This window comes from Homarus americanus, unplaced genomic scaffold (genome assembly GCF_018991925.1).
Source record: "Homarus americanus isolate GMGI-L3 unplaced genomic scaffold, GMGI_Hamer_2.0 scaffold24694, whole genome shotgun sequence".
In the NCBI taxonomy this organism is placed as follows: domain Eukaryota; kingdom Metazoa; phylum Arthropoda; class Malacostraca; order Decapoda; family Nephropidae; genus Homarus; species Homarus americanus.
In genome coordinates, this window is record NW_024732780.1 from 5,409,935 (window position 1) to 5,518,149 (window position 108,215).

Sequence of the window (108,215 nt, forward strand, 5' to 3'; positions counted from 1 at the left end):
TAGCACATGCCTGTCACATTTAGAATATTATTACCTGTCAATATTACATACTAGATACATGTGCCAATCTTTGCGACTTTCTATACAGGTAACCAGGACGCACCTACTAGTTTACCTGCATACCATGATTACCCAGGTAACAGGGGTGTGTGCGTCTGACTGTGGACACCCCTACTGTACCATGAGTGCCCATGTAACAAGGTAATTTATTCAGACTGATGTGGGTGTTGGTCCGCTGAGTACAAAGTGAGAGCATGACCCATGACGAGTACTACCTGCATTTCTGAATATTATGTACCGTATTTCAGAATATTTTGTAACTTTATTTAAGAAGGTGTTATACCATTATTTAAGAACTTTTTTATCCATATTTCAGAATGTTTCTCTTATATTTTAGAATATTTTGTACCCATCCTTAAAACTGTTATGTACCGTATTTCAGAATGTTATGTACTCGTACGTTTTTGTATTCGTGTTACAGAATAATTTGCACTAATATTGCAAGAATGTTTTTGTTCTACTTCAGTATGTTTATTTTCATGATATGTTTGCGGGAACGTTTTCTTTGTAGATTTTCCCTGGCATCAATGCTTTCAAGAATTTTCCCTGGCACCAATATTTTCAAGAAAGTTCCCTGGCACCAATATTTTCAAGAATATTCCCTAGCACCAATGTTTTCAAGAATTTTCCCTGGCACCAATATTTTCTAAAAAAAATTCTGTAGCACCAATGTTTTCAATAAGTGTTACTCCTATTAGGACTTTTTTTTTCATTTTTCCCCGATGCCAATATTTTTTGAGAACGTTTTCCTGGCGGCATTGTTTTGTAGGTTATTTTCTGATATTGATCAATAAAATTAAATCAGACGAAATACTATTCAAGAATTTTATCAAACGTTCTAATACTCTAGATACATTTCTTTTTTTAATAGTTTACTTTTAATTTCGCAATTGAGGTTTGTCTGCTTATCTGTCTGTCTATCTGTATGTCTGTTTGTCTCTGTGTCTGTCTGTCTGTCTGTCTGTCTACTTGTCTGTCTGTCTTTTTGTCTATCTGTCTGTCTGCCTCTCTGTCTGTCTTCTCTGTCTGTCTGCCTCTCTGTCTGTCTTCTCTGTCTGTCTGTCTTCGCAGGTTTTTTTCCATTAAGGAAAGAACGGTGCAGCAAAGCGTAATTCTGTTTTTTGATAACAGGAGCCCAAGAGTCCCCCGCTGTGTCGGCACCAACAAAGGGAAAAATAGTCTTTTCAAAATAGACATGAGCAACAGCAACAGTATTCTCACTATAACAGAAAGCCATATCACTGCTCCATTCAAATACCAACGAAAAGGTTATCGCCAGACGAAGCTACGCCTGACGGAAGAAGAAAAAGCATAAGTCTCTCGCACTGTCTGTCTGTGGCGAAGAGGAAGACACAAAGAGAGACAGACAGACAGACAGACGTTAAGCGCGTGTCTGCCCGTGTCTGTTTGTCTATTCGTAGGGAGACGTCTCGTAAGACACACGTCCGCACACCTCAAGGATCTAGTTGGAACTGCTGCCACCACCACCACCACCACCAGGCACCCAGCACCTCCAGACAACCACCCCTTGGCACTTGGCACCTCGCACACACACACACATACACACACACACACACACACACAAAACACGTCCTTGCTACCTACTGTTACAATAATATGTTTTGGGAATTATTATTATGAATTTATATAAAGTTATCGTAAGGAGTTGCATGTTTGGGTGACGTAGTCTCGATATGGTTGTTTACGGTGAGTTAATAAAGGTGTTCAATTTTGGTCTGTGTGGCTATTGGTGACACTGTTTCGAGGCCGTTGGTAATACTGTAAGGATGGTGATGGTTTGGTATACTGTACACACGCTGCTTGGTGTGCGTGTAACCTCGTGTACACATTATTTGGTAAATACACTGATACATATACTGGACGGGATACATACTGTCTGGTGCAAACACTAGTAACTTGGTGCATATAATTTTTGGTGCACACACTACCCAGTACACACAATACCTGATACACACACTACCTAGTACACACACTACCTGGTACACACACTACCTAGTACACACACTACCTGGTACACACACTACCTAGTACACACACTACCTAGTACACACACTACCTAGTACACACACTACCTGGTACACACACTACCTAGTACACACACTACCTAGTACACACACAACCCAGTACACACAATACCTGATACACACACTACCTAGTACACACACTACCTAGTACACACACTACCCAGTACACACACTACCTAGTACACACACTACCTGGTACACACAATATAATACACACCCTACCTGGTACACACTACCTGGTACACACAATACCTGGTACACACACTACCTAGTACACACACTACCTGGTACACCTACTACCTGGTACACCCTACCTGGTACACACACTACCTGGTACACTTTTCTGGTACACCTACCTCAGGTACACACACTACCTAGTACACCTACCTGGTACACCCTACACATAGTACACACACTACTACCTAGTACACACACTACCTGGTACACCCTACCTAGTACACACACTACCTGGTACACACCCTACCTGGTACACACCCTACCTGGTACACACACTACCTAGTACACACACTACCTGGTACACCCTACCTGGTACACACACTACCTGGTACACCCTACCTGGTACACACACTACCTAGTACACACACTACCTGGCACACACACGCACACACACACACACACCCAAGTACATACGAGTGCAATACCTTTGAGTTGAATTGAAACAGTTTATTTAGCCATAAAAACCTAGATACAGAGTGGATAATAATAACAATATTAACATGGCTGAGCCAGTTGAGAACCTGAGCTCTCTTTTAGGCACCTGATATATACTGTACTATACATTTATCTCAAGGAAGTATTATGTAACATTAAGTATCATCTGTAATAGTACAATAGCATGGTGGTAATAAGAACATCTCATAATGTTAACACGGTTTATTTATTTATTATTATTTTATATTTAATTTAGTTTTTTTATTTATATTATAAGTATATACAGTGGAAGTGAAAAACATAAGTATAATGGGAGAGCAGTACAATATGGGTTGTACAGTATTAAGGTTGAACAAGAGGATAGAGCTGTCAGGATTATGTCTAGTTGGCAATTATGTTTATTGCAATGGTAATTTCTTATCTAGTTACATGCTAATTTCCGATAAAACCGTTTTGATGGTACAATAAAAGCAGGTACTGTAGATATAGTAGGTATTACAAGAAATATTAACACTTAGGCAATAGATATTTTTTAAGAGATGATTTAAAGGAAGGGAGCATAGTCTTTGCTCGGATGGGTGGGGTAAGTTGTTCCACACCTTCACACCGTGATACTTTATGGAGGTCTGGGACTGAGAGGAGAGCATGGGGGTGGTCATAGTAGCTCTGTGCGCCTTAAGTTGTATCGCTGATTATTCTGGAACTGGAAATAATTATTGTCAAGCAAGTGACTGATAGATTTGCAAACAAAGAGGGTACAGCAGTTGGTGTTAATATCTTCGAATTTTAACATTTTCAATTTCGCAAATTTTTCGTTTGTGTGATCTGTTTTTTTCAAGTAGGTCATTGTTCGTACAACTCCCTTTTGTGCAGTAACAAGAGATTGTGTTTTTGAAGAGCCAGAGGCCGGAAATAGTATGTGACAGTGTATCAGGTGTTGGTAAACAAGACCATGATAGATTTCTTTCATTGCTGTGGGAGTTAGTGATTGTCGAGTGTGATACATGATACCGCACAGTTTATTGACTCTACTGTGAATTTAGTATTTTGTTCGCGTTTGAAGACTGTATTACCAAGGTACAGGGGGTCCAAGTCTGGGGGTAAGTTTTTCCTTCTGTGAAAGATCGTGAAGTGGGTTTTCTCAAGGTTTAAAGTCAGTTTATTACGTATTACCCAGGTCCTGACTTTAGTCAATTCAGTGTTCATAGTTCTCATCAAGGAATGGAGGTCTCAGTTGCTGGCATAGAGATTACTATCGTCTGCAAATAAGTTGTATTTTATGAGTGTGCTGGCGTGGACTATGTCGTTTATGTACAACAAAAACAGTACTGCACCGAGAATGGAACCTTGGGTGACGCCATACAAGATTGGCGAGGAGTCAGATTAGTGATTTTTATAGCAGACATACTGCATCCTGTTGGACAGATATGAGGTAAACCAATTGTGGGACAGGCCCCTAACGCGTTCAAGCTTTGAAAGGAGGATGATATGGTCGACAGTATCGAAGGCTTTAGAGAGGTCCAGGAATATACCGACTGTGAACTGACTGTCATCAAAGGAATTTAAGATGTCATTAGTAAAGGAGAGCAGAGCACTCTCAGTCGACCTTCTAGCTCTAAATCCAAACTGGGAGTCTGTAAAGATGTTATTGACATTGCAGAAGGAATTTAGTCTACAACATGGTAGCTTCTCCAGTATCTTACTCAAGGCTGGGAGGACTGATATGGGGCGGTAATTCTTAAAGAGACCTTTGTCCCCGGATTTTTTATATGCTGGGTGAACTTTAGTTTATCCGAAAATACACCACTAGTGAAGGAGGAGTTACAAATGTGTAGGAGAACAGGTAGTTATAAGTGGGCTACTTTCTTAATGATGCTCATTGGTATATTGCCTTCGCCTGCTGCTGCATCTTTGGACATTTTTATGATGGCCAGTAATTCATCTCCTGTGACAGGGAATAAGAACAGCTCATTTTGCTGTCTGTTTTGCATGTAGGCTCTAAATTCCTCATGGTGATCAGGGATTCTCTCTGCAAGATTTTTGCCAACATTAATAAAATATTCTTTGAAGTGGTTGGCAATGGTGGAAGGTTCCGTTACAACTGAATCATTTATCATAAAAGCTGAGTGGGGGGCCGAAGGCTGAGTGTTCCTGTTCTGAATAGAACTTATGACATTTCAGGTTTTCTTACCGTAGCCTGATGTTGACTGGAGCTTATTTGTATAATAGCTACGTCTGGCATTTCTAACTTCTTGAGTTACTCTATTTCTGATACTTCTGTAAGCATCACCGAAAGTTATGGGTCTTTTTGCAAATTTCCTTTGGAGTTTGTGTTTTTTTTTATCATTATCTTAATTTCGCTTGTGATATAGGGTTTGGAAATGGATACAGTTTTCACTGACTTAGTCTTGAGCGGAAGCATTTATCAAAGCAAGCATTGAAGATGCAAGAGAAGTTGCAGCTGTTCACGTTAGGGTTGTCGGAGGCATAGACAAGATCCCAGTTACCATTCATTGGGTTGTTTTCAAAAAAAGGGAAAGTTGTCGGCGCAGTAGTCTCTGTATTGTATTGAGACTCTACTAGACCTTTCAGGTCTTGTGGCTGTTTTATACATGGCAAACACTAGGAAGTGATCTGAAATATTGTTATAAATAATTCCACTTGCAAGATTGCTAGGAGTGTTGTTAGTCCAGATATGATCTATCACAGTGGCAGAGGTGGCAGTTACTCTAATGGGTTTGGTTATAGTGTTGAAGAAGAGTTTAGAATGACAGGTAGCAAGAAGGTCAATACTGAGGTGTCGGTCTCTGATTTTAATAGATCAAGGTTGAAATCTCCTGTAATGTAGCAACGTTTCCTCTCTGAACTTATGATAGTGATAAGCTCCGAAAATTTATCAAGAAAATTCCTTACATTAGTGTGGGGTCTTCTGTAGATTACTCCTACTAGGATATTTCGTGTGTCGTTACGTAATTCAATGAAAACACTCTCCATGTACTCCTCCTGAACCTTTAAATCATCTCTTACAAAAGTGTTATACAGGTTGACAACCCTTTATCCGAAATTCCAAAAACCGAAAAGCTCTAAAAACCGAAAGTTTTTTTGTGGGTCATTGTTTTTTTTTTTTTTCAGGGATTATTAGCCCACCCAGGCATAGATCACTGACCCACATCGGGGCCTGGGGGGGCGAAAATGAAATAGTAATAATAATTATAATAATAATAATTATTCATAGTAAATAAAAATTTTAATAAAAATACACCAAAATAAAATAATAATGACTACAATAATAATAATAAAATATAATAATAAAATTAATAATAATAAAACTGTAATAATAAAATAATAATAATAATAATAATACAGTAAAGAAATATAAGAATGAAAAAAATATCAAAAGTGAGAAACATGACCTAGACCTATGAATTATTATTATTATTATAATTTTTATTATATTTTCGATCCCCAGGCCCCAATGTGGGTCAGTGATCTATGCCCGGGTGGGCTAATACACATTAAAAAAAAAACCCTAACCATTCTGAAAACCGAAAAATTCCGAAAACCGAAATGCCTCTGGCCCCAAGGATCTCGGATAAAGGATTGTCAACCTGTACTTGATATCAACATATAGGGCGACACCACCACTGTGTCGTGACGTGTTGACGTTTCTATAATTAGGAATGTTATACAAATGTTCAATATCGTTAGTGAGTTTGGTCTCACAGAACCCAAGTACATCAAATTTGTGGGCAATAGAAGATAAACACTGATCTAAAAAGGTATCTAGATGAAGGGGAATACTGCTGATGTTATGGCTAATCAAGGAGAAGGAATGAGGTAGTAGAAGACTAGAACTAAACTCGGGAGAGTCAGGAAAGTAATAGTTACAGTTTGGGTTGGTGTAACCCAGTGAGTTTTGTAGAAAGGCATCAGGATCGATATGAGGGAGTATTGTGTCGACACCATGGGTAAAGGGGGTGTAACACATACGATCTAGCACATCTAAGGGAATGACGCTAGCATCATCATTGTAGGAACATTGATACTGATTAAGGAACAATAAAAACTCAGGGTCACTGAGGTGTGAAAAAGGAAGATCTAAGAGCATTATAATAGTGGGAGGGTAACGTACTCACAAGTGCTACAACCAACAGAATTAGGATGACCGGTACTGTTGAGGGTGATTCCCAGATGGAGTGGGAGGTGCGCCTGTCACTCGGTTTTGAGGGTTGCTGGTTTCCACCACAGAGGGTAGACGTGTAGTACTCGAGTTGGCCGGCAGGGGGGAAAACTCCTCAGGTGATAGCGACAGTGGCTGGTTCCCCCTCAGTGGGGAGGGGGTTCTCGAGGGTCTTGGGGGGGGGGCAGGTGTCCACTTGCCCGATCCCTCACAACAAGGGTTTTATGACTAAACGTCACGTGTTTCCATTGTTTCCTGGCTTCTTTAAACTGGTCCATTTGCTGTAGATGGGCTTTAGTCGTACCTGGGCAGAGATCTTCGTTGACGAAGATAGTGGTGCCTTTCATTTTAGTGCGTTGATAAAGCACTTTATCACAGTCAGAGGGGGGTGAGAATTTTGTTTTGGTATCGCGGGGGCGGGAGGAGTTGGGTTTCCCGACGCGTTAAACGCGATCAAACTTTACTTCAGGAAGTTGAAAATGGTCATTCAGGAGGCGTGAAATTTTGCGCTGGAATGACTCCCAGTTCTCGCGGGCATCTTCGGCGACTCCGGCAATCCTGAGGTTGTTTCACCGCCCTATGTCATCCACATAATCCACCCGGTCTGCTGTTGTCGTTAGTTCCGTTTGAGCTTGGAATTCTCCTCACTCAGCTGTTGAACTTGGCTCTTGAGTGTTCGGTTCTCTTTAGCTTCAACGTTCAACTTTGCCTGTAAAACACTTACTCCACCTTGATGTACCTCATTTATCACCTTCGTCTGTGCTCCGTCCACTCCGGGGGTTTTAAAATCTTTCAAGCTGGCTACTTTTCTTTAGATGATGTCTGTAATTCCTATCACTCTTAATTTACATTCCACCTCTGAGGTATACATTCTCTTATGTACTAGCATGTTATCCATTGTCTCTTCTGTGAATACGGATGCAAAGTATTTATTTAAAGTATCAGCAGTTTGTCATCCTCCAGGGCCACATTCTTTTCGTTTTTTAGAGGGCCGACAGTATCCCTGGTTTTCATTTTACTCCTGGCAAACTCATAAAAGGTCTTGGGATCTTTCTCTTGCAGACTTCCCTAAATCTGTGATTCATCCACCTGGTCTTATTCCCTCTTCTCTTTGTTTTCCGGGGTATATATTCCTCTGCTGTTAACTCAAAGATTTCCATGAAGTTTTGCATTGATTCGTCTATGTCTGTCTTCTCTTAGTTTATTATCTGTAGTTTGTCTCTCATGAGCTAGTAATCTCCGTGATTGAAGTCATGGTATACCTCCTAAACTACTTTCTCTCGACTATCAAAGGTTGTATTCCATCTTAGTAAGTAGTGGCTGCTGGTTGGAGTTAGTTTCCCCCCGACGTGGACCTCGTCCACCATAGCCTCCTTAGTCGTCAAGACTAAATCTAGAATGTTGTCTCCCCTCGTGGGTTTCGACACGTGTTGTGTGAGGAATGAATCTTGAATAAGATCAAGAAATTCCCCTCCCTCGGCTTGTATGGTAATATTCACCTAGTCTTTTGTCCCATGATTAAAGTCTCCAATGATGAGGGCTTGTGCTCTGGCTGCTGTCTGGATGATTCTATGGAGATGTGCTACTTCCTCCCCTGAGACTGAGTCAGCCTTATACCACACACATAGTATCAGCTTGCTTTTATTTTGAGCTATAAAATCACCCCAAATAGATTCGGATGATCTCATTTCGTTTAGTTCCTCATTATTGGTTGCTTTCCGGTGCTCCTTGACACACACTAGTACACCACCACCACTTCTCGTGGCCCTGTCTTTTTTAAATGCTGGATGATAACCTGGTAAATAAAATTCACCCTGAAACACACCTTCTCGACCCCAGGACTCGCTAATTCCCATGATGTTTGTTTGTTTTGTGTCCGCAAATGCGCTCGATGCATATTATTGGGAGAGCTGGTATATTATTTTGACCCCCCCCCCTTCCTGTACCCTAACTACTTTGTTATTTCTGGTCTTTAATTGAGAATTTCCATATTGTGGGTAGTTGAGTAGCTCTTTCAGGTTATGCCTGAGCTCTGTAGTGTATTTTTTTTTTTTTTTGTGGGGGGCGAATTGTCAGTTACTGTATTATACTCTGTTACTCGCTTGAGGTTTTGTGCCTGCTTTAAGATATCCCTCCTGTGCTGCGCTCATGTTTAGGGATAGTAATAGTCACTGACTACACTGTACGTTTATTTAGTCTTTCCACATTTGTGATATGCAACTCGTCTACATAGTCGACCACATCTCTCAGCATCCATTTGACTGATTGTTCGTTTAGTGTAGGAGCTTATGTAATCCCGTAAAAATTTCATGTTAATTTTTGACACCATACATCATATTAATCCTTATAACCTCTAAGATTAAGAAAACTTATGGTGTCATTTTTCTAAACGGTTTATTATAAAAGAAGTTTTATCAAATAGCGGTGTAATCAACCACACACGTATTACCATTAAGTCCTAAGTAACTTAAAACTGACTAATAACATATGAACAAGTAGTATTATCTGATCACAATTTAACATAATGGTGTTATAATGTCTTATGTGTCTTACAAACTTGGCTGCTCATATATTATATGTCACCCAGTCTCTGGCAAAGAAGAGAATGCAGTAAGTAAAAATGGTTACTTAAGACAAATACTAGAAATTAAACATATACATAACACCATTATCTGAAAAGCTTATCGCATCCATTTTATATTTAGTACTAGTTTATAGTATTATACATCATATGTATACAAGTCACAAGCTATTATTTACGACACTGTTTCAGTCCTCGTCATCAGACTCTTCAGTGTAAAACACAGATTCCTTCACCTGTATAGGCATTTCTCATCATCTGCTTGCCAGTTACTCATCTCGGTGCATGTCATGTTATTCTTTCTGCATGAACATGAGAATGATGCACATTTGCTGACTCCACATCCACACTTAACAAGCTCTGTGATAGCTTCTGGAGCTGGTGGCAGGTCTGATATTGCTGGTATGAAACAATCATTTTCTATCTTTCATCCATGCTCCAATGGTGAAAGCATTTCACTATCTACATCACAAAACCACAGAAAGGCTTGATACTTTGCTCTCAATATATGATGCTTTAGAGTTGCTGCAGTCGGTGGTAGTTTTTCAACCTTAGCCTGCGTTTTCTTGAAGAGATGCCATCTAAATTTTGACAGTTCAGAGAAAGTCATTCGTGGACAGCAGAGATTACATACAAATTCCTCTTGACCAATATACACATCTGTAGGAGGAGCATTTGGTCTTCTCAGCATCTAGAATGCATTTAGGAGCTTTTTGTTAGATTTCATCAAAGTGCTCCAACATGTTTTCTTTCCTTTGCCAGCAAATTTTCCTGTGTAGTCAGATCCTGCGAAGTAATGGAACCCTGGAAGCCTCTCTGTAATGTGTGCCCCAACAGCATCATATATGGATTTGGAAGATACAATGTGTCGTCGCTCACCAGTTCCTGCTTTGATATGCCTAGAACAAACACATCAGTGTCTGGTGACATGATATGTCCCAAGGGGGAGTATTGAGTCCAATGTTATTTAATGTGTTAATGAACAACATAGCCTCGCAAAAATATCCTAAAGTTGTAACCGTCATTTATGCAGATGAGATCTTATTTCAAGGAAACTCTGTCAAAAATTTGCAGATTGCTTTAGATAATTTTTAGTGTTCTTTCTCAAAAGATGGGCCTAGTTATCAATGAAGAAAAAACAAGTGTGAATGTAAAGGAAGAGGAACTGAATCTCTTTTTCTAAATGGAAAAAATATTGAGAAAGTGTCAAAATATAAATATTTAGGAATGAATATTGGCTTTACTAGTGAGAGTAAAGAGAGAGAAATATATCATGTCCTCACTCAATGTAGAGCAAGATTACAGCCCTTGAAGGCTCTAGCATGTTGTGGTAAAGGTGCTGGGGTACCCATACTGAGACTGATGTATATTTCTACCATAAGATCACTTATAGACTTTATACCACCTGTCCTCTCTTGTACTGGTGAAGGAAGGCTACGGAAGCTTGAGATCATGCAAAATGAAGCAATGAGAATAATTTTAGGGTGTCAAAAGAATGCAATGATTGAGGTAATGAAAATGGAACTAGGGTTACAGAACATTTCACAGAGGGTCAGTGAAATTAATACAGTTGCAGTGTAATGACCACTGTTGTACACGTCAGTTAACGTATTATCAGACGATTTATATTACCTTCAATAGCCCACAAATCATGTAGCTATGCCTTCTTTATTGAGTCTCCCGTCTGAGGCGTGCGATTTCTGATCGCTTCCGGACGTCTGAGTCCTCCGTTTTCTCTCAATCTTAGAGTGCACCTGAGACTCCATATTCCTTAGTATAGCGACACAAAAATTTAAATTGCAACTGTAGTTGTATATGTTAAGGCAAATTTGATATGTCGGATTACAGATGAAACACTCAAGATCCCTTGTGAGTGATGTACGAGTGACATGTCCTTATATCGTCCTTGGGGATAGCCATGAGATTCCAATTGCTTCTGAAGTTAGATTATTTTGATGCCCAAACATCAGAGAATATGATATTTGTAGTTTAGTTAGTGTTAGTTGTCTATTTAAATCATTAATCTCCTAAAATATTCTGTAAAACTCAAAATCTCCAAGACCTAACGGATCACCATGAATAGTTCCTTGTTTGTAGTTTCGCTGATTCGGTAAAAGTAGTGATGTTAGTGTGTGTGTGGGGTAATCCACTACATGTGTATTTGACGTCCATATCACTTTTTCTTGGCAAGCTCAATCTCTGAATAGATTATAAAAATAGACATGAGAAATTCACCTGACCCATGACACTGATTTTCATAGTTGAGTGTACAGCGACTGAGTTAAATAGAATTTCTGTCGTTTGTGAGATTAGCCCTTACGGCATGCCTGCACAGGAATGAGCTCCCCGAGGCCCGTATATAAACGAATGCACGAGGAAGACTCACACGCTCGTGACTCTTCCTCAACGCTTCTCCAAGTATGTGAACGATTGTTTTCCGTCGCCATGTTAAGTTAGCTTAACTAAGTTGAATTTTGTGAATATCAGTGTTCATTTTTTAACATAGTGAAATGATCATGTGCCAAGTATAATTAAAGTAAAAGAAGTATCGTCTGTATATTTGCCAGACGTGTAGTTATGTGTAGTTGAGTTAGATATTTTGACGCGCTCCTGACTCTTCCCCAACGCGTCTCCAGGCACTGTCTGTGTTGTCATCACTACCGAGGTCCGGTAGCCGCCTACGAGCAAGATGGTTATTGAAGGATGTCTTTAATTTGGCGAGATTAGAATCTGAGGACAGGAGCTCCCAGGGAACACCGTGCTAAGACACTGCATCTAGTCTACCCCGGGCGCTGAACGAGCTTCTGTTGTTTGTATAGAAAACAACACCCGCGCCCAGTGTGCTAAGTCTTGTCCGTTTCACTAATCTTGGTTATATCTACCGAGTAGTGTTGGTATCCATGATTGGGGATAATTACCAGAAAATAGTTATCCCATGTTGAGTAGTGAACCCATAGAGATTGGTATCACCAGTAATAACGTTTGATATGTGGGTTGTGAGTACATTATTCATATGTACTACCAACTGAGTTCTAGTTAAAGTGACATGTTGTTGACATGTTGTTTATTCCGAAATAACATGATGTTCTAAATAATGTCTTATTTGGGATTTTGTCAAGTGTCATATAACCATCTGTATTGACAATGAAATAATATACTGATTGTTTAATGTTGTAACCAAGAATTTGAAGATATATTTTGTTACTTATAATGTAAGACCTAAGTGGTCCAGTCGTGTGTGAGTGTACTTAATTAACATCTTATTCAGTCCATATGTTAATAAAAATTGAATTAGTAAACTACGAGTATCACCGCTCTATTCCTTCTAACATTTGGTCCTCAGAAAATAACTGCAGTATTGTAATTCACATGCCTAGAAGTTCGCTAACACGCTACCTAACAGTTCAATGAGATATATTATATTCTAATAAAGTCTGGGTAGTGGCAGGTTACCGTTGTAAGAATAATAAGTGTTATAGTAAGAATGACATGGTTTTCCTAAACTAATTCATGGTATAGAATATAACTAAGACAGGATAATAAATTGAGAGAAAGAAAGGATATAAAATTCAGAAAATACAGTAGTATGTATGACACAAGGAATAAAGTATAGAAAAGAATATTGACTTAGAAAATATGAGCCAAGAAATATATGCTAGAAACTTATAGACAGAAAGACAAAGAAAATAAGATTAATATAAAATATAGATATGAAGCAAGTATATAAGTATTGAAGAATAAATAGAATAAATATGAAATAAAATACGAGCCCCCCTTCCAGCAGCAGTTCGATTAATGAGAGGGAACAGTGGGGGAAAATTTGTACAAGATATAAATGGTGGCTTAAAAGATAAAAGGCCCTTCTGCAGGCAAGGCAAGAGAGGATACATGAATGGATTAGTAAATATTATTAAAAAAATTTAATCTGACAGACTGGTGTACAGCTGTTCAGAAAAGTTGTAAGGATCCACCCTGGGAAAAACAAGAAGTAGAGTTAATGGCTTTATATGGGAATAAGATTAGTAATTTGCCTAAAATAAACACCTTGCATGTATATTGTGACGGTTCAGTTTTGTCAAGTGGCAGGGCAGGGTGTGGGATCCTTATAATACAGTACACAGAACAAGGTACTGATTGGACTCCGGCTGAGCAATTTTATATCAACACAAGCTGAGTTATATGTAATGTTAGTTAGATTGGAAATGTTGTATGGAGGAACAAAGATGCATATTTTTTGTTGATAGTAGGGCAGCTTTGGATTCTTTGAACAGTGGGAGTCCGGTCTTTGAACACATTATTGGTTCACGTAGAAAATTAGTAAATACAATATGGAAAAAAGACCATAGTGTTCGGTTTGTATGGGTCCTGTAGGGTTTCGTGATATTATGTTGTCTAGCACTCAGGATGGATGGAAACTCTAAGGTGGTGGTTTTCTTATATAATATAAGTTATATGGTAGACAGTCTGGTGCTGGAGATGCCGTGTGGTGAGGAGCTGCTCAGTAGACACGTTCGGTGAGTAGCGTGTTGAAGGAGGTAGATGTGCAGGAGCTTCGTTAGAGAAGATGTTGCCTGTTGCTGGCCTCCAGGTTGAATGAGAGCTGGACAGCGAGGAGCTTGCTTGGAGGAGGTGTTGCGTGTTCAGGAACGTAGAGTAGAATGAATCTCAATGGAGAGACAGAGCTTATATACACAGCCGCCGGAAGTAAACCGTGGGAAGTCGCCGGTTTCTTGACTCCGTTGCTAGGATACTGTGGCATCTGGTGACGCCCCCCCCTGGGCCGCTCGTTTGGTTGCTAGGGAAGACGTAGCAGGTGGCTGGTTGCTAGGATACTGTGGCATTGGAATGCGGCTACGCAGTTGTAGGGGAGACGTCCACTACAATACTCCCCCTCCCCTCCCGGCGCGGCGGGAGGCTGGATGTTGTCCGGGTTGTGTCCCACACATAACACATACCGGGCAGGTGTACGTACGACTCGGCCGCTACGTGTAACAACTCCGTCTAGTGACACAAAACCTGTGGGAGAATTAGGAGGAGAAAGAGGGTTTGGGATTAGAGGAGGTTGTACAAGCAATGGTTGTTGTGCTCCTGCTGCTGCAGGGGCTGCGTCAGGAGGAGGGTCCATGGCAGGAGCAGGTTCTATGATAGATGCAGGTTCTATGTCAGGAGGAGGGTCCATGGCAGGAGCAGGTTCTATGACAGGAGGGAGGTCTATTACAGGTTCAGGTTCTATGACAGGAGGAGGGTCTACAGGAGGAACAGGGTGTACATGAGGGTGAAAAGAGGGTGCCCAGAAATGTCGTGGGCGTGGTGTTGCTGCCGGTGGTAACTGCGGGTAGACTGGTGCAGGCGTAGTTTGTTGATGGTGCTGCTGGGCTGGGGGCCCGACGGGTAAGGTGGCCGGTTTGACTCGGTCTATGCTGACGGTGTCATGTCTGCCATTCCGGATAATCGTCAGGAACTTTGCTGAACGGGTAACCACCTGGAAGGGTCCATCGTAGGGGCGTTGTAATGGGTTGCGGTGAGCATCATGCCTGACGAAAACATACTCGGCTGTGAGTAGTGCAGGAGGGATGTGTTCAGGGCGCCGAGGAGGCTGGCGTGGAGCAGTAGCTCTGAATGCAGAAACTGCTTGTCGTAGCTTTTGGAGTAAGTCGTGACGAACGGCTGGAGTGGTTTGGTTGGGATCAGGAGGGAGTGAGAAATCCCCGGGTAGCCGAAGGGGCTCGCCTAGTGTAAGATCTGCTGGGCTACAGTCCATATCCTCCTTGTGTGACGCACGGATGCCGAGGAGCACTAAGGGAAGCGCATCAGTCCAGCTGTAAGGGTCGTGCTGTGCCTTGAGTGCGTCCTTCAGCTGCCGGTGAAAACGCTCTACCATGCCGTTGGCTTGAGGGTGGTATGCTGTAGTGCGTTGTCTAGACGTGCCGAGGAACTGTAGGAGGTGCTGCCAGAGTTGTGACTCAAACTGTACTCCTCGGTCAGTGATTACGGTTGCGGGGGGGCCAAAACGGGAAACCCAACCGGACATGAAGGCGCGGACAGTAGTCTCTGCTGTAGCATTGGGCATGGGAATTGCTTCTGTCCACCTGGTGAAACGGTCGATGCAGGTGAAGATGTAGGTGCTACCGTAGGATGATGGTAGAGGTCCCACGATGTCGAGGTGTACTACTTGAAAACGTCCTTTGGGAATAGGGAAGGTTTGTAAGGGGGCCCGTATGTGACGATGTATTTTGGAGGACTGGCAGGCCAGGCACTGGGCAGCCCATTTCTTAGTATCAGACTTGATGCCGGGCCAGACGACACGTTGCGTGAGGAGGCGCTGGGAGGCCCGCACACCCGGGTGGCTGAGACCATGGATGCGGTCGAAAACAGCGCGGCGGTGGACGTGAGGCACGAACGGTCTAGGCTGTCCACAGGATACGTCGCACCACAATTTTATCTTTGTGCCAGGAACAGGGAGTTCTTGGAGTGTGAGGCCTGAGGGGGATGTCTTGTATGCTGCCAGGTCTTCGTCTTTCTCTTGAGCCGCGGCTAGCTGCCCATAATCAATGGGTGGAGATGAGGGAAGAATGTTGGATATACAACGAGAGAGGGCGTCGGCGATCTCGTTGTGGCTGCCTTTAATGTGTTGGACGTCGCTGGAGAACTCCGAGATGTAAGCCAAGTGGCGCAGGACACGAGGTGTATGTGACTGGGAAGCTGAAGCGAAGGCGTGGACGAGGGGCTTGTGATCAGTGAAGATGGTGAACTGACGGGCCTCGAGGAAGTGCTGGAAATGTTTGACAGCCAGGTATATGGCCAGGAGTTCTCGATCAAAGGCGCTGTACTTGAGGTGTGGTGGTTGAAGCCGTTGTGAGAAGAAAGCAACGGGCATGAGAATTCCGTTGATCTCCTGCTGTAAGACGGCGCCCACTGCAGTAGAAGAAGCGTCTGTTGTGAGAGTGGTCCGGGCGTTAGGTGCGGGGTGGGCCAGGAGGGTGAGGCGTGTAATGTGCTGTTTGATAGTGGTGAATGCCGTAGTAGCCTCTTGAGTCCACACGAGAGACTTGTGAGACTTCTTTGGGCGTCCCTTGAGAAGGTCGTGTAGGGGGGCTAGGACGGTGGCAGCTTTGTCAATGAAGCGGTGGTAGTAGTTGACTAAACCCAGGAATTCTCGGAGTTTCTTTGCCGTTTCAGGTTTGGGGAACTCCCTAATCGCAGTTATCTTCTGTGGTAGGGGTTGTATGCCACTGGGCGAGACTCTGTGACCGAGGAAATCGATGGCCGAGGTTCCAAAGACGCACTTAGCAGGATGAACTTTCATGTTGTTGTTCTGCAGGCGTTGGAGAAGGAGTTGTAGGTGGTGGTGGTGCTCGGCAGGCGTCGAAGATGCGACGAGGATGTCGTCAATGTAGACGGTGACAAAATCCAGGTCGCGAAGCATATGGTCCATGAACCTCTGGAAAGTCTGTGCTGCATTGCGTAAGCCAAAACTCATGAAAGTGTACTCGAAGAGTCCGAACGGAGTGGTGATGGCTGTCTTCTGGGTATCTGCCGGTGCTACTGGGATCTGGTGGAAGGCACGCTCCAAGTCGATCTTCAAGAAGATAGTCTTGCCATGAAGTTTGTGGTGAAAGTCCTGGACATGCGGAATAGGGTACCTGTCAGGTTTGGTGACGAGATTCAGGGCTCTGTAGTCGCCACACACCCTCCACTCGCCGGGTGTTTGCTTAGGAACCATGTGAAGAGGCGATGCCCAGGGACTCCTTGAAGGGCGAATGATGCCGTCTTGCAGTAGTTTGTTGAATTCTACTTTGGCTGTGTTCAGGAGCTCAGGGCGCAGGCGGCGAGGGCGTGAAAAGACTGGTGGTCCTTTGGTTTCGATGTGGTGGAAAATTCCCGATGTAGGTGGTGGGGGTAGGGAGACTCGGGGTGAGAAAAGCTCCTTGAATTCGTCGAGCAGGGAGGAGAACTCGTTGGAAGGCGCAAGACAGGTGATAGTGTCAGTGTGTCTGGCACGAGAACCCTGGATCTTGCGTGCTGTAGGCTCATGGATGAGGCATAGATGACTTGGTTTGACGCCGAGCTTGTGGAAGGTGAGGAAGTCGAAACCAAGGATGGGTTGAGACACGTCTGCTATCACGAATAACCAACGCAGAGTCTTGGGCAGACCGAGGTCTAAGGCGAGGGTGCGTACGCTGTAGGAGGCGATGGAGGTACCGTTGGCCGCAAACAGGTCATAAGAGGGTTGCTTTGACTTGTCTCGTAGTGAGGGAGGGATTAGGCTGACCGATGAACCTGTGTCGATGAGGAACTTCTTGCCGGAGGTGCGGTCGGTGACGCGCAGTAATGAGACGCCTGGAGGGACGGAGGCTGAGGCGTCTACCAGCCTCCGGTGTTGCCGTTTCCCGAATAGGGGCAATAGGGCTCACAGTTTCGAGCATTGCGGCCGAAAGTCTGGTGATACCAGCAGAGGGTATATTTGTTGTGCTGGGGGCTGGCTGCTGTGCGTCGGAACTTGTAGGGCGTGGTGTGTGGCAGGTCAGGAACTGGCGCAGCAGCAGGTATGGAGGAGCAGAACTGGCAATGGTGTCCATCCTGCGGTTCAAAGTTTGCAACAGGATAGAGGTCAGGGAGTCTGTCTGTGTGACGGGAGTTCAGCCGACATCTCCTCCCAAGAGACGTCGGGGTTGAGTTCCCGAGGAGATAGAGGATAGATCTTGCAGGAGATTGGGGCTGGTCTGTTGATACTTCGTCTTCCAAGGCATCCCATGAGGGTAATTGTTGTCATCTGGAGGGTTGGAAATGGTCTGCTGAGACCACGCGTAGCGACTTCCGTGGGCAAGGCTGGGGCAGGGTGCCATACTTTTTGCTTTCGTCAGTCGCTTGTGAAACCGGCGAGGTTGCTTCCATGATCTAACCAGTCCTCGACGTTGTGGTTGAAAGTCAGTAGAAGATCCGTCCGTCCTCATCCTGTATGAGTGCTTTTTTCCGGGGGTCACCATTTGTAGGGTTTCGTGATATTATGTTTGTCTAGCACTCCAGGATTGTGGAAACTCTAAAATTGGTGGTTTTCTTATATAATATAAGTTATATGGTAGACAGTCTGGTGCTGGAGGTGCCGTGTGGTGAGGAGCTGCTCAGTAGACACGTTCGGTGAGTAGCGTGTTGAAGGAGGTAGATGTGCAGGAGCTTCGTTAGAGAAGATGTTGCCTGTTGCTGGCCTCCAGGTTGAATGAGAGCGGGACAGCGAGGAGCTTGCTTGGAGGAGGTGTTGCGTGTTCAGGAACGTAGAGTAGAATGAATCTCAATGGAGAGACAGAGCTTATATACACAGCCGCCGGAAGTAAACCCGTGGGAAGTCGCCGGTTTCTTGACTCTGTTGCTAGGGAAGACGTGGCTGGTTGCTAGGATACTGTGGCATCTGGTGACGCCCCCCCCCCCTGGGCCGGTCGTTTGGTTGCTAGGGAAGACGTAGCAAGTGGCTGGTTGCTAGGATACTGTGGCATTGGAATGCGGCTACGCAGTTGTAGGGGAGACGTCCACTACAGTCCCTTCACATGTGGGGATTGGTCTTAATGAAACAGGAGATATAATAGCAAAAAGAGTCACGGAAAAGGCCGAGATCGACATAATATGTATTAAAACCTTGAAACAATTAAGGAGCAAATTATGGAAAATACAGCCAATAGAAGATAATTTAAAAATGAATGAAATATATGAGAAAAGTGAAACAATGAAACATTACCATCATGTTCTCATGAACACAAATTTTACCTATGGGAAAGAGAGGAGCAGGTGGAAAGATTCAGTGTATATGAGGTTAAGATTAGGATATAAATATTATTGGGAACTTGGAGCTGAGAGAAGTGAACAGGATAAAGAATGTAGAATTTGTAGAACATCCAGATCCCATACCCTGCCACATTATATACTGGAATGCCCATTGCTTAATGTATATAGAAATGCCCATATAAATAATGTCCCCAAGCAAATAGAGTGGATGTTTAAAAATAGGAAAATAGATGAAATATTAAAGAAATATAGAAAGTTTGCATCTAGAATATAACTGTATGTACTATAATTGATTACATGAGATATATCTGTATTAGGGATTTATGTGAGCCCTGAGAGGGACATTCCTGGACTGGGGTGGGGATGACTTATGTCACTTCATTCCTTTGAGACATATTTTCTTTTTATTTAAATAAAGGTATCAATCAACCACTCAGCTCTCACAGGTACCAGACCAACATTTGGCGATGATTACCGGCTTGTTTGTTGTTTATGCGCTTGGCAGCATTCCGCAACGATTCAATTTTTTGGGTGTTTGCTCCGGTGCCTGGGTCAACAAAGTTTCGGCTGTGGTTGACCGTTAGGTGCTCGTAGTTATAACCGGGCAGCTCGTTCACCCCAATAAAATGTTAAATATTTATTACCGCAAACAATTTTTGTTTATTTAGAATTCATCATAAAAAACTGTATGAGTGACAAATTTTTCAAAAACATTTAACACAGTCCAAATTTGTAATAAGATCCGAAAAAAAATGCAGTTCAATTCCTTATGCCGTGTGCACATACTGTATGTTATAAATCAGAACGGGACTATTAGGAGCGATATGGATTGTCTGTAAACGGAGCTGCCTACGATAGACCCATAGTCCCGAGACTCCCGACGCAGTTTCCTCTATTCTTATGTTCTTATGATATTTTGTGAATAACCAGTTGAACTACTAGGTAAATAACCCGTTGAACTACTAGGTAAATAACCCGTTGAACTACTAGGTAAATAACCAGTTGAACTACTAGGTAAATAACCAGTTGAACTACTAGGTGGATAACCAGGTGAACTACTAGGTGAATAGCCAGTTGAGCTACCAGGTGGATAACCAGGTGAACTGCTAGGTAAATAACCAGTTGAACTACGAGGTGAATAACCAGGTGAACTACTAGGTGAATAATGAGGTGAACTACTAGGTGAATAACCAGGTGTACTAATAGGTGAATGACCAGGTGACTATCCAGTTGAATGTCCATATGAGTGTCTCGAAAAAAGTTTTGGTGATTATCATAATAAGCGTTGAAGAGGACGACTAGATGAAGCTTCAGGTGAACGTCAAGTTGAACGACCAAGTGAACGTTTAATTGAACATTCAGGTGAACGACCCGTTGAATGCGCAGGGAGGGGTATCTGTGCATGCGTGTGCATGTGTGTGTGTGTGTGTGTGTGTGTGTGTGTGTGCACATATGTATATGTGTGTGCACACAGAGTGGTGTAATGCGTCTAGTGTGGTAGCAATATCATACTGGTGAGGTGCAAGCACTGCTTGCTCCCTCTCGCTTTCAGCTACCGGCGCTAACTAAAGCCTCGTGTTGAACAGGGAAGCAACATGCACAAGCCTTCGCCTGCCACTACACAGCCTCTTCACCATCAAGATTCATGCTGTGCCTCCTCGTGACAACACACGGTAACTGGGTGCCCCATGGGTCCAGGCGAGACCAGCAAGGGATCTCGGAGCAGCAGTGGGCCCCAGAATGACGGCGCACAGGCCTACTGGCTTGTGGACACGTCCTGGCGCCTACCAACCACTGCCAAGCTGTCTTGTGGTTTAACCTTGGTAGGCATAAGGCTACGAGAGTAAACCCTGAACGAAAAATCTGCGATGGAGCCCCGCATCAGGCAGGCATGCTTATGGAGCTCCAACAACATCCAACCACACCTGATGGACAGGCTACTAAGGCGAAAACCAACAAATTGGGCTATCAGCAGTCCATTGCAAGTCTCCCTCTCCCCGGTCGTTACAACACTTGCTCCACTGGATCAGGAAAAGGGAGAGCCAAGATGTGTGGTTGCAGCCTGCGCTCCTGCTTCACCATATAAATCAACTCAAGTGCAGCCATTATCCAGCTCATCATACTTCTCATCATCATCAAAACCCCTATACCACCAAAAGTCTTATGGCGATGGACGACTGCCGGGGGTCTCTAGTCACAACTCTGCACATGGGCGGCATAGATAAGATGGTCGTTTATGCACTGGGATCTAGGCAGCAGTACAATCCGATCCTGTCTATGTGACTAAGCAGCCTTCTCGAGGACCCACTCTGCTCACCCCACATGGGGGAGGGGGCTAAAAAGGTGCCCTAAACATAGCCTGCCTAAAGAACCAAACTGACTGGGCAACCGCACCCATTAAGGTCATCCTTATGCTGTAGAAAACACAATCATAATCACAGATCAAAACAAAAACAATCTATACAACCTCCTATAGTCACTGCGTGCAATGTCAGGACCCTTCTGGATACTGTCACAAATGAGCATCCTGAAAAAAGAACTGCCCTTGTGGCAAAAGAGCTAGCTAGGTATAATATCGATATAGCAGCCATTAGAAAGACACGGCTCCCAAACGAGGGTCAATCACAGAACGGGATTCTAATTATACCTTCTTTTAGAAGGGTAAACCTGCTGCGGAGAGAAACCGCATTTATGGAGTTGGCGTTGTCATTTGCCAATACATCCTACATAGGCTAACTGAGATGCCTGTTGGGATCAACGAGCGCCTCATGACGCTCCGAGTCCCACTGAATCACACAAGACATGCCATTTTCATCAGTGCATATGTCCCAATACTGAAAGCAGAGGATGACATCAAGGAGGCCTTTTATGCCGACCTTAACAGAGTGCTAACCTCTATCTCCAGAAAAGATAAGGTTGTGCTCCTAGGTGACTTCAATGCCAGAGCTGGCAGATACTGACATTTGGCAGGTAATCATAGGGAGAAATGGATGAGGCAAGTGTAATCCCAGCGGCCTACTCCTCCTCAGCAAGTGTGCTGCACACAACCTCACTATCACCGATACCTTGTCTAGACAAGCCGACAAGTTCAAGGGTTCATGGCAGCACCCACGATCCAAACACTGGCATCTCATTGACTACATCATGGTCACAGAAAGAGATCGCCGAGATCTTCTCATCACCCGAGCCATGCGTTGCTCAGACCACTGCGACACTGATCATCGGCTCGTGAGAGCCAAGCTCTCACTTTAAGTCACCCCAAAATGGCGAAGGCAACAAATCTCCAGAAGAGGTTTTAACACTAAGCGTTTGGAGGATCCAGCGGTAGCACATGCATTCAGAGAGCAGCTCGAACATGGGCTGATAAACAACCCGAAAACAAACAATCCAATTCCCAATGCCGAATGGGGTATTCTCCACACTGTCATGGCAAAAACCTGTAGATAGACCCTCGACCAGATCGAAAGAATACACGAAGACTGGTTTGGTGAAAATGACCCGGAAATCAATGTACTCGTCAATGAAAAACGCGCTGCTCAAACTGACTGGCAGAACAATCCAAAATCTCAAACCAAAGCTGATACCTTCCTCAAGAAGAAAGCAGTGGCCCAGCGCGAACTTCGCGTTCTAAAGAACGACTGGCTTAAAAATAAAGCATGTGAAACACAAAAACTTGCAGATCAACACAAGATGCGCGAATTCGTCAATTCCACTAAAATATTTTATAGGCCAATCATTCATGGTGCAACCCCCTCCGTCCCTCCGATGGTAACTCCCTAATCAAAGACGAAGGAAACATCTTTCAGTGGTGAAAAGAGCACTGCCATTCGATGCTCAACCGAACCACCGATGTGGATATCCTGGCTATCCAGCAGGTCCCTCAGCATCTAGAGCTGACCCACCTCAACTATCCTCCATCCTTGGATGAAGTAGCTACTGCAATCAAACAGATGAAAAATATCAAAGCCTCAGGGCCATATGAAATCCAAGCCGAGGTGTAAAAAGCAGGAGGACCTCTGTTTACCAGCCGTCTCCACTCTCTCCTGGAGACCATGTGGAATAAGGAGGAAATCCCCCAAGCCCTTAAAGACGCCTCCATCGTCAATATTTATAAGAACAAGGGAGACCGGTCAGACTATGGCAAATACCACGGGATCTTGCTGCTGTCCGTAGGTGGCAAGATTATTGCCCGATTCCTCCAAAACAGACTTCTTCCTCAGGCGGCAAACGTCCTCCCTGAATCTCAATGTGGCTCTAGACCATCACGTGACACTACTGACACGATCTGTGCTGCTTGCCAGATACAGGAAAAGTGCAGAGAACAGAGTCGTGACCTGTACATGGTCTTTATCAATCTAACTAAGGCCTTCGACTCGGTAAACAGGGAAGCCCTCTGGCGGACCCCCAGCCGTTTTGGCTGCCCACTAAAATTCATTGCCATTGTGAGGCAAATACACAATGGCATGGACGGCAGTGTCCAACACAATGGCACCCAGTCTGAGATCCTTCCTATTCAAACGGGTGTAAAACAAGGGTGTGTACTGGCACCAACTCTCTTTTCCATTTTCTTGGCTGCCTTCCTTACTTGTGCGAGTGCCAATTCAGCCGGCGGGTTGGACATCCAGTACTAGATGCAGGGTCTCTTTAATATAAGACGACTCCAGGTAAGAACAAAGGTGACTGCAACTTCCATTACTGAACTTCAGTATGCAGACAACCTCACCCTTGTTGCTCACACTGAACGTGACCTACAGGAGATCCTGAACACCTACTCAGATGCTTATGCACACTTCGGCCTTGATATGAATGTACGTAAGACTCAGATTCGCTTTTAGCCTGCCCCTGGTTCAGCCACACCTCTCCACCATCCACCTTCTCTAATGTTACCCAGTTTCAGTATCTCAAATCCCACCTGTCCACCAACGCGGACTTTGATGAAGAGATTCAACATCGGATCAGATGTGCATTTCAAGCCCTTGGCAGACTCCATACCCGTGTCTTCAGCTGTAGGAGCTGAAATTATCTACAAAGTCGTACGTATTTTGAGCAGTGCCTCCCCCTGCTATATGGCAGCAAGACATGGGTCACATACAGGAGGAACCTCAAGGCACTTAAAACTTTCACCAACGTAGCTTACATTCCATCCTCTGAGTTCGGTGGGAAGACAAAATAACAAATGCCAATATTCTTGCTGACACCAACTGTACAAGCATCGAGGCTACCATTATTCATGAACAACTACGTTGACTTGCCATTTTATCCGCTGCCTGGACAACAGTAAACTGCCAGAGCAACTACTTTGCAGTCACCTAAAGAATGGTAAACGTAACACTGGCGGGCAACGGAAAAGGTGCAAGGATAGTCCTAGGACAAACCTGGAAAAGTGTCAAATCGACACCCTCACCTGGGAGATGATCACTCCACACCGTAATGCTCGGAGGAACACCACACGAGAAGGTCTCAATACTTTCTAGTTAGCCCGACTGCATACCGAGGCAGACAAGCCAGTGCTAGAAAGAGGCTGCCACCGCCTCTCCCACACTAGATGTACCCCTCCACACATGCAACATCAAGAGACGACCCAGCCGGTCCCGTATCGGCCTCTCGAGTCACCTCAGAGCTCACCAACGAAGGAGACGTTTTTAATAACTCATTCCATTGTATCATAGCTGGATGATCGTCATACTCGATTCCGAGTGATAGCAAAGTAGTAGTAGTAGTAGTACTAGTGTGTGTGTGTGTGTGCGTGTGTGTGTGTTTGTGAAGGGAAACATGCGCCTTAACACTATTATCTTATCGACACACACACACACACACACACACACACACAGTCACACACCCGTAACTCCCCACAATGATAGTAGGTGATAACTAATGATAACACTGAGGTGAGCAACTCTCTCTCTCTCTCTCTCTCTCTCTCTCTCTCTCTCTCACACACTTCCATACACACTCCCTCCCCTCACACCCCCAAAATCTTATCACGACGTCGGTCACGTGACAGCCTATTGTGTAGTAAATATTTATTGTTTACTCAAATGTCTGTAGGCCCAATTCTTACTAGGCCCAGAGTTCTAGTAAGTCCCAATCCTATTTGATCCTTAATCCTAATATCCCCAGCCCTAATAGCCATAGTCCTAATAAACCACTGTCCTAATAGGCCCCAGTCCTAATAGACCCATTCCTAATAGGCCCATTCCTAATAGACCCAGTCTTAATAGGTCTCAATCCTAATAACACCATCTTTAATAGCCTCAGTATTAATAGCTTCAACCCCAATAGCCTCAGTCCTAATAGGCCCTCAAACCTAATAGGCCCCTAGTCCTAAGAGACACCAGTCCTAATAAACCTCCACTCCTAATGGACACCAGTCCTAATAGGCCTCAGTCCTAGTTCACATCACAAAACTGTGCCTTGCGGTCTAATGACAGATATAACGCATTTTACCTACAATAACACCACTTTAAATAATCTGATTCATGGCCGCCAAGTGATGGAAATTGGTGAGTGAGAATTTCCTGCAACTGACTTTTGACCCTTCCTTCATGTCCACTGTATGACATCAGAGTGTTCCAACGATCCCCTTTGTAAAGAGTAAGCTAATAAACCTTGACAAAGACCCTTCAGGTTTATCATTCTTCAGCGTGGACTTGTGTGGTATAATACCAGACCTCTGTTGTAACATTACAAGGAAGTTCTGCGTCATTTAGTACATGCGTAGACGTGACCTCAGTGACGGAAGGGATTTTAGTCATCGGCTGAGTCATAGTGTCGAAGTGTTGGCAGTACAGGATGTCTTCACTCCAGCCTACACTCTCATGGTCACTTTCTTTGTGTGCGAGTTACGTTGACACTCAACATGTACATCCGTTAGCCAGTTGGTGTGTTGCTAAGTTAAAAGTCTTTGTAGAGAGCGGTCGTATGTTTAACACAAGTGGTAGAGTAAGTTGTGTATGAGATAACACCAGAGGGTACTTATCAGTGTTCGCCTGCCAGCCATCGTCACTGTTTTATCTTATCGGTGTAGCGCATATCCTTGGTGGCTCAGTGTACAGTGTTCCCGCCCTACTACAGGAGTACCACCAAGTTCCTGACCAAACGAGGAAGTCTTCTGCTGCTCACTGGCGCCAAAAACCGTCAGTGTAGTAGTGTGTGTGGAGTTACTGCTTATATTGGTGTGGTGGAGAAGGTGGTGGTGGTAATGGTGTGATAGTGTGATAGTGTGTGGGAGACGTGAGCCAGTGTGTGTGGACTACAAGCGTTATCGTGGGAATATCACTAATTTCTGGACCAAAGCGGAATGTCTCTCACTGATCCTAAAACACCAAGACCCCGCCAGTGTTGGGGACAACAATCGTGGTGCTGCTGCTTGTGGTGGTGGTGGTGGTGTTGCCTGTGGTTGTACTCCCTGTAGTGGTGTTATGGTGTTAGTTCCATCCGTATGTATAAGGATGGAGGAGGAGGATGTGCGCTTGTGTGTGGTGTAATGGTCAGCATTCTTGCCTCGAAAGCAAGCGAACCCGAGTTCGATCCCCGGCAGGGTGAAACTATGGGCAAGTTTGTTTACGCCATTTGCCCCTGTCTACCCAGCAGTAATTGGGAACCTGGATGTTAATCGATTTGCGGATCGTATTCCAGGGTAATGGTTAGCCAGTGCAGTTGGCGAGTTGTCCGGTCTTCTCGGACTATTCCTTGACACTGGGTCATGCAACTCGTTAACTTAGAGTGTGGTTGTTGTGTTGGTGACAGCTTCTACACCTTAAACAAATTCACGCCTAGGTGGCCCTTGGGCCGGACATCCTCGTTATACGAGGGGCAACCATTATTTTTATATTGTGTGTGTGTTATTGATATTGATATTGAAACAGCTGATTTAACCAGAAAAACACAGATACAGAGTTGATAATAATAACAATATTAACATGGATGAGCCAGTTGAGAGCCTGAGCTCTTTTGAAGGCACCTGATATATACTTTACATTTATATCAAGGAAGTATTATGTAACATTTAGTATCATCTAGAACACATAGCATGGTGGTAATAAGAACATCTCATAATGTTACCACGGCTATCATTTCGTTATTTATATATTTCATATTTTTTTTTTATTATAAGTATATACATAATTTACAGTGGAGTTGATAAACATAAACATAGGTTGTATTAAGGTGGAACACGGGGACAGAGCTGTCAATATCATGTCATGCCAGCAAATATAATTGTTGCAATGATAGTTTCTATCTCCGTGACAATTTATGATGCAGTGGTTTTGGTGGTACAGTAAAAGTAGGAATATAATATAGGTATTACAAATATATTAAAACTTAGACAATAAATATTTTTTAAGAGGTGATTTAAAGGAAGGGAGCGTTGTCTTTACTCGGATGGGTGGGGCAAGTTGTTCCACACCTTCACACAGTGATATTTTATGGAGGTCTGGGACTGAGAGGAGCGCATGAAGGGGGGGAGGGGGTAATAGCTCTGTGTGTCTCAAGTTGTAACTCTGGTTATTCCAGAACTGCAAATAATTATTGTCAATCAAGTAATTGACAGATTTGTAAATCAAATAGGGCAAAGCAGTAGATGTTAATACCCTCGAACTTAAACATTTTTAATTTAGCAAATTGTTCGTCAGTGTGATCAGTTTTTTTTTTCAAGTAGGTCATTGTCTGCACAACTCTCTTTTGTGCAGTAATCAAGGGTTGTGTTTTCGTAGAGCCAGAGGCCTGCCCCTATAGTGTGTGACAGTGTATCAGGTGTTGGTAAACAAAATCATAATAGATGTCTTTCATTGCTGCAAGAGTGAGTGACTGACGAGTGTAATACATGACACCGCACTGTTTATTGACTTTACTGTGAATGGCTTGTGTGTGATTTCTCCAGATAAGTTTCTCATCAACAATAACCCCGAGGAATTAAGTATTTTGTTAACGTTTGAGGAGTGTATTACCAAGGGGGTCCAAATGTGGGGGGTAAGTTTTCCTTCTGTGAAAGATTGTGTAATGGGTTTTTTCGAGGTTTAAGGTCAGTTATTACGTATTACCCAGGTCCTGACTTCAGTCAGTTCAGTGTTCATGGTTCTCGTCAAGGAATGGAGATCTTAGTTGCTGGCATAGAGATTACTATCGTCTGCAAATAGGTTGTACTTGATTAGTGTGCTGGAATGGACTATATCATTTATGTACAACAAAAACAGTACTGGGCCGAGAATGGAACCTTGACGGACGCCATACAAAATTGGCGAGGAGTCAGATTGATGATTATTATAGCAGACATACTGCTTCCTATTAGACAGATATGAGGTAAACCAATTGTGGGATAAGCCCCTAACGCCGTAATGTTCAAGCTTTGCCAGGAGGATGGTATGGTCGACAGTATCAAAGGCTTTAGAGAGGTCCAAGAATACACCGACTCTGAACTGACTGTCATCAAAGGAGTTTAAGATGTCATTAGTAAAGGATAGCAGGGCACTCTCAGTTGACCTTCTAGCTCTAAATCCAAACTGAGAGTCTGTAAGGATGTTATTGATACTGCAGAAAGAATTTAGTCTACTACATGATAGTTTCTCCCGTATATTAAGATTATGACGTCATTATAGGAGCAACACACCAACACCGGCCTCCAACGTGTCCTAAGACCGAAGACTCGTCGATGATGGTGCTAGTGGTGGTGGTGGTGGTGGTGGTGGTGGGATAGTGGTTGTGATATTGTAGTGGAATGGTGGAGATGGTGGAGATGGTGGTGGTGATAGTGTAGTGGAATTGGAGATGGTGATGGTGATAGTATAGTTGAATTGTGGTGGTGATGGTGGAGATGGTGTGTGGTGAATAATTACATACTGTATTGGATCTCAGCTCTGACAGGCCCTTGCTTAACCCAACCACCACTTAATGCACAGTATAGGGGTCCACACTAAGGGGCTACAAGGACTGGGGCCTATTTTGGATCACCTGAAGATTCACACCCAAGCTGATTTCACCTGCAGATTGACAATTCTAATCTAAATTAATCAAACATAACCCAACCTAATCTAACCTAACTTAACCTAACCGAACCTAACTTAACTTCATTTAACCTAACCTACGCTAACATAGCCTAACCTAACTGAGCTTAACTTAATCTACCCTAACCTAACCGAACTTAGCCTAACCTAACACTAACTTAACCACCTCCTCTACCCAAACCTAACATAACCCAACCTAACCTAGCCTAACCTAACCTAACCCCCAGGTAGAATTAGGATGTATAATCTTCAGGTGATCACCTAAACTGTGTGTGTGTGTGTGTGTGTGTGAGCGTTATCATGTCACCTTCCCCCTCACTCTTCTCTATAATCTACAACATGAGGTGATTGTGTACACTCTCTTATTCAGTGTAAGTCACTGTAACAGTATACATCTTTTCAGTACTCAATGTATATCTCTCCAGAACTCAGTATGACAGTGTAAATGTCTCCAGTACTCAATAAAGGAAGGAGACTACTGAGTACTGTACAAACATGTCCTTCAGAGAATGCAACTTCTGCAAAATGGGAATGATACCTTAATTAATTGATGAATTGATTGGTTGAATAATTGATTGACTGATTTTCTGATTGATGTGTATATATTCACTGACAAAGCGACTTCCATTGATGCGAACACCTAATGATTAGATGCCCCAGGATATTTAATTTGTAGATAAAACGCCCTAGAATTACTTGGGGGAGGTTAGGTTAGGTTAGGTTACGTTACGTTACGTTACGTTACGTTACGTTACATTACATTAGGATAGACATTTAGGCTATCTAATCTTTAAATATTTTAATTGATTTTTTCCCATAAACAATGACTATCTATCTAACTCCAGCGTTTACGTGACTTACCAGAATTGTACTGCGGAGTGAGGGGACGAGGAGGTGAATGAGAAAATCTATGCCACCTACCTGTTGGCGAGAGCTACCTGTACTCAACTGTTGACGAGGGCCACCTGTACTCAACTGTTGACGAGGGCCACCTGTACTCAACTGTTGACGAGGGCCACCTGTACTCAACTGTTGACGAGGGCCACCTGTACTCACCCTGTAGAAGAAATATATATATATAAAGATGAGTGGGGAGGATCAACCGACACTGGTGAGTATGATTAACACTCATAAATCTTATAGATTGTCAGGATATATACAGATAAATCTCGACCTTCTGGTATGACCTTAGCCAGGAGAGAGATATAAAGATAAACAAAGCAGAACAGTGTGGTCTGAAAACATATACTGTAGTTTACACTTCAGGTACACTACTGGGAATGCATTAACACATAGTTTACACCCCAGGTTCAAAGCGCCCTGGCTGGTGAAGTTGCTGGGGTAAGCACGGCGTTGGAGACGGGCACTGTGGTCGATGATGTGGAGGACGGTAGGACGGCTCTCCACAACGCCGCCAACGAGGGCCACCTTGACGTGGTGAAGGTCCTGCTCTACTGGAAGGCAGACATCAACAAGAGAAGCAGATTCGTGGATGACAACCGTGAGTGTGACAAGTCCTCCTTGAAGGGTTCCTCGGGGTTCACATGTCCTCTTTGAAGGGTTCCTCGGGGTTCATATATCCTCCTTGAAGGGTTCCTCGGGGTTCACATGTCCTCCTTGAAGGATTCCTGGGGGTTGAGATGTCCACCTTGAAGGATTTGTCGGGGTTTAGATGTCCACCTTGAAGGGTTTCTCGGTTCACATGTCCTCGTTGAGGGGTCCCTTAAGGTTGACATATCCTCCTTGAAGGGTTCTTCAAAGTTCAGATTCCTCCTTGAAGGGTCCTGCGGTGTTCACATGTTTTCCTTGCAGGGTTCCTCGGGGTTCTCATGTTCTACTTAAAATGTACCTCATGGTCCACAAGCCCTCCTTGAAGAGATCCTCAAAGTTCACACGTCCTCTTTGAAGGGTTTGAAGGGTTTCTCGGGGTTCATATGTTGTCTATGAAAGATTCCTCAATGTTCACATGTCATCCTTGAAGCGTTCTTCATAGTTCACATGTACTCCTAGAAGGGTTCTTCTGGGCTCATATGTCCTCCTTGAAGGATTCCTCACGGTTTACATGTACTCCTAGAAGGATTCTTCTGGGTTCAGATGTCCTCCTTGAAGAGTTCTTCATGGTTCATATGTCCTCCTTGAAGGATTCCTCACGGTTTACATGTACTCCTAGAAGGATTCTTCTGGGTTCAGATGTTCTCCTGAAGGGTTCTTCATGGTTCACATGTCCTCCTTGAAGGATTCTTCATGGTTCACATGCCCTCCTTGAAGGATTCCTCACAGTTTACATGTACTCCTAGAAGGATTCCTCTGGGTTCACATGTACTCCTAGAAGGGTTCTTCAGGGTTCAGATGTCCTCTTGAAGGGTTCTTCATGGTTCACATGTCCTCCTTGAAGGATTCTTCAGGGTTCAGATGTCCTCTTGAAGGGTTCTTCATGGTTCACATGTTCTCCTGAAGGGTTCTTCGGGGTCCAGATGTCCTCCTTGAAGGGTTCTTCATGGTTCACATGTTCTCCTGAAGGGTTCTTCGGGGTTCAGATGTCCTCCTTGAAGGGTTCTTCATGGTTCACATGTTCTCCTGAAGGGTTCTTCGGGGTTCAGATGTCCTCCTTGAAGGGTTCTTCATGGTTCACATGTTCTCCTGAAGGGTTCTTCGGGGTTCAGATGTCCTCCTTGAAGGGTTCTTCATGGTTCACATGTTCTCCTGAAGGGTTCTTCAGTGTTCAGATGTCCTCCTTGAAGGGTTCTTCATGGTTCACATGTTCTCCTGAAGGGTTCTTCAGGGTTCAGATGTCCTCCTTGAAGGGTTCTTCATGGTTCACATGTTCTCCTGAAGGGTTCTTCAGGGTTCAGATGTCCTCCTTGAAGGGTTCTTCATGGTTCACATGTCCTCCTAGAAGGGTTCCTCTGGGTTCACATGTCCTCCTAGAAGGGTTCCTCTGGGTTCACATGTCCTCCTTTAAGGTTTTCGGGTACACATGTCCTCCTTGAAGGGTCTTCATGGTTCACATGTTCTCCTGAAGGGTTCTTTGGGGTTCAGATGTCCTCCTTGAAGGGTTCTTCATGGTTCACATGTTCTCCTGAAGGGTTCCTTCGGGGTTCAGATGTCCTCCTGAAGGGTTTCTTCATGGTTTACATGTTCTCCTGAAGGGTTCTTCGGGGTTCAGATGTCCTCTGAAGGGTTTTTCATGGTTCACATGTTCTCCTGAAGGGTTTTTTTGGGGTCTTATGTCCTCCTTGAAGGGTTCTTCATGGTTCACATGTCCTCCTAGAAGGGTTCCTCTGGGTTCACATGTCCTCCTAGAAGGGTTCCTCTGGGTTCACATGTCCTCCTTTAAGGTTTTCGGGTACACATGTCCTCCGTAAAGGCTTCCTCAGGGCTCACACCTCAATCATGCAGGACTCCTTGGGTTGTTCACGTACCCAGGACAAAACATGAGTGTGAGTGTCATATGTGTGTTTACCTTTTGCAGGGGGAACGGCGCTCCACCTTCTTGGAAAAACGGACACACGGAGATCCTGGAACTATTGTTGTCTTCAGGTGCTGAAAAAGAAGCGCTTGATGACAAAGGTAAGATGAACACAACTCTTTACCTCTGTTGACACGTTATCAGGTTTGCTTTTTTTTTCTCTCACTCACTCGCCCATTTATGACTCATGGCAATAAATTTACCAGACAGTTTTACAGTTATGAACAGGCAGTAAAACTTATGGTTTACTGAGAGTGCCTGACGCCTTACATGAGAGCACTACGACGTGTGACAGAACAGTATTTCAATGACATTTGATGGTATTTTTGGCTCATTGATAATCCCTGACACTTTTTATGCTAATTTTAATCTGTAACAGAGCTGTGTATAGTACCTAAACAGAGAGCCTCACTGTTAACGATCCAACATACGTCTTTACTTTGATAATAATCAGAATTCACCTTAATATTAGATACCCCAGAATTTCACCTAATGATTAAACACCCTAACCCTAACCTAACCTATTCTAACAAAATTTAGCTTAATACAACATAACATCATAACCTAACCTAACGTAACCCCCAAAGCGTTAGGGTTTTTAATTATCAGGTGAAATACTGTAAGCAGGGGAGGGGCTAATCTTATTGTCTTCAGATAATCCGTCAACAGAGTTTGAATATTAAGAATATGTCTACATTGCCTCTCGGTGATGTATCTCTGACCCCAAAAAAAAGATCAAACATACGTACGGTACCCTTGTATATTACAAGTGTCCATGACAACTTTACTGTCGTTTAGGGCGACGGGCGACACACAGGGCAGCCTCGAGGGGTCAACTGGAGTCCCTAGAGGTGTTACACAGATACGGGTGTGACCTCAACCCTCGAGACAACGGAAAAGCGACGCCCATCCACCACGCTGCCTTCTTCGGCGACTTCGACCTTGTGAAGTGGTTGGTGGAACACGGGGTTTATAGTGCTCAAGGACAAGAACGGACGCCTGCCTAAGGACGTGGCCAAGAAATACGGCCACAACGACGTGCACCGGTACCTGAAGGAGAGTAACACTAAGAGGGGCGGTATGGTGAGTGTTGCTCTACTGTAGTGTTGTTTTGTGCTCACAGAATTGGTGGTAATTACAGTCTGTCATCCAGATGATACAAAGAAAGCCACACCAATCGTTTATCTGTTTGATAGACAGATAGATGGAAAGTTATTCAGTAAATCATTATTCAGGTCCACATTGGTTTAGTAAGGACAGAGTGTTGGTATACCAGGTTATCCCAAGAAAACTGTTAAAGACGTTTATTCTTTTTTACTGCGCTGTGTGTGTGTGTGTGAAAATAATATTATTATTAATAATAATAATAATAATAATAATAATAATAATTATTATAATAATAATAATAATAATAATAATAATAATAATAATAATAATAATAATAATAATAATAATAATAATAATAATAATATTAATAATTAATTAACGGTTTATTGAAAGAGCATGGCAGCCTACAGGTACATAATTGAGGAATGATCACTTGATTGACAAATAATATACTGTACATGCAACAAAGTGATACATATATGATATATAATAACAAGGTGGGGAGAAGGTCATACTACAGTTACATTTCAAAATATTAACAGTGCAAAAGTAAGATTGGCTGGGAGTGAACACACTGGTTAACATGAGTTATTGATAATTTTTACAATGGTTGGGACTAGGCTTCTTATAGCGATCAGTGCGGGCTCGTATGGGCTCGAGGCGGTTGTGATGTCGAACACCAATTCGAGGATGAGGATTCTCGGGTGGAAGCAGGGGCCGGTGTCGAGGATGGTGCAGAAGCTTCTCCCCAAATTGGCAGATGAGGTCATGGTGGTGACCAGAGAAAGCCGAGGGATTAGTTTGTTGAGCGCTTCTTGATATGTGGAGTAGGAGGGGGAGAGAATAATCTTGCACTTTTCTAGGGATTTACGTTGTGTGGCATTTTGGGGAGTGTTACGAACCCCTCCACCCAGCACTACGAACCACGCCATCTATTGTCCTGATCTACCTACCCAGCACCACGAGCAACGCCATCTAGGGACGAGACACGAGTATGACTCGTCTTAGTTACCACTCAGGGGTTTCCCTTCTCCATATCCTGGTTGTTGCGTCACTTCCTCCAAGTCTTCTTTGTGAGCTCCAATTCGAGGAGAGAGCACTTGGCTCTGGGAAGTGACCACAGGATCATCTATCCTCTAAACCTACGGACAGTGACTACCTACCGTCTTCTACAATACTCAGCCTTACTCGTCAGCCATCTCAGCTCCTCACTTAAGTACTTGTATCTTGTATTGCCTCCCCCACGTCCACTTGCTTCAAAATGGTTTATGTTGTATTAATATGTATATACTGTTAATGTTTAGGTTAAGTTTGGTTAAGGGTAATTTATAAGCTGAATATTTTGTTAAGGGATTTATGGTACTTTATTATACACAACGAAAACTCGCATCCTTTGTCTACCCTTTTATAGTCCGATTGTCTTTGTTTTTTTGTTTTGTTACCTGTTGGGATCTGGGTAGACGTATAACTATATTCTAAATCCCCAACTCGTAACAAATGGCGACCGTGACAGGACACGACCTTAAGTACCATATTCCTTCCTCCCTTGTTACTCAGTGTTAATTATTCCTCCCAGTCACTTCTGTTCATAATTGCTTTACGGTGGTTTAAAGTTTCCTTCATATGTGTGTGCATATATTGGTATTACCGTACAGTAAGAGTGACAGCCGTAGGATATTAGGTTCCAAGTGTCATAAGGCTTACCTGTTATTACACGTGGCAGTCGTGTAGTAAGTCTTATCGAGTGTAGGGAAGAATCCGGATCTGTTTAATGCCGTACCCTCACTCCAGAGTAGGCTGTTCCATAGTCACTAGTTTAGGGTGAAGTGATATCTTGGGACGCCCCGCTCTACCAGGACCCCATAATTATAAAGCCTCAATTATTGTTCTTCTCATTATCTCATTCAGGGTCAATCATACCATTTATCAGGGTTGTTTATCCGGATCTTTATATTAACGCCGTAATACGCCCTTCCTCTTTAAAGTATCTCAGGGTTGTTAATCCGGATCTTTATATTAACGCCGTAATACGCCCTTCCTCTTTAAAGTATCTCGGGGTTGTTAATCCGGATCTTTATATAAAATGCCGTAATACGCCTTCCTCTTTCAAGTATCTCAGGGTTGTTAATCCGGATCTTTATATTAATGCCGTAATACGCCCTTCCCCTTTCAAGTCTCTTATCCTTATCTAAGGATCTTCTCAGAAGAACAATAATCATAAGTGTAATTTCCCTAGGTAGTTTCCGGGACTTTCTGGTTATCCACTGCCGTGATATTTTCTAGGGTAATTTATAAGCTGAATATTTTGTTAAGGGATTTATGGTACTCTATATATATACAAGAAAACTCGCATCCTTTGTCTACCCTTTTATAGTCCGATTGTCTTTGTTTTTTATTATTTGTTACCTGTTGGGATCTGGGTAGACGTATAACTATATTCTAAATCCCCAACTCGTAACAAATGGACCGTGACAGGACGGCAATTTGTTGCAGGTTGGGATTTAGAATAATACGTCTATCTAAAATTAACAATATAACCAACAACCTAAACATTAACAGTATATACATATTAATACAACATAAACAATCTTGAAGCAAGTGGACGTGGGGGAGTTAATACAAAATACAAGTACTTAAGTGAGGAGCTGAGATGGCTGACGAGTAGGCTGAGTATTGTAGAAGACGGTAGGTAGTCACTGCACGTAGGTTTAGAGGATAGATGATCCTGTGGTCACTTCCCAGAGCCAAGTCACAAAGAAGACTAGGAGGAAGTGACGCAACAACCAGGATATGGAAGGAAACCCCGGGTGTTAACTAGACGAGTCATACTCGTGTCTCGTCTAGATGGCGTTGCTCGTGGTGCTGGGTAGGTAGATCAGGACAATAGATGGCGTGCTTCGTAGTGCTGGGTGGAGGGGTTCGTAACAGGGAAGACCAGCGGGATTTGGGAGGAAGACCAGGCAGGGGAGGCACAGGTGAGCTTGGGAATTATGAATATTGAGTAAGCACTGAGGAGCTCGGGCGCGGGTACTCCGAGGGACTTGAGACGCCGGAGGAGGTGGAGACGAAAATTGGGGGATTTGACAGTTGTACCGACGTGTGTTTTCCAATTTAGTTTGTTATCTATAGTGACGCCTAGGAGCTTGGTGGAGTCCACAACCTGGAGTTTGTTGGGGCCCAAAGTAATGGAAGGAGGTGGGACAGGGTCAGAAGAGAGGTTGATGTGCCTAACCATGGTCTTGGCGTGGTTGATGGTGACATGATTGTTAGTAGCCCAATTTTAGAGACTGTTCAATATATTTTGGAGGGCGTTGTCGTCGAGAGCCGAGTTGCTCACATTGATCCCAATGTTCGAGTCGTCAACATATTTCTAACCAGCAGGAGATTCTCTTTGGTCATCATTGATAAGCAAGAGGAAGCATGCCTTAGGGGATGCCACAGGTGAATGACTTTGTGTGTGTGTGTGTGTGTGTGTGTGGTTTTGTTCACCCAACAGGCGGCACCATAGAGGCTGAGCTATAACGATTGGACATCAGTAATTCCCCTGAAGACAAATGCAAAGTTCAAGGTCGAATATGACGGCCACTGAGCTAAAAATTGATTCTGTGATCCTCCTCTAGGTTCTTCTACACGAACTATTCAGTTTTGATATGGTCACTTTTGTTGTGATTATTAGTTGCCTGTATAACTGTTTTAATTATTGTGAAGGTACACGAGCACCTGCATGGAGTAAAAGTAATAAGTCGGGACGACTTATTACTTTAGTTACAAAATCATATAACTAAGAAAATATTTCATGATCAGTTTCATCACAACCTTATAATATTCTTATCAAATATGTACAGTAAATATTCCATAATTAATTTCAGAATCTCCTGAAAATATCAACAATAAATTTGAGATCTATTTACAGTTTGGGGGCACCAAGGCTCGCAGGAGTATGATAGAGACATCCAACCGCCAGAGGGCTGCCCGTGACGGCTCTAGGTCAAGACCTGGATCCGTGGCTATTAGTGAACCCCTGAGGAGGTCACAGGGACCTGAGCCCGCCCTTAGGACTCAGCTATCGATGGACCTGATGGACTCCAGCCAGTCTCAAGGGGACATGCCGTCACTGGACGACACTTCTCTGGTGTCTACACTGAAGCCATCACTCCAGAACGCTAGAGTGGCCTCAGAGCCGTCCTTAACGCCCCCTGACTCACCCACCCGACACATGATGGACGCCAAGGTATGGGAGGACCTACTGGTGATGGTAGTTTAGGTGTTGAGACTATCTGCACCAGTTATAAGAGTGTGTAGTGAAGTGTAAGTGAGGTGTCTTTCATACACCTTCTACCAGACAGTGGTGAAGGATTATTATGACGGATGAATAACTAAGTAAATAGGTAATGATTTACTACATACAATATTACCTAATAGCGATAACTTACATGTATTCCTTTTGTTGTGAGACTTATTACTGGCCATAAGCGATCATGTAGATTATAAAAATTCATGTAACTGAATACTTTCACCCGAAATCTAACCTGACCTAACTTTACCTCACCTAACCTAATTGGGGTATAATTTGGTTGCCTTTTAATGGTAAATGACGTCCTAAATGAAAAAAAATTATATGCAGATTAATTTCCATTGCGATGGCTGATTTACGATCGACAAAGAAACAAACACAGGGCTGTAGTGCGCGGGTTGGCCGTGAGACGGCATATGGATAGGCATTCAAGTGAAGGTAGAGATGCGTGGACTGTAGGGGTATCGAGATATTAATGTTGTCTAGCACTCAGGATGGAAGGAAACTCTAATGCGGTTTTCTTGTATAATATAAGTTATATGATAGACAGTCTGGTGCTGGAGGTGCCGTGTGGTGAGGGGCTGCTCAGAGGAGACGTTCGGTGAGTAGCGTGTTGAAGGAGGTAGATGTGCAGGGGCTTCGTTAGAGAAGATGTTGCCTGTTGCTGGCCTCCTGGTTGAATGAATGTTAACAGCGAGGAGCTTGCTGGAGGAGGTGTTGCTTGTTCAGGAAGATGGGCAGAATGAGAGTTGGTTGGTGAGGAAGCTCAGAGAAGGACAGCTGGTGGGTCGCCATGCTCGCTGGCGGGAGCGAGGACCGCCAGGCAGGCGAGGAGAAGCGAAGGCAGCCAGGCAGCGGCGGAGGAGGAGGTGTTGCTTGTTCAAGAAGAATGGTCAGAATGAATCTCAATGGAGAGACAGAGCTTATATACCCAGCAGCAGCCGCCAGTCCTCTATGAATCATGTTGGGAAAACCCAGAAAGTCGCCGGTGACTAGTTCCGTTGCTAAGATACGGTAACATCTGGTTGGTTGCTAGGGAGGCGGTAGCAGGTGGTGGCTGTGGCTACGCAGTTGTAGGAAGTTGTAGGGGAGACGTCCACTACAGGACCATAGGGTTAAAATTAATATTGTTTCCTTATAAAATTTCACTGACTTGACATAGAAAAATATAATTTGCTTTGCTTGAATCCTTGCAAGACAACGATTAATATGAGTATACATAACCCCCAGTTTGCACTAGAGATAAAAAAAATCCATTCAGTGGATATCCATGGCTATTCATTCGATGGATATCGTTTAAGCATTTTTTTTTTCATATATAGACGAGATGGTCTTAGTTTGTGACCATCGTTAAAGCTGAATATCGCTTAATGGGATATTGGGGCCTAGGGGAAAATTAAACAAATCAAGAGTGAGAAACGATATATATGTTGTGTGGTCAAAGAAACAGAAACAGGTGAGACCCTGAAATGTGGGTAAATAAGGCAGAAAGTCAGATCAGCAACCTAGGACTATTATGTCACAATTTTTGTGGTGCTATATAGCAGCAATTGACTCTGCTCGGGGAAGCTTACAAGTATAAGAAGGATGAATAACAGTACCAACATAAGGATAAACAGAAACGTTTATTTGGTAACGTTTCGACAAATCTCTTGTCATCATCAGACCTAAAACATAAAATTAAATACAATAGCATCGAAAAAGTACAATATGATGATGCGTGTGTTTCTTCTCAACGTTGATAGAAAATTAATATAAAGATGTTCATCACAGTCATGAACATGTTCATTACAATCATGAACATGTTCATCACAGTCATGAACATGTTCTTATTTCCATCAACGTTGAGAAGAAACACACACATCATCAGTGTTGTAAATATGGAATACAACAGTCACCAGTTTCGTTAAAAAATATAATTAAATAAAATAATTAAAAAAATAATGTTCGATCTAACAAATTACATTTATTAAAAGATAACGTTAATAAATACAACCCATAATAAACACTCAAATTAAAACACAACATTAATGTGTTTAAACTTTACATTATGAAACTTTATAACATCTTATTATTGTAAAATCAGCTGAAATGAACAAAAAAAAAAGATCGTAAGCAGTGACACAAATACTTACTATAAAATGATCAAACACGACAGACAAAAACCCACAAAACTAAATAAATTATCGAATAAAACATCAAATGGCTACAGTAAAGTAAGATTGTCATAAAATAAAAAAATTCAACCTCAAAACGGATCACATAAATATTCAACACCTCGGATTATTTCACCTGAATATTAATCATCCTAATTTAACCTAACCCCACCAGGATAGCATTATGATTGCTAATTTCCAGGTGACCCTTAGAATGTGTAGAACTAAAACAAACTTAATCTATTTACAATGTCACAACGAAATGGTAACTGCGTGAAGTGGGAATGTTGTGTTATTGCTGTTGTTGTTGTTCGTATTAATCTTTTAGCGATCGATGACTCAGAGATGACATTGTGTAAGATTTCAGCCTCCCCCCCCCAAAAAAAAAAATTAAACAATTACAGTAAAAAAGGCAAAATTATTATACATGTTCAGAGTTCTTTTTGGCCACATATAACAAGATGGATGTCTCACCTTCTTGTAAACACCTGGATGTCGACAAATATTCCAAAATTATGGAGATACAAAAGAAATATGAACTCTCTTCAAACAAGTTCTCGGCAAGACTAATGTGTTTATCAGAACGATTGCGAGCATTTATCCATATATCATAAGTTTTCTTTTCTCTATAAGAACATAATAAAATAAGGAATCTGCAATAGGCCGGTTGGCCCGTGCATGGCAGCTCCTGTCGAGAGTTACTACCACTCTATCATCCATGAATCTATCTATCCTCCTTTTAAAGCTTTCCAGCGTTCCATCACCTACTACAAAGTTGCTAAGCTTGTTCCACTCGTCTACCACCCTATTTGTGAACCAGTTCCTTCCTATCTCCCTCCTAAACCTAAACTTATCCAACTTAAATCCGTTGCTACGAGTCCTATCCTGCTCGGATATTATAAGAACTTTATCTATACTCCTTTATTGATTCCTTTCACCCACTTCAATACTTCTATCATATCTCCCCACACTTTTCGTCTTTCTAGGGAATGCAAGTTTAATTTCTTTAATCTATCTTGATATGGAAGGTTTCTAAGTCCCGGAATCATTTTCGCCATTCTTCTCTGCACCGACTCCAGTGAATTGATATCCGGTCTCTAATAAGGGCACCAGAACTGAACAGCATAATCGAGGTGCGGCCTAACTAGCGTAAGATATAGTGCAATATGACCTCCGCACTCTTATTACTTACATTTCTAGATATAAAACCTAATACTCTGTTTGCCTTATTTCGAACATTAACGCACTGTTTTCTAGGCCGTAGGTCCGGGTTTACAAATACCCGTAAGTCTCTTTCACAAGTCGACTTCTCTAGGTTGATGTTGTTAAGGCTGTATACATTGGCAGTATTTGTTCTTCCAATATTAAGTACGCTGCACTTGCTGGTGTTGAATTTCATTTGCCATTTTTCTGACCACTTCTGCAGTTTATTTAAATCCTCCTGTAGTGCATTTGTGTCCTGCCGTGAATTAATCTGCCACCCTATTTTGATGTCATCCTCAAACTTACTTATGTCACTGCTAATCCCAGTACCTAGATCGTTTATGTAGATTATGAACAAGAGTGGGCCCAGTACTGACCCCTCGGGAACCCACTGGTTACACAGCCCCACTCAGATTTAGCACCATCGGTGAGCCATGACTTTATCCAATTTAAAAATTTCCCCTCGATACCATGAGCCTTAACTTTTCTCAGAATCCTCTGATGCGGTACTCTGTCAAACGCTTTGCTAAAGTCTAAGTAAATAACATCGTAATTTTCGTCATTATCTACTACTTGGTGTGCTCTCTGCTTGGGATTTGAGCTTTGCTGGTGATTCCGTATATTGCACAAATAACCATAATTGTTGATACACTGGTCCCGGGACCAGACGCGGGAACACACGGAGGTTACCAGAAGATGTGTGTCTAGAACAGTGACGTCACAGAGCTGTACATTGTGGGTAAAACAAGTGCCCGGTGGATTATCCTTACTATCTCTAATCCTTCCCCTACCCTACCCTACCCTACCCGACCCTCCCCTAACGTAACCCTCCGGTTAGCGTTAGAGATTTAATATTAAAATTAAATAAGATAAGTTAGGTTTGGAGGGTGATGTGATAAATGCACAGTGTTTATCGGGTACATACTGTACCTTCAAGAGAGCTGCAACACTCGAAAGACTCTTAGCGTTGCTGTTGTTTACTTTGTATCTCTGCTATTCTGGCTAAATCAATATTACGTGACACAGGTGGAGCCTCGGAAGCGGACCTGGAGTCTGAGGTCAGCTAAAGGCAGGAGCAGCCTCAAGTCTATGGTAGATGATCTCGCAGAAATCAAGGTAAGGGCACTTGAGGCATACTAATGCTCACTTTCATGGGATGGGACCCATCCATCCATGACTGTGTGTGTGTGTGTGTGCGTGTAAAACTTTCCAATGCGATAGCATGAACAAATATCAATAGATTTTAACCAAACTTAGTACAGTACAGACATATACACCATAACAAAATCACATACGAGTTTGATAAACAATATTTAACTCTTCTCACTGGATCGAAGTTGTAGGTTTCTTGTGCTCACGATCGAACGGCTGATCTTGAACATTTTCTCAGGCACTACACCTACACTACACTACACCTGAGTATGAATCGTGTGTGTAAACGCAATAGGAACCAGGATAATACTAATTGTTTCACTTATATTGTACTGGTGTTTTGATGATATAACATGTCACAGCATATTTGTCCGAGACTTGAGCAAGTCATCTACAGGTTTCACACTTGCTGGGTCAATCTGAATTTGTATAACTAAATATCTATCTATCTATCTATCTATCTATTTATCTAACTTTATGTCTGTCTTTCTGTCTGTCTGTCTGTCTGTCTGTCTTTCTGTTTTTATATCCAATTATCTATCTATCTATCTATCTATCTCTTTATCTATCTATATATATATATATATATATATATCTGTCTTTCTAAATATCTATCTGTCTGTCTGTCTGTCTGTCTGTCTGCCACATGCGAAGGGGGAATGTAGGAAAATTGGCACAGAAAAAATGGCAATAGGAAAATATGGCATTGGAAAAAAAGGCATAATCATCAGACTAGGAAAAATGGCACATTAATTTTTATTGACATGTTTTCGCTAAAATTTTATGACGTTTGTTACTAAAACTTACTTAGAGTTATATCAACGCCATAACATAAAACATTTATTACCTTTAACCAAAACATTCTCCCCTACGTTAGTGAAAACTCGTACATAAATGAATTACAAAATTAAAAATGTCACATTGCATATTATTGTTTAAGATTTCCAACGAATGTTATAGCCAGCGCCTAGCACAAACTCTTGGACTGACTTGTGACCAGCTTGGCGGTCCTGGCAGAGGGTCTTCAGCCTTGTCTAGAGGTTCTTGTAAACTCGTATTTGGCTCTTCCTGGGTGATTCACCACGAGATTCTTTGATGATGTGAAATGATACAACAGCATGGTCAGCTTGGATCCACTGGATGGAACGCCAGATAGTTGGCTGGCTGTGCCCAACCAACCTGGTAGTAGAGGAAGTAAAGAAAGCTTTGAAAGGATTGAGTGTTAGTTACAAGACTAGCGAGGTCATCATAAAACTATATATTGCGCTTGTGAGACCTGACTTGGATTACGCAGTTCAGTTCTGGTCACCGTACTACAGAATGAATATAGAATCCCTGGGCATTGGGAACCTTGAGTACAGAGACATGTTAAAGCATCTTAATCTGCACTCCCTCGAGAGACGTAGAGTGAGGGGCGATATGATCGAAGTGTATAAATGGAATTCAGGGCTAAACAAAGGTGATATAACAAGTTTCCAAACATCATCATTAACTCTAATACGCTGGATAGCTTCAAACATAGGCTCGCTAGCTCGTTTGTGGTTCGTGAGCTCGAAGTGAAATTTGTTGTGCCATTTCTTCTAGTATGAAAATTATGCCATTTTTTCCTGTGTCATTTTTTCCGAGTACCGCGAAGGGGAGTAACATTGATCAGATTATGGATGGAACTTGATCAAAGAGGTGACATTATAGTTTGGATACATCTTGATTTTATAGTTTGAGTACATCTTGATTACATAGTTTGAGTACATCTTGATTATATAGTTTGAGTACATCTTGATTATATAGTTTGAGTACATCTTGATTATAAACAGCAATTACGAGATGGTTGGTTGACCAGTTTGCGTAGTGAAACATACCCAGATAATAGACGATATACAACCAAGCAGTTTACCAGAAGTTGTTGCTCACACAGGGAAGACAAGACGAGGAACTCGAATACAGGGCTGAAGAAATAACCCAACTCAAGAACCAGCTAAGTCGTCTGGAGAATGAGAAGGTAAACACTTGAGGCGGCTCGTGTGGTCGTCCTTCCTCACCAGGTCTTCAGAGAGGATGAACAACTAATTATCCTCAGCATCGTTATGTTGGGCATTAGTCTAAACATGATTGATTTAGATAAAGTTTTTTTTCTGGTGTTTATTAGTTACTTCACCTAATTTAGGCTCACCTTATATAACGTAACCTAATATAACCTTAGCTAACCTGATATACGTTAACATAATATGTTCTAATTTAACCTAATTTCACTTAGCTTAAATTATTCTAGGACAACTTGATTTCATCCTATTTATCATAATCAAATCTAACCTAACCTAACCCAAAATAATCTTATTAACCTAACCTAAATCCACCATAGCTTAACCTAATTTAACATAATCTAATGCTAAGCTACCCTAACGTAGCCTAACCAAATTTAACATAAGCTGACTTGACTTCCTAATCTAAACAAACCTAACTTAACCTAACCTACTATAACCTTATTTAATTTAACCCATCCCAACCAAACCTAACCTAACCTAATCTAACCTAAATTAATTTAACCGAGCATAACCTAACCTAATCGAACCTTACATCCCAGGATTCGGTAACATTAGGATGATTAATCAATAGGAAAAATAAGCTGGATACTAACCTTCACGTGATCTATTGGTTTAAGTTATAACACCCTGAGGATAATGGTTTAAGTTTTAACACCCTGAGGTTAATGGTTTAAGTTTTAACACTCTGAGGATAATGGTTTAAGTTATAACACCCTGAGGATAATGGTTTAAGTTATAACATTCTAAGGATGATGGTTTAAGTTATAACACCCTGAGGATGATGGTTTAAGTTATAACTCCCTGAGGATGATGGTTTAAGTTATAACATTCTGAGGATGATGGTTTAAGTTATAACACCCTGAGGATGATGGTTTAAGTTATAACACCCTGAGGATGATGGATTAAGTTATAACATTCTAAGGATGATGGTTTAAGTTATAACACCCTGAGGATGATGGTTTAAGTTATAACTCCCTGAGGATGATGGTTTAAGTTATAACATTCTGAGGATGATGGTTTAAGTTATAACACCCTGAGGATGATGGTTTAAGTTATAACACCCTGAGGATGATGGATTAAGTTATAACATTCTAAGGATGATGGTTTAGTTATAACACCTGAGATGATGGTTTAAGTTGTCACATTCTGAGGATGATGGTTTAAGTTATATACCCTGAGGATGATGGTTTAGTTATAACATTCTGAGGATGATGGTTTAAGTTATACACCCTGGTGATGATGGTTTGAAGTTATAACACCTGAGGATGATGGTTTAGTTATAACACCCAAGAATGATGGTTTAAGTTATAACATTCAGAGATGATGGTTTAGATATAACTCCCTGAGGATGATGGTTTAGGATTGATAACATTCTGAGGATGATGGTTTAGGTTTTACATTCTGAGGATGATGGTTTAAGTTATAACACCCTGAGGATGATGGTTTAAGTTATAACATTCTGAGGATGATGGTTTGAAGTTATAACTCCTGAGGATGATGGTTTAAGTTATAACACCCGGGATGATGGTTTAAGTTGTCCATTCTGAGGATGATGGTTTAAGTTATAATACCTTGAGATGATGGTTTAAGTTATAACATTCTGAGGATGATGGTTTAAGTTATAACTCTGAGGATGATGGTTTAAGTTATAACACGGATGATGGTTTAAGTTGTCACATTCTGAGGATGATGGTTTAAGTTATAACTCCCTGAGGATGATGGTTTAAGTTATAACACCTGAGGATGATGGTTTAAGTTACTAACCTAGGATGATAGTTTAGTTATAACTCTGAGGATGATGGTTTAAGTTATAACATCCTGAGATGATGGTTTTAGTTATAACCCCTGAGGATGATGGTTTAAGTTATAACACCCTGAGGATGATGGTTTAAGTTATAACATTCTGAGGATGATGGTTTAAGTTATAACACCCTGAGGATGATGGTTTGAGTTATAACATTCTGAGGATGATAGTTTCAGTTATAACACCCTGAGGATGATGGTTTAAGTTTTAACATTCTGATGATGATGGTTTAGTTATAACATTTTGAGTTATAACAAGCATAGTGTTGTTTGGTCACTCACATCGTTTAATGAAACATTTTCTTTTTTAGATAATTGGGTTATTGTTTATAGTAGGGAAGTTAATTTAAGAAGAGGTGTCGGATCCAACTTTCTACTGTTATTCACAAGAAGGTGGTCCAGTCTTTTGGTTTAATTCGAGATTGAAGCTGACTTAAAGGTGTTTATTTGGTTATACATTTCTTTTTGTTTTTGTATTAAATTTGATTATTTTTATTGTCGTTTGGTATTGGTGGTGGATTATTTACCTATTCTGCTTTTAATATGAACCAAGCGTGTTCCTCGCTCTTCTTACTACTGGTGGTTCGTTGTCGAGCTGTTAGCTACAGTTTCTGGAGTCTAACTCATTTAAACTTGTTGCCATGTTTTTTGGCTTGGTTTTAGATGTCTACGTTTACCGTGTTGATGTTGGCTCTTTTGTGGGAGTTCTTTTTGTTTGTTACTCTTTCGTAACTGATGTTATATGAATCATGCTTTTTATTTTGTACCGTTTGAATTTTCTAATTTCGTTGCACTGAATGGGTTGGTTGGTACAAGCGATAGCACATCAATGATTTTATTAGTGCCGTGTATAATTTCCTTTTTTGTTTGGTGTGCAGGCTTTTTAATATTCTTTATTTTTGATTGTTTGTTGCGTAGTTTGTGGATCTTTCGTTGATGAAGCCTCTGGTAACCATCTTTGTGGTTTTCAGTCCCAGGATGCTGCCTTCCTTGGTGCAAGGGTAAATTCTCCATCTACTATTACTGTCTGGACCTTTTTTTTTTAAGTAATTGGTATGATTTTTAAATTTGTTGATGTTTGTCCGTATTTTATTTCTTTTCGTAGTCATTTATGTTTTTTATTGCTATGCCGTATGTATGTGCCATCATTGCTTCTACTTTTCCGACATGATATGTTTTGTGTGATGTCATCGGCAACGATAATGTGTTCGCCGGTAAGTTGGTGTTGGTTCAGGTAAGCGTTTCTTATACCGTATATGGCGAATAGTGTTGGGGGGATAGACGCCTCGAGCACCTTAATTTCTAGGTCGAAGGTGGTCCTAAATGGCTGCCAATTTGTAGCTGTGCTACTCTGTTTGAGGTAGTCACATAGGATTCTTTTTTTCTGCAGGTAGGTCTTAGTTTTAGTATTTTTATATGTTAGTCCGTTGTGCCACACTTATAAAAGGCCTTCCACATCTCTTAAGACTATTTCTACTTGGTTTCCTTGCTGTTTTTCTTGGCTAAAATTTCTGTTATTATTGCTATTGCCGTTTGGGTTCCTCCACCCTTCTAAAGCCGTGCTGTCTTGGGTTGTTTTTATTGTGGTTAGGCAGGAACTTGTCTCGTCTGTTATTTAGTATGCGTTCTAAGAGTTTCCTGTTTATTTCATTAAGGTCTGTAGATTATTATTTGTTTGGGGTCCTTGGCCTTCTTTGATAATGAAGATCATTTTTGCCCCCTGAGGGCGACGGGAAAGTAACCAGAAGGATAAGGTTGAGTTGCAATATTTATCAGGGCTTCCATTGGTCTGCTGCAGGTTTAACAACATGTTTCGGGTCATGCCGCCTCAGTCCAGGGGATTTTCTTTTAAATCATGTGCAGGCAGTAGTAGTTCGTCGTGATTTATGAATTATTGGGTCTAGTTCTTCGAGCTTCCTGTGGCAGGGAGTCATTCTATTGCTTAGTTCTCTGTCAGTCTTTAATTAATTCCTCGCGTTCTTCGTCAAAACTTTTAATTTTCTTCTTCTGATATCTAAGATCTTTCCACTCTCTTCTGAATATTCTTCTTTTTCATGGCTGTAGAGTTTTTTGTCCGTTTTGGTCTTTAACAGTTTATTGTCCGTTTTTTTCGTGCCAAGTAGTTTGTTGATGGCCGGAAGTTTTTGAGTCCCTTTGTGGTACCCATGTTTTTTATTAGATTGTTCCATTTTTCTTAATTAATTTGCCTGTACTCTTCTTTTGTAAGCCTTGTTGGATTTTCATTACGGAGTAGTTCTCTAGTGGCCCAGTTTGTTCAATAAATGTCCATATGTTATTATATTGCACTTGTAGTCTCTTTAATTTTCGTTGGGTTTGTTACTCGGAGGTTCTCGGTGTGTCATTATTGGGGTTGTCTGGTTGATTGCTTGTTTTATTTCCTCGAGTGTTGCATCTTTTAGATTTATTTCTGCAGTTTTCCCACAACCTATTTCATCCAGTCTGTTTTACTCTCATCTGTAGCTTTGGTGGTATTTTTTGTTGAATTGGGCTGGTGGAAATTGTGAATATTATTGGAATGTGGTCGCTTGGGGTGATGGGACCTTGCTCTATGTGGTAGTTATGAAACGCTTTGTTGTTGTTGTAGAAGATTTTGTCGGTATGTTGAAACGCCATTGGCCCATCCAGGTATGCGGGTCCAGGTGAAGTAGTCTGCCAGTGTTGATTATATTACATTCCAATGCTGTGCCTATCTGGTTATTGTTGCCGTTGTTAAAAAATGTGGTGTCTTGCATTGAAATCTCCCAGGATGTACATTAGACATTATAATTGTTGTTTCAGCAGGTCTCTATAGGAGGATGGTCTTCTTTGGGGGTAGGTATGTTAAGTTGCGATTATTATTTCACCTTGTGTTATCTGTACTATAATGGCAAGGAATCTGTTGTGTTGTCTATTAGTGTGTTTGATGCCTTTTTTCACCGCTACGGCAACTCCTGTCATGTTTTTCTCCACTTTTTGTTCCATTGGTGGGTTCGCCGTGTGCATTTATTAATATTACTGTACAGTACATTTGGATTTTTTCATTGAATATGTTACGAAGCGATGTCTTGCATGTGTGCTAGTCACGGACATTGTGTTGTAGGATTTTAAGTGTTTTCAGTTGTAGATGGTCCATTATTTCTTTTTCGTTGTGGTTTAGAGTTGAGGGGGTGATCTCATTTCGTTGAGTCCCGATTTTTCCCTTTGAGTTCAGCTGCAGTGATTACAACAAAGACTTTGGGGCCAATTTTTATTTTGTCTCTTTTAATCATTTTCCATACCGTTCGTCTGTGTATTGCCAGGTTACTATGTCTTCGATAAATTTTCCAGTTGGTTTTCTGTGTGGTTGGTAAGGTATTCTTGAGGTTTGATAAAACCTTAATCCTATATCTGCTGCTTCTTCAGGTATTGGGAGGGGAAGGGGGGGGGGCAGTTGTTGATGGGAAGTCGATTTCCATTTCATTTTCATTCTTCTTGGCCGCTGATTTCCTTCTCGCACCCGTTCCTTGTGTCAGTCTTGGGTCTCTCGTCTTCTCAGTCATGTCTCCAGGTCGTTCTGCTTTTTCCGGTACGTCATCCAGCTCTGTCGGTGATATTGTGTCCTTGGGCGTGTTTATTCGTTGTCTCATTACTTTAAGATGATCAGTGTCACTTAATTGATTATGGTGTCAGTAGTTGGCTTTGTTGCTTCTTTCACGGCCCACTTTCCTATTTCAGCATATGTGCTTTGATCTTTCATCCCTTTCTCTTTGGTCTTCCTGCTCTTGTTTGTACTTGATGAGGGTCTTTTTGATGGGGCAGGACATGACCAATGGCCATGGTTGGGTGGCTGTGGTACACATTCGATTCTTTGCCCCTGAATATGTATGTTTAGACACTAGCATGAAGACCTTAGGTGGTTGAGAAGCTGAAATGTTGAGAAAAATGTTTCTGCGGGTTATGATTTTTTTTAATCCAAGATGGCCGCCATAAATACTTGCGGGAAACATTGGTTTTCTGGTTGGTTAGACTCTGTAGTTCCAAACATTTGTAGTTTGAAAATCAACAAAAAATCGGAGCGACGGACAAAATCTGAACATAGTAAACCGTACTATTAGGTTGAGTCAACGACAGCATTTCCAGCCTTCCCACAGCCAGTGTTAAGAGATCCATCATTGCAAATGATCTTTGGTAGTGTATGAGTTCTAGAGCTCTCACTTTGGCAGTACATGGAGATAATGACTGCGTAAATTAATCGTTTAGGCGGGTAAATCGTTATTGTGATATTGAAGGGAACTGTCCGCCAGGGAAGCGCTGTTGTGTCTCAACTTTGTACAGGTGGTCTAGTCTAGTCCAGACATCCTCATATGTATATATGTAGTTTGAATCAATTTAGATTCACCAGTTTCATGACTCAAATATTCTAGCAGTTTATTAGAAGCAATGTTGACATGATCACCAAGCAAAGGCCTTAGGGTTATCATGAGGTTGACTTTAATTATTCTATCTCTGACACTGGATATACCTAGTTCTTTCCTCATATTAACTATCTTGGTGCTCATGGAACACCCTGTGAAAATTCTGAGGGCTTTATTTTGGTTTTTTCGTATTTGTCAATGCCCTTTCCGATCACGAAGGAACAGGGCTGGTGCGTGGTAATCTATCAGATATATCATATAGAATAGGTACATTTTTTAACTATTTTGATATTAGTACCTTAATGTGGGTTGTATCCCGCTACACTACTAAGAGGTTTCAGTCTGTCAGTGCTATACATTGGCGGATTAGCTGTTGTATGGCTGATAAGGTACAAGAGACATAGTCAACACTGTTATTACCTATCTTAAACTTGGCGGGGTCGCGTTCACAGTTACCACCTTGTTTGTTGAACACCTTAGTTTTATCAGCGGAGATGATAAGACTGAGGTTCTCACAGGCTGCGTGGACATGGTTCAGGTGCAGTTTGCATTTAACGATGAGTTTTAGTTTGTATATAAATATCATCGGCATAGCTGATTGTTATATACTTGGGACTGTCTGGAATTGACTTTATAGTGCATTCGAGACCCATCAGTGTGTGTTGTACTGAGAGACAGTGTCAACTCACCTGAATGATTCATCTGTGGACAGTCATCTGTTTTTATCCCATTTTTCCCATTTTTGTTATCCCACTTAAATGATTTAGTTCGGTTAGCTTAGGTTATATAAGATTATGATAAGTAACAATGGTTTGCATTATATTGCTAGGTTAGATTAGGTTAGGTTATCATGGGTTAAAGTTGTACTAAATTGTCTATCATCTATTTGGGAATCTCTTAAGTGTCATGTAACCTGAAGGAGAACCATGTTTCCAGAGCCAAATGGAGGACAAAGTGAAACAGATGAGAGTTCACATCGACCAGCAACAGCATCAGCTGGTGGACAGTGTGGCCCTTCAGGAGCAGCTGCAGACACTGGCCCTCGAGAATGACCAATACCAGACCAGCAGTGTAAGTTGGGATCACTGTACCATTCATTGTAAGAAGTGGTGGTTTTAAATCATTCTTACATACCAGGTTCTATAAGTAGGGATGGACGGGCTCTTCTAGTTTGTGTGTTGGGGGATGGGTTTTTGTGGTGTATGTGAGTGTGTGGGACATGCCCTTTTGGTGTGTATGGGAACGTGTCATTATGGTGTGTATGGGAGGAACGTACCCTTGTGGTTTGTGTTTAGGGGGATGTGCTCTTGTGATGAGTGTGTTGGGGGACGTGCCCTTGTGGGGTGTTTGTGGTGTTTGGGTGTGTGTGTGGGGAGGGGGGGGGTTATGTGCTTTTGTGTTGGGAGAATTGATTTCTTTTAATTTTGCTGCAGACATCAGTTAGTTTATTGAGCCTCCTCCCCCCCCCACCCCCATATTCATCCCGTGAGCGATAGTACAAATATGATTACAGAGTAGAGGCCACAAAATGTGTTTATCAGACCCCAGTGATCAAGATGTTATGGAACTGAGTGTTACAGAGTATATCCTCATTGTTTCTTTAATTCGGTAAATAGAATTTTCCTTAGGTAATAGATACTAAGTGTGGCTATAGCTTAAGGAAAACATACTCTGCTGGTGTGTGTGTGTGTGTGTGTGTGTGTGTGTGTGTGTGTGTGTGTGTGTGTGTGTGTGTGTGTGTGTGTGTGTGTGTGTGTGTGTGTGTGTGTGTGTGTGTGTGTGTGTGTGTGTGTGTGTTTGCACATAGGCCCACTGGCATACCAAACACTGCCTCGCTGCCGTGCGGATTAACCTTGGTAGGTATAACGCAACGGGTGTAAACCCCGAACGAAAAATCTGTGGTGGAGCCCCGCATCAAGCAGACATGCTTACAGAGCTCCAACAAGACCCCAACGGTGGCATACTGTAGGTGGAAAAGGTGATCAACATGGGGACCCAACGACTAGACCGACATATGAAGGCAATGCATGATGGCCAGGCTACTAAGTTGAAACCCAACAAACTGGGCTATCCATTGAAACTCTCTTTCTCTTCACAGTCGTTGCAACACTTGCACCACTGGATTAGGAAAAGAGAGAGCCAAGATGTGTGGTTGCAGCCTGCGCTCTTGCCTCACCACATAAATCAACTCACGCGCAGCCAGCATCCAGCTCATCACACTTTTCATCATCATCGGCCTCTCGAGTCATCTCAGAACTCACCAACGAAGGTGACATCCTAAAAAACTGATATCATTGTATCATAGCTGATTGATCGTCATACTCGATTCCGCAGTAATCGGCACGACGGACTTCAAGACCAAGTACGTAATGGGAAAGGTGAATGAGTGGGTTAGGGAAATCCAAGCACTATCTGAGATTACTAACACAGAGCCTCATGCGGCTTTTGCGGCATTCACCCATGGAGTCAAGCATCGATGAAACTACCTAATGCTCACTATCCCTGATATCGGACCCCTCCTCCACCCTCCGGAAGAAGCTATCAGCGTCAATTTCATTCCCAAAGTAGTGAAACACCCTCACTTAACCCCAGCAGAAAGATCACTCCTTGCACTACCACCGAGACTGGGAGGAATGGGACTGATCAATCCAGAGGAGATTACTGCCACCAAGCATCAAAACTCAGTTAAGCTCAATGCAGCTCTCACGGACCACATAATACCTCAGAACGCAACAGGGAGGTGGATACCAGTGAAGTAAACAAGATTCGAAGGTCCATTACGACAGAAAGCCAGTACGGCCAAACTGATAAGGTGCAGCAACTGTTGCTGCAAGTACCAGAGAATTTGAAAAAAAGTAGCAATAGCGCAGGAGGTGGGCGCCTCGAACTGGTTAACTACGTTACCGATAAGGGCAAATGGTTTCAGTCTCAATAAACAAGAATTTACAGATGCCAATGATCTAAGGTACGGTAGGCCAGTAGAAGGTTTGCATTCCCAATGCGTGTGTGGCTCTTCCTATGACGTCGATCACACTATGGTGTGCAAGAAAGGGGACTTCATATACATGAGGCATGATGAAGTAAGGGATCTCACAGCAAATATGTTGAAGGAAATCTACCGTGATGTCAGGGTAGAGCAGACCCTCCTTCCATTGGACGGTGAGATTTTCCAACATAGGACTTCAAACACATCCAACGAAGCCCGTGTTGACGTCAGTGCTCGAGAATTCTAGACACAGGGGCAGCAAGCCTTCTTCGACATCAGGAATTTTGATCCCATGGCCGCATGTCACCGTAACTTAGCTCTCGATGCTGCACACAGGAGGAACGAGAATGACAAGATAAGGGCATATGGGGAGAGAATTCAGAACGTTGATCAAGGCAGCTTCACTCCTCTAGTGTTTACAACCTCTGGTGGGATGGGAGCAAGTGCAAGATACTTCTACGCCAGACTCACGGAGGTGATATCCGAACAGAAGCAGCAGCCTAGAAGTACATTTTGATATGCACCTGTTGGAAGGAGAAACACACACAACGGAAAAGCTTCCTTATAACAAAAACAACTACATCTTTGACGGAAGCTTTGTTCCAAGCACAAGTGACTGTACCTACCACATTTGGGAAACTATCAGAGTGTCTATTTGAGCAGCTTCCAAAAGAATTAAAATATTGAAAGAGAATGAAGAGGTTCATCCATAGCATATTTGATCAAAAGCCAATGACAAAGATCCCAAGAGAGTGGAAAAGTTTCTTGTTAAATGAAACAAACGAGCAAAGCCTTACCTGTTTCCTTCTGAAAGAATGGAAAAGGGACAAATATGTACAAAAGCTACTGTTTGTTGTGTCAGCTGACTCGCTGTACGCAATCCGTCGGCCACCCCAGAGTGGCCAACGCCTATTAAAATATAACCTTCAAAACAAACCTCACAAACATCAGAGAATAAAAATTTGTAAGTCCCATAGATATCCTCCTAACACTTTTATGTTCGTTCAGACATAGGGTGTAGTTTATTTTTTAGTTTGGTTACATTTTTTTGTGTTTGAAGGAAATATTATTTGGGTACTCGACGCTTGGGTTGTGGTAACAGTGGGGCGATCCAGCTGATTTGAAAATATTTGTACCTGTAACTCTGCCCAGTACATTGCAATCCCGACCCATCGTATTGCCCGATGTGTCTTCTTGAATGACCTCGCAGCCGGGCATACCATCGGGCATGATGTTTAAGAATAAGGCCCTATGTCAGTGAGTGTGTCTGGGTGTGTATGTTGGTGCATAACGGTATATGTGCACTTGATTTCGAATGACAACAAATTAGTGGTAGTAGTACTGTATAATATAAGTTTATCATGTATGTGTGTCTGCTTGTATCAGTGCATGAGTAATTTTCCAATTTATATATGCTAGTGTGTGTGTGCTTGTATGTGTATTTTAGTGTGTGTGTTTATGTGTACAGTATGTATGTATGTGTAATGAGTGACATTCATAAATATGTATGTTACTAGATATTCTTAGGGGGAATTTTCTAAACACCACTTTCAATACAACTATTTAGCAGTTGACTGAATGACACAGACACATTAATAGATCAATATATCGAAGTTACTGGACACTGACTCTCGTACACAAACAGGAAATAGAAACACCTCCCACTTTAAGTAACTCACCCTAATGGATCGCTCCGACAATGACTCACGTGTGACCTGAGGGAGGCCCAGCGGCTGGGGGATGCGTGCAGGTGCTGAACTTTGTCTCCTGTCGGAAACTCTGATAGCTGGGGACCCAGTACTGGGGAGGAAAGTCCCCCTCCTAGCCTCGACTTGAGACAAGTATGACTTCTGTCTCCTGTCTCTGGGAAGGAGCTGTCAGCCCTTCCCTGTTACAATGATAATCCTAATGCTAATATTTTTCGGAAGGTTGTTGTTATTGTTGGTGGTGGTTCCGGCTGGAGCTCTTGGAGCAGCCAGACCGGATTTGGGATTGGAGGTTGTCCTATCTGCAGATATGAAAGGATACTGGGGTCGCACTTGCTGGGGGAGGATACTTCCTAAGCTATCTGGGTGGTGGGCAGTGGTGGGCACGGTTCCGCTAATCCGCTAACCGCCGGAGTGAATGGAATGTTTCGATTAATAACGTTTAATACTTTTTTTTTACAGTAAATAAAGACTGTCAGTGTATGTTGAAAGAATCATAGAATGTAATTGTAAACTAATGTATAATTTCATTTCTCATGTATTTGTTAATTTAATTAGGATTTTTTTTTGTGTCAATATATTTGGTTATGCTAAATACTGCGTAAGTTCATAACCAGGATGTCATCCAAGGTGTGCGCCAAACAAAATTTTCTAAAAATTTTCTTTTCATTAAAGTTTAGAGTTTTTTGTTTATTTACATGACTAAGACTAACAATAGGTTATATAAAAATGCACTGGTATAATGTGTATGTGGTTGGTATTGCATATTTACATGAATAATGAATAAGACCGATAGGTTGAATGAGAATGCAAATTAATTATTTGTGAAATTGTGTACAGAGTACACCTTGATAAGTTGATCATCATCTGATCTTGGCATGGTGCTATTTGCTACCTATGCTATACAGTACTATAGTTTTTGGATTCGTTTAATACTTTCTGTCTTTTCGTACAGTAAATAAAGATTATAAAGTGTATGTTGAAACTTGAATGTAAACTAATTTTTAATTTCATTTGTTCATTTAATTATTTGTGTACACCTTGATCATCATCTGATCTTGGCATGCTATACCTTTTTGGAAAGCTTTATGTCTAAGCTACAAGACAACATATGAAAAAATTTCAGCTCTCTAGGTCTGTTAGTGGTTAGCGTTAGCTTCTGCTAATTTTTTTAGCTGTTTAGAGGTTTAGCGTTAGCGAAGTTAACTTTTTAGTTAGCGGATTAGCGGTGAACGAAGCTAACTTTTCGTTTAGCTGTGCCCACCACTGGTGGTGGGTATCGTGTGATGACCGGAAAAGGTGGTGAATGTGGTTTGTTTGGGCCTTTCGGGTTAGAGTGGCCGCTGGTGTTGTGTGTGCTTCTTGGAAGTTTCGAATTCTGTTTCTGAGACTTTGTGTGACTTCGCAGTCGAGGAGATAGTGTTCCAGTGGGTTGGCTGCTGGCTCCTGACAGTAGGTGCATTCCCTGACGACATTTCCGATCATCTGCCAGGAGCACTTGTACCCTAGTCGTAGTCGATGAAGGCTAACTTGGGTTTGTCTTGGTATTTTCTTGCCCGTGAAAGGTGGTTCCCCTTTTGTAGCCACCAGGTACCATTTGGCTGATTGGGAACCAGCGTTGAATGCGTGAAGGAAGCTCTTTTGGATGTGGAGATTGGTAGTCTTTCTGAGGTGGTTCTTGATCTGTTGCACGCTTGCTGGAACTTGGATGTCTATGCTTCTAGAACGTGTGGCTGCCTTGGCTGCTTCGTCTGCCATGTCATTTCTCCCGATCCCTACATGACTGGGAATCCAGTGTAAGACGAGTGGGTGATTTTGTCCTGGGTGTGTCTGGTCAGGTGACAGGTGTATTGGCTGGAGGATAGCTTCTTGAGTAACACGGTCATGTCGCCGGGTTAAGCTAATCGCGTGGCAGAGAACTCTGGGTCATTGAGACCGTGACCCTCTTGGGTCAGGTCTGGACAGCTGTGTTTGCCCAGGTACGTGGTCATGTCGCCGGTCGGTAATGCTTCCTAATTATTACCACATGGGTGTGTCTTGGTCAGGTGAGTTTCTTGAGTAACACGGTCATAACGCCGAGCTAACTCAGGTACCTTGTGGCCGTCAGCTTTAATGGTTCAGGTCCTAATCTTACTGTAGGGTGTGTCAATCTATGTGGGTTACCACGTGGGCATCTACTTACTGTTATATGTGTTGTTCATCTGGGCTGTAAGCTGTGGTCTGATAAACAATCATTACATACAGTATGTGTTTGTGTGTGTGTGTGTGTGTGTGTGTGTGTGTGTGTGTTTTAGTGTGTATAACTTTGTGTGTATGTTTCAGTGTGTATACATTTGTGTGTTTTTAGTGTGTATATATTTATGTGCATGTTAGTCCAGGCATCCTCACCTACTCACATAATATTCATATTAATTCTCTCAATCATTATTCATCAATTCAGTATAGTTGTTCATTTTATCTATACATTCATTTCTTTACGTATCTACTTATATGCAAATGGGTAAAGATGAGAGTGAGAGGGCCAGGACAAGAGAAGGGGGAGGAAATATAAGTCTGGGAAGGTTTGATGAAAAGGAGTTAGAAAACACCAACCCCCTGGCATGAGAATAACACATTGATTGATTGATGTCAACAGAGGCAGAAGGCCAGCATGGAAGCGGAATTAGTGGAACGGGACGCCCTGAACAAGCATACCATTGAGGCACTGACGAAGGAGGTGGAGCGACTATCACATCAACTGTCCAGCACCGAGGAGAAGCTGCAACAGAGTCAGGTAGGAGATAGATGAACAGACACATATGGACAGACAGACTAACAGAGAGAGAGACAGACAAGCAGAGATAGACAGAAAAAACAATTACAGATAGACAGACAGGCAGAGACAGATATATATACAGACAGACAGACTGACAGAGAGAGAGACAGACAAGCAGAGACCGACAGAAAGGAATTTACAAATTGACAGACAGACAGAGACAGACAAAGAGACAAACAGAAATACAAGCAGACAGAATCAGATTGACAGACAGACAGACATGCAAATACAGACAGAGATAAAACAGACAAAGAATTAGAAAGAGAGACATACAGATAGGCAGAAAAAAGATAAACAGCCAGACAGATGCACAAGACAGAGAAAAACAGAGAAAATTGGCAGCTGTTAACAATTTACTAGGTTACAGTCACAAGGTTTTGTGATTTATCTACCTCTGTGTGTGTGTGTGTGTGTGTGTGTGTGTGTCTGTCTGTGTGTGTCTGTGTGTGTGAGTGTGTGTGTAGAATAATAGTGGGCAACGGAAAAGGCATAAGGATAGTATAAGGACAAACCTGAAAGAGTGCCAGTTCGCCCCCCTCACCTGGGAGACGATCACTCCACACCGTAACAATTGGAGGAGCACCACACGACAAGGTATCAATAATTTCGAGTTAGCCCGACTGCATACCGAGACAGACAAGCGCCAGCGCCGGAAAGACGCTACCGAAACCTCTCCCGCACTAGATGTAGCCCTCCACACGTGCAACATCTGTGGACGACCCTGTCTGTCCCGTATCGGCGTCTCGAGTCACCTTAGAGCTCACCAACGAAAGTGACATTCCTAATAACTTATAACATTATATTATAGCTCGATGATCGTCATACTCGATTTCGATTGGCAGCAAAGTAGAATAGTGTGGAGAATATATGGGAGAGGAGGATATCCCCCAAGATCGTAAAGACGCCTCCATTGTATGTATGTATATATATATATATATATATATATATATATATATATATATATATATATATATATATATATATATATATATATATATATATATATGTGTGTGTGTGTGTGTGTGTGTGTGTGTGTGTGTGTGCAAATCCACACCAGAAAAGAGAAACAATGGAACACCTTAGCTTTCGTCTTTATGCAAGACATCTTCAGAGGCAACTGAATTTTCAGAGACTGAGAGAGGCTTATATACAAAGGGTGACCTATATAACATAAGAACATAAGAACATAAGAATGGAGGAAACTGCAGCTGGCCTATTGGCCCAAACTGGGCAGTCCCGTTTACACCCAACCCCTATTGCTCATATGAGCATCCAACCTATGTTTGAAGCAATTCAGCGTATTCGAGTTAATGATGATATTTGGTAACTTGTTCCATTCATCCACTACTCTGTTTCCAAACCAGTATTTACCTATTTCACGCCTAAATCTAAATTTGTCTAATTTAAAGCCATTGTTACGAGTTCGCTCCTGGTTGGATAATTTGAGTACCTTTGTAATGTCCCCTTTGTTTAGCCCTGCCTTCCACTTATACACCTCTATCAGGTCGCCCCTCGCTCTACGTCTCTCAAGGGAGTGCAAATTAAGATGCTTTAACCTGTCTCTATACTCAAGGTTCCTAACATCAGGTCAAATCAATAAAATGGGATTCACTAATATAAACACCACCTCCACCGCATACGAAAAAAGAGCTTATAAAAAATGAGCGACGTAACAATTAATGCAAAGTCAGGTAAAAAACTTAAGACCCACTAATCATCTCTCCTACAGCTACCTCAAATGCTATCAAAGCATTTCTAACCTTGGGCCACTGACAAATAAATTTATGTAGCATATTATCAGCTTTGACCATCACTAAGGTTTATAGAATTCATTTCCCTAATCAGACTAGCTTCTATACTGTTTTTCCAATCCATGGGATGATTATTGTTCCTTATATGAACGAAAAGTACACTGCTTTCAGATGCTGTTCTAATATTATACTTGTGCTGTTGTATTCTAAGTTGCAATGTTTTCCCAGTATGGCCTACATAATTTTCATTACAATTGCTACATGGAATGCAGTAAACACTTCCATTTGCATTCAAGGTCGGGCTGTTATTATTTAACATACTAGTAATAGTTGAGGTAGTTAAAATATTCTTAAATGTAGGAACTTGTCTAGTATGAGTACAATAAAGGAGTTCTGGGGCTCTTTTAAGACAACGAAAGGCAAACATTGAAGGATACCCAAGTTTTTGTGCAATGGTCTGAATGTGTTGAGTTCTTCTTCAATAAATCCAGGGTCACAAATTCGCAAACATCTCAAAAACTTAGCAGAAAAAATGACATTTTGGTAGACTCATGGTGACTCAATAAAATATGTATGAAACTGTCTACATTGTGTAGGCTTTCTGTACACCTTAAATTTATAATTGTAACCATTTCTTATGATAAGCATATCAAGAAATGGAAGGGATCCGTTTGCATCTTTTTTTTCAATTTTGAAGGTAATACTAAGGACAAGATCATTAAGTTTGTCCAAAATTTACAGTGGATCCCCGTTTCTAGGCCATAGACAAAGAGCATCATCAACTTAGCTATACCATGGAGGAATAAAATCACCTATGTTGGGTAGTAATCTAGCTTAGAAAAAACATGTCAAATATTTGTTTGTAAAACTTTCCATTTGCCCTAAAAATATTGTCAGTGACTCAGTTCTATCAGTCTGAGAAATATGTCATGTTCAATTGTCAAATCTAACAGATATAATTCATCTTTTAGGAATGAAAGTAGGTCATTCACTGGTACTCGAGTGAAAAGTGAATGATATCAAAACTTATTAATTCACATGGTTCAATGTGTTTCATGAGTTTATCAATTAAATAATTGCTGTTATGTATATGCGAATTAGATATCTGGCCTGTAAGAGGGGATAGCATATTAACCAACCACTTGGATAATTTGTAAGTTACAGAACCCACAGAACTCACGATAGGGCGTAATAAATTATTAGGCTTATGTTGATCAATCCAAACATATGAGGTAAAGTGGGATTGATTTGTGAGAACTGTTTAATAGGATCTGGGTTCTTTTTTAATAACTCCTTCATTTTAGAGTTAGATAACTTTTTAATATTTTTCAAGGGATCTCTTCTAAGCTCACAATAACTGCTTTCATCACTTTGTAAGGAATTCATCTCATCATTAAAATCGTTTTTATCCAAAATTACAATAGCACTGTACTTATCAGCCTTAGTAATATGGATATTCTCATTACTTTTCAAGTTTTTCAAGGCTGTTAATTTTTTGTTTTATGTTTTAAACCATTTTCCTACGTAAAACGCTATGTATACAACCTTTCGCAATGGAAATATCTACATTTGTAACAACTATCGACTTATCCAGTTTGATTATATCTTTAGCAATAGGAAGTGGTTTAACGGTGAGCTGAGCAATAGAAAACGTTTTACCAAAACCAAGCACAAGTTTCTCATGTGTCTGTAACTCGTAAGATGATAAATTTATGTAGATCACCCTTTGTATACTGTATTAGCCTCTCTCAGTTCCTGTAAATTCAGTTGCCTCTGAAGATGCCTTGAATAAAGACGAAAGCTAAGGTGCTCCACTGTTTTCCTTTTCCTGTGTAGTTTTATCGAGATTTATCTTGTCCACGTTTCTAATGTGGATCTACATGATATATATATATATATATATATATATATATATATATATATATATATATATATATATATATATATATATATATATCCTCGATAATCGCATGGGTTAAGTTCCAGAAAACTACCGTGATAAGCAAAACCGTACATATCAAAACATAACATATGGGAAAAATGAGTTTCGTCCCACGACCCGAAAGATGCGTCCCCTAACTGACCAATATATACCCCTAAAAATGTATAGGTACTCTAAAAATATATTACGAGTAACATATCTTTACTACTTAATGAATAACAAATAAACAATTACAGTTCTGTATAATATTGTATATATCATGAATTACAGTCATAGTAGAATGAGAGGCAGAGTGTCGGTGAGACGCAGTGGGTGGGAGGGAGGAGGGAAGGTGGGTGGATATCGTGCAGTGGACATTGTGCTAATCTTCTCTGTCTTAAGGAAATCCATCACTGAAATTATGATTTAGATGGTGATAATAGAGGTAGTGGTGGAGTGGAGATGGAGGAGGGGGTGAATGTGGTAAGTGTTGAAGATGCATCGATCGGTTTGTTTGGTAAGACTGACTGCAGCACTGCCAGGCACAACTGAACAGCTGATGTCCACCCATTAAACTGAGTTTAAGTATAAATGACCAAGTTCGTATTCCATCCACATTCTTTACATAAATTTTAAATTATGGAGTGAGAAAGCAGAAAGGTGGGGCTCTTAAAGAGGTGGAATGGATGGAAGTGGTAAAATGCTTGGCTGGATCATGAATCTTAACACTACTCTTGTTCACAGGAGCCATAGTGGAGGGTAAGTAAAAGTTAGAAAAATTACACCAAAAACAAGCACGGAGCAGGAAACCGTCTTCAAACACCAACCAAACCAGAGCGGGGAAACAAATACTGTTGCTGGAAGCTGGCGCCATGAGCGGTGCAGCCATCTCTTGGCAGTCACTGCTACCACTGGTTCTCGCAGACCCGCCGCTGTCCTGTGATAATTCCGAGATAATCCAGATCAATCATTGATAAGCGTACACATGGTCGCAATCGAGGATACCGTGATAAGCCATATTAGCGATTATAGGGTCCCGTGATTATCGAGGATACATACATTTATAAGACCAAGGGAGACTGGTCAGACTGTGGCAACTGCTGCGGGATCTCGTTGCTGTCCATAGCTGGCAAGATTATAGCACGAGTTCTCCTAAAAAACTTTTTCCCAGAACCTCAATGTGGCTTTCGACCATCACGAGGCACCACTAACATGAGCTTTGCTGCCTACCAAATACCGAAAAATTACAGAGAACAGCGTCAAGAATTTGTACATGACCTTCATCAACCTGATTAAGGCCTTCGACTCGGTCAAAAGGGAAGCCCTCTGGCGGTACCAAAATTCATCACCATTGTGAAGCAACACTTTTCCATTTTCTTGGCTGCCTTCCTTACTCATGCCAGTGCCAATTTGGCCAGCGGGTGTACTTCCAATACCGGATGAAAGGACTTTTTAACATAAGTCGACTCCAGGCAGTAACAAAGTCATCGGTCCACTTCTATCACTGAGCTACAATATGCAGACGACCTCACCCTCGTCGCTCACACTGAACGTGACCTACAGAAGATTCTGACATCTGAACACCTACACAGATGCGTAAGCACCCTACGGCCTTGAGGTGAATGTACGTAAGACTCGGATTCTCTTTTAGCCTGCCCCTGGTTCAGCCACACCTCCACCAACCATCTTGGTTGATAGTACCACCTTTTCAAATATTACCCACTTCAAGTACCTTGGCTCCCACCTGTCCACAACCGAGGACATCAATGAAAAGATTCAACATCAGATTAGATGTGCATCTCAAGCCTTTGGCAGATTCCATATCCATGTCTTCAGCAGTAGTGACCTGGAATTATCTACAAAGCTGCAGGTATATCAATCAGTGGTCCTCCCCACCCTGCAGTACGGCAGTGAAACATGGGTAACATACGGGAAGCACCTCAAGGCACCTGAAAACTTTCACCAACGTAGTCAATGTTCCATCCTCCGAGTTCGCTGTAAAGACAAGAGAACACATGCCAGTATTCTCGCTGTCACCAACTGTAGGATCATCGCGGTTACCATTACCCATGAACAGCTACTTTGAACTGGCTATGTTACCTACATGGACGACAGTACCACATTTACAGTCACCTAATGAGTAGCAAAAGTAATGCTAGCAGCCAACTGAAAAGGTATAAGGATAGTCTTAAGACAAACCTGAAAAAATGACAAATCGACACCCTCTCCTGGGAGACGATCGCTCCACACTGTAACGCTTGGAGGCGCACCACACGGGATGGCGTCAATACTTTCGAGTTAGTCCGAATGCATTCCGAGGCAGACAAGCGCCAGCGCCGGAAAGACGCTACCACCGCCCCTCCCGCACTAAATGTAGCCCTCCACAAGTACAACAACTGTGAACAGCCCTGCCAGCACCGTATAGGCCTCTCGTGTCACCTCAGAATTCTCACCCAGAAAAGCTTAATAATACACAAACCTCAAAAACTATGCAGGGCAGTGTAACTCATATCACTGTATATTCGGTGGATGATCGTTATACTCATTTCCGGGTGACAGCAAAGTAGTAGTAGTAGTGTGTGTGTGTGTGTGTGTGTGTGTGTAATAATAATAATAATAATAATAATAAACGGTTTATTAATAGAGTTGCAGCAGGTGGCTGAAAATATACAGACTTACATTTGATTTAGACATAATGATATAATATGCATTGAATACATTTACAGGGCTGTACAGTACATAAATCAGGAGTGTGTGTGTGTGTGTGTGTGTGTGTGTGTGTGTGTGTGTGTGTGTGTGTGTGTGTGTGTGTGTGTGTGTGTGTGTGTGAGTGTGTGTGTGTGTGTGTGTGTGTGTGTGTGTGAGTGTGTGTGTGTGTGTCACTGTCCTTTTTCTGGTCCTTTTTATTGTAATTTACCTTAATTTCAGTGTTTGTGAGACCCATTTCCATCGTGTTTTGTGGCTTCCACTGTCATCTTGGTCTTGTTACATCAGGTTTTTTTTTTTTTTAGGGGAATAGCCCACCCGGTCACAGGTCATCGACCCACAACGGGGCCTTAGGGGCGATGAAATAAGAGTAAAAAGAAATTAAAAATAGAAAAGAAAAAGATTATATTAATCTACACCACGGCCTTGCCAGCGATACACAGGATGCCAAATCCACCGAACATTGCCCGTTAAAGTACCTGTAAAAGAGAGAGAGTGAAGCAACATTGCGGCGATGAGAAAAGGAAGAGAGATCACCAACTAAAAGAGGAGAGTTAATAAGAAATGCCTTTGATTCCACCCATTCTAACAGATGGACAGAAGAAGAGCCACCCCAGATATGAGAGCAATACTCCAAGTTAGGACGTATGAATCCCTTATAAACTTGAAACAACTGCTCAGGAGTAAAGTAGCTACGGCATCTGTACAGCATTCCCAGATTTTGGGAGGCAGCTTTAGCAATGTTGAGGATGTGTGGCATCCATGACATATTAGAAGAAATGGTGAGGCCTAGCATATCTATTTTATAATTTGGCAGAATGATAGCATCCTGAAATGTGATTGGTGGGAGATCATCTAATTTGGGAAGTGTGATTGGTAAATACTGAGTTTAATTACTGTTGAATTTAATCAAGTTCCACCTCCCCATTCAGAAATGCTGCACAGATCCGCCTTGATAGATGAAATGATATCACCGCTATAAACACATCTAGTTTGAGAATTAGGGGGAAGGGAAAATGTGAAGAAGAGTGAAGAGTAGAATCATCAGCGTAAGAATGGATAGACTTAGTCGTAGTGTGATGTAAATCATTGATAAAAAGAAGAAAGAGAGTAGGTGAAAGAACAGAACCCTGTGGGACGCCACTATTGGTGGAGAAAGAGCGACAGATCGATCCCTCGACAACAACTGCCATGGATCGGTTCTCAAGGAAGTTAGAAATTAGAGAACAAAGTAGGGGAGATAAATCACAAGAGGGAAGTTTAGAAAGCAAAGACTTGTGCCATACCCTGTCACGTGTTTTGGAGATGTCGAGGGCCACGACAAAAGTTTCCCCATAATCCCTAAGAGAGGATGACCAAAGATGGGTGCTGTAGGAGAGCAGATCAACAGTAGATCTCGCCTGGCGAAAGCCATACTGGTGATCCAAGAAGAGAGAATGGCGTTCAAGGTGACGTAGAAAATGAGAGTTTAAGATAGTTTCGAAAATCTTAGAGAGGGATAAAGTTAGGACAATAGGGCGATAGTTAGAGGGATTGGAAACGTCACCCTTCTTCGGGATGGGCTGAACCGAGGCATGCTTCCAAGAAGAAAGAAAAGTTTGGGTTTTGAGGCAGAGGCGAAAGAGGTGAGCAAGCACAGGGGCTAGAATTTCAGCACACTCCCTCAGAATATGAGGGGGTATTCCGTCCGGCCCATGCGCCTTACTCACATCCAACCTGGATAACACACTTTCTTGTAATCTCGACACGAGTGGAGATTATAGGAAAGTGCATAGGTTCAGTAGGAGATGCAGGGGTAGGAGGGATAGAGTGGGAATCGTCTAAGGTGGAGTTAGAGGAGAATAAGTTGCCAAAGAGATTGGCTTTATCAGGGGAGAGTTGGCTATAGAGTTATCAGGTCGGAAGAGAGAAGGAAAAGAGGGAGTGCAGAAGTTATTGCAGATGTGTTTGGTTAATGACCAGAAGGATTTACTAGAAGAAGAGTTAGTCAGGACAGCGGTCTTTCTTTTTTATAAAATTCCGCTCTGCCCTACAAAGAATAATAGCCTTACAACGATTCCTAGAAGTAATGAAAAAATAGTGGGTAATAAGAAAAGGAGATAGTTCATAACTTGATTCGCCCTATCTCTCTTCTAACGCGCAAGAGAACAGGAGCGATCAAACCATGATTGTAAAGTGAAAGATTTTGTAAAAGAAGGGATAAATGCACTCATACCACCCTGTATTACCCCAGCAATACTGTCAGCACATACCGAGGCGTCCCGAGAGGAAAAGCATCATTTATCCCAAGGAAAGTCGGAGAAGAATTCTCGCAATGATTGCCAGTTTGCCCTCCGATAGTGCCATAGTTGACGGTTAGATGGAGGTGGGGGAGGTGGTCGTGCCTAGTTCGATTTAGTAGAAATAAGATTGTGATCAGGAGACCCCAAGGGGCAGAAATTGAGTATGAATAGTGTGAGGGGTTAGAGGTAAAGCGAAGATCAAGAATGTTAGTAAGTTGATCGTGTTTATCAGGAACGCGTGTAGGGTGTTTAATTTATTTGTTCCAGATCATTAAGTAAGGAAAAAATAGCATGCCTCAGCTCCACCTTGGTTATCTCTTGCAGAGCCAAGCCATTCTCTGTGATGTACATTGAAATCCCCTAGGTAGAAGTGAGATAGTCAAAGAGTTCTAAATAGTTGTTAGAGTTGGACGAACAGTATAGGAAACAAAGAAAAATAGTCATAGTTGGTAGAAATATTTTGAGCCAGATGACATCATAAAGGGAAGATTCAAGATCCGTGAGTCGAGCTATAGGTGTACGTGTGTTGCAGTAGGCGCATACACCTCCCTTAGAACGGAAAGAGTTGTAAAGGTTGTAGTTAGAGACTTGAAAAGGTTTGGGTGAAGCTGCTTTGGTCAGTTGAAGTTCAGATAGTAGTAAGAGGTCGGGGGAAGAGGTTAATAGATGGTGCGTCACAGGAGGAAAATTGGATCTCAGGCCGCGAATGTTGGAGAAATGAAGTGTGAAAAAAGCCGATCCTCCAGCAACCGTGGTGACGTCAGTTGAGGCCCCAGTAGTTTGATGATGATCAGGTCGGCCCTGGGGTCCAAACCCTTCCTGACCAGTGGGACCCATCCGAGAAGGCCCCGTTTCAATATTATTGTCAACTGACTTCATAGGAGGATAAAAGAATAGAAAGAGTAGAACAGATCAAGAGTGAGTACGGTTATATATGTTGTATTGTAAATAGTAAGAGAGACAACTGAGACCCTGCAATCGTGTGTAAATGTGGCAGAAAATCGGCTCAGCAACCTGGGACTTGGTCACAATTTTCGTGGTGCCATATGGCAGCAGGGTCTACCATCAGACAAAACATACGTTATTGTTGTATCTATTAATTCTATTTTATTTAGTTAGTTCAACATTATTGTTCTTTTTGTTCTCTTTGTTTTATTTGTATTTTTTTTTACTTTGGTATTTCTTTTTATGTATTCCTGGTCGCCTTGGCAGGAGGCAATTGTCAGCGTAGCACAACAAGACACCTCTGCTGCCTCCAAGATTGAGTCCCTCACGACGGAAGTGGAGCACCTAACCTATATGCTGAACGACGCGGGAGAGAAGGCCATTAGAGCCCAGGTAAGACGCACACACACACACACACACACACACACACTCACACACACACACACACACACACAATTTGAGAAATATGTCATGTGCAATAATCAAATTTAACAGATGCAATTTATCTTTAAGGAATGAAAGTAGGTCATTCACTGGTTCCCTGGTGAAAAGTGAATTGACATCAAGACATTAACTTTCATGGTTCATTGTGTTTCTTGAGTTTATCAATTAAATCAATGCTTTTACGTATATGCGAATTAGATATGTGGCCTGTAGGGGGATATCATCTTAACCAACCGCTTGGATAATTTGTAAGTAACAGAACCCACAGAACTCATTACATCCTATCGTGATATATGGCTAGATAGATAGATGGATAGATAGTTTACTCCTGAAGAGAGTTTCAAAATACAGGTGTCATTTATTTTCGATGCGCTTGTGTCATAGGAAAGTGCTTTATATGTCTACTTATATTTAAATTTGTGTAATGTCTATGGACCCAGCTTTCACTGTGGGGATTTTCCTATGTCATTATGTCATCCTTCTGACCACGTGTTACCGCATGATGAGCCCAGATAGGGTGTGGTCAGTATTTCATCATCCACCGAAAGTCATAGGTGTGGTCGTGACCCATCTAGGGGTGCAGGTGTGATATGTTCCAGTAGCTCCTCGCACTTGAGTTGCCAGGTACCAGTTTTGGCTATACCCCTGTGCAAGTTCTTATTGTATAACATTTATTGTTTAACTCATATTAATTACCTACTGGTCGCTCATACATATTCTTATTCTTCTCCCATTATAACTTGCCTCAAACCTTGTGTTGTAATTAATGTAACTTTGTGAATTAAATGACATTCATCTGTGCATGTATCGATGGGCGGAGGTTACTGAGCAGGTTATGTCGGCCATCTCTTATGATCCATGGAGGTCTGTTTCACACTAGCCTTACTGGAGGGGAAGAGGTTTCTGCCACTCCTCCTCCCTTGTCTTCTCCAATGCTTACATAAGGGTAGATGTTTGTCTGCTTCTCTTTCCTGTTCTGAGCCACCATGTGGCTAAGGTTTGTGAAAGCTAGGGAATGTTAGGTGGGAGTCATTGGTGCACATGCTGAGCTCCCAATTAGTTAGGATGTGCTTTTATATTATGTCTTGTACCCTTTATTTGTAAATATATGCAATTAAAGTAGATTTACCTAGGTGTTTCTGTTGATCCTTTTAGCCCAGAATTTTATTCATCAGCCATGACTGAGTTTTGGGAGCATCTAAAGAGAATTTCATGAAGCCTAACCTACTTAAAGCTAACCATAACACTATATCACTGTTGTCCAGCCCTGTGTCTTATGGGATAAGCTTGGACGAGACATCGGGTTGTGATAGACAAATATATCTGGATGGTCTGATGTATTATTGGAACCCCAGGAATAAGAATTACTGTATATTTTCATAAGCACTCTTAGTTAATGGAGATTTTATTACAATGCTATTATTTTTTTCACAGGAAAAACTGGAGCAGAAAATAGCAGCACTGAAAAAAGAGAATGAACTTCAAAAAAATACTGTCACTGTGTTGACTGAGAGGTTGGGAGAAGCTGAGGAAAATGATTTCAGCCTCCAAGTAAGTTGACATTTATGACACTCTGAGAGAGATGAGGAAAGTGTTAGTCGGCTGAGAGGTAAGTTAAGCTCTCCTTCTTAAGCTGGTGTAAGAGATGCCTCAGTAGCCAAGAACTACCGCCCAATCAGTCTAACACCAATAGTAGGCAAATTACTGGAAGCAATCATTTCAAACTCTATTCGAAATCACCTGGAGAAGCACCGATTGATCAATGATTCCCAGCATGGCTTCACAAGCGGACGTTCTTGCCTAACTAATCTATTAACATTCTTTTCATCAGTTTTCGAATCGGTAGACGAGGGGCACAATTATGATGTGGTATATCTCGACTTTAGCAAAGCCTTCGACAGAGTCCCCCACGAAAGACTAATTAGAAAGGTAGAAGCACATGGCATCAAAGGTAATATCCTTAAATGGATTAGGGCATGGTTACAGGACAGGAAACAGGGAGTGAGCATTAATGGCACTAAGTCCCATTGGAGCAACGTCACAAGTGGAGTTCCCCTAGGCTCAGTACTTGGACCATTATTATTTATATATACATAAACGACATAGATATCGGCATAGACAGCAACATAAGCAATTTGCTGATGACACTAAAATAGGGCGTGTTATTAAATCTGACGAGGACTCCGCAAAACTACAGGAAGATCTAAAAAAAAATTTCGAATGGTTTGAAAAATGGCAGATGAAATTCAACGTGGACAAATGAAAAGTACTCAGTATAGGAGATGTAAACAGGGAAACCAGATACCAGATGAACAACGATGCCATAGAGAAATCCGACTGCGAGAGAGATTTAGGAGTAATGATAAGTAGGAACCTTAAGCCAAGTAAACAATGTGTTTTTGCTCGTAACAAGGCTAATAAAGTACTTGGGTTCATACAAAGGAGTGTTAGTTATAAGACTAGCGAGGTCATCCTAAAACTGTATCTTGCTCTTGTGAGACCACACCTGGATTACGCAGTTCAGTTCTGGTCACCGTATTGCAGAATGGATATAGAATCCTTGGAAAGAATTCAGAGGAGAATGACAAGACTAATCCCGGGCATTAGGAACCTTGAGTATAGAGACAGGTTAAAGCATCTTAATTTGCACTCCCTCGAGAGACGTAGAGCGAGGGGCGACCTGATAGAGGTGTATAAGTGGAAGGCAGGGCTAAGCAAAGGGGACATTACAAAGGTACTCAAACTATCCAACCAGGAGCCAACTCATAACAATGGTTTTAAATTAGACAAATTTAGATTTAGGCGTGGAATAGGTAAACACTGGTTTGGAAACAGAGTAGTGGATGAATGGAACAAGTTACCAAATATCATCATTAACTCGAATACGCTGAATAGCTTCAAACATAGGTTGGATGCTCATATGAGCAATAGGGGTTGGGTGTAAACGGGACTGCCTAGCATGGGCCAATAGGCCAGCTGCAGTTTCCTCCATTCTTATGTTCTTAAGGTTAAGCTTTCTGGTTAGCTGAGAGAAGTTGACGGGAAAGATTATGGCATCTAGAGAAGCTAAGCTCTTTTCAATCGTAGTAAATAAAACTTTCTCTTTAAGTGAGAAAAACTGAAGAAAATGCTCTCAGATTGCAGGTAAGTCATGCTACCTGACAGTTCCTGTGTTCTATTTATTATCACTGTATCGCATTGTAAACAAAAAAGAATATTGCCCCAAAATTAAGCACCCTAGATTATTTATCATTATGAATAAATACCATGATGTTAACCTTACCTAACCCCGGTAGTGTTCGGGTGTTTAATCATATGAAATAAACTAGGGTGTTTAATCATCAGATGATCCAAAAAAAGCTGTATTCATGTCATTCCTCTGTCAGTGAAAATTACCTTCGTGTCACGCTGTCAGTTTACCATTGCATTTTGTACAGCAGTTGCAGGAGGAGAAGCTGGTACAACTGAACCAACTGGTGGAGCAAGATAAAGACAACCAGCTGACCATCACCTCCCTCAACACTAAGATACAAACGTTGGTGGAGCAGAATAACTCCAACGACTCGATGATCAACTCTCTCAATGCCAAGATACAGGAGTGGGAAGACCAAGACAATGCCAGCCAACTCACCATCGCCTCCCTGAACGCTAAGGTGCAACAGCTGACTCACTCAATCAACGACCAGGACCACAAGACCCTCGCCTACCATGTAAGTCAAACTGGTAATATATTCTAGCCATCATTTCTTAAGGTATATTAGGGGATTCTTATTTTGTGGTCTTTTAGGATGATGGCCTATTCGCAATGGGACCTTTTACCACCACTGGGGGTCAATTAGGACTAAGGTCTATTGGAAGAAGGGCCCACAAGAACTCAGCCGATTAGGAAAGAGGTTTATTGGGACTGAAACCTACTAGGACTTTGGACCTATTAAATTATCAGTAGGGCCCCAAATAACCTACAATCTCTGTACGCCCGACAGAAACAGCAACATGCCAAGATAGAGGAACTGACAGAGAAGGATGAATCTTACCAGAAGACCATCTCAGCCCTCACCAGGAATGTTGACCAGCTGTCCCTCAAGCTGAAAGAGAACCAGGAAAATCTCGTGTGGTATCAGGTATGTCAAGGGGTGAACTCGAGGTACAGTACCAAATCAAAATGATGTGAAGAATGTGTGAAAAGTTACGAACAAAAGAAGGTATAAGTGGTAAAATGTGGGGTTACATGATGAAATATAAAGGGAATATATATGAATGAATTATAAATGTGCTTACCTCCCAGGGAATGGTAAATGTAAGGAGAAGAGAGAAAAGGTTTTGGAAGACCTGATAGATTCAATTTGAAAGAATGATAGGAATAGGGGAATTTGACAAATAACTTTGCTACGTAAGTAAGGTGAGGATTGCACCCATACCATCCCCACTCAGAACCAGCAGAGAGAGAGAATTCTAATCACCTTAACTTTTCCACATAGACAATAAACTAAACCATTACCATCCACAGAGTCAACTACAAGAGGTCGGTGATCGAGAAGCAAAGGCCCAGAACACCATCGCTGGGCTGAGGGGGGAGGCGGACACCCTCAACCAGAGGCTGGAGGAAGTACAACATTCCAAGACGCCCCTCACCCAGGTGAGTGCACACAGACAGACACACAGGTAGAGAACTAATTGCTCTGTAGTATTTAAAGTCTTTTTCGGTTCCTTGGTTGAAGAGAAGTATAACAGCAGCATTACTCCAGCTGTCTCTCAATTGTCTTCATTTAATGCATTTTCTTAATAACTTTTCATGATTAAAATTAATTTTTCTCCTTTGATAATATAAACTGATATTCTATCTTCTGGTTCTTTCTCATTCTTCATGTTACTGGTAGTAGGTAGCGAGTGTTGTGGGAAACCTGTACTTAATACTCTTTTTTGCCCTCTGACAGTCACATTCTAATTTCTAATACTTTTTTCTTGCCGTGACTTTTGTACATCACACACTGCAACACCAGCTTCGCAAAATAGGTTTGTACAGACAGACCATAGATTACTTTTACCCCTTCGTTGTGGAACAATCGGACAACTCTTTGAATAATTCTGTACAAAGCTCTTGCATCTGGGTTCACATTGGTAGCCCTATTTTCCTTATACTGGAATATGTGGAGCCACCAGTCATAATGCAATTTCCCTTTCTGTGTAATTGTTGAGCTGTTGAATTATTAGTTTGAGGAACTTGTATTTCAATGAATGTTTATTATTATATTGTAGGGTTTCGTGATATTATGTTGTCTAGCACTCAGGATGGATGGAAACTCTAAGGTAGTGGTTTTCTTATATAATATAAGTTATATGGTAGACAGTCTGGTGCTGGAGGTGCCGTGTGGTGAGGAGCTGCTCAGTAGACACGTTCGGTGAGTAGCGTGTTGAAGGAGGTAGATGTGCAGGAGCTTCGTTAGAGAAGATGTTGCCTGTTGCTGGCCTCCAGGTTGAATGAAAGCGGGACAGCGAGGAGCTTGCTTGGAGGAGGTGTTGCGTGTTCAGGAACGTAGAGTAGAATAAGAGAGCTGGTTGGTGAGGACGCTCAGAGAAGGACAGCTGGTGGGTCGCCATGCTCGCCGGCGGGAGGGAGGACCGCCAGGCAGCGGCAGAGGAGGAGGTGTTGCGTGTTCAGGAACCGAGGCCAGAATGAATCTCAATGGAGAGACAGAGCTTATATGCACAGCCGCCGGAAGTAAACCGTGGGAAGTCGCCGGTTTCTTGACTCCGTTGCTAGGGAAGACGTGGCTGGTTGCTAGGATACTGTGGCATCTGGTGACGCCCCCCCCCCTGGGCCGCTCGTTTGGTTGCTAGGGAAGACGTAGCAGGTGGCTGGTTGCTAGGATACTGTGGCATTGGAATGCTGCTACGCAGTTGTAGGGGAGACGTCCACTACAATATCGCCATTGTCAATGTTTTCTCATTTTGAGTGTTGGTCACATTATTAGACAATAAATATCATATTCCCAGTGAGGGATTAATTAAATAACATTAAATATTGGTGCGATTATAGTGACTTGGAATGATAATAATTGAAAAGACATTTCAGGAGCTGATGACAATAGTGTGCATCTTTAGTTGACAAGCAGTTTTAAAAACTTACTTTTAATACATTTGAAAATGAAAATCGATGAAACAAAAAAATACAAATATTTTTTTTCTTTTGATAACTCTCCATTCATTTCTTAGACTGGAAGAAAATATGCAAACAAATTTTATTTAACTGATCTTTCGTATAAGCTCCTCCAGCCATGATGACTTTGGTTTGTCGTCATTGGTGCCTGTGTCTTCGTAACGCCTAATTCACAGAGTTATCGTGGGCTTAGACACACCTACCAGCCTAACAACTTCACAATTGCTGATGCAAGGCTATGGGGAGTATTTACAGCTGCTCTGGTTGTTTGGAAAGTCTGCATAGTGAGTGGCCAGGTTATGACAGGCGTTTCCGTCATCGACTCTGTTATTGTACGTTTGCATAACAAAATTTAGTACAGACAAGCTTCACTCCTGATAATTTTACGATAAATTGACCTTTTGAAAAAATCCAATTCTGCTAACTTATATAAGTGGAAGTTTCCCTGTTTAGAAAAACAAGGATTAAGGAAATGAAGTAGCAATACGCTCACCAACCCCAATGAGAAGTCAGGAGAGATAGTGTTCATTTTGAAATCCATTGTATCCAGGGGTAAATGCAATTTTTGTTCTGACTCTGCACTTCACAGTGTGCACTGTTACCCCCACACACACCACCGAAACACAAGAATTACTCTGCATTCGGTCTACCTCAGCAACGAACACAGTACACATTATCTTGCATCATGTATTGAAGCATCATTTTAATACCAGGGTATTCAATCACCACACAGTATGAGCGGGGTGGTACAGTGGTCGCCCTGCAGAAGAGAGAGGCAGCCAACAAGCAGACTATCAAAGCCCTAGAAAACAGACTTCAACACTTAACTCAGAAGATGACAGACAGCGAGCAAGCTTCTCTCCGTGTCCAGGTAGGTCCAGGAGGCCTCCCTCATTGAAAAAGTCCACTTGAATTTTTTCTGTGTTCATGAAGACAGCCCCTGAAGGTCCCCTTAGTTTCCAGGTTCCTCTCGACAACCTTTGTTTCCTGTTTGAGTAGGTCCAGATACTTACATTAGTGCCCAGGTATATACGTAAGGCTTCTCTTCGTATTCATATATATGTCTGGAAAGCATTCATTAACATCCTGGTAATTCTAGAATTTCTCCTTTCATGGTCAGACAAGAATATGCTTGGCCTATTTTTGTATGTAGGAAGGTCTTAATGTCTGGGAAACGTAAAGTAATGTTCAACTGGTCTGAAAATCCTTTGTTGATATACAAGTACATCTGGAATTTCCTGATATTTAATCAGATAGGTATGGAAAACATTTAAATGTCCAAGGACAGTACTCTAAGTCATAAAGGATCCTTCCTGTAGTCGTTGTAGCTGTGGACGGTCCTCCTAGATGTTTGTTCAATATAAGTTTCACATGAGTATCATACTGTAAGTTTTCCTTTGTGTTCGGGAAGGTCTGGACAGAAACTTTATTTGGTGCATTCAAGAAAGTGTTATGTTGATATTAATACATAAATGAATCTAAATGATTCTTGTCCAGTTCTTTGTGTGTGTCTGTGTGTGTGTTGCCATTGTTGAAAATTAAGGGAAAGTCACTTTACAGAGAGAGCAATTGGAGACGATCGCTTCCCTCAAGACACAAATGGATCAGCTGAGACAATATGGCACTGGTTCACCCAACTTACTACAGGTCAGTCTTACTTCTGCTTAAGACCCTCGCCTGTGTGGTAGCATCCTGGGTGTTGCTACCTGTCTATATGCTTTTCCTGGTGACTAGCCAAGTGGACTCTAATCCTAGTTGGCCTCAGTCTTTATGGGTTTTACTCTAACTTAACCTCATTAACAATTAAAATTAAGGCCCAGTTTTAGGGACCACACCTCTGATGGCTAGGTGAGGTTAGGTTAGGGTTCAATGAGGCTGGGGTAAATATTACCAGGAACCTCTACATATGTCCTTGACTGTCTGTTTTCACACCAATTAATGCAATATTTATTTCATTACCTGCAGCACCTAGGGGGTGTGTGTGTGTGTGTGTGTGTGTGTGTGTGTGTGTGTGTGTGTCTCTTCCATGCCTTAACACTTGGCTAATTGGAAGAAAACTTTTACTATTCAGCCAGTCTAAGCCTGGACTAGTGTGTTGTCACGTTCTTACTATCTTACAGTGTCATCATTTTCTTATAGTAAATTGAAGTGGAGCAAATCAGGTAAGTATTAATTTAAGAGTCAGCAACCATAACGAAATATGTTCAAGTAAAGCATCATTTTGTTCCATACAATGTTTCGTAAGTTGTCGGTTCATAGATGTAAGATGGTAATAGTAAGAGTTTTTTCTTGTATTGTATGTCAAAAACAGATCATTATATATACCGGTATAAGGCACACCTATGACGCATATGGATACACACACAGGCAGGGGTGCATCCAGGGAGGGGGGGGGGTTTCCTGGGATACGGACCCCTCTTTTCATCAGAAAATGTAAATACTTTTTCTTTAATGCAGTAAAGTACTCAGGCGTTTTTGTAAAGCAAAAAGTAATTATTATTGACTTGAGAATATCTCCTAATATCAAGTGCACATGGATTCAAAATGACCTTAAAATGCCCATAATATTGATCAGATTAAAAAAAAAAATCTGGGGGGGCTTGCCCCCCCACCCCCACCCCTCCCCTCCCTCCCTTCCCCAAACTCCTCATCTGGGTGGGCTCGTTGTGCTCGCCATATTCCCCCACCCACAACTTCTTGGACCCCCCCTTTAATATTCCTGGATCCGTCCCTGCCAGACAGACATTCACATATACATAAACACACATACAAATACATTTTAGCTGGATAAACCTCATAGAAGTCATTTCCAGTCAAATCAATGAACAGTGCGACATCCTGGTAACACACTCGTCAATCACTAATTTTTGAAGCAACGAAAGAAATCTTCTAGTAAACTATTTGATTGATACATATATACCCAAGACCAAACCCACTGGCTTCTGGGATACAAGGACACCGTAACCCATGAACCACGCGGCGGTTGACAACGCTAAAAAGAAATCTAAGAAATTCAAGAGATGGGTCTCGACAAAGGATGAGCAGCACGACGGAAGTATGTATGCCGGGTCCAGGAACCAAGTAAAGTCGTAGTGTAGAAAGGCTGAAAAAATTCAGTGGCGGACTGCAAACAAGGTCAAATCAAACCAAAAGGCTTCCACTCTTAGGGATTATGGGGAAACTTTCGTCATGACCCTCGACATCTCTAAAGCATTTGACAGAGTATGGCACAGTCTTTGCTTTCTAAACTTCCCTCTTATGAGTTTTCTCTCTCACTTTTTTCTCTAATTTCTAGCTTCCTTGAGAACCGATCCGTAGCAGTTGTGGTCGAGGGATCGATCACTCGCTCTTTCTCTGCCAATAGTGATGTCCCACAGGGTTCTGTTCTTTCACCTACTCTCTTCCTTCTTTTTATCAATGATTTACTGAACACTACGACAAATTCTATCCATTCTTACGCTGATGATTCTACTCTTCACTCTTCTTCACATTTTCCCTTCCCCCTAATTTTCAAACTAGATCTGTTTCTAGTGCTGATATCATTTCATCTATCATTGCGGATCTGTGCAGCATCTCCGAATGGGGAGGTATAAACTTGGTTAAATTCAATAGTAATAAAACACAGTATTTACCAATTACACTTTCCAAAATATAACATCTCCCACCAATCACATTTCAGGATTCACTCCTTCTGCCAAATTCTAAAATAGATATGATACACCTCACCATTTCCTCTAATATGTCATGAAAGCCACACTTCTACAACATTGCTAAAGCTGCCTCCCGAAAGCTGGGAATGCTGTACAGATGCCGTAGGTACTTCACTCCTGAACAGTTCCTTCAAATTTATAAGGGATTCATTTGTCCTAACTTGGAGTATTGCTCTCATATCTGGGGAGGCTCTTCTTTTGTCCAACTGTTAGATAGGGTGGAATCAAAGGTATTTCGTCTTATTAACTCTCTTCCTTTAGTTGACACTCTTTCTTCCCTTTCTCTTTTCCGCAATGATGCTTCACTCTCTCTCTATTTAAAGGTACTTTAACGGCCAATGTTCGGTGGATTTGGTATCCTGTGTACCGCCGACAAGGCCGTGGTTCGTGACACTCGTCTTCCCCGCGGTGCCCACCGTTTCAGTGTGGATGTCGGTCACGCTAGAATAACCCGTTATAGTTTATCCTTCTTTCTTCACACAGCCAAACTGTGGAATTCTCTGCCTTCTTTTGTGCTTCCATACTCTTACAATCTGTCTCACTTCAAAAAGTTGGTCTTCTGGTATCTTCGGTGTAGATTAATATTGTGTTTTTCTCTTATATTTTTTTTTTTTTTTCGTCCTCCAGGCCCGGTTGTGGGTGGAGGACTTGTGCCCGGGTGGGCTATTCCCCGTTAAACAAGTTATTTTCCTCGGTGTTTACAGGAGTGGACGCGAACAATCTCCTTGTGTTTCAGGAAAGACGGTTCAACGTAGCATTGACACACATTATGTTCTCAGAAGAGTGTATTAGGAACAAGTTGTTAAAGTTAAAGGTTCATAAGAGCCCTGACTCTGACAGTTTTTAGTTTAGCAAATTTATTGGCAAAGTGTAGGGTGCGATTTGCCTATTCTGAGTAGTTCAGCTAGGTCTTGACACTTTGAAACTGAGGGTGCTATCACGGTTCATTACCATGGAGAACAGTGGTTCATATGTATAGGAGATAATAGTATAGGTCTTATTCATTAATGTTATATTCTATTTGAGGACTAATAAGTGTGAACTGGCAAATTTGCGATAGACTGCAAGAATATCTCAAGCACTCATGATTCAATGTATTAATTACCTAGTTCATGATACAATAAGTCAGGTTTCCTGAAGTCAAAATTTTAAAGTGTCCCATTCTATAATATAATGTTCAAGTGTATACTTTAAAGGTTTATCATAAAGTTTACATGCTGAGTGTTCCGGTATGGGTACAGCGTCACTAACTTGCCAGATGAGTCTGTATCCTAGCCTAATTCTGACTACGACTACATCACATTGTCTGGTTTTGTCTCTGTGATGCCCATACCGGTACTTATAGTTGCCAAAAAAAATCATATTTACCGTCAGGCCTCTGTACATTTCTCAGTTTTTCTAGATCAGACTTCATGATTTAGACGTGTATGTTTTGAAGTACAGCATTGGACAGGTCAAAGTCCGAATCTACATTTTTTTCTTACGTGCCTCATTAAAAGCCATGATATCATACTGTATATTAATACGAGATAGAAAGTGCCTTTGCCGATGATTATTATCTTTACCATCGTGACATAATCCTGACCTAGATTGTTATATTGTCACACTAACATGATCCTGCTGTATTGCCTTCACTCACTTACCATATACTGAAATAATAAAAACATAATAAATAAAATTAAATATCAAAATTAATAAAAGATACGTGATAATATGGCAGCATTTTACTATGTTTTTACATTTTGTAATCACGATCATACTAAATAATATATAATAATTTCCTCGTGATATTGTACAGTATTTTTCAGGTTTCAATATTTTTTTTTTTATTGTTCGCTTCATATACACAATGTATTGGCCAAATTAAGGGATTCAATTTAAATTTCACACACACACACACACACACACACACACACACACACACACACACACACATGCATACGTAATACGTATATCCCCCACTGCCATTCTCCCCACTCCCTATGACAGTTTGGACACTTCTCTCTGATGCCTTTCAAATATTTATATAAAATCACCGGCTGATCATATCTAATTCAGAATTTAGTCAGTAAGTTAATTAATTTGTAATAATGGGATATCACTGCCCCCATTCATTATTTACCCTACTTCCTTGGTGACCCAGCTCCGGGCATATTCCCCTCTTGAGCAATAGCTGGTATGATGATTGATTATTTTCCTCTATTGACAGAAACAACAAGAGGAGATAATCCAGAAACAGAAGGAGGAGAGCCTGAAGAAAGACCTTATTGTAGAGACGCTCAACAAAAAGGTCGAACATTATTCAGCTGAACTCCAGAAAAATTATGCAAATTTCAGCAGTTGGCAAGTAAGTTTTCTGTCAGTATTTCTTGCTTATTTCTCCTCCTTTTCTTTGCAGAAAATAGTAGTTTATAATTTATTGTCTCTTTCGGTGAATATGAAACTAATTCCCATATGATTGAGAGTCCATAGGGGACAATACAGATACAACACACTGATTACTAAACTTCCGGTAGACAAGGAAGCAGTATGGCTGGCACTGCACTCAACTGTTATTATCAATTCCCAACTATAAAGACAGGTGCCTGTTCCCAGCTGACTGGACTGGAGTTGCCCCAGGTGTTAAACAGTGACCCTTAGGACAGGACACAGCTTTCTCCAACACTTGGCTCTCCTCTCATACTTCAAGCTTTTAAATCTATCTTATCTTCCCGGGCACACTTAGCAGTTATCTTTCGTCATACTTACTTATTCCTTCCTTGCTTTTACCCTGTAAGATAAACCAAATATATACCTATACTAATGTCCTATATATGTGCGAACAGGCTCAGCAGCAGGAAAAGGACAATGAGATGCAACAGCATGAAGCAGAGAGTCAACAGACCATCAATAAACTGAGACAGCAGTTGAACCAACTCACACACCAGCGGGCCAATGGTCAGGTAGGTGACCTAGGAAAGACACTTGTCAGGTGTGTCACCCAGGTGTCAAATGGATCACCCAGGGATTCTATAGGTTACCCAGAGGCCAAGTAGATCACCCAGGGGCCAGGTAGGTCACCCATGGGCCATTGGGCCAGATATGCCACCCAGAAGTTAGGTACAGTTACCCAGGGGCGACATAGGCCACCCAGGCTTTGGGTAGGCAATAGGCACCAACAAGTTAGGTACGCCACCCAGGTGTACATAGGCCACCCAGGTGTTAGGAAGGCACCAACGTGTCAGATAGGCACCCAGGTGTTAGGTCACCCAGGTGTTAGGTAGTGTAGGCACCCACAGGTGTTAGGTAGGCACCTGGGTGTTAGGTAGGCACCCAGGTGTTAGGTAGGCACCCAAGTGTAAGGTAGGTACCCAGGTGTTGGGTAGGCACCCAGGTGTTGGGTAGGCACCCAAGTGAGGTAGGCACCTAGGTGTTAGGTAGGCACCCAGGTGTAAAGTACCAGGTGTTAGGTAGGCACCCAGGTGTTAGCTTGGCACCCAAGCATTAGGTAGGAACCCAGGGGTTAGGTACCAGGTGTTAAGTAGGCACCCAGGTGTTAGGTAGGCACCCAGGTGTAAGGTAGGCACCCAGGTGTTAGGTAGGCACCTGGGTGTTAGGTAGGCACCCAGGTGTTAGGTAGGTACCCAGGTGTTGGGTAGGCACCCAGGTGTTTGATAGGCACCCAGGTGTTACATAGGCACCCAAGTGTTAGGTAGGCACCTGGGTGTTAGGTAGGTACCCAGGTGTTGGGTAGGCACCCAAGTGTAAGGTAGGTAACCAGGTGTTGGGTAGGCACCCAGGTGTTTGATAGGCACCCAGGTGCTAGGTAGGCACCCAAGTGTTAGGTAGGCACCTGGGTGTTAGGTAGGTACCCAGGTGTAAGGTAGGAACCCAAGTGATAGGTAGGCATCCAGGTGTAAGGTAGGAACCCAAGTGTTAGGTAGGCATCCAGGTGTTATGTAGGAACTCAGGTGTTAAGTAGGCACCCAAACGTTAGGTACACACCCAGGTGTTAGGTAAGAACCCAAGCATTAGGTAGGCAATCAACTGTTAGGTAGGCCACGCAAGTGTTAGATAAGCACCCAAGCATTAGGTAGACACCTAGGTGTTAGGTAGTCACCCGGGTGTTAGGTAGGCACAGGGTGGTGTAAAACGTTTAGTGTGACAACAGTGTGTTAGTGTTAAGGTGCAAGTACTGCTTGCTTCCTCTCGCTTTCAACTACCGCCGCTGGTTACCCCTCGTGGCGAATAGGGAAGCAACTTGCATAAGTCCTCCCCTGCCAGTACACAGCCTCTTTACCTTCAAGATTCCAGCTGTGCCTCCTCCTTACAACACACGGTAACTGGGCGCCTCGTGGTCCCAGGAGAGACCAGCAGGGGACCTCGTAGCAGCAGTGGGCCCCAGAGGGATGGCACATAGGCCCACTGGCATGTGGACATGCCCTGGCGCCTACCAATCATTACCCCCGTTACCTTGGTAGGTACAAGCGTACAGGAGTAAATCCCCAAACGAAACATCTGCGATGGCGCCTCGCAACAGGCAGACATGCTTACAGAGCTCCAGTAAAACCCCAACGGCGTTATAGGCGGAAGAGGTGGCCAACGTTGAAACCCAACGATTACACCGGCGGATGAAAGCAATACAAGATAGGTCGGCTAATAAATAGAAACCCAACAGTCCATTTGAACTCTCCTCCCCAGTCGCTGCAACAGATGCACCACTGGATCAGGACAAGGGAAAGCCAAAATATGTGGCTGCAGCCTGCGCTCCTGCCTCACCACATCATTCAGCTTACGAACAGCCATCATCGAGCTCATCATACTTCTCATCATCTTCAAAACCCCCATAACATCAAACGTCCTATGGCAACGAAAGGGTGCTGATGAGGACAAGCAGAGATGACTGCCGGGAGTCTCTAGTTACTTCTATGCACATGGGTGGCATAGATAAGATGGTCGTTTATGCACTGTGATCTAGGCAGCAGTGCAATCCGGTCCTGTCTCTGCGACTGAGCAGCCTGGAAAGGGGCACTCTGCTCACCCCACATATAGAGGGGGCTAGAAAAGGTGCCCTAAACATAGCCTGCCTAAAGAACCAACCTGACAGGGCAATCGCACCCAGTAAGGTCATCATAATCACAGATAATCACAGATAATCACAGATAATCACAGATAAAAACAAGAACAAACCATACAACCTCTTATGGTTGCTGCATGCAATGTCAGGACCCTTCTAGATACTGGCACAAATGAGCATCTTGAAAGAAGAACCACCCTTGTAGCAAAAGAGCTAGCCTTGTATAACATCAGAGCAGCCATTAGTGAGTCCGGGCTCCCTGACGAGGGTTGACTCATAGAAGGGGGGCTAGCTACACCTTCTTCTGGAAGGGTAAGCCTGCTGCGGAGAGAAACTGCATTGATGGATTTGGCTTTGCCATCCGCCAATGCTTCCTACGTAGGATAACTGTAATGCCTGTTGGAATCAAGGAGCGCCAGATAACGCTCCGAGTACCGCTGAATCATTCACGTCATGCCTTTTTCATCAGTGCATACGCACCAACACTAGATGCAGAGGATGACATCAAGGAGGACTCTTACACCAACCTTGACAGAGTACTAACCTCTATCCCCAGAGAAGATAAGGCTGTGCTCCTTGGTGACTTCAAAGCAAGAGTTGGCAGAGATGCTGACATTTGACAGGGAACCATAGGGAGAAATGGACAAGGCAAGTGTAATCCCAACAGCCTACTCATCCTCTGCAAGGGTGCTACACACAACCTCACTGTCACCAATACCTAATTTAAGCAGGCCACCAAGTTCAAGGGTTCGTGGCAACACCCACAATTCAAACACTGGCATCTCAATGACTACATTATTGTCAGAGAAAGAGATCACCGAGATGCTTTTATCACCTGAGCCATGCATGGCTCACCACACAGTGACACCGATCACTGTCGCCCCAAAATGGCGACGGCAACAAGATTCTACAAGAGGCAGTAGCACATGCTTTCAGAGAGCAGCTCGAACATGGGCTGATACTCAATCCAACAACAAACAGCTCAAATCCCAGTGCTGAATGGGGTATTCTCGACTCTGTCATGACAAAAACCTACAAAGAGACCCTTGGCCAGATCCAAAGATTACACCCGGGAATCAACGTACTCATGGATGGTAAACGTGATGCTTTAACTTACTGGCAGAACAACCATCAGTCTCGGATCAAAGCTGAAATATTCCGCAAGAAGAAAGCCGTGGCCCATTGCGAACTTCGCAATCTAAGGAACGAATAGCTGAAAAATAATGTACGTAAAATGCAAAAACTGGCAGATCAACACAGCCTCTGCAAATTTTTCAATTCCACCAAAATATTTTATGGGCCAGTCACTCATAACACAGCCTCCCTCTGCTCGTCCGATGATAACTCCGAATTAAAGATGAAGAAAGCATCCTTCAGCGCTGGAAAGAGAAAACCATACGCTGCTCAACAGAAACACCAATGTGGATGTCATGACTACCCAGTAGGTCCCTCAGCATCCACAGCTAACCAACCTCAGTTACCTTCCATCCCTGGATGAGGTAGGTACTACCATCAACAAGATGAAAGCCTAAGGGCCTGATGGAATCCCAGCCAAGGTGCATAAAGCAGGAGGACCTCTGCTTACCAGCCGTTTCCACTTTCTCCTGGAGAATATATGGGAAAAGGAAGAAATCCCCCAAGCTCTTGAACACAACTCCATCGTCATTATTTACGAGAACAAGGGAGATCAGTCAGACTGTGGCAACTACCACGGGATCTCGCTGTTGTCCATAACTGGCAAGATTATCGCCAGAGTCCTCCTAAACAGACTTCGTCCTCAGGCAGAAATCTTCCTCCAAGAATCTCAATGGAGCTTTAGACCATCACGTGGCACCACTGACGTAATCTATGCTGCCCGCCAGATACAGGAAAAGTGCAGAGAACAGCGTCGTGACCTGTACATGGCCTTCATCGACCTTACCAAGGCCTTTGACTCGGTCAACAGGGAAGCCCTCTGGTGGACCCTCAGCCGTTTTGACTGCCCACCAAAATTCATCACCATCGTGAGGCAAGTCCATAATGACATGAACGACAGCGTCCTGCACAATGGCACACATTCTGAGTTCTTCGCCATCGAAATAGCGGTAAAACAAAGATGTGTACTGACACCAACTCTCCTTTCCATTTTCTTGACTGCCCTCCTTACTCGTGCCAGTGCCAATTTATCCGGAAGAAGGGTCTTTTCAACATAAGTCGACTCCAGGAGGATAAAAGGTGTCAGCAGCTTCCATTACTGAACTTCAGTATGCAGACGACCTCACCCTCGTCGCTCACACTGAACGCGACCTACAGGAGATCCTGAACACCTACACAGATGCGTATACGCACTTCAGCCTTGACGTGAAAGTACATAATATTCAGATTCTCTTTCAACCTGCCCCTAGTTCAACCACACCTCCACCATCCATCCAGCATAATGGTACTACCCTCTCTAATGTTACCCACTTTCAGTATCTCGGCTCCCACCTGTCCACCACCGCAGACATCGATGAAGAGATTCAACATCGGATCTCATATGCATCTCAAATCTATGGCATACTCTGTACCCATGTCTTCAGCTGCAGGGAGCTGAAATTCTCTATAAAGTTGCACGTATATCGAGCAGTAGCCCTCCCCACCTTGATATATGACAGTGAAATTTGTGTCATATACAAGAGGCAGCTCAAGGCACTTGATAACTTTCACCAACGTAAAGGTAGTCTACATTTCATCCTCTGAGTTCGCTGGGAAGAAAAGGGCATTGAAGCTATCATTATCTATAGCCAACTACATTGAATGGGCCATGTTACCCGCATAGACGACTAGAAAGGTATAAGGATGGACTTAAGACAAACCTGAAAACGTTCCAAATCGACCCACTCACCTGAAAGACAATCACCCCACACGAGAACGGAGGGGGGCTGCGCCACGAGTGATTGGCCCATAAAATGTTTTAATGGAATTGAAAAATTCGTGCATCTTGTGCTGGCCTGCAAATTTTTGTGTTTGACATACTTGATTTTAAACCAATCGTTCTTTAGATTGCGAATTTCCCGCTGGGCCACCGCTTTCTTCTTGCGGAAGGTATCAGCTTTGGTCAGAGACTGAGGGTCGTTCTGCAAGTCAGTGAAAGCAGCACGTTTATCATCGATGAGTACATTGATTGCGGGATCATTTTCATTAAAGCAGTCCTGGTGAACTCTTTCGATCTGGCCGGGGGTCTCTCTGCAGGCTTTTGTCATGACAGTATTGAGAATATTCCATTCAGCACTGGGATTTGTGTTGCTTGCTGTTGGGTTGTTTATCAGCCCATGTTCGAGCTGCTCTCTGAAAGCATGTGCTACCGCTGGGTCCACCAGACGCTTAATGTTAAAACCTCTTCTGGAGGCTTGCTGCCTTCGCCGTTTTGGAGCAACGTGAAATTAAGAGCTTGGCTCTGACAAGCCGTTGATCAGTGTCACAGTGATCTGAACCACTCATGGCACGGGTGATGAAGACATCTCGGCGATCTCTTTCTCTGACAATGATGTAGTTCATGAGATGCCAGTGTTTGGATCGTGGGTGTTGCCACGAACTCTTGAACTTGTTGCCCTGCTGAAACAAGGTATTGGTGATAGTGACCCCGTGCTCAGCACACCTGTTGAGGAGGAGTAGGCCATTGGGATTACACTTCCCTAGTCTATTTCTCCCAATGGTTCCCTGCCAAATGTTAGGATCTCTGCCAACTTTGGCATTGAAGTCGCCAGGGAACAAAATCTTGTCTTATCTAGGGATTGAGGTTAGCACTCCGTCGAGGTCGGCATAAAAGGCCTCCTTGATGTCATCCTCTGCATTGAGAGTTGGGGAGTATGCACTGATGAAAAAAGCATGATGTGAGTGATTCAATGGGACTCGGAGCATCATATGACGCTCGTTGATCCCAATAGGCATTTCAGTTAGCCTGTGTAGGATGCGTTGGCGGATGGCAAAGCCAACTCCATTAATGCAATTTCTCTCCCCAGCAGGCTTACCCTTCCAGAAGAAGGTATAGCCAGACCCCTGTTCTGTTAGTTGGCCCTCATCTGGAAGCCAGGACTCACTAATGGCTGCTATGTCGATGTTATACCTAGCCAGCTCTTTTGCCACAAGGGCAGTTCTTCTTCAGGACGCTCATGTGTGCCAGTATCCAGTTGGGTCCTGACATTCCATGCAGCGACCATAAGAGGTTGTATGGTTTGTTTTTGGTTGGATCTGTGATTTTGACGGTGTTTTCGACCTCATTAGGATGACCGTACTGGGTGCGGTTGCCCAGTCAGGTTGAGTTTTTAGGCAGGCTATGTTTAGAGCATCTTTTCTAGCCCCCTCCCCCATGTGGGGTGAGCAGAGTGGCTCCTCGAAAAGGCTGCTCAGTCTCACAGACAGGACCGGATTGTACTGCTGCCTAGATCCCAGTGCATAAACGACCATATTATCTGTGCCGCCCATGTACAGAGTTGTGACTAGAGACTCCCGTCAATTATCTCTGCCTGTCCCCGTCGCCAATCGTTCGTCGCCATAGGACTTTTGGGGGAATAAGGTTTTGATGATGATGAGAGGTATGATGAACTGGATGATGGCTGCACGTGAGTTGATTTATGTGGTGAGGCAGGAGCGCAGGCTGCAACCACACATCTTGGCTCTCCCTTTTCCTGATCCAGTGGTGCAAGTGTTGCAACGACTGGGGAGAGGGAGAGTTGCAATGGACTGCCGATAGCCCAGTTTGTTTGGTTTAACCTTAGTAGCCTGTCCATCAGGCATTGCCTATGTCCGCCGGTGTAATCATTGGGTTTCCATGGTGGTCACCTCTTCCGCCTATACCGCCGTTGGGGTCTTGTTGGAGTTCTGTAAGCATGTCTGCTTGATGCAGGGCTCCATCACAGAGTTTTCGTTCGATGTTTACTCCAGCAAGGCATCGGACCAATGGTTGGTAGGCGCCAGGACGTGTCCACATGCTGTCCCTCTGGAGCCCACTGCTACTCTGAGATCCCCTGCTGGTCTAGCCTGGGCCCACGGGGCACCCAGTTACTGTGTTGCCACGAGGAGGCACAGCAGGAGTCTTGACGGTGAAGAGGCTATGTACTGGCAGGGAAAGACTTATGCAAGCTGCTTCCCTGTTCGCCACGAGGGCTAGCCAGCGGCCGCAGCTGAAAGTGGAGGGAGCAAGCAGTGCTTGTACCTTAACACTAACATAATAGTGCCACTCTAGACGCGTTTCACCAACCTGTGGGTGGCTGCACACACACACACACACACACACACACACACAGTGACCTACCATGTGACAACCTCTTCATCCCCATTATAAATGATGATCAAATATTGTACATAGACTTACAAATAGTCTAATTATCATTATTATTATTATTATTCACAGATACTTGGAGATTATCTTAACACTGTACAGCACATGGTTAAGAATTTATTAATGTGCCCATTCACACATCTCTAAATTGCCATTACACGTGAACCAGGCAGTGTTTGACTAAGCTAAGAAGAAAACTCAGGATTTCGAGAAATGGGTTGGGACAAATGGTGAGCAGGATAGGAGGATGTATGCCAGATCCAGGAACCAAGCAAAGTCAGAGTGTAGAAGTTCTGAAAACGAGTTCTAGAGGCAGATTGCAAGTGAGGTCAAGTCAACCCCCAAAGGCTTTTTACCATATAGCAAACTCGAAATTAAAAATGCGATTAGGCATATCGTACCTGAGGCTTGAAGATGGTAGTTTCGCAGATTCTGGCCAGGACAAGGAGGAGGCGTTGAACAAATCCCTTTCCTCGGTGTTCACAAGAGAGGATGCAAACAATATTCCTGCATTTGAGGAAAGAAGGTTTGACACAGCGCTCACCCACATTGTGTTCTCAGAAGGGTAATAAAAATAAATCGCCGTAGTTAAAAATTCTTAAGGATCCCGGCCCTGATATGGTGCATCACAGTGTTAAGAGAACTGTGTAATGAGCTTGGGGAGCCTTTAAAATCCTGCTCTGTAAATGCCTGGACGAGCAAAATGTCCCCAATGACTGGAAAATGGCTTATGTGAGTCTGATATTCAAGAAGGGCGATCGTCTCTCCACGAATATTGTAAAGCCGCGAGCCTGACAAACATAGTGTGTAAATTACTAATGAGCATCATAAGAGATGCCATTATGGAACATCTGTTTCGAAACAATCTTGTAAAGGTCTGCCAACACAGTTTTATGCCAGACGCTCCTGCTCAGTACAATTACTCAAGGTCCTGGATATTTGGACTCAAATTCTAGAACAAGGCGGAAATATCGACAATACAGTGTATACTGTACCTAGATTTTGCAAAGCTTTTGACAGAGTACCCCATGAAAGGCTTAGAATTAAATTGGAAGGGTAAGGAATTCGGATAAGTGACCTAGCGTCGATCGGAAACTTTCTTCACGATCGCAAGCAGTGTGTGGTTATTAATGGCACAAAATCGTCATGTGTACCTGTGACAAGCCGGGTACCACAGAGCAGTGTATTGGGTCCGTTGTTGCTTGTCTGCTTCATAAATGACATGCCAGAAGCTATACACTCATCCAAACAAATGTTGGAGGACTATGCCAAGTTATTTAGGGAAATTAAGAACCAAACAGACTGTGAAGACCAACAGAAAGATCTCTGTGAGCTTCAAGAATGGTCGAAGATATGTCTGCTTAGATTCAATGTCATTAAGTGCAAGAGAATGCACCTGGGTCGCACCAACAGTAAGGAAGTGTATCATATGCCCCAACAGGACGAAGAAACTGCGTTAATTGAGACCGAATGTGAAAAGAACCTGAGTGTGTATGTCGACAAGGAACTTAAATTCTCGGGCCATTGTGAGAAGAAGGTGAATCAAGCAACTCAACTAGTAGGTCTTATAAGAAGGTCGTTTAGACATCAGGATGGTCTGTCGCTCGTCATGGTCATTAAGAGTGAGGTATTTCCCCGTCTGGAGTACTGTCACCCTGTCTGGTCCCAGGGATATGCTAGAGACTTTCAATTGGTTGAAACTGTCCAAAGGAGGGCCACCAGACTGGTGCCTGCTTTACGGAACCTCATCTACCCAGAGATTAGAACATCTGCAACTGCCTAGCTTATACTACAGACGGGTAGTTTAAGTGTATAAACATCTCAGAGGGCACTACTCAGTCGAATGTGCATACCTGGAGCTGGAGGACGCCCGCTCCACAAGGGGTCACAGCTCAAGGTTGAAGAAGTCACAAGTCCAGAAAACAGCGAGGGCAAACTTTTTCGGTGTAAGAGCTGTGAACACTTGGAACAACCTGCCAGAGAGTATTGTGACGGCATCGTGTGTGAGCTCTTTCAAGGCCGCACTTGACCAACACCGGAGCAGGTTCCGATATATTCAGGAGCCAGTTCATGACCAGTACTTGCCAACAGTGCGTAACAGAGACGTGACCGACCGCCCAAGCGGCTAACGAGCCGATCAGTGGTGAAGAGGATAAAAGTAAAAAGTAAAAGTAAGACTGAGACATCCGCGTATTCTCGAAAGGGAAAATGCTGAATGTCATCCCTGTGGAAAAACTAAGTGCAGACATCCCATGATTCATGAAAGGGTTACATTCCTGAAAAATCACCCATAAATCAATATATTTCATAAATCGTGGGATGCCTGTATTTAATAACAGACTACAGACTATAAATTCATACTGTACACTAACTGTACACTACCCCGGGTTTACTGATCGCTCTACCATGCTGAACTGGTTATCACATCTCGTGTTAAGAAAAATAAATGCTGTATCACTGTAACAACATAATTACCTATAGCTGTATCTGGAGATCTGATTACTAGATTTTAAGTAATGTATCACACAGGTGAGTCATCATCAACAGCAGCAGCGACAGATGAGACAGCAAGAACAGAGCGCCTCCACATACAGCAGCCTCCCACACCAGCTCAACCACTTGCCATACATGGACAGAAACACAACCTTCACTAAATAAGTAAGACCCCTAATCTTTCCATACATTACCTGACCAAGGTTCCCTTTAATTGTTTACATCAATGTGTAGAATGTCTTTCATGTGCACCATTATCAAGGTAATGTGCAGATGTGAGCCATCAGTAAAACCAAAAAATCTACTATATAATTTGTGTTTAGTTACCATCGATATACAAGATATCCAAAAAATATATAAAAAGGTGGAAAAAACAAAGTGCACTGCTAATATGTTTATTGTATCTGATATAATAGAGAGATGCCACTATCGCTGACGATATGAGTGGCTGTAAAAATTAATTGTGCAGCACTTGATAGGCTGTTGTGCAGCCACTTACGTCCACATACTAGAGCATCATTGTACCTGACCTAATTAAGCTACCCACACATTACCTTACCTAACTAACCCAACCTAATATAACAAAACCTGACCTAATCTAACCTAACATAACCTAAATTAACCAACCTAACAAAATGTGACCTGACTTAACTTGAACAAACCCAACCTAACCTAACAAAGTCTGACCTAACCTATTATTTATTACTTTTACTTTTATCCTCTTCGCCACTGATCGGCTTGGTAGCCGCTTGGGCGGTCCGTCACGTCTCTGTTATGCACTTTTGGCAAATTCTGGGCATGAACTGGCTCTTGAATATGTCAGAACTTGCTCCAGTGTTGGTCAAGTCTGGCCTTGAATGAGCTCACTCGGTGCCGTCACAATGCTCTCTGGCAGATTGTTCCAAGTGTTCACAATTCTCACTCCGAAAAAGTTTGCCCTCACATTTTCTGGACTTGTGGCTTCTTCAACCTTGAGTTGTGACCCCTTGTGGGGCGGACGTCCGCCACCTCCAGGTATGTACTGTACATTTGACCTAGTGCCCACTGAGATGTTTATACACTTCGATTAGATCGCCCCTGCACCTCTGTGGTATAAGCTAGGTAGTTGAAGGTACTCTAATCTCTCTGTCCTTTGGACATTTTCAATCAATTGACAGTCTCTAGCATACCTCGGGGACTAGACGAGGTGACACTACCCCAAGCGGGGAAGAAACTCACCGTTGAAAATCGTGACGAGCGACGGACTATCCAGATATCTAAACGACCTTCTTATAAGACCTACTAGTCTCGTTGCCTTGTTCACCTTCTCACAATGGCCCGAAAACTTAAGTTCATTGTCAACATACTCATCCTGGTACTTTTCAGATACGGTCTCAATGAATGCAGTCTCTTCGTCCTGTTAGGACATATGATACGCCTCCTTACTGTTGGTGCGACCCAGGTGCATTCTTTTGCACTTCGTGACATTGAATCTTAGCAGCCGTTTTTTCGACCATTCTTGAACCTCATAGAGATCTTTCTATGGGTTTTCACAGTCTGTTTGGTTCTTAATTTCCCGAAATAGCTTGGCGTTACACTTTCTGATCGGCCTTTGGATGGTCAATCCCAGCCATGAACGCAACTTCTAACATAACTTGACCTAACCAAAAATTACCTGGCTTAAATTAACTTAACATTACCTATCATGCATTACTGAATCCTTTTCGTCACTGATCACCCTGTTAGCCACTTGGACAGTTGGTTACATCTCTAATATGCACAGTTGGTAAGTACGTACTGGGTATGTATTGGCTCCAGAATTTACCTATACCGACAACAGTGTTGGTCAAGTCTGGTCTAAAATGAGCTCACAACTCTTACTCCACAAAAAGCTAGCTCTAACAATTTTCTGTGCATGTAGGTAAAGTCTCCTGGTACTGTACTGTACAGATACTGTATTGTGAAAGCTGCCTGGCTAAAAAGAGATAGCCACAACTTTATTTTTCATTTGTCTTTTCTTTTAACTAGACTTATTTTTACCCAACCAAAAACAACTGTTGTGTGCAACCTGATCCATAATCTGAGACACAAATATTAACACTGGAGTTCAGAATATATCTGAGGCCTGTTTTCGTCAATTCTATTTATCAATGATATTTTGATGTTTTTAACAAACTGCAAATGAAAAAATACTATATATATATATTTATATATATATATATGTATATATATATATATATATATATATATATATATATATATATATATATATATATATATATATATATATATATATATATATATATATATATATATATATATATATATATACTTTATTATTATATCCATCTTAAAATATCAAGTCTTCAAATTTATTTTAAGCCATGACTCAGGTGTTAATGACTGATAATAATAATTGTTACCCATTTTCTTAGAGCACTTCACATGAGTAGTTCCTCTGTAAGACAATATTCCTTATCTGTGAGGCAAAAGTACTATACTCTAGCTCAGGGAAAAAATCTGTAACTAACAATTGTATTTTCTTCATCTTTCACAGACAATCTGATGACTCTATGATGACATAACAACCTAAGTGCACACTTTATGGTATTTTGTCTGGTCTTTCTATGCCAAGTTCAGGAAAATATGGCAAAAGTCATAGAAAGCTTGTGGAAATTTAATGAATATATATTGAATAAAGTGAGACTTGCAGAAAAACTTATCGTGGAGCAATTCAAGCAGCAACAACTGTTTGAATAAGGATACAGCAGGCAAAAGTTAAGTACCAAAACAATCACTGGTCCAACACAAGGCCCTCAACTACAATACTAACTAATTTGGAATAACTTGACCTAATGACTGACTGACACATGCGGAGTGATCACAATATCTCCCTAATGAGCATAACAGCAGAGCAAGTTGGAAAAAGGTTGTCACTGAGTAAGTGAGTCATTGACCCTCGTGTTTGCCAGCTGAGTAAAGTCTCATATTCTACACAGCATCTTGTCCCTTCAGCTTAAATAAGTGGTGATTGCTTTTCTTTTTCAGTATGATGAACAAACAAAAGAATAGAATTCTTGAGACGACTGAACATCTCAGGTGTTGCCTCAGAGTCTTAAGAAAGTACTCAGTGAAGGAGGTTTCATGTATGTGTGTGTAGGTTGTCAACCTCAAGGACCAGAGGGTTTAACACCTAATAAGGAAGGTGATATTATCGTTTATGTGGAGTTCCAGGTGGTTTTGTTTTTTATGTTGTTATGTTGTAGTCTCATATGGAACAAAGCATTAGATATTACAGGAAGATAATTCAGCAGACAAAATTTAAATTGTCTTCTAGAGGCGAACAAAATTTATACAAGTTTGTATCAAGCAAAGCTGACGCTGGAATAGACTAAATATTCTCTTTCACTATATACCAACATTTTACAAGAACCTCAGACAACCATTAAGTCGCTGCCTCGGATAATTGTACAGCAGATGGTAAAATAGGTGAAACCAGCCAGCTAAGGATGGTTCATGAAACAGTTTATTCTCTTTCAAGATTTTAATATTTTCTCTTTCCTTGGTACAACAGGACAGCTCCTTTCTGTGAGGAAAAGAGACTTGTCACTTTGGCAGCCTATATTATTTACCATGATATAACAGGGGCATGAGTAGAGTTGAAGATCGCTTAATTCCATAAAAACAGCCAAGCATCTCCCAGATAATAACGAGCTTTGATTAGAGATATTTTCATTGTCAAATTCGTCAACAATTCTAAGGTTTTTTTTATATTTTTATTATTTGGTACAGTACTGTACTGTCATTATCAGTAGTTAATGGGGGCTTATGAATCAATTCATCAGTACAGAAGAGTAATTCATTAGCAGTTGGCACAGCTTATAGCAAAATATAATTCAGTTATGACACAAGTGATAACTCTCACTTATGGGGGAAAGTGATTTTGATACTGGAAACTCAGTTTACTCCAATAATCAGGTGTCATTTGTTTTACTTCAGCATTTGACCATGTATGAGAACCTGTAATGTACTCAGGTAAATCAGTGTAAACAAATTTCACATGTGAGCACCATTTGCAAATAGCCTATATACATGTGATACTTGTGCCGGCCCTAATAACATCACAACTCTCTTACCCTGACCATTAGGACTGATGCCCATTTAGGATTAGTGCCCATTAGGATGGGTCCCCATTTTTTTTCTTTCTTTTTTTTTCTTTTTACGGGGAATAGCCCACCCAGGCATAGGTCATTGACCCACAACGGGGCGTAGGGAGACGAAAAAATAAAAGTAAAAAGAAACTAAATTTAGGAAAAAAAAGGACTACTCTTATAATCTACACCACGAAGATGCCAGAAAACCAGCCTTTTGAAGCGAGACAGATTGTAATAGTATGGCAACACAGATTAAGATTAGTCTATAAGGGTAAAACACTGACTCTCAAACACACTGACTCTCCAACACACTACACAAAGACACTCTGACTCTCCAGCACACTACAATTTCACCTGGGCACACAACACAGTACACACTGCTTAGAAATTTCCTTCTTGTTTGTGAACAGCACCTTAAGGTTATATCCAGTACTGTATGTTCTCCAATACTGTATTGTCAACAGTAGCTATTCTTCACCATGACCGCTGTAACATAGACTTAAAGGGGCACCTACTGGTAATTCATAGTGGATATGGCGAACAATAGAGTTATGAGGAGAAAATGCTAGAGTATATAGTGATGTCCTGGATATTGCAACTTCCTGAAAGGACTGTAAACACAAACATCAAAAGACCTTGTAAGCATCACTGAACAGGCTATGATAAACAATATTTGGTAGGTCTTAAGAAAGTACAGTACAGTAATATCCATGTTCACTTTTTAACAATGTATGTCAGATAATGTTAACAAAGTATATCCATATTTTTAAATAGGCTTTATATAAAAAATAGAGAATAGATGAAGAGAAAATTTAACAATAGTCTCATTAAACTGCATGCAATACTGTTCTAACTTTTAGTATCTTTCACAAGATGTTGTTTTACCAACTAAGATATAGTAGACACATATAATTCGTATACCTAATTGTGTAAACATGTTGATAATGTAATAAAATAGATGATTAAAGTGCTAGAGTATGCCTGTTGATCTGTCTTTACCATAATAGTTGGCTGCAGTTCCTTTATGATTCTTGAGCAGTATGATAGTTTGGTCCACTATTCTATGCAGAGGTGGCAATTAATAAAACCACTCAAAGAAAAAAAGAATTTTTTGTGTTTTTTGTTTTTTTAATAAATTTATCAAATATAGTACAAACTTTGAGATACGAAAATTAGCTTATGCGAATTTCCTCAATTGACACCACTATTTCGTGTTACAAAAGTTTTCCCCGTTGTGGTGGACACATCCCCCTAGCACTCTCCCTACCAGGCTGAGGTAGGAGTTTTTATCTCGTAATTTTGGGTATTCAGTAAAACAAAACTTTCTTCATATTTTTTTCATTCATTTACATGCATATACAGAATGTGCAAGAAAAAAAAAATCATCATGAGGTCACAGAATAAAGGGATTATATATTTACTGTATTTGTGTACCAGCGAGAGCTAGCAGGATGAGATAGGGGAGTTATGATTATTTTTCAACTTGTACTTTTGGATAGATAAGATTAACTTTCTTAACTTTTTTAATTCAGATACATGCACACACAATCCTACACACATAATGCGCAAAAAAAGTAAAAGAAATAACTATCATACAGAAAAAAACATAAAGGGCATAAACATTTATTACTTGTGTGGGAGCTGGCACAAGAGAATGAGGGAGAGAGGGAGTGGCATCCTCTCACGACTCTGCTATCTCTGAGAGACACGATATAATTTTATGTTCCAACATGTTATAGACCCCACACATTACAGATGGGAGCAATCACCCAAGCCACTAGACCTCATCATAACAAACAAGGAGGGTATGGTGGCCAAACTGGAACACCTTGCCCCAGTTGGCACCAGTCACCATATACTGTTGTCATTCATATTTAACTGTTACCTGATTCAGGATAAGGCCAGGCCAAGGTGCAAATATTACAAAGGAAATTACAACGGGATGAGGGAAGAGGTGAGGGGTATCCACTGGCCTGACTCATTGAGGTACAAGAATGCAGACACTACGCTGAATATCATAACTAGTAAAGTGACCCATTTGATCGATAAATATATACCCAAGACCAAACCCAGTGCCTCTAGGAATACGAGGGGATCCCTACACATGAACCATGTGGCGGTCGACAAAGTTAAGAAGAAAACCCAGAAATTCAAGACGGGGGTTGAGTCAAACGATAAGCAGGACAGGAGGTTGTATGCAAGAGCCAGAAACCGAGCAAAGATAGAGTGTAGAAGAGCTGAAAAGGAGTTCCAGAGGCTGGTTGCAAGCGAGGTCAAGTCAAACCCAAAGGCGTTTTACCGCTATGCAAAGTCGAAATTAAAAACGCGAGTTGGAGTATCAGACCTGAGGCTTGAAGATGATACTTACGCAGATTCTGACCAGGATAAAGCTGAGGCATTGAACAGCTTCTTTTTCTCGGTGTTCAAAAAAGAGGATGCGACTAACCTTCCTGCGTTTGAGGACAGACGGTTCGACACAGCACTGACCCACATTGTGTTCACAGAAGAGGGTATTAGAAATAAACTGTCCAGGCTAAAGGTCCATAAGAGTCCCAGCCCTGACATGGTGCATCCTAGAGTGCTAAGAGAGTTGTGCAACGAGCTTGCAGCGCCCCTGAAGATCCTGTTTTGTAAATGCCTGGATGAACAAATGGTCCCCAGTGAATGGAAAGTGGCTTATGTGAGTCGGATCTTCAAGAAGGGCGATCGTCACTCCACGAACAACTATAGACCGGTGAGCCTGACCAGCATAATATGTAGGGTACTTGAGAGCATTATCAGAGATGCCGCAATGGAACATCTACTATGAAACAACCTTGTAAAGGATTGCCAACACGGTTTTATGCCGGGGCACTCTTGCTTAACACAATTGCTCAAGGTATTGGATATTTGGACCCATATTCTGGAACGGGGTGGTAATATCGATAATATTTACCTAGATTTTGCCAAGGCTTTCGACAGTGTACCCCACGAAAGGCTGAAAATCAAATTCGGGGAAATGTCCTAGCGTGGATAGAAGACTTTCTACATGACCGCAAGCAGTGTGTGGTGATTAATGGCACGCAATCATCATCTGTACCTGTTACAAGTGGGGTACCACAGGGCAGTGTATTGGGCGAAAACGGCGCTTCTACCTGTGTCGCCGTCAGATCCTGCTCAGCCGTGAGTGCAGTCACTACCTTCCCTGGCTGTTCGTCAAATTCTGGCTGTGATCTCATCAAGGCTCGGGACTCGTGGGCTGTGTCCCCAGACCTTCAACTATCGACTGTCAATTCTCTGGTCATCTACCACTACCGCATACCACGACAGTCAGTTCATCTCATTCCGTCTGTGCCCCGGTGTTCTCCTGCCATTTCAAGACGTCGCTCGAGTGTGGAGTTGAATGGAAGCTTCCCTACCCTGAGTGTGCATCACCGTGTTCCAGAACCTTCCCCCAGGGCCACTGCCCTAGGAAATATCGGTTCATTGTTTGATTCTATCAGTTGTTGACTCCCATTAATTGTTTGATTCTATTAATTGCTGACTCCCTTTAATTGTTTGCTCCCTTTAATTGTTTGCTTCCATTAATTGTTTGAATCCATTAACTGTTGACTTGACTTAATTGTTTGACTCCCGTAATTGTTATTTGATGTTTGTTGAGTGGTGTCAGAGTTTTGTGTTATATTTTTTATAGTAAAGAGATGTCAATCTCAAACGGGTTGTTTGTTATTCCTCAGAAAACCATGGTCCTTGACTTTCCTTAATTAAGAACCTGATTAGTCTGGTTAGGGTTTTCTATCCCTAAGTCCCAGGTCTTTACATTTACTGATGTCGCCAATTATTTCGAAATCCACAGAACCAAAGCCCAGGACTGTGGTAGCTGCAGAAGGACACTCTGTGGGCTCCAGAATGGTCGAAGAAATGGCTGCTGGATTCGATATGCGAAGTGATAAGTAAGTATAAATGAGCAAGTAGTATCATAAACATTACATTACATAAAATATAAAAATATGGAGTAAAACTGAAAGGTGTAGGTGATTAGAGATGGAGTGGAAAAGGTGGTAACATGCATCAGTGTTGCCCAAGCGATAAGCTCTCAACAGCTGATCTTTTAAACTCCATGCAGTCACTATACAAGACCCTCACTGGATGCATATTGTCTTAATTTCCCATGTGTACTAGTGTGTGTGTTTGCAGCACACACACAGAATGAAATGCGTCTAGGTAGAGCATTATGTTGGTGTTAAGTGCAAGCACTGCTTGCTCCTCTCTTCTCTTTCAGCTGCCGCCGCTGGCGGCTGGCCCCTAGTGCCGAGGGAAGCAACACGCCAGAAGTCTGCCCTGCCAGTACACAGCCCCTCACCATCAAGACTTGTGATGTTTCATCCTCGCTGTATGCAGCCAGCTGGGTGCCTCGTGGGCCCAGGCTAGATCAGCAGGGGATCTCGGGTAGCAGTAGGCCCCAGAGGGACAGTAGCATAGGTCCCACGAGCATGGACGTCCTGGCGCCTACCAACCACCCGCCCATGCCTTGCAGATTAACCAAGTAGGTATAAGGCTACAGGGAGAGGAAACCTCGAGCAAAAAATCTGCAGTGGAACCCCCGCATCAGGCAGCGGACATGCTTACTGAGCTCCACTAAGACCCCAATGACAGTAGGCGGAAGAGGTGACCACCATGGAAACCCAACGACTACAACTGTAAAATAGGCGGACGAAGGCAAAGCCTGATGGACAGGCTACTAAGGCGAAACTCAACAAACTGAGCTATTGGCAGTCCATTGCACCTCTCCCTCTCCCCAGTCGTTGCAACACTTGCACCATTGGATCAGGAAAAAGGAGAGCCAAGATGCGTGGTTGCAGCCTGCGCTCCTGCCTCACCACATAAATCAACTCACCCGCAGCCATCATCCATTTCATCATACCTCTCATCATCATCATCAAAACACCTATACACCTATACCCCAAAAAGTCCTATACCGACAGAGGAGTGGCGACAGGGACAGGCGGAGATGACTGCCGGGAGTCTCTATTCACAACTCTGCACATGGGCGGCACAGATATGATGGTCGTTTATGCACTGGGATCTAGGCAGCAGTGCAATCCCCACATGCCGAGGGGGCTAAAAAAGGTGCCCTAAACATAGCCTGCCTAAAAACCCAAACTGACTGGGCAACCGCACCCAGTAAGATCGTCCTCATGCGGGCGAAAACACAACCAAAATCACAGCTCCAAACAAAAACAAACCATACAACCTCTTATGGTCGCTGCATGGAATGTCAGGTCCCTTTTGGAAACTGGTACAAATGCATGTCAAAGAAGAACTGACCTTGTGGCAAAAGTGATGGCTAGGTATAACATCGATATAGCAGCCATCAGTGAGTCCTGGCTCCCAAATGAGGGCCAACTCACAGAACGGGGGTCTGGCTATACCTTCTTCTGGAAGGGTAAGCCTGCTGCGGAGAAAAACCGCATTTATGGAGTTGGCTTTGCCATCCACCAACGCATCCTACACAGGCTAACTGAAATGCCTATGGGATCAACGAGCGCCTCGTGGTGCTTCGAGTCCCACTGAATCACTCTGGTCATGCCTTTTTCATCAGTGCATATGCCCCAACACTGGATGCAGAGGATGACATCAAGGAGGCCTTTTATGCCGACCTCGACGGAGTGCTAACCTCTATCCCCAGAGAAGACAAGGTTGTGCTCCTTCGCGACTTCAGTGCCAGAGTTGGCAGAGATGCTAACATTTGGCAGAAACCACACTAGGCAAGTGTAATTCCAACGGCCTACTCCTCCTCAGCATGTGTGCTACACACAACCTCACTATCACCAATACCTTGTTTAGGCAGGCCGACAAGTTCAAGGGTTTGTGGCATTTCATTGACTACATCATTGTCAGAGAAAGAGATTGCCGAGATGTCCTCATCACCAGTGCCATGTGTGGCTCAGACTAGTGTGACACTGATCATTGATTTGTTAGATCCAAGCTCTTACTTCACATTAAAACAGCGGCTGAGCAAGCTTCCAGATGAGGTTTTAATACAAAGCATCTGGAGGATCGGTAGCACATGCTGAAGCAACTCAAACATGGGCTTATAAACACCTAACAGCAAACAACGTGAATCCAGTGCCAAATGGGATACTCTTAATACTGTTATAATAAAAACCTGCAGAGAGATTACGAATTCAAAAAATACACCAGGACTGGTTTGATGAAAATAACCTGGCAATAAAGAACTCATCAACGATAAACATACTGCTTTTGTTAACGAAAGAACCAAAGCTGATATCTAGAAAGCAGCCCAGCAGACTAAATCTAAAACGACTGGCTTAAAAATAAAACATGTTGAGCACAAACGCACAGAATGCTTTATTGCACTAGTCTTCATTTCATCTTTCTTATGAATCATCATGTTTTAGACCCCCCTCCGCTCATCTGACGGTAACCTCATAATTAAAGATGATGGAGGCCTCCTTCAGAGCTGGAAAGAGAATCTTTAACGAAATTAGAACTGATTTTACTGACTCCAGTATCAACATTTCGTTAAAGACGCCATTTATTTATCAGAATAATCCTGAATAATTTATCCAAAAGTTTGGTTTGATAAATATGTTTAAAAAAAAAGGAAGCTCTATACAATACAGGCATGAATAGAGCTGTGTTACTTTTATCCTATTCACCACTGATCGGCTCGTTAACCGCTTGGGCGATCGGTCACTATTCTCTTGTGCACTGTTTATATTGTACTCCAGCAGATCCTGTCATCTTTAGCCTAGAATAGGCAGAAACTTCACTCAATTGACTGTAATACATAACTAATCATGTCTTCACACTTGTGATGAAGGTTAGGTAGGAGATTATTGGGTCACGTTGTGAGAGCGCATGTTTTCCACCACCTCTTCTACACCACCCTCATCTTACTTACTTCTCTTATCTTAGTTCTTACTCTTACTCGGTTCTGTCACCTATTCTTTTGGTAGCATGGACATTCTTTTGGTAGCATGGTCATTCTTTTGGTAGCAGGGTCATTCTTTTGGTAGCATGGTCGAGGGTCTAGGCACATGGGTATTGTAATTCTGGTATCAAGTCACTAGGATGGAAATAAAGGTAAAATACTGTGGGAGAAATGAATACACCTAAAGTACTCTAAAAACAAATTTATTAATATAAAATCAAAGGGAAAAAGATATATTATTAATCATATAACTACCAGGCTCAACTCCTGGGCTTATTGCAGACTCAGTACTTTCTTCTTTACTTATTTTCTCATTTACTTATTTTCTTATTTCTTTACTCAACAGTGATTACTCAGATCTTACACTCTTACTGCACACCACCTTACTGGTGTTACATTACATGGCATAGCAGGACCAGTTCCTTGGCCCTACTCACGATACATAGTACATGGCACTCATTGTAGATTACTTTACTCAACATCCAAGTGGTACTTCTCAGTACAGTTACAAGACCTTACTCAACATACACGTTAATAATGACATCAGCAGATACCTGGGTCCACTACCCAACATGGGATAATTATTTCCAACTAATTATCCCTAACATACATATTACAACACTCTCTGTGGACATGTGCTTCCAGGGTGCGTCTCAAGATGGAACACTGGGGTTCACGACCGTTGTTATTGTGTGTGGTAGCCAGACACATGGCGAGTCTGGGGTCTGGCCCAACGAGGCAGTGGAGCAGATTAATCAGGCCGCATCGGTGCCATCGTTTCAGATATGATCCCTGCTGGGTTTCTACTACATCCGGGGCAGTTGTTGGACGATGCAAGAATCACAATGGGATCTGGAGAAACATTGGAGAGGCATCAGGGGACGCTCTCCTGCGCGATGCACGGGTATACATACCCCTGAGTTGCCAGTGATCGCTACTCACACAATGACAATAATTACAAACAAACTAACTGTTACTCATTCAAAGATGACCCTCAGTTGACAAAGGTCTGGCGAATTACTTGGGTTGATTTACACAGACTAATTCAAGATTGAGCTGGTAGCTGTGTGTGGCTTTGTGATCCGGGGTCACCTCGCGGGCCGAGCGTTAGGGTCAGACGGGCCAGCTATGGGGCCCATAGGTAGTACTGAAGTTTCTGACGGTCGGGTCTTACGAAGATAACTGATCCTACAGGACCTCGGACATCTCTCCAGACTAGTGGATATAACATCCACGCTACAGACACGGCCTAGGCTGCGTTAGGGACCTGTATGGGTGAAGGGCCGAGCACTTACTAACTGTGACAACGATATCACATTTCAGGAGACGTTAAAGACGTAAACATGACTTCACTCAAAGCATATCAACTACGTTACTGTAACACTTGCACAATCAACTATTAATTGGGTCAAATCACTTAAAGAAGGGCGAATTACAACACGGAGTGGAATGACCTACCTGTGTGGGTGAAGGGCCGAGCACTTACTAACGGTTGAAATGCCCGCGGCACCCTCTCTCAAACTAGGTCAGGGATTCCACCTACTTCTATTTCGATGAATTACTTTACTGTACCCGCTGACGTTGAAACCGAGACTACGAATTCAGTTTCATTACCTACTATTATCTTCACAAATAATGCTCTGACTGAGCTATCAAAAGCAAGAATCAAATTGATTACAAAGGGTTGGATGGCAACAGGTCCCAACATACAGCGTCTTGCTACGAAACCCGCGGAGTACATTTAAAGTTCCCTTCAGACAATGACGGCCTCTCGATGACGTCAACAAAGAAACAGAGAAAACGGAGGATGTTTCCACTGGGGCACTCAGAAGGTTTTGTGGACGTTTAAGCGTACTATGAATCCTTAGGGTTTTCAGGTTAGCCGTCATTACGATCATGACAATGTGATGTGGGAGACCTGGCTCTCTTTAGTTCACTTTACTCTAAAAAGAAAACTGTGTGTGGTGGAGTAAAGTGTATTAAGTCAACAACTGGTTACCGGTGATTTGTCAGGTAACTGTAGCAGACACCACATTGGCCAAGTGCAAAAATGAACTACTGGTATTAGGAAGCAAATATATTTTACAACCACACTTAGGAAACTTTCACCTGGCAAATTTGAGTAGTTACAAGACTGATAGCAGGGTCAATTAAGCAAGACGTAATTGGTAAATTCTGGTGTGAATTCAGATAGCTTCTGAACAGGGCCCCATTATGTGATGCTCTCCTTGCTACCCACAACACTGAGAAAAGGCAAAGTTGACAAGTAAAAACACAATGAATAATCTAGTGTCATAGTCACAATAGCATGGCTAGTCTGTTCAACACTTAATTATTCATATTCTGCTTCACCGCCCACAAAACGTGTGAAACTGTTGAGTTCCCCAGTTGTGACGTCCATGCTCTATCCGCTTCAGGAGGCCTGAATCCTCCATTTTCTCTTAAGCATTACCACAGAGACTCTGGTATTTCTCAGTACCTCATTTTGTGTTTGTAGATTTGAAATTGAGAGAGAACACAATTATAAAGTATTCCATTAGATATGTATGAGTACAGATGAAACATTCAAGATCCCTTGTGAGTGATGTTGAAAGCTTCAACTGTATTAACTGTTAGTAAAATAACTTATCATTGACATCGTCCCTAGGGATACCCTGAGTCACCATGCTACTGAAATTAAATAAATTTGATTTCCAATCATCAGAGGATCTGAAGTTTGTATTGAAATTGTTATAAGTTTTGCATTTTAAAAAGTAATTAATTATCCTGAAGGGAAGTGTCAAGTGCCTGATCTTCACCATCATTCTAACGGATAGAATTTGACACCTCTCTGTTCTAAGCCCCACCCACAATGTACTGCCAGTCTGAATATTTGACATCAGTTTAATTCTTGCCTTTGAGAGCACAGACACTGTTTACATTAAAAAGTTAACTTTAAAAAATTTAAATGAGTTCAAAGCCTAATTTTCACATGTCAATGTGTAGAGTAACAGAGTTTGTTGATATATCTGTGTAAGTCACTAAGTGGTAACTGGCACCACTGGCAGCTGTGTTAAACTTTCATTTAACTTTTCCTGTTGTCTAGTTTTGTGTTTGGAGACATTTTTGTCATTGGGGAACTGAACCACATGTTTGTCAATTCAAGATATGAAAATTAATGTAGTGAACTGTTTTTTGGAACCTAATCCATTCATATATCTTGAGGGATACCTGTAATTTACTTTGTGCTATTCTTTAAGAACTCTATTTAAACATGATTTAGTTGGTGCTTGTTACTTTTATGTTCTGAAGGGAAACAAGTGTACTGGGGAAATTAAAAACCAATGCTAGTTTGAGGTTGGGAAACAAAAATTTATTAACAAAAAAATAAAATAAAAATAGAAAATTAACCTTGTACTGTACTTTTAATGTATCCAAATTTAGCTTGAAAACAAAAATATTAAGAAAACATTCCTTATGCCATTGAATTTTCTTCTAAAAACATAAGGTTCTTTCCAGCCCTAACTCTATGTCTTCCCAACATCTCCATGTGCTGACGGGTTATTTATTGACTCTGGCTCAACTTCGGCATCGTGTTCTTCTGTCACATTCTATCATAATTGTTTCTTATTTCTTTCCAGATGGCTGCGCTTACAGTATAGTACAGATACCAGACACACGGGTATCACTCTCACAGCTGACAAATGTCCATTCTGATAAATTTTCTTCCCCCATGGTGTTTGTAGGAAAACTGAACAGCTGTGAAAATGTTGAGGGTGAATTATTACTGCTAGTGACATAAGGAATCACTATCTGGCTAATGGCCACTCCAGGATATTTAAAATGGGACGGAAAACACCAGCCAGTATCTCATATATGTGTAGGACTCTGTCTCCAAGTGTTAACTCCTCAGACTGCTGGGAGGAACCAATGTTTTATTGTCATATTGGAGTTTGTGGCATAATAAAAGTACTGTACATAAATGACTTAGTTCTCATACAGTTTATTGAAACATAGTCTATTTTATATCGATTATGGGTGTCATACAATTAACCCTTAACCAGCAGCTAAGGATTCCCTCCTCCTCATACCTATACTTCTGCACTGTATGGCAAAATGGAATGTAAGGAACATGAAACTTCCACTGATGATGGCTGCTGTTTAACCCTACCTGGTGCAGGTGTCTGGCATCGGTATCCTTTGCAGTACATAAAGGGGTGCGTGATAATTGAGTGTTAAGTTCTGGCGACCATTATGGCCAGACTGTCATACAGTACAGTTTACCTTTTATTAATTCAACGTTCCTTCTGTCATAAATAATTTACACGTTTTTTTTCTGTACATTCTAACGAATTTGTTACGATACTTATGTATAGATATTTACGGTATATAAAGTACATAATACAAACATGTATCTGGTGTATATCTCGCTCATCTGTACAGTATCTATAGTTTGTAATGCTGTGTGTAAGGGGCGACTGTAGGCTCAGGCTACCGTTATGGGCCATGTTATCGTACTGCACTTTTTTTTTTCATTTTCTAATTTTTCTTCCTCCTGTCATAAATAATTTACATAATTTTCTGTGCAGTGGTCCCTCGGTTAACGAGCGCCTCGGTTAACGAGATTTCGGTTAACGATTTACCTTCCATAAGATTCTTAACTTCGGTTAACGAGCAATCCCTCGATTAACGAGTTTTTTACGAGCCGACTTCAACATGTTTTCGCTTGCATTTGGCGGTCCACCAGCTGTAGTATTAGTCCGCCAATACAGTAATCGGTTTTAGAGCTTAAATTCCTTACTATTTTAGTAAATATCAAGAAGTTTATACTATTCAATAATTTTAAAAGTTTAATATTAACTTTTTAGTCATTTTAACAATTATTGAACATAATTGAAGGTAAAGAAACTAGTTTCTGGCGTGCCATCCAGCCTGTTAACACACCAGACAGGCGTTAGTCTCTCTCTGTTTTCAGTGGAGGTAACATCTTGCTTGAGACTCTCTTCAACTAAATGCTTTTTTTCTGTGTTTCCAAGCAAATTATTGGTCATTTTGAAATTTATTTTACATATTGACAATATATAATGCAGTGCAGTGTTGATTTAAAGAAAATAATCTTGAATTACACCAAGAGAGCTAAAATTTTATGGGTGAAATGGCGCCATGGGGTGACTTCTTTTCCACCCCAATGCCTTCTCTTCTTCCTTCTCCTCCACCCCCATTCTAATTCCCATCATCATCATCATCATCCAGGAGCCTTCTACATACACACCTCAAAGTAAGTGTACTTTTCTACCATTTTTGTTGAATTTAGGCAATTTTCGGTGAGCTGGAACCAATTACCCCAAAACCCATTGAAACAATGGTTTCGGTTAACGAGTTTTTCGGTTAAGGAGCAACCTGCTGGAACTGATTGTGCTCGTTAACCGAGGGACCACTGTACATTCTAACGAGTTTGCTACGATACTTATATATAGGACTTATGTATACAGTATAGTCTTCATTTTCACAGTCAATTGAACCCGTGGAGGTCCGCGTAAAACGAGAAACGCGTAAACGAAATAACAGAACATATGGGATTAATTGAAATAGACTGGGCAGACCCTCAAACTACACTTTTTCCTGACACAATACGTACATTGTAGTAAAAATAACATCATAATTTTATGATGTATGCACACACAATTAATATTTAAGAGAAATACAGTTGCCAGTTAATGTCCATTCAAATAATGGACTCAACTCCCCTCTTCCCACACTTGCTGGCTCCTCCCTCTCTGAGAAATGTTTGGGTGAAAACACTAGGTTTTTAGGTTTAGTAATAAATAATACCTCACACTATGGTTAGGATAATATAATTGACATTGCTGGATTCCTTGCAAAAATGTGAATAGTTTGAATATAGACTTCATATATTTTGCACAAAAGATAAAATTTTTGCTCTCTAATTAAATTC

The 108,215-nt window shown here is 42.2% G+C and overlaps 1 protein-coding gene and 1 long non-coding RNA gene across 5 annotated transcripts in view; one reads left to right on the plus strand and one right to left on the minus strand.

Moving 5' to 3' along the window:
• Positions 1–1,520, minus strand: part of LOC121868985 — a 46,724-nt gene extending 45,204 nt beyond the window's left edge. Inside the window, exon 1 of one of the 2 annotated variants that reach the window (XR_006089487.1) lies at positions 1,387–1,520. This is a non-coding gene — a long non-coding RNA (uncharacterized LOC121868985). Of the gene's footprint in view, positions 1–1,318 lie in introns of both variants that reach the window. The other variant, XR_006089486.1, reaches the window with a different exon arrangement.
• A 24,828-nt stretch (positions 1,521–26,348) lies between these two features.
• LOC121868986 (interaptin-like) lies at positions 26,349–95,477 on the plus strand. Of its 3 annotated transcripts, none has more exons than XM_042370034.1 (21): positions 26,349–26,451; positions 30,184–30,430; positions 30,628–30,820; positions 32,792–32,889; positions 33,587–33,871; positions 37,809–38,126; positions 42,575–42,664; positions 44,616–44,699; positions 51,876–52,010; positions 58,267–58,404; positions 68,319–68,444; positions 69,930–70,046; positions 71,933–72,205; positions 72,479–72,616; positions 73,003–73,131; positions 75,386–75,523; positions 76,213–76,299; positions 80,572–80,709; positions 81,188–81,304; positions 91,247–91,375; positions 93,747–95,477. In XM_042370034.1, exons 5-20 carry the CDS (start codon positions 33,869–33,871, stop codon positions 91,373–91,375), a joined length of 2,160 nt encoding a protein of 719 aa, XP_042225968.1. In that variant the 5' UTR covers positions 26,349–26,451; positions 30,184–30,430; positions 30,628–30,820; positions 32,792–32,889; positions 33,587–33,868; the 3' UTR covers positions 93,747–95,477. The 3 variants fall into 3 exon arrangements, with proteins under 3 accessions (XP_042225968.1, XP_042225970.1, XP_042225969.1); XM_042370035.1 differs by having other exon boundaries at positions 26,377–26,465; XM_042370036.1 differs by lacking the exon at positions 91,247–91,375.
• Positions 95,478–108,215: the final 12,738 nt, after the last annotated feature.

Bases quoted from the DNA above. Each gene is read 5' to 3' on its own strand.
- LOC121868986 (XM_042370034.1), top strand. The intron at 68,445-69,929 runs GTAAGACGCACA...TTTTTTTCACAG, and splicing joins AGAAGGCCATTAGAGCCCAG to GAAAAACTGGAGCAGAAAAT. The intron at 73,132-75,385 runs GTGAGTGCACAC...ATCACCACACAG, and splicing joins CCAAGACGCCCCTCACCCAG to TATGAGCGGGGTGGTACAGT.